The sequence below is a fragment of the Narcine bancroftii genome, chromosome 4 (genome assembly GCF_036971445.1).
Source record: "Narcine bancroftii isolate sNarBan1 chromosome 4, sNarBan1.hap1, whole genome shotgun sequence".
Lineage (NCBI taxonomy): Eukaryota > Metazoa > Chordata > Chondrichthyes > Torpediniformes > Narcinidae > Narcine > Narcine bancroftii.
In genome coordinates, this window is record NC_091472.1 from 256,340,545 (window position 1) to 256,484,723 (window position 144,179).

A 144,179-nucleotide genomic window follows, 5' to 3' on the forward strand; every position below is an offset into this window, starting at 1 on the left:
CTGGGTGCTCCAGTTTTCTCTCATATTCCAAAAATGAAAGACGTTTGTAGGTTAATTGATCACATGGGTGTATTTAGGCGGCGTGGGCTGGAAGGGACTGTTATCATGCTTATATCTAAATTTTAAAAAAGCATATTATGGTACAGCCATGATCCCATCCAGAGTTGATCTCATCCCATCCATACTGCAGGATCATTTGGTGTAACAGTTTTGGAGGGTGGAGCATAGTGCAGGAGATAGTGCAGTCATCTCACAGCTCCAGCAACCCAAGTTTATTTCTGATCTCAGATACTGTCTCTGTAGTGTTTGCACCTTCTCTTTGTGACAATGTGCATTTCCCTTAGGTGCTCTTAGGTATCCTCCATATCACAAAGGCATATGAATTGGTAGGTTAATTATCCCTGACTTTGATGGTGAATGAGAAAACCAGGAGAGTAATTAATGAGAATAGGTTACCATATAACCATTTACGGAGCGGAAACAGGCCATGTTGGTAGAGAAATAAGTGGGGGAATAAATTAATGGAATTACTCCAACAGCCAACAAAGATTTGAAGGACTGAATGGCATCCTTTAAAATAAGAAAAAGAAATGAAATGTATATACCGATATATATATATGCATATATATTTCCCCTGCAGCCAACTGATCCCACACAGTTCCAATGGATTCAGGCACAGCAGGGAGCCTAGAATTGGGCCCAAAAACAGTACCCACTCTAACTATTCTGGGTGGATAGCAGACTGATAGCAGAGTGCAGAGGTCAAGGGGTTTCAATACCACAGGCCCTCAAACCCGGTGCAGCCAATTACGACAGGGTGGATGTGGTGAGGCCACAGCTTAAAAAGATGGGACCACTCAATGCTGAAGTGAGGCCAAAAATATTTTCTCTCAGAATTCCGTGTGTCTTTGGAACACACTTTCCCAAAAGGCAGTGGAAGCAGTCTTTAAGTATTTTTAAGGTGGTGGATAGATTCCTGATAATAAAGTGTTGTGCTCCTACTAATCTCTCACAATAACTAAACTCTGAACTGTGTTTTATTTGCTGGATTTATGTATGGGTTGACTTGTATTGAACAAGAAAACAAACATTTTAACTGTACTTTGGTACACATGAAAACAACCTTAAACTTGGCAAGCAGGACATCAGAGTTGAGATTGAAGTAGGATCTACCATTGACTTCGGAGGAACAACTTTTCACTCAAAGAGTAGTCCACATCAGCAACGAATGGCCAGAAGAAGTAACGGCAGAATTTTGACATTCAAAAGGATTTTGGACAGTTAAAAAGGGCTTGGAAGGATATAGACCAGTGGTTTTCAAACTGTCCCCCTAAACTCACATTCCACCTTAAGGAATCCCTGTACCGTAAGTGTTCTGTGATTATGTGAGTGGAAAGAAAAAGTTTGAAAACCACTGTTTTAACAGTACCTCATTGACTCGTCATGTGTATGGTTTCATAACTTCAAAGGAAATGGGCCAATGACGTTTTTTTCTCTTGCAAAATATTTCAGTAACCATTGGGTCTAGAGCAGTGGTTCTCAACCTTCTCTTTCCATTCACATACCACCTTAAACAATCCCTTACTAATCACAGAGCACTTATGGAAAAGGGATTACTTAAAGTTGAATGTGAGTTTAGGGGAGCAGTTTGAAAACCTTTGATATAGACCAAATGCAGAGAAATAGGACCTGCCCAGAATTCCATCTTGGTTGGCATGGATGATTTGGGCCAAAGGGCCTGTTCTGTGCTATATGAGTCTGTGACGATAGATCATTGAACAGCACAGTAGAATTCAGTCAAATTTATTGTCATCTGAATGTACAACAGCATTCTCTGCTCCTCGGTGCAAAAACATGCAGACACACAACCAGACATAACACACATACAGACAAACAATACATATGCAGGACAAGTATTATATTAATATAAATAAATAAATAAACATTGTTTTGTACAAATGAGAGTCTCGGATGATCAATGTGAGCAGTTCCTGTGGTCGTTCAGCATTCTCACTCTCCGTGAGAAGAAGCTGTTCCTCAGCCTGGTAGTGCTGGTTCTGATACTCCTGTATCTCTTCCCCAATGGATGCAGTTAAAAGATGCTGAGCAGGATGGAAGGGGTCTTTAATGATTTTACATGCCCTCTTCAGACAACGATCCCAGTAGATCATGTCGATTGTGGGGGAGAGGGTAACTCCAGTAATCCTCTCTGCCATTCTTATGGTCCGTGGATTGACCTCCAACACATTTCTCTGCAGCAACCAAACCTCACTGTGATGCAGCCAGAAAAGATGCTCTTGATAGAGCTCCTAAAGAAGGTTGATATAATGGTTGCCGGTAGCCTTGCCCGCTTCAGTCTTTTCAGGAAGTGCAGTCACTGTTGCATCTTCCTGACAAGTGAGGAGATGTTGAGCATCTATGATAGGTCACTAGTTAAGTGAACTCCAAGGAATGTGGTGCTCTCCACTCTCTCCATTACACATCATAGAGTTAATGAAATATAGTGGAGGGTGGTTGTTCCAGGTCCTCCTGAAGTCCATGATCATCTCCTTCATCTTGTCCACTGAGAGACTTAGGTTGCTACTCTCACACCATTTCACGAGATCTTCCACCTCTTCTCTGTAGTGCGACTCATCCTTGTTGCTGATGAGGCCGATGACTGATGTGTCATCTGCAAATTTAATGACACAGTTGGAGCTGGATCTGGTGATGCAGTCATGAGTCAGTAGTGTGAACAGGAGCAGGCTGTGCACACAGCCCTGAGGTTTGCCAGTGCTCCGCATGATGGTGCCTTGTGGTCAGTGCTCAAGGATCAAGCAGATCCTGATTTGTTTGTTCCTCTGTAATTATCCCACCCATTTGAGGGAGATGGTCAATGTCAACCCCAAGGAGACATACCTCTGTGTCCATGATACCTATGGTGATAAGCATTTGAGGATTAACCTCAACAGGGCAAGGAGAGCAGCAAGTTCCTCCCAGCAACTAGCTTCTTTCCCTTCTTTGAAGACGGCCATCACAAACCCAGGTGCTGACGGAAACAGCAAGGTTTTAAACAAAGCACTTTCAGCTTCAGAAGAGCGATTTTGTTTATTGTGCCAAGATGCAGCAAAAAGTTTAATTCTGTGTGCTATCCAGTCATCACAAAAGGCCGTCACCTTCCAGCGCCATTTTGGATTTAAAAAGTCACAAGAAACACGGTGAAAGGAAATATTAATTATGACAACAGTTAAACTGGGTTTTTAACTTTTTAACATGACAGGCATTGGTGAGGCCTCACTTGGAGTACGTGGTACAGTTTTGGTCCCCTTTAAGAAAGGATGTGCTGGCTTTGGAGAGGGTTCAGAGAAGATTTACAAGAACGATTCCTGGGAATGAAAGGATGAGCATATGAGGAACACTTGACAATTCTTGGACTGTACTCCTTGGAGTTCAGAAGAATGAGAGGGTCCTCAGAGGAGCATTTTGAACGTTGAGAGGCCCAGACAGAGTAGATGTGGTAAAGTTATTTCTCATGGTAGTGGATTCCAGAACAAGATAGCATTACTTCAGAAGTGAAGGCCGCCCATTTAAAACAGAAATGTGGAAGTATTTCTTTAGCCAGAGAGAGGTGAACCTCTGGAATTTGCTATCACGGATGGCTGTGGAGGCCTGGTCGTAGGGTGTATTTAAGGCAGAATAGTCAGGGTATCGAAGGTTATGGGGAGAAAGCAGGGGAGTGGGGATGTGAGAGAATTGATCAGCTCATGATGAAACAGTGGAGTGCGCATGATTGGCTTACTTCTGCTCCTCTAACTTATGGCCTAAATTAGATACATTTGCGGTGGCTGCTTGGTCATTGGTGAGCGAATGTTCTCCCGTGCCATCAGTCCTAGTCCAGTAAGAGAGGCCACCATGCCAGGAGTAACTAACCTGGCCATCGTGCTCTCCCTAATTTTACCGACCTCTGCCTCCATAGATGCTCTGCTCATTTACCCAGTGAGCATGCAGCTTATAATAATAATTCATCTGGTCCCTGTTTCATCACAGCCACACAACCTCACTGCCAGATCACAACGGTGTACTGTGATGCTACATGTTCCCATTTCTCATGTCTTCCCCACCCTAACACATGGAGCAGACCATGTGGATGGAGGGACCCCTTTAAACTTGAGCATTATGTACTTGTTATTTCATTTGTTTACAAAGTGCAGCGATCAGTGCCAAGTCCAGTGTCTGCAGTCCAGACAGCCAACCACACGACTAAATTATCACATGGAAGTCAGTCACTGCAAGGATGGCCAACATCCTTTCTTGAAAGACCTGAGTCATTTCCTGCTCTTTATAACACTGTATGAAACCACACGTTGTCCATACTGGACTGATAACCCAAAGGCCTGGACTGTTGAATTGGTGTGATGAGTTAAAATCCCATCACAGTGCCTTAGTAGTTTAATTAATGCTATAAATTTGGAATTAAAATTGTATATAATGGGAATAGTGGTCATAAATGAGTGTACTAATGTAAAATAAACACTGAGTGAAATGTCTGTCCGTGGTCTTGTGCTCTGCCGACATGTTTCTCCATGATGTCATACTCTGCCAGTCTGAGACCACCTACAAATTGGAAGAACAGCCCCTCATGTTCTGTCTGGTCACCCTTCAACTAGATGGTAATAATATTGACTTCTCTGTTTTCTGTTAACACCATTTGTCCCTCATCTATCCCTATGTCTCCACTCCTCTTGCTCTCTCTCTCTCTCTCTCTCTCTTTCCCCCAGCTCTGCACTCACTGAGCCAAAACTATCCCCTCCACCAATCATTTCTCAACTTTCTTTTCTCCTATCTGCCTGTCCATGTCCAATTAGCACCTTTTGTCTGTTGGTCTGTGCTCCTCCCTTGCCATTTCTTTTCTCCTCCCCAGCTTTTTAATTCAGGTGCCTGCCTGCTTTTGACTCAGGCCCAAAACAATGGATATTTACCTGTATCCTTACCTCCTCTGGATGCCGTGAGACCTGCTGTGTTCCTCCAGCATTTCTGTGGGATAGACACATTCTCTGAAGCAGTCTAGCATGCTATTTATTCACAAGGCATAAATGCTGGCTGTTTGAATGAGGGCCACATCAAATGACTGAAAAATAAGCAAGGGGCTTGTCATGGTTCGAAATTAGTGCAAATTTGTTCTTGTGTTTTGATTAGATGGCAGCTTGAGCTACTAGATATTTAATATCAAAGTTCCTTGTCAAACAGTTTGCAGTAATTTTCAGACCAAAATGAAACTAGGAATCTGTCAGTGGGAAGAATGCGCAAAATTCCAATGTTCTGGTTGCAATGCCTTTGCATTTTGGCAATTGGTCTATTTTGTTTCAGCGGCTCTGTTGCAGATTAGTCTTTTTTTGTATCAAAGCCAGTCCCATTTCCTTGGGCAGCTGAATCAATTCAGAGCAGCAACGGTGTAAAGGGCAAGTCAGAGCCAATAGGCTTTCATCAAAGAACATGCCCTTATCTGAATTCAGATGAAGAAATATTGGTTTAAAATTGCACTATTAAAGCTGTAGCAGACATCATTTAGGATTTGAATAGTATTGTGCTTCAAGACAAAGATTTGCAAGATATCTTTTTAAAGATCGCAGATACGCAAGGGAATATACTAATAGGAGGGGATTTTAACCTCAATTTGGACTCAAACATGGATAAAACTGGAAAAAAGACTAACAGAAAGAACAAAGTAACCAAATTTATAATTAAATCGATGCAGGAAATGCAACTTTTGGATTTATGGAGGAAACAACACCCAAAGGAAAAGGAATATTCATTTATTCTGGTAGACATAAAACATACTCAAGGATGGACCTATTCCTGTTATCATCTCACATTCAAGGAAGAGTTAAGAAAACGGAATATAAAGCTAGATTGTTATCGGATCACTCACCCCTGTTATTGGCAATAGAGCTGGAGGACATCTCACCAAGAATGAATAGATGGAGATTAAACTCCATGCTACTTTAAAGACAGGATTTTAGAGAATTCATTGAGCGACAAATTAAAATGTACTTTGAAATAAATACAGAATCAGTGAAAGTTTATACTATGGGATGGAATGAAAACATTCATCAGAGGACAAAAAATAAGTTAAGTAACTAAGATGAAGAAGGACTACAATCGGGAAATAGAACAGTTGGAAAGGGAAATAACAAATACAGAAAAAGAATTAGCAATAAAGGAAGATACAACTAAAAGAAGAGAATTGACATACAAAAAAATAAAATATATAACATTACAAACATATAAGGTGGAGAAGAACATAATGAAGACAAAACAGAAGTATTATGAGCTAGGAGAAAAAACACACAAAATACTAACGTGGCAGCTTAAGACAGAACAAACTAAAAGAACGGTATTGGCATCAAGGAAAAAGGACAAACAAATTACATATAACCCAACGGAGATCAACGAAAACTTCAGGGAATTCTACGAACAACTATATCAAACTGAAAACAAAGGGAAAGAAGACAAAATAGATGAATTTCTAACTAAAATTGAACTACCGAAATTGCAAACAAAGGAGCAAAATAAATTAATAAAACCATTTGAAATAGAAGAAATACAGGAGACATTTAAAAAACTACCAAACAATAAAACACAGGGAGAGGATGGACTTCCAATAAAATTCTATAAAACATTTAAAGACTTATTAATTCCTCCTCTCCTGGAAGTAATGAACCAGATTGAAAAACACAAAACATACCAGATTCATACAAAACAGCAATAATTACAGTAATACCAAAGACGGGGAAAGATCCACTAACACCAGCATCGTATAGACCAATATCTCTACAACACAGATTATAAGATAATAGCTAAACTATTAGCAAACAGATTGGCTGAGTGTGTACCAAAAATAGTAAAACTAGATCAAACTGGATTTATTAAAAAAAGATGAACAATGGACAATAACTGTAAATTCATTAACTTAATCCATGCAGTACAAGGAAACAAAACTAATTTAAATTAAGCAGATCAACAAGGCAGGGATGTCCACTATCTCTTTCACTGTTCGCGTTAGCTATAGAACCACTAGCAGAACTGATAAGAACAGAAAATAAAATAAGAGGGATAAAAATAAAAGAGAAGGAATATAAAATCAGTCTATTTGCAGATGATGTTATAATATACTTAACAGAACCAGAAATATCAATAAAAGAATTACATAAGAAATTGAAGGAATATGGAGAAGTATCGGGGTGCAAGATCAACGCAAATAAAAGTGAAGCAATGCCAATGAATAATGTGGATTTCACAAAGTTTAAGAAAGAATCACCATTTAGATGGCAAACACAAGCAATTCGATACCTAGGTATACAACTAAATAATAATCTCTGCCATCTATACAAACTAAATTATCAGCCATTAATGAAAAAATTACAAGACTACTTAGAGCATTGGAAAAACTTCCCTCTAACACTGATAGGAAGGATAAACTGTATTAAAATGAACATCTTCCCAAGGATACAATACCTATTTCAATCATTACCAATTCACCTAACAGAGAAATTCTTCAAGGAGCTAAAGAAAATAATAAGGAAATTCTTATGGAAAGGGGGGAAACCAAGGATAGCACGAGATAAATTAACAGAATGGTACAAACAAGGAGGCTTACAACTACCAAGCTTTAAGAATTATTATAGAGCAGCACAATTAAGATACCTATCAGATTTTTATCAAACAAGAGAAAAACCAGATTGGACCAGATTAGAGCTAGATAAAATAGGGGAGAAGATATCTGAACATATACTATATAAGTGGGATGAAAAATTGGTGCAACGTAGGAATTCACCAGTATTGCACCATCTGCTCAACATTTGGAAGAAGATTCACATAGAAAGGAATAAAATAAATTATCAACTACCAAAATTAATATTGACACAAAATCAACTAATCCCTTTCACAATAGATAACCTTTCCTTCAGAGAATGAGAGAGAAAAGGGATCAAAAGAATAGAAAATTGTTTATCGGGAAATAAATTATCATCTTTCGAACAAATGAAGGACAAATATAATATAACTCATGATAAAATGTTTGCATACCACCACTGAAAACCTACTTGAAGGACAAATTGGGAAACAGTCTGAGGTTACCAGAAGGAAGCAATTTTGAATATGTGATTACAGACACAATGATAATTAAAAAATTTACAACAAACATGTACATCAAACTGCAAGAAAAGGAGAATGAGGAAACAAACTGTAAACCTAAACAAAAATGGGAACAAGATCTAAACATAAAGGTAAAGAATGAAACATGGGAAAAGCTATGCTCCGGAACTATGAGAAATACAATAAATACAATAAATATAATTGGTTACACAGGCTATACATCACACCCCAAAAGTTAAATAAATGGGACCCAACAGTACTATACAGATGTTTTCACTGTAAAAAGGAAACGGGAACAACAATACATGGAATTTGGGCATGTGAGAAAGTGAAAAAATTTTGGGAAGATCTAAACCAGATATTAAATAAAATCACAAAAAGCAACATACCAAAAAACCCAGAGATCTTCCTTCTAAGTAATATAAGAAATAAAGAATTTGGACTCGATTTGGATGGAACACAAAAAAGATTTATTATGATAGCCCTAGCTGTAGCAAAAAAAAGTATTATGTCAACCTGGAAATTAGAAGACAACTTGAGAATACAACAATGGTACATAGAAATAAATAAATGTATTTCATTAGAAAAAATAACATATAATTTAAGAAATAATATCACAATATTCGAACAAATATGGGAACCATACATGAAACACAATAGAGAAATCCTACCACGGACCTCCACCACCTAAAATGACAGAAGGAGAAGAAAACGAAATGAACTGACTCAGTATATAAAAGTAAAAGATAAAAATTTCTTGTTTATTTGTAATAAGTGACGACATTGTTTAATGGGTTTAATGTATCATATAGATTGAACTTTGAATAAATGGGAAGGGGGGGTGAGGGAGGGAGGGAATGGAGGGGGGAAAAGGGGAGAAAATGACACTATATATTCAAGAGAAAAATGTCTGTATTTTGGTCAGTATGGTTCATAGTGTGAAAAATAAAAAAAATTTTAAAAATGACAAACATTTGTCAGAGGAAATTTGACAGACACCTGAAGAAGGAAATGGGAAAATCAGACATCCAGTTCTGCTCATGCAACCTAATGTGGAAATGCAGACGTGGTTGATAGCAACTCACCCTGATACAGGCTTGAGATGCCCCAGCTGACTTTGCAGCTGGCCAAGATGTCTGAGATGATTCCCCTTACAAAGCTGTCAAAATGGAAGAGCATTAACCGCAGAGGGTGGAGATGGGCATTACAAAGCCATCCATTCACAACCCTGGGTAACACAATATACCAACTGATATCTCTTTTCCTCTAATTTTGTAAATATGATATCTCATTCCAGACCTTCCTACTGTTGGAAATTTTTAATACCCACCCTATCATTTTCCCCTCAGGATCTTATTCATTTCAATAAGATCACTCCTCATTCAAAATGTGGAAAACATAACACATTTCTTTATTCTTTATTTAACCCCTCTTCCCACAAATTAGCTTGGTGAATCACTTTTGGATTGCTTCTAATGCTAATATAGCCATCAGAATCATAGAGTTCTACAGCATGGAAACAGGCCTTTTTGATCAAATTGCCTCTGCTAGTCTCCATTTACCTATTTTTGGCCCATATCCTTCTATCCATGTACCCATCTAAATGTCTTTTGAGTGTCCCTGCTTCTACCATTTGTTCTGGCAACTCATTCCATATACCCACCATCCTCTGTGTGAAGAAGGTGACCCTCAGTTCTCTTTTAAATCTATATTTTTATATTCCCCTACCCTTGGAAAAAATTATGACCATTTTCCTTATCTCTCAATAAGGTTCGCACCACCCCCCCCCCCCACAGCCGCCACCCCGCCCTTAGACTCTTACACTCCAGGGAGAAAAGTCCAAACCTATCTAATGTCTTCTTATAATTCAAACCCCAGAGTCCAAATAGCATTTTGATGAAACTTTTCTGCACCCTTTCCAGCATAATTATATAATTTATTTAAAACATTTTAAATTTAATTTAGACATAAGCATGGTAACAGGCCCTTCCGGCCCAGAAGCCCATACCGCACATATACCCAAATTTACCCACAACCACCATATGTTTTCAAGGGTAGAAGGAAACCGGAGCTCCCATTGGAAACCAATGCAGAAACTGGGAAAATATACAAACTCCTTACAGATGAACCGGGGTCCTTGGCACTGTGATAGCTTTGCACTAACTGTGCCGCCCATCTTTCCTATAGCTGGGTGACCAGAACTGCACACAACACTCCAAGTGCAGTCTCACCACCATCTTGTACAGTTGTAACATGACGTCCCTGCTCCTATACTTAATGCCCTGACTGATGAAGAATGCCAAACACATTCTTCACCTCCCTGTCTGCTTCGCCACTCTCATGCAAGCATATACCTGTATCCCCAAGTCTCTTTGTTCTACAACACACTTAAGGTCCCTACCATTCACCTTTCTTAAATAGTAGACCCTAACCCTAACCCTTAACCCTAACCATTAACCCTAACCCTTAACCCTAACCCTTAACCCTAACCCTTAACCCTAACCCTTAACCCTAACCCTTAACCCTAACCCTTAACCCTAATCCTATCAGTTCCCTGTTCAATTGTAACAATAATCCCCGCGTTTCAGGCTCGAATCCTTTTGCGATAAAGGCTAGTATGACATTTGCCTTCCTAAACACTTGATTACTATTCAGCTTTCTGGACCCTTTAAAAGAACCCATTTAAAACTGACCCTCAGAACTCACCTATGGTTACCTGCTACACATTATTTTCAAGGCAGATCTTAAAACAGAGAAAAAAATGAATGACACAGGCCCTTTGACACAACTCATCCATGCTGACCAATTTGCTGAGCTGTCCGAATGTCTTTTAAACATTTCAATTCTCTCCGCCTGTTCCATTTCCTCTACCAGCCCATTTCATAACTCATCGCCTTTCAAGTCTCCTTTAATTTTTTTTTCTCTCACCTTAAGCCCATGCCCTCTCGTTTTAGACTCCCCTGTCTTGGGATAAAGATTATGACCATGCATCTTATCCATGCCCTTCATGATTTTTTTCAATTTAAATTTTATATATTTTTTTAATGTTACAGCAGTGCGGTAACAGGCTCTTCTGGCTCACTAGCCTGTGCCACCCAATTATACATAATTGACCTACAGTCCCGTACGTTTTGAAGGTTGGGAGGGAACCGGAGCACCCAGGAAAAAGCCATGCACACACGTGGAGAACATATCAATTTCTTATAGACAGCACCGGATTTTATATTCTCCATGAGGTCATCCACTCCAGGGAAAACAGTCCTAACCAACCTAGTTTCTCCTTATAACATAACATAACAATTACAGCACGGAAACAGGCCATTAGGCCCTTCTAGTCCGCATCGAACCAAACACCCCTTTCTAGTCCCACCTCCCTGCACAATGCCCATAACCCTCCATCTTCTTCTCATTCATATACCTGTCCAATCTTTTCTTAAATAATACAATTGACTCCGCTGCCACTATTTCTCCCGGAAGCTCATTCCACACGGCTACCACTCTCTGAGTAAAGAAGTTCCCCCTCATGTTACCTCTAAACCTCTGCCCCTTAATTCTTAACTCATGTTTTAATCTTTCCTCCTCTTAACGGAAATAGTCTATCCACATCCATTCTGTCTATCCCTTTCATAATCTTAAATACTTCTATCAAATCCCCTCTCAACCTTCTACGCTCCAAAGAATAAAGACCCAATCTGTCCAATCTCTCCCCATACTCCAGATGCTTAAACCCAGGCAACATTCTGGTAAACCTTCTCTGCACTCTCTCCACTCTGTTTATATCCTTCCTATAATTAGGCGACCAGAACTGCACACAGAACTCCAAATTAGGCCGCACCAACGTCTTATACAATCTCAACATCACCTCCCAACTCCTATATTCCATGCAATGATTGATAAAGGGCAGCATACTAAAAGCCTTCTTCACCACCCTATTCACATGAGTTTCTACCTTCAGGGAACAATGTACCGTTACTCCTAAATCTTTCTGCTCTTCTGTATTCATCAATGCTCTCCCATTTATGTCCTATTCTGATTCTTCTTACCAAAATGAAGCACCTCACACTTATCAGCATTAAATTCCATCTGCCATTTTTCAGCCCACTTTTCTAAGCAGCCCAAATCCCTCTGCAATCCTTGAAAACCTTCTTCATTATCCACTATTCCACCTATCTTAGTATCGTCTGCATATTTACTAATCCAATTCACCACCCCATCATCTAGATCATTAATGTATATAACGAACAACAATGGGCCCAATACAGATCCTTGAGGCACACCACTGGTCACCGGCCTCCAACCTGACAGACAATTATCCACTACCACTCTCTTGCCTCTCCCTTTCATCCAATGTTCAATCCATTTGACTATCTCAAAATTTATACCTAAAGACTGCACCTTCCTAACTAACCTTCCATGTGGTACCTTATCGAAGGCCTTACTGAAGTCCATATAGACAACATCCACTGCGCTACCCTCATCCACATTCCTAGTCACCTCTTCAAAAAATTCAATCAGATTGGTCAAACATGACCTTCCTCCCACAAATCCATGTTGAGTGCTCCTGATCAGACCCTGTCTATCCAGATGTTTATAAGTATGATGAAACATCCTTTGAATGTTTTCTGCAACCTCTCAATACCATATTTTCTACCATTGGGTGGCCAGGAATGCACCCAATTCTCCAAGTGTGGTCTCACCAATGTCTTGTAGAGCTGAAACATGAAATTCCAACTCCTGTACTCAGTGCCCCAGCTGGTGAAGGCAACTATGCTGAGCACTTCCTACACTACCCTTCCGACCAGTGTTGGATGCAGGAGATTCCTGCCATGACTTCCTCTGCATCAAGTGTGTGAGAAACATGAAGCTGTTGGAAATCCCTCATCCCGAGTTTCCTGCAGATAGATTGCGATCTCTACCACCGATACTTGGGAGTGGCCACAGATGAATTTTATTTATCATCATCTGCTTTACTTTAGGGGGAGAGATAAGGTGCCTTGTTGTGGATATGTTCATCTGACTGTACATATATAGCATTTCTCCGGATCATGGAGAACGCAGATATACAAATAATATAGTGTGTGTTTGCCCTCACTGGTTAAAGATTTGTGGTCATGTAAAAAGCAATTATTGGTGATGTTTCCCCAGAGTGTGGTGACTGTGGATTCCCTGTGCTCCCAGGAACAGTTAAAAAGATAACAATTCATCACATAGCCTACAAAACAACTGGTCTCAGCTTGTCTATTAACCCTTTGAACTCTGTTCCCCTGTTTTCAGGGACGACTAATAAGTACATATACTCTGTGTCACTGTTTTCCAGGACTGGTTTTATGCACCAACTACCAGCTGGTTCAAACTGATGTTCGTACTGTAGTTTAGCCATGGACACAGTCCAGATTATATATTATGAAAGGTTAACAATGGCTGGAGTCCAAAGGTTTGACATGGAATTAAACAAGATAATCTGCAGAAGCCAGGGTTGAGTGCAATGCACAAATGTGCTGGAGAAACTCAGCAGGGTCCTTCATTAGGCATTAGAAAAAAATAGGCAGGTGTCTAAATAATAAGGTGGGGGTGGAGTGGGGAGGAGAAAGGAAATGGGGAAGAGCACAGATTGACAGATAAGATGTAAGAGGTGGATACAGGTGAGAGGGTAGAAAAGAAAGAAGCTGAGAAATGACGAGAATGATGGTTTGTCATGGAAGTGCCGCTAACTCATTTCCACTGATGTTTAACGGTTCATGAAACAACAGGTCATTCAGTTCCTTCCATCTCTTTCTCGGAATCTATTTTTGAAACTGTAAAGGAGTAAACTTCCCCTCATGCAATGTTTTTGAAATGTCAAATGTCTGTTTATTTATAGATGATTTAATCCGGGGTTTAGATCTGACTCCGTCAGTATACCTTCCAGTTTGAAACCACAGTTGAGTGCAGTTTGGAGGAAGTGCTCTGCTGTTACAGGGTCAATTGTTTTGTTGAGGCATTAAACTGAAGTCCATCTGGTTTCGCAAGTAGACCTGAAAGATGTTATGGCACTACTTTGAAGATGAATTATCTCTAGAATCCTGCTTCATATTTATCCTTCACTAACTACATTAATATGGTTGTTATCTGAGTGTCAAATACCTGCAGGAGATTCCTGTCTACAGCATGCACTATTCTTAATTGGTTGCATGGTGTTTTGGATAGGCAACATATGCAGGCTTTGCAAGGAATGCTTTCATCTCAGGAGTAAAGGAAAACATGGACTAATGGTGATATTTATAGCACTGAAGGAGGCCATTTGGTGCGTTTTGCCCATGCTAGATATTTTAATGAGCTCCATCTGGTTAGAATCAAACATGAAAGTCTGCAGATGCTGTGATTGCAGTAAAAACACACCGAAATGCTGGAGGAACTCAGCTGGTCTTTCAACGTCCAAAGGAGACAAAGGTATATTGCTGACATTTTGGGCCTGAGCCCTTCTTCAAGGAATAAGCAGAATGAGCCAAGAGCAGGAAATCTCAGGGTGGGGGAGGAATCCAGACCCACAAAGGGTGTTAATTGGATATAAGGGGAGAGGTGAGAATTTATTAAGTCTGTGCAAAAGGAGACAGGAAAAAGGGAAGGGAATGGGCGGGGGGGTGGGGGGTCTGGTTCTTGGTCTGCAGACTCGGAGCCTACTTGGACTCCAGATGCAAATGTAGTAGGGTCCTCCCTTCCAATGTCTTTAGGGCAGTGAGCTCCAGAACTGCACATATTCTGGGACAAAAAAGTCTTTCATTTATTCCCCTTTCATATGACAACAGACTCGCCAAGGCAAATAGCGCCTTTGGAAGACTACACAAAAGAGTCTGGAAAAACAACCAACTGAAAAACCTCACAAAGATAAGCGTATACAGAGCCGTGGTCATACCCACACTCCTGTTCGGCTCCGAATCATGGGTCCTCTACCGGCACCACCTACGGCTCCTAGAACGCTTCCACCAGCGTTGTCTCCGCTCCATCCTCAACATCCATTGGAGCGCTTTCATCCCCAACGTCGAAGTACTCGAGATGGCAGAGGTCGACAGCATCGAGTCCACGCTGCTGAAGATCCAGCTGCGCTGGATGGGTCACGTCTCCAGAATGGAGGACCATCGCCTTCCCAAGATCGTGTTATATGGCGAGCTCTCCACTGGCCACCGTGACAGAGGTGCACCAAAGAAAAGGTACAAGGACTGCCTAAAGAAATCTCTTGGTGCCTGCCACATTGACCACCGCCAGTGGGCTGATAACGCCTCAAACCGTGCATCTTGGCGCCTCACAGTTTGGCGGGCAGCAACCTCCTTTGAAGAAGACCGCAGAGCCCACCTCACTGACAAAAGGCAAAGGGGGAAAAACCCAACACCCAACCCCAACCAACCAATTTTCCCCTGCAACCGCTGCAACTGTGTCTGCCTGTCCCGCATCGGACTTGTCAGCCACAAACGAGCCTGCAGCTGACGTGGACTTTTTACCCCCTCCATAAATCTTCGTCCGCGAAGCCAAGCCAAAGATATTTCTAACAAACACCCCAAACCTCTCTGGTACAGTAAATAGCCTCCCTGCTAAGGGAAGCAGACTCATGATGTCCCATCTTTCCAAGCCTCTCATCATGTACCCCACCAGTAAAGTTCCCCTTACCCTCCTTCGTTGCAAAGATGGCATAGGACCGTCCTGCTAATATTCTCTCATTGCTTCATGTTATTGTACTGCCAACAACCTCCCCTTCAGTGCAATCACCAATGTTTTGTAATACAACAACCAGACTTAGCACAGTACAAATTTATTCCTTTGTTTTCCCCTTTATTAATATTGTGAAATTCCTAAAGTCTGGACTGCTCGGGTATTGGGCAGTATTTTTAAAATTCAAATTTAAGGAGGAGTAGATGAGCAGGTACATTTTAATAGTTTATTCATTAGCCTGCTTCATCTATAAAAATGAGCAGTTTTAAAGAAAAATAAAATTAACACTTGACAAAAATGTAATGCTTGAAATCATGTTTAAAAATGAACATTGTAAAAGAAAAATAGTCTACATTACAAATGAATTTCCTTGTGATAAGATTACCTGTAATAAGTCTGGTTACTTGTTGCTGCTGTGCATCTGTGGTGTTTACACATACATTGAAAGTTTGAGAGTTTTTGAAAAGTCCAGATTCTCGGGTGGTCTGGATTTCTTGCATCCAGATTTTTGGACTTCTACTATATACATCACCCACCACTCTCACCACTGCCCCATCCACACAACCCCTCCCTCAATCCCCTCCTCTGAAGCATTTCAGATCAGATAAGAATCACTTTTCACATTGGTTTGAACTCAATTTTTGGAAAAGACTCAAGACCAGATGGACAATGGAACAGACTCATTAACATTGCTGGAAAAAAAAGATGGTGGATGGAGGAGTCTCTACATTCTGGTCTGCTTGTTGATTGCACTGAAGGAGATATAATCATACACTGGTGGTGGGGAGATCTCCTTGTCTGTATCCTCGATCGCAAGGGTCAGCTCCTCCGAATCCACAGTGGTGTAGAAGTAAGCCATGATAGAGAATATGATGGAAACAGCAACCAGGAGGCAGGAAAATAGCACAAACTCTGCCCACTGAGGGTGAAAGAGGTCACAGTTACTACAAGTGGCATTGATAGAGTTGTACAACATACATTCAGCATGCCATTCCTCTGCTATCCAAGAAGCTTTCCGAGGCCAGTGCTGCTTGCTTGTCAGTCTCTCCCAGCTGCCACGTTACAGGTCACCGTGGGGCACAAAGCAAGGTGAACATTGAGAACTCTTCAGTTGGTTTTTAACCAGTGTGGCTGTAATGTCAGCCCTGCTGCTGGTGCGGACCTGGGACAGCGGAGATGCAGCACTGTTCTGAATGGTTCAACTGCCTGGTCCTAATGCCAATGGCTCCGTAAGGGCTTTAAACGGCCTGTTAAAGGAACCTATGGTGTTCGTAAGTAAAAATCCTGCAACTGCGAGGTCTGTGCCCAAGATGGTGGCTCCTGTGCTGGGCAGCAGCCATGAGGGGTTGCAGACTAGAGGGAGTAGCAGACTGGCAGGCTGGGAATGGGAAGAACAACTCCCAATTGAGAAGAAAAAGCATGAGAGATGACCCTGCAGGACGATGACCATGGCAGCAACTGAAGGACCCTAAAGGGGATGGGGGGGGGGGCACACCAGCAAGGGACTCAGCAGCCACAGGCTGTCAGTGACGTGGTCAAGAGTCCCGCACGGGTTGCGAGCTGCTGGACACTGGCTTGTGGGAGCCAGGTGTCAGATACAGGTTTTGGAAGGGTGCTGAGAGTGGGGGCTCCCAGAGGGCCTCTGGCACTGAAGGCTTCCTGGTCATGTTGGGAGTCTGGATCTGTAGCTTGGGTTGCCCATGAATTGTGTGGCTGTGGGAACACTGGAGGCGAATCCCAAGGGCACTTGGGATGTACTTTTGGTTCTCTTTCTCTCACACTTTAAGGGGTGCCAGTCAGTACTAATGGCACTCTTTGCCTTCAGCAGGCAAAAGTTAAAGTTTATTATGAATTAAAGTAAAAACATAAGTAGGAGAAACTCAGCAGGTCAAACAGTGTTCTTTATATATCAAAGATAAAGATGCAAAACCAACATTTCAGCCCTTCATGAATATAATATAAAGGGATCAAGCCCGAAATGTCGGTTCTGTATCTTTACCTTTGCTATATAAAGGACATGCTGAGTTTCTCCAGCATTGTGGTTTTACTTCAACCACGATGTCTGCGGACTTTTGGGTTTTACTTAAATTTATCATGTTTGTTACATATATAATGGTTTATTATATGGTAATAAAAGAAACTAAAAGGAACACTGTTTTTAACAGGATCTTTCAGCGACAGTAAACGAGATCCCTTTTGAACACTACAATTGCATCTACCTCCATTATTCCCCTTGATTGCAGATTCCAGGCACTAACCAGTTGTGTAAACAAAATCAAAATCTTGATGTCACTTTTAGCTCTTTAGACAATGACATTCATTCTACATCCTTTGGTTCATGATCCCTCCATCAATTGAATCTGAATACTTTATCCATGCCCTTCAAAATCTGAAATATCGTCATGATACCATCTCCTCTATTTCATGCAGAACAACCCAGTTTCTCTCGTCTTCTCACATAACTCAATTTCTTCACTGATGGAATTATTCTGGTGGCTCCCATCTCCAGTTCTTCAGAAGCATTCACATCTTTCCTGAAATGTGGACACAATGCTCCAGTTGTGGCTTAACTAGTGGCCATCGGGGATTTTGCTCATGTAATCTATGCCTCTAATTGTAAACCCCAATGATTCAACATTCTCAGTTGTCTCCAAAGAACTATGAATACACAGTATACACCTGAATCTTTGCTCTAGTTTCAAAGATAAGAATATAAGAAATTGGAGTAGGAGTCGGCCATCTGGTCCATCGATTCAATAAGATCATGGCTGACCTGGTCGTGGACTGAGCTCCACTTATCTGCCTTTTCCCCATAAACTGTATTTCCCTAATATGCAAAAATCTATCTGTGTCTATATTTAATGAGGCAACCTCTACTGCTTCCTTGGGCAGAAGATTCACTCTTGTCTGGAAGAAGCAGTTCCTATTCATCTCTGTCTTAAACACACTCCTCCGTTTGCCCCCTAGTTCCTACCAGTGGAAACAACCTCCCTGCTTCTGTCTCACAGTATGTATTCCTTTTATTATTTCTGTAAGATTCCCTCGCCTTATTCTAAACTTCAGCGAGCACAGTCCCAGGAAAATCCATCTCTCCTCGTAGGCTAACACTTTCAATGCCAGAATCAACTTAGTGAACCTCCTGCCCTCTCTTCATATCCCTGCAAATTCATTTCTGCTCTAGCGTAAGGCTGCATTTGATTCAGTAGCCATATAGTCTCTTTCCATACTGTTACCATTCTGTGATAACAAATTCCACAGACATGCAAGTATACATTCATACATTTACACAAGTAGAATCCCATCTATCTTCCTATAGACACACACATGCACACACACATAAGCTTTCTGACTCTCACAAACACACAAATGCATGAACAAACACATACTGAGTGTCCTTCACACTCACATGCACACACACACACACACACACACACACACACACACACACACACACACACACACACACACACACACACACACACACACACACACACACACACACACAGAGTTTCTATTTTCTTCCATTGAAGTGGTATTAAAAAAACTAGCTGTATATCATCAGTATCGGCCAGTTTCAACCCATCCATATCTAAGCTACAGCCTGTGAGCTAACCCAGTTATGCTGAGAGGGCTACCCCACAGAAAGCTAAGGCAGAAGGAGTCTGGTACCTGCGCCATCAAAGCCGTCTTGGCCACAATGACCACAATTACGTTCCCAAAGGCCACAGTGAGGAGCCAGCCAGACTGAAGGACTGATTTCATATTGGCAGGAGCCTGAAACAATACAAATGCAGCAATTTGACAAAAACATTCAAAGACACACTCAAATTAAGCTGCCTGTAGAATCATGCAGCTCAGAGAAGAGCCCTCATCCCACCATGTACTGGTGTTTTGAACAAGCTCTCATTTCCCAGCTCGTTCTACACATATTCACATTGCCATTCTGAGTATTGCTACTGAATCTGCTTCCACTGCCCTGTCCAGTAGTGAGTGCCAGATCACAAATGGTTGTTTAAAACAAAATTCCTTCTCTTGCCAACTAAATTCTCCGTTGCAATGAGCTAAGTGTGCTGTGCTTTTTCCTTGAATCTGTGACGCTTATGAAAGGAAGTTGGATTGAATGCTGTTTTGGTCAGAAGCCAGTTAAAGATAAAGGTAAAGGTTCCATTATTGTCAAGAAATACTACATTTAGATTGTAAACATGCATGAAATTCTTTAATTTTTGTCTATTGTAAGGCAGACAGGGAATTGGCACTTTGTCCAGTGCCCCTCACAGTTGGAGACATGGCGTACTGAATGTAACAGGCTATGGGAAATGCAGGTGATTTTGGATCTCTCTGCACATGGATTTGTCCTCAGTTCCTATGCACTAATCGGGGTTTGTCTTGACGTTTGTCTCCATCTGCTGGCAGTTTAGAAATCTGCAACCCCTGGCTGCACAACCACAAGTGGGGATAGAATACAGAACATAGAAATCTATACCACAGTGTTGTGTCAACCCAATAACCTACTGTAACAACTGCCTAGAATTTCACTACTTCATAATCCTCCATTTTATTTTAAGCATTGGAGCAGAAATCAATACAGAGTATCATCAAAGCAGCCGAAAAGATCGATCTCCCTTTCCTTTATGAACAACATTCACCAGGAGTGGTACTTAAATAGGGCTCAAAAGAATTTTAGAAGATACTTTCCATCCAGCAGACAGTATCTTTGACCCACTACCATCAAGGAGGTACAGGAGGTTCAAAATCAGGACTGCCAGGCTGAGAAATAGCTTCTTACCGCAGGATGTGAGATTGACAAACAGCAAGTATCCTGTAACTGAGTATATCATCCCCATATATTTATAAATATTTATTTTAAATTATATCTTTATGCATATATGAGAATATTATGCGCTATGTATTGTGTGTGTATGTGTGTGCACCATGGTTTGGAGAAGCAATGTTTTGTCAGGTGGTATATGTACAGTTAGATGACAATAAACTTTAACTTGATTAATCAGGGAATTGAGTTCAAGAGTCGTGAGGTAACGTTGCAGCTCTATAAAACTCTGGTCAGACCACATTTAGAGCATTGTATTCAGTTCTGGTCACCCCATTACTGGAAGGATTTAGGAGCTTTAGAGAGGGTGCAGAATATTTGTTATTAAAAAAGGTTGACTGAGCTAAGACTTTTCTCTTAGTGGCCAGGACTGTGCACAATACTCCAAGTGTCGCCTGACCAGTGTTTCATACAATTGCAATATAACAAACCAACTCATATTCTATGCACTGAAGGCAAAATACCATCCCAGACTCCAACCTCGAATGAGAAGGGACCTCATTGAGAAGAAGGTCTGGATAGATCAGAGTTACACTCATTGGAATTTAGAAGAATGGGAAGGGATTCCAATGAGATATAACTAGAATGGTTAGATGCAGGATGAATGTTCCCAATTTTGGGGAAGACCAGAACAAGGGGACACAATCCAAGGAGAAGGGGTATGTCATTTAGGACTGAGATGGAGAGAAACTTCAAGTTTCTCAAAGTGAAGGGGGGAACTTTTAGGAGAGAGAAATCAGTTTTTAAATAGAGAGTTGAAGGTGCCTGGAAAGCATTGCCAGGTGGAGGCTGCAACAATAGGGCAATTTAAGAGACTCTTAGACAGGCACGTGGATGAAAGAAAAATAGAGGGAATATGAAGTAGGGAAGGTTTCATTTTTTAAAATTCGGTAAACATACAGTATATAGGTCAGAACAACATTGTGAGCTGTAATGTTCTATGTTCTTCACTCAGAGTGGTGAACTTGTGGAATTCTCTGCCACAGAAAGTCACTGAGGCCAGTTAATTCAAAATGGAGTTCAATGTGGCCTTATGACGAAAGGGATCAAGAGTATGGCGAGAAAGCAAGAATAGGGTACTGAGGCCGTATTGATAAAATAAATGGTGGAGCAGGTTTGAAGGCTGAATGGACTACTCCTGCTCCAATTTTCTATGTTTCTGCATGGAACAATCCTCCCTTCTACAGCTCCAAACTCTCACTTTATAGCTGGGTCTCTTGTCTTTGTTACCTCCCCCATCATGGGTAAAAGATTTTCTTATTATCTATCTATCTATTTATTTATTTATTAAATATGGAACGCTTCACGAATTTGCGTGTCATCCTTGCGCAGGGGCCATGCTAATCTTCTCTGTATCGTTCCAATTTTAGTATATGTGCTGCCGAAGCGAGCACAAATGGGTAAAAGATTCTTGCCGTCAACCCTGCCTATGTTGTACAGCTGTGTCAGGTTCACCTCTCAGACCCCTTCATTCCAGGGAAAACCAACCCAGGTTCTCCTGATGACTGAAATTCTGTGATCCAGGCCACATCCTGGCGAGTCTCCCTTGTATAGTCTCCATCATGAGCAGAGAGGGTGCAGAGGTTTGAGCAGCTGAGGAGCTTCATGCAGAGAGTAGTGGGAGAATGGAACTAGCTTTCGGCTGAAGTGGTGAATGTGGGCTCAATTTTAATATTAAAGAAAAAATTAGAAAGGTACATGGATAGGAGGGGTATGGAGGGATATGGACTGGGTGCAGATCAGTGGCACCAGGCATAATAAGTTTGGCGCAGACGAGAAGAACATGTTTGCTGTCTTGTAATGTTCTATGGGTCTACTTTATGAAATGTTTATTAACAGACCTGAATGATGGAAGCCAACAGGCTTGTTGAACTGAATTCCTGTAAGATGGGGGTGCACGGGATGTGAGAATGGTGAGCAGTGTGTGAGGGAACGACTTTGGATCCATCTTCTTAAAGCTCTTCACCATGATGGTCCCTTCCCAGAGTCATATCTGGGTTGGCACTGGACTAAAAGCTGGGATTGATTGTGCTACTGGGTTTCAGCTTCATTGTATGAGGCTTTCACAACAATGGCAGAGGTCAAACCAGATGCTGATCATCTTTAATAAAACCACCATTGTGAAAATGTGTCTGCTGCTATTTCATTTCAGGTTTCCATTGGTGAGTACACATCAGAAAACCACAGTACCTGAGAATAGGAGAATTCCAGTCCCGTTATGGAGAACAACACTTCTCCAGCAGACATCAGCACATACTGTGGAATTTGCCAGGAAAGGTGAATTGTATTTGCGCTGATATCCTCCGTCTTCCAGACCTTCACGCTGCTCTCATCAGGCTGGTGGGGGGGGGGGGGGGGTAAAAACACAAAAGATTGAAGTTATTGATGCCCAAGTACAGAGAGACTTTGTGACTCAGAATCTTGTCAGTATAAGGTTAGTGGGATCTGGAAGGGAGCACTGGAACAAAGAACTTACTCTCCATTTTGTTTGGGTGACTCCTTAAATTTTGCTCATTCCTTGCGGAAGGACTCAAGCATGAAACACTGGTTATGTATCTTTATCTTTGCTACATAAAGTACACCGCTTGACCTGATGCATTTCTCCAGCTTTGTGTTTTTACTTCAACCATGGTGCCTGTGGACATTCATGTTTTATTTCCCCCTTACTTGAGGTCTGGGAGTGCTGAAGCAGGGGTCTCACTGGTTGACGGAGCACTGGGACAGAGGCCTGATTAGTTGTTCAGGAAGTGCAGGAACAGGGGCTCCATCAGTTGGCCAGGCTCTGCTGGATCCAGGCTCTGCTGGAGCTAATGAGTAGAAGGGAATGCTGGAACAGAGGACCCATTGGTTGGCAGGAAATGCTGGAACAGAAGCACAAATGGATAGTCAGGAGTGTTGGGTTAGGGGCTCCATTGGTTGGTTAGTTAATGCTGAATTCAGGGAGCCATTTGAGTGGAAGGGAACACTGGAACTGGTGCCCTAGTGAATGAAACAGACAGCTATCAACTTGTGAGCCTGATGCTGAAACAGAGGGATTTCAAAATGGCCAACTGGTGAATAACAAGAGTCTATTTCACACGAGGTGTGGTTGAGATCTCACTTACTGCTATGTCCACAATAATGGTGTATGCTGCTCCAAAATCTAACAGCCCCAAGTCCACATCGAATTTCAATGCATCGACTTCACACATTCCCTTGTAACTGTATAGAAGACAGAAAGAATTATGACAACAAGCAGCTTCCTAGGTTTTATTACACGTGGATTCTGGCACCAAAAGAAAGCGTTCTACCTCAGCCTCTGGCTGCTATGGAGAGAGTGCAGAAGAGACTTACCCAGGATGTTGGCAGGAATACATTGCTGCTGTTATATGGAAAGAATGGATGACCTGGCCTTACTCTCACAGGAACAGAGAAAGCCTTATAGAGACATAAAATGATAAGGTACATGGATAAGGATAGAGTCAGAACCTTTTTCCCAGGATATGGGGGACTAGAACTCAAAGGCTCAAGTTTAAGGTGAAACAAAGGAAATTTAAAGGAGATCTGATGACAAGAAAAGGCATTGGAGATAGCATAGAAGAAGTTCCCTAATATACTCCTTTGATTAGAGAGTATGAGTGAAAAGGAGAGGTTAGACAAATCTGGGCTGTTTTCTCTGGAGCATCAGAGGCTGAGGGGAGATCTGGTAGAAGAGCCATGGTCTTTGTCGGGGGGGAGGAGAGTGAGAGTGTCAGGATCACCTGTGTGGCAGTGAGCCAATGAGAAGGCCAGAGGAGTTAGCTGGGTGGTGTTTAGGAGTTGAAGAATGCAATGTTGTGTCTAGTGAATAATAAAATGGATTCATGGCGTGTTGAAAGAAACGAGTGAGTATATTCTTTATTTGTTTATAAGCTGTGTTAAATCACTGCCATTACAAATGGTGACCCTGACGTGATTTGAACATTCAGTCTTCTGATGCTGTAAGACGGCAGTAATTACCCCTTTCAACATGTTTGAGTTTCTGCGAATGCCATTCAGTCGATGGAATGCACTCAACATTCCAGCGGTTTATGGACCACGTACTCGCCGGCCTCAATTTTCTTTTTGTTTACCTCGATGATAATCTGGTCGCAAGTGTTGATGAAGAGGAGCACACACGTTACTTTATCTCATTGTTTCAGAGGCTTGATGAGTTTGGCATTGTAATCTATCCCAGTAAATGTGTTTTTGGCTCTGCTGATCTTATATTGTTGGGACATCAAGTTATGTAACATGATATTTTGCCTGATGAATCAAAAGTGCGAGAGATTTGAGAATTTCCTACACCCATTGCATATGGCCAATTGCGACTTTTTTTAGGCATGATGAATTTTTAATACTGATTCCTACCAAATGCTGTAGTATCTCTATTACTCCTTACTGAACTACTAAAAGAATCTGATAAGTCCATGTCCAAAAGATTAACAACTTTGGGAAATGATGCTGTGTGTACTTTCAACAATGTGAAGGCTGTGCTTACGAATGTCTTGAGCCCAAGGCCTTGCTTTCTCTGACTACAGATGTGCCAGTCAGTGCGGTGGGAGGAACGTTAGAATGAGTCCGTGCGCAATTGGAACCTCTGGCGATTTTTTTTCAGCCAAGCTGTCACCGGCTCAGTACGTTTGGTTGAGAACTCTTGGTCTTCTATCTCGCAGTGAAACACTTCTGCTTTTTATTGGAAGGTCATCCTTTCACCACTTATACAGATCACTAGCCTCTTATGCATACTGCAAATACAAGCTCACACCTCTACTCGCCCAGAGAGATTCGGTACTTGGTCTTCATCCTACAATTTTTATCGGACATCCAAGGAAAAGCAAATGTCGTGGCTGATGCCCTGTCCAGGCACATTATTGACACCTCACATACAACTTCTTCCATTGATTTCACTGCCATGGCTCGTGCACAGCACACTGATCCTGATCTCACCCAGTATCGCTGGATCAACTCTGGTCTCCATCTTCAAGATGTCACCCTGGATGAATTGGGTGAAAAGTTAGTCTGTGATTTTTCCACAGGAAACGAAGTGGGAAATTTTTGCGTCACTTCGCAATCTATCGCTTCCTGGTAGAACAGCAGGGTAGACAGTGTGTATCGACGGTCCATGTTCTGCATCAGAGCCAGAGGGCCAGTCAAATAGTATCTGGCACTACCACACAAGATCAGGCTGAATTGTCAGCCCTCCGGACCGTTACATAGTGGGACAGTTCATCAGTTGCCTCCTTGCATGGCTCTCAGGCTGGGGGGGTGGGGGAAGGGGGGTTGCTGTCATGGTCACGTACTTATCTTCATTGGGAGGAGGAGAGTGAGCGTGTCAGGATCATCCATGTGTGCAGTAAACTGGGATTCAATGGTAGGGTGTTGTGGTGAGTCTGGCTCTGCCTCCTGGCTCCTCCCCCATCTGCTCACATATAACCCAGGTTTCCCGCCTAAATCCAGAACCCTTCCGAAAACCACTGTGAAACACTATCCATAGTTATAAGCTCATAAAAGGGTTTGTTATTTCTCCAGTTGTGAGAGCTTTTATTTACGCTACACAGCCCGACACTGTTGAGCTTTTTGCTTGCCTGTACCCAACTATTCCCCTGTCCTGATCCAGAATTATCCATAGAAACACTGCATATGGAAGTAGGAGAAGGCCATTCAGCCCTTCAAGCCTGATCCACCATTCATAAGAATATAAGAGATAGGAGCAGGAGTCGGCCATCCGGCCCATTGAGCCTGCTCCACCATTTAATAAGTTCATGGCTGATATGATGAAAGGCTCACCTCCACCTACCTGCCTTTCCCCATATCTCTTAATTCCCCTACTTTGCAAAAATCTATCCAACCTTTGCTTAAATATATCCTCATCTCAGTCCTAAATCTACTACCTTGGAGCTTGAAGCCACATCACCTAGTTCTTGTCTCCCCCACCAATGGAAACAACATCCTACTTCTATCTTGTCTTTGCCTTCCATAATTTTATACATTTCTATAAGATCCCCTTTCATTCTTCTAAATTCCAGTGAGTACAGTCCCAGATGACTGAATCTCTCCTCATAGTCTAAAATGCAATACTATTATGGCTGATCACAAGACTTTAGTATCCTATTCGTGCTTTTTCTGCAATAGCCACATCCAACTCCCTTTTGAATATAACAAACCAGGTGTTACAATCTAAACCAGCAGCAATAGAAATTCACCAAAACAATGGTATCTTCAAAACAATAATTTTTATTAATAACTATTAATATAACATTTCTTACTTAACTCTAAACTTAACCCCACTATGCGCAAATATATATTTATGTGTGTGTGGCAGATCCCAAACCATTACAGTTTAGACACAAATCTGAAGAGATGATTAAAATTTAAAGTTCAGTGTCTTAGAAATCTTTTGCATTGAAACTTAGAGTAATTATGAAGTGGATGAGGTGCCAAGTCATCAAACTTCTCAAAACTCACGAATTCTGATGTAGTTGCTTTCAGAGAAATGTTTCTTCAGATGAATGATTTTTCCATAATTCCCCTCTCTTGCATGGAGTTTACAGAACTTGTGATTTCCACAATGATTTCACAACACCAGGCAAGGGTTTTAGATGAAATGACCATTACAAATGGCCCAGCAACACTGCTTTCTCTTAACAAAGAAAAACAGTCGAAGTGATCATTTTTAGTGATCAATAAAGTAGCAGTTCTTTTCTCATAGAATGTCATTGCATTTCTGATGTCAGATAATCTGGTTCACAAAATTAAAGATGTTTTCTTGAAGAGTCTTCATCATTTGACATGACATCACTGATGGCTCTGTTTGAAGTTTCATTTCTTCAGAAAGATGAGTCAACACCAAATGGTCTTCTGTTTGGCCAGATGGTTTTCTGAGTAAATGCCATTATTCTAGGTTTCAATGGAGAATAATAACCAAACTTCTTCCTGCTAAGAAGTAGCAGTCAAGCTGTCTCTTTGAGCAAACTGGCTTCCAATTGAATAATGATAAGGCTTTGATGGCTCCCACTTGACAGAGCCTGGGTATCTTGCCCTGTCCAAAGCCACCCAGTAATTTTACTAAGAGCTATATATATATATATATATAATCATAAAAATTAATAATAACACAAGTCTGTCACACCTTGGTCTGTGACCCCCTTATTCTGAACTTACTCACCATCAGGAAAATTGTTCCTGCATCTAATCTGCCCACTCCTGTCAGTGTGACGACCCCTCTCATTCTTTAAATCACAATCAGTGTCACCCTCACCTATCCAGACTTTCTTTGCACATTAGTTCTGCCATCCCTGGGAGCAGTCTGGTAACATCCACCCGAGATGTTCATGTTTCTCTCTCCCACTGATATTGCCTGACATGTTCTGTTCTTATTGCAGAAGCCTGAAGAACTGAGTGGTCTTGGGGTCCATGTCCACAGGAAAGAGGTGTACAAGATGATGAGAGGCATTGATCGAGTGGATGGCCAGAGGTGGTTTTCCCAAGGCTGAAATTACTAAGAAGAGGGGGCATAATTTTAAGGTACTTGGGAGTAAGTACAGGGGGGATGAAAGAGGTAGATTTTTTCCACACAGAGGTGCCAGTAATAGGGGTGAATGCAGGTACAATAAGATCTTTTAACCTTTGGACTCTGTGTCCTGGTTTTATACCCATCACCAGCTGGTTCATAAAGTGTATCTTTGCAAAGGGTCAAGGGAAAACAGCTGCTTTGCCAAGTTCCACAACAAGAAAAAGTACTGGAAGTAAAGGTAAGAACATTCAAATTGTTGTTGGAGTATCTAGGACTATGTAGGGTATGAACAGGACAGTGAATGGCCGGATATAATACGGTGTTAATAACTGAACAGATCGACCAACTCTGGTTTACCCATGGATCCAGTCTGGAGTAGATATTATGAAAGGTTAAAAATGGCCAGAGTCCAAAGGGTTAAGATAGGTACATGGAACTGAAAAAAAAATGAAGGGTTATGTAGTAGAGAAATTCTTGGCAGTTTTTAGAGTAGGTATTAGGTCAGCACAACACCGTGGGCCGAAGGGCCTGTACTGTGCTTTAGATTTCTATGTTCCATGAAATTCGACATGTCACCAGCATCTCTCAACAACTTCTACAGGTGCCCCATTGAGAGCCAATATATTAAAAGATTCATCCCACCCCGACCACACTCTCTTTACCCATCTCATTGGGAAGAAGATTCACAAATATGAGATCACTTCACAAGATTGAAGGACAATTTTCCACCACATTTGGACTCCTGAATGATCCTCGCATGAGTAAACTTCTGTTGCCTCTGTTCCATATCAACTGATCTCACTCTGTAACTCCATACTCGTCTTACCTGAAAGATGTACTGGTCTGCTGACAAAACAACATCTATCACTGTATCTTGGTGCATAGAACATTTCAGCACAGAAAACAGGCCCTTCACCCCTTCTAGTCTGTGCTGAACTATTATTCTGCCTGGTTCCACTGTCCATAGCCATTCATACCCCTCCCATCCATGTATCTGTCCAAATGCTTCTTAAATGTTAAAATTGAGCTCGCATTCACTACTTCAGCTGGCAGCTCATTCCACACTCCTACCAATCTCTGTGTGAAGAAGTTCCCCCTAAACCTTTCTCCTTATGCCCTCAACTCATGCCCTCCAGTCTGTATTTCACCTACTCTCAGTGGCAAAAGCCTACCTACATTTATTCTGTCTATACCTCTAATAATTTTAAATACCCCATTCTTCTCTGCTCCACAGAATAAAGAGCTAACCTGTTTGACCTTTTCCTTTAACTCAGTGGCTGAAGTATGGGCCACATCCTAGTAAATCTCTGCACTCTTTCTATCCTATTGATATTTTTCCTGAAGTTAGGTGACCAAAACTGCACACAACACTCCAAATTTGGCCTCACCAATGTCTTATACAACTTTACCATAACATCCCAATTCCTGTATTCAACACATTGATTTATGAAGGCCAATATGCCAAAAGCTCTCTTTACAATCCTATTTATCTGTGATGCCAGTTTCAGAGAATTACAGTGCCCTCCATAATGTTTGGACAATGATTCTTTTTTCCTTTATTTGCCCCTGTGCTCCACAGTTTTAAATTTGTAATCAAACAATTCAGATGTAATTAAAATGCACATTCTAGTTTTTATTCAAGGTTATTTGAATACATTTTGGTTTGACCATGTAGAAATTACAGCATTTTTTTTTATATAGAGTTCCCTATTTCAGGCACCATAATGTTTGGGACATTTGGCTTCACAGGTGTTTGTGGGTACTCAGGTATGTTTAATTGCTTCATTGGTGCCAGTATACAAGAGCTAGGTTTGCTTAAGCTTTGGATCAACTTTTGAGTGTGTATCTGCCATTTTTCAACATTAGGACCAGAAGCCATGATGAGGCTGAAGAACAAGAATAAAACAGTAAGAGACATCGCCCAAACCTTAGGATTATCGAAAACAACTGTTTGGAACATCATTATTAAGAAATAGCATACTGGTAAGCTCAGTAATCGCAAAGAGACTGATAGGTCAAGGAAGACCTCCTCTTCTGAAGACAGAAGAATCCTCATCATAATGAAGAAAATCCCCAAAAGCATGTCCGTCAGATCAGAAACACTCTTCGGGGGAAGGTGTGGATATGTCAATGTCTGCTGAAAACTTCACGAACAGAAATAAAGAGGCTACACTGCATAATGCAAACCACTAGTTCATCACAGAAGCAGATTAGTTTGCCAAGGAGCATTTAAAAGATCCTGCAGAATTCTGGAAAAGGTCTTGTGTGCAGATGAGACCAAGATTAACTTATAGCAAAGTGATGGCAAGAGGAAAGTGTGGCGGAGTAAAGGAACTTCCCAAGATCCAAAGCATACCATCATTGCCTTGGTTTGCATCTTTCAGTGCAGCCTCTGTATTTCTGGTCATGAAGCCTAATGAGGACAGTAGTGATTGACATATTCACATCCGGAAGAGTGTTTCTGATCTGTTTGGGGATTTCCTTCATTATGATGAGAATTCTTCGGTCATCAGCAGTGGAGGTCTTCCTTGGAATTCCAGTCCCTTTGCGATTACTGAGCTCTATCTTCTTAATGATGTTCCAAACAGTTGTTTTTGGTAATCCTAACATTTTGGTGACGTCTCTTATTGTTTTATTCTTGTTCTTCAGCCTCATCATGGCTTCTTTAACATTCATTGTCATGTGGAAAAATGGCAACTACAGACTCCAAAGATGACCCAAAGCTTATAAGTAAGGCTAATTTTGGTATATCTGCACCAATGAAGCAATTAAACAGACCTGAGTACTCACAAACACCTGTGAAGCCAAATGTCCCAAACATTATGTCTGAAAAGTGTTGTAATTTCTTCACGGTCAACCAAAAGGTATACAATAACCTGGAATAAAATCTGGAATATGCACTTTAATTACATCTGAATTGTTTAATTACAAATTTAAAACTGTGGACCAGAAGGCCAAATAAAGGAAAAAAGTGTCTTTGTCCCAAATATTATGGAGGGCGCCAAACATATCTGCATTCATAGATACCTCTGTTTTACTGCACTCCTCAGTGCCTAACCATTTACCTTCCCCGTTCTTTCTTGGTTTGTTCTTCCAAAATGCAACATATCACACTTGTCTGCATTAAATTTCATCTGCCATTTCTCATCCCATTTATCCAGCTTGTAAGCTCTACAAGTTTGATTTCCATGATCTGCAAGATTTTGATTTTGTATGCATGTACTGATCTGAGGCTTAAGCACTGGCTCTACTATCTGTACACAGGTGAAATATAACACTCTGCCCCCAAAAAAGGTGGCTACTCCATCTTGTTCTGTGGCAAATGAGCCTTGTACTGTAGCAAACCTCCACTTACTGTCCTCGAGTCACTACTGTGTATGCGGAGCTGCTGTAGTTCGCATCCACAGTCCCGAGCTGCTCGTGACCAAGTGTGAAGTTCATGTCTTTGCCGTAGGCATTCACGATTCTGTGGACACAAACCAGGCCTTGAGTGGGAAGGTGAACAGTTTTTTTTTTCAAACTTTATTTAAAGATAGAAAAAACATAACATACAGTCTAGTAATAATCAAAAATTAATTTTACAAAGATATATATATAAAAAACAAAAAAAAACTTTAAACAAAAAACAGAAAAGAAAACCCAATCCCACCCTCCCACCCCTTCAGCCAGCTCCCTTAAGGGGAACCAAGAATATAAATTATATATATTAAAAAATTATAAATGTTAATAACAATTCAAAGTGTATCTAGATGCATATATTCCAAATATAGAGACCATTTACTAACAAAAAAGAAATAATTATCATTTAATTATAGGTAATTTTTTTCCATAATAATACAAGTTTTCAATTCATTTTGCCAACATAGTATATTCATCTCTGTATTGCCTTTCCAAGTACTCACAACACATTTACACGCTACTGATAACACCAAATGTACAAAAGCAATTTGAATTTTATCCAAACCCAATCCTCTCAACAAAATCAAATTACCCAACAAGAAAATCATTGGGTCTAATGGTAATGTAAAGTTATACAGTTTTTCCAAAACTACTTTAATTCCTTTCCAAAATGGTTGAACTTTAACACAAGTCCAAACAGCATGTAAAAAAGCTCCAATACATGAATCACATCTAAAACATGAATCTGAATTACTAAACCCATATTTTTTCATTTTCTCTGGAGTCAAATATAATTGATGTAAAAAATTATAATTAACCATTCCATATCTTACATTAGTCAATTTAATTACTTTATCCTGACACATATCTGCCCAATTATCTTCAGGAAAAATAAACACTAAATCACTCTCCCATTTAAGTTTAGATTTTTCCCAATCCGACTTATCCATATTATCTTGCAACAGATTATACATAACCAAACTATAACCCTTCTTTGGTACAGAGGAAATCAAAGACTCAAATCTCGACAAAGTATGTAAATTCATCTCTCTACCATAATTATCCTTTACCAAGGCTCTAAGTTGGTAATACACAAACAAAGAATTTTACAGATATATCAAATCTCTCTCTCAATTGATTAAAAGAAAGAAATTGTCCCTCTTCAAAGCAATCCTGTATTGTCTTTATACCCTTAGAATCCCAACTCTTTAAATAATTATTAAACATTGAAAAAGAAATAAGCTGGTTATTATACAATTGAGTTAAAATTAATAATTTATCTTTTGATCCCGAAACCCTATTTTTTAAAAATCCAGATCTTTAGCAAATGTTTCAATACTGGCATATTATGTTCCTGTAACAAATTCAAGTTCCAACAAAATATAAATTCATGTACCTCAACCTCAGAAATACATGCCATTTCCACCTTAGCCCAGCTTGGAGGTTGATCTAGATCCATCAACCTACAAATAAACTTCAACTGGGCCGCTTCATAATAATTTTTAAAATGTGATAACTGAAGTCCACCTAATGCATATTTCCATGTAAGTTTATACAATGTCATTTGAGCTAATTTACCTTTCCATAAAAACTCTCGCACTGTCTTATTTAAATCCTGAAAAAAAACCCTTTGAAAGTAAACAAGGTATAGACTGAAATAAGTATTGAATTCAGGGGAAAAATATTCATTTTAATACAATTGACCCTACCAATCAAAGTTAATGGAAAATATTTCCACTTAATCAAATCAGCTTTTTTTTTTAATTTATTTCTCACATTTTTGGTAATTGGTCATTTGTTTTTTTTTCCTTTCTAAGTGAATCTTCTTCCATATATTGAGTAAATGATGCAGTTCTGGTGCGCTTTTATATTGCACCAGCTTTTCATCCCACATAAAATATATGTTCCAGTACCTTCTCCCCTATTTTATCTAGCTTTGTCTTTGTCCAATCTGGTTTATCCCTTGTCTGATAAAAATCTGATAAATACCTTAATTGTGCTGCTCTATAATAATTTTTAAAGTTTGGTAACTGCAAACCACCTTGTTTATACCACTCTGTTAATTTATCTAATGGTATCCTCAGTTTTCCCCCTTTTCCATAAAAATGTCCTTATTATTCTCTTTAGTTCATTGAAGAATTTCTCTGTTAAGGGAATTGGTAACGATTGAAATAAATATTGTAACCTTGGGAAGACATTCATTTTAATGCAATTTACCTTCCCTATCAATGTTAGTGGTAATTCTTTCCACTGTTCTAAATCTTCCTGTAATTTCTTCATTAATGGCTGATAATTTAATTTGTACAGGTGGCTTAAATTATTATCTAATACCTAGGTATCGGATTGCTTGTGTTTGCCATTTAAATGGTGAACCTTTTTTAAATTCTGTATAATCTGCATTACTCATTGGCATCACTTCACTTTTATTTGCGTTTATCTTGTACCCCGATATTTCTCCATAATCTTTCAATTTCTTATGTAGTTCTTTTATTGATATTTCTGGTTCTGTTAAATATATTATGATGTCACCTGCAAATAAACTGATTTTATACCTGATTTTATACTGATTTTTATCCCTTATAATTTATTTTATACTGATTTTTATCCCTTATAATTTATTTTCTGTTCTTATCAGTTCTGCCAATGGTTCTATTGCTAAAGCGAACAGTGAGGGAGATAGTGGACATCCCTGCCTAGTTGACCTACTTAATTTAAATTGGTTCGATACATATCCATTTACTGTCACCTTCGCCAATGGTCCATTATATAATGCTTTAATCCAATTAATATATTTTTCTAGTAGGTTGAACCTCTGTAATACTTTGAATAAATAATTCCATTCTACCCTGTCAAAGCCTTTTTCTGCATCTAAAGCAACAGCCACTGTTGGCATCTTATTTCCTTGAACTGCATAAATTAAATTAATAAATTTACAGACATTATCTGCTGTTCGTCTTTTCTTAATAAATCCAGTTTGATCTTGTTTTACCATTTTTGGTACACAGTCAGCCAATCTGATTGCTAAGAGTTTTGCTATTATCTTATAATCTGAATTAAGTAGAGATATTGGTCTATATGATGTTGATGTTAGTGGATCCTTCCCCTCTTTGGTATTACTGTAATTATTGCTGTCTTACATGAATCTGGCAAGCTTTGTGTTTCTTCTATCTGGTTCATTACTTCCAGGAGAGGAGGATTTAATAACTCTTTAAATGTTTTATAGAATTCTATTGGGAATCCATCCTCTGCAGGTGTTTTATTGTTTGGCAGCTTTTTTAATATATCCTGTATTTCCTCTATTTCAAATGGTTTTATCAGCTTGTTTTGCTCCTCATTGCAATTTTGGCAGTTCAATTTTACTTAAAAACTCTTCTATTTTGTCTTCTTTCCCCTCGTTCTCAGTTTGGTATAATTGTTCATAAAATTCCTTAAAGTTCTCATTAATCTCCATTGGATTATATGTAATTTGTTTGTCCTTTTTCCTTGATGCCTTGATTCCTTTAGCTTGTTCTGTTTTAAGTTGCCAGACTAATATTTTGTGTGTTTTTTTTCTCCTAGCTCATAATACTTTTGCTTTATTTTCATTACATAATACATAATACCTTATACATTTGTAGTGTTTCGTATTTTATTTTTTTGTCCACCAATTCTCTTCTTTTTGTTATATCTTCCCTTGTTGTTTGTTTTTTTTTGTACTTTCTATCTCCCTTTCCAACTGTTCTATTTCCCGATTGTAGTCCTCTTTCATCTTAGTTACATAACTTATTATCTGCCCTCTAATGTAGGCTTTCATTGCATCCCATAATATAAATTTGTCTTTCACTGATTCTGTATTTATTTCAAAGTACATTTTAATTTGGCATTCAATAAATTCTCTAAATTCCTGTCTTTTAGTAGCATGGAGTTTAATCTCCATCTATATGTTCTTGGTGGGATGCCCTTCAGTTTTATTGCTAATAACAGGGGTGAGTAATCAGATAGCAATCTAGCTTTATATTCAGTTTTTCTAACTCTCCCTTGAATATGGGCCGACAACAAAAACATATCAATCCTTGAGTATGTTTTATGTCTACTCGAATAATATGAGTATTCCTTCTCTCTTGGGTGCTGCCTCCTCCATATATCCATAAGTTTCATTTCCTGCATTGATTTAACCATTAATCAAATCAGCTTTAATCCATTTTAAAATAGGCACATAATTTAACTGATACAATGACTGATAATTAATGTCTAAAAACACACCAAAATATTTAATTTTATTTGTCCACCTTAATTTTGTAATAGTTTTAAATTCTGAATAATCTCCTATTCCATTTGGTAAAATTTCACTTTTATTCCAATTAACTTTATATCCTGTCAATTCTCCAAATTTTGACAAACACTCTTGTAACTGCTTCAACGACTGTTCCGGTTCCATCAAATATATCAATACATCATCTGCAAATAAATTAATCTTATATTCTTCATTCATAACCTTCATCCCTCTAATTTCATAATTTTGTCTAATAATCTGAGCTAATGGTTCAATAGCCAACACAAATAAGGCTGGTGACAATGGACAGCCCTGCCAAGTTGAACGAGTCAACCTAAATGGTAAAGAAATCTGACCATTTGTCACCACCCTAGCAATCAGGTTTGTATATAAAGCTTTAACCAAACCAATAAAAAAGGGCCGAATTTAAATTTTTCTAACACCTTAAATAAAAAATCCCACTCAACCCTATCAAAAGGCTTTTCTGCATCTAATGCAACCACCATAGGCTGATGGTGCTTTCAGTTAGGCTGCTTTCGGTATGAATTGATCAAAGTAATTAATCGAAGAATATTATCTGATGCATTTCTGTTCTTAATAAAACCTGTTTGATCACTATGTATCAACTTAGGTAAGTATGTAGCTAATACTTTTGCTATAATTTTATAATCTACATTTAATAAAGAAATAGGTCTATATGAAGACACTTTTAATGGATCTCTATCTTTTTTTGGAATAACAGTTATTAAAGCACTTGAACAAGATTCTGGCAACTTCTGTTCTTCAGTAACTTGTTTTAACACATCTCCAACTACATTAGATAAATCATCGTAAAAAAATTTATAAAATTCCACAGGAAATCCATCGTCCCCTGGGGACTTTCCATTTGGCATTTCCTGTACAGCTTCCTTGATTTCAAAATCTGTAAATGGAGATTCCAATTCCTGAATATCTTTCTCATCTAATACCGGTAACCTTAATTTAGATAAATAAGATTCAATAGAATCATTATCCTGCTTCCCCTCAGAAGCATATAATTTTTAATAGAATTAATAAAACTGATCATTAATTTCCTGAGGCTTATAAGTAATTATTTAATTCTTTTTAACGGCATTAATAGTCCGAGATGCCTGTTCAGGGTTCAATTGCCAAGCAAGTACCTTGTGAGCTCTTTCTCCCAACTCATAATAATGTTGTTTAGATCGATTAATTAAACACTCAAACTGATAAGTTTGTAAAGTATTTCAATTTCGCTAAGGGAACTTTTTTGTCTTCAGTCACATCCTTCTGAAAATCTTTAACTCAGAAATCTGATTTTCCAACATTAAACCTTCTGCCATATATTGTTTCTTAACTTTCATAGAATAACTAATAACCTGTCCCTTCAAATAAGCTTTTAACGTGTCCCATACTACAAAATGATTACCCACAGAATTAATATTCTCAGTCAAAAATAAAGATATGCTCTTTAACAAAAGTAACAAACTCTGTTTTTTCCATAACATTGCATTAAACCTCCATCTATACGACGAACGTACCACTTCTGAACTTTCACAGGAAAAAAAGTCTGATATAACTCTACTTTTATATTCGGCTTGCAGTGCTCTACCCTGTAAATGTGCTGATACCAAAAAGAAATTAATTCTAGAAAACGAATCATGTCATGATGAATAAAAAGAAAAATCTTTCTCTGTAGGATTAACCTTTCTCCAAATATCTACCAGATTTAAATATTTCATCAACACATAGATTTGTATTGCCATCTTTGATTTCCTTATACTCTTCAGGTTTCTGTCCAATAAAGGATCAAAAACACAATTAAAATCTACCGCAACTAAAATATTTTCATTAGTTTGAGTTAACAGTAAAAAAGCTTTTGAAATAAACCGCTCATCATCTATGTTAGGTGCATAAAGATTAAACAAAGTCCAAGATTCAGAAAAGATTTTACAGTTTACCCGTAAAACTCTACCAACATTTCCCTCTGAAGATTCCAATTCAAATGGTAATTTTTTATGAATCAAAGAATTAAAAGAAAAAGAAAACACATGACCAACCCAATCTCTTTTCAATTTAAAATGTTCCTTTTCAGTCAAATGTGTTTCTTGTAAAAAGGCAATATCAATTTTTATTTTTTTAATATAAGCCAATACCCTCTTTCACTTAATTGGATTATTTAATTCCTGAACATTAAAAGTTGCAAAATTCAAAGTAGACATTTTTACTAGCTACTAATATATTGACAATCTATAAAATAATGCTCCCCTTTATAATTCTTCAAAAGCAAAAAAATCCCACCTCTCAATAAACAAAAAAAATTTAAAAAACCATCCAAAGGTAGTAACACCCTAAAAATATGGGTGTGGTAAGCCCACTAGTGGTAGATGACAGTCAAAGCTTTCTGTGTCATCCACCCCCCCCCCAGTCAGATACATATTCATTATGTAATTAAGAACAATCAAATATAATAAATATATTCAACCCAATGATTCCAAGCCCATTGATTGTTCCGTATCTTCAATGTCAAGAAGACTTTGCGTCAACTCTTCTTTCTTTCCATTCTTTCCATACCCATTTCCATTTCCGTTTACCCTCCTCTTAGGAGACGATGATGAAGATGGCCCATTTCTTCACAACTCAGGCAATGAATTAGCAAAAACCAAGGCATCATGATCATTCTCAAAAAATTGAGATTGAAAGTTTCAGTAAAAAACCTACAAAATTGCAGGATAACGAAAAGCAAACTTATAGCCCTTTTGCCATAAGACATGTTTAGCCAAATTAAATTTCCGTTGTCTTCTAATAACCTCTTGACTCAAATCGGCATTAAAAAAAACACTATTACTTTGAACCATCAACGGGGATTGACTCTGCCGCACTTTCTGTACCGTCATTCGTAAAATAATTTCTCTATCTTGATATTTCAAACAACGAATCAAGACTGCCCTCTGTGTTTGTCCTGGAAGTGGTTTTTTCCTCAACGCTCTATGGGCTCGATCCAGTTCCAAACCTTCAGGAAAAAGCACTTTACCCAGTACCTCTGGGATCCAAAGTTTTAAAAAAATTATTGGATCGGAACCTTCAATGTCCTCTGGAAGACCAACTATTTTCACATTATTTCTTCGGCTTTGATTTTCCAATGAATCAATCTTCTTCAATAAATCCTTTTTTTGAATCCCTCAATTTACAATTCCACTTTTTCAATTTTTTTCTCTATTGCGTTCCACCTGATTTTGACATTCAGAAAAGGCTGTTTCAATTTTTTTTAAATTATCTTGTACAATATCTACAGATTTTAAACATCTATTAATATCACTCTTAACTAGTCATTTCTTGTTTCATAGTTGACATTTTATCACACAAGTATTCATTTTTGTTTTCATCTCCATTAATCCTTGGGTCATTTGAGTTTACATTTGTTTTGACATATTGTCCATTTGGCAAGCAATCCCTTCCAAACAGTGAACACTGAGTCCAATCCAGATTCCATAGCCACTTTTTGAGGTCTACCTTCTTTAACTGCAGGCTGCTCCTCCTGGGCAAATTCCAATAAGTTAAGTTCCTCTTCTTCTTCAGTCACCATAGGTCTTTTGACTGTGTGGCTGTGGGTTTGGACATCCATGCCCACATTTTCTCCAAAGGTTCTCAGACCCAGGATTCCCCACGCATGCCCGGCAGAACTGCCGGATGCGCAGGAGTGTCATCCGATGCTACACTGCGCATCCCCGGGCCACCCAGCAATGTCGCAGGCTCATGGGCCCCTTTGTCGGTCAGCCACGACCGAACTCACCAGAATGTCGGCTCCATCTTGCGACTGCAGGATCAGCGCCGAGGTCCAGCTTGAACGGCAGGAGTCCTTTTGAGGCTTGGAGGCTCCCAACAATAACTCCGTGGATTCAGCTGTACAGGTAGGCCTCAGTTCTTCTACATTTTTATATGGTAGTTTCTTCTGAAGTTCTTCACATTAGTAGCCATAATGAATCACTGTTGTTCAAAAAGCTGTATATATTATTAATAACCACTTTTGTAATTTTTAAAATTGGTATTTAATAATCCAGCTGGGGAAAGGTGGACCACACGTCTTCTACGCCATCTTGCTACGCTCCCCGGTGAACAAAGAGTTTGAGGCAAGAATGAGGTTGAAGGAAAGGACCTACCTCACGGTGGCTTTTCCCTTCTCTGGTTTGGACTTTTCATCTTGCAGCTGGGTGGAAAGGCAAGAGAATGACTAGTTCAGGAAGGTGCGAGGAACAGGTTTTATATTTCCTACTTCGCAAGAGGGCAAAATTCCCCTGAACTCTCTCCACCGCACACACACAATGACTGTCCAGCTCGCTCTCTCACACACATGACTGTCCAGCTCTCGCTCTCTCTCACACACGACTGTCCAGCTCTCCCTCTCATATACACACAACTGACCAGCGCTCTCTCTCTCTCTCTCACACACACACACACACACACACACACACACACGACTGTCCAGTTCACTCTCTCACACACACACAATGACTGTCCAGCTCTCCCTTTCACATGCGCACACAGACACAATGACTATCTCACATTCACACACACACACAATAACTCACACTTACATACATAATGACTGACACACTCACACCTGCTCCCTCACTCACATATATACACTCTTGCACTGAATCTGAGTTGTCATGTTCAAATTTACCAACAGGCCTTTTGATGCCTCCGTCATTGTACATTAATGATAAAATAAGATCCCAGCACTAATCCCAATGTCACACCAATCAGAACAGTTAACAACAGAGCAGTGGGGAATTTCACCCACTCAGTGATAAGTAGTATCACTCTGCCCTCCAGTGGTGGTGTATTTAATTGCATCTCCCCCTTGCTGGTGTGGCATGAAACCAGAAAATCTGCAGTGTAAAACATGAAAATCTGTAGATGCTGTGATTGTAGTAAAAACACAGAAATGCTGGAGGAACTCAGCAGGTCTCACAGCGTCCATAGGAGGTAAAGATATATTACTGACTTTTCGAGCCTGAGCCCTTCTTCAAGGTAAGAAGGAAAAATGGGGAGGGTGAGGAGTACAGACCAACAGACAAAAGGTGATCTTTAGCTATGGGTAGAAGGACAGGAGAGAGGAAAGGTGAGAATTGATTGCCTGCACCCCTCCCCTTTTCTCCAGCCTTTTAATTCAGGCGCCTGCCTACCTTTTACTCATACCTCGAAGAAGGGCTCAGGTTGGAAATGTCGGTAATATATCTTTACTGGCTATGGACACTGCAAGACCAGCTGAGTTCCTCTAACATTTAACAAAACCTGCAGATAGCGGGGTCAAAATCAGTACACAGATGTGCTGGAGAAACTCAGCAGGTTGCACGGATAATTTCTGTAACCAACGTCTCGGCCTGAACCCTTATTCCTGACGAAGGGCCCAGGCCCGAAACGTTGTTACCCTCTAGCTCCTTTGGATGCTGCCTGACCTGCTGAGTTTCTCCAGCACATTTGTGCATTCAACTGTGCTTCAGAGACTCTTAAGTAGTGATTGCCCTTTAAAAGAAAGCATGATCCGATCAGGGGTGAAGTAATTCTTACAACATTCACCGGAATGTTTGTCCGACTCATTTAGCCAAGCTTAAAGGTTCTGGGCAATGGTTAATACCTACCATTTTGCAATGCAGGATTGTACTCTCTTTATAGAGGAGAATGCTGTAGGCATTGGTCTCGCTGACAGTTTGTTGACACAGTGTACTCTTGCCTTCATAGGTCAAATCAAAACTGAAGGATTGGTTTTTGGAATCGAGCTGCAACTTTATGTAATGATCTGGATCCTGTAACATCAAAGATACATTTCAGATTTTTTAAAGGCATAATGATATAATACAACTTAGATTTCCGTAGAAACGTTACCACTGTAAAATACACAAGAAAATTTGCAATCTGTCTCATGACCATCACATTTGCTCCATGGTTTTCTTTCTCAGGTCTTCTTTGGCTTGGCTTCGCGGACGAAAATTTATGGAGGGGGTAAAAAGTCCACGTCAGCTGCAGGCTCGTTTGTGGCTGACCAGTCCGATGCGGGACAGGCAGACACGATTGCAGCGGTTGCAAGGGAAAATTGGTTGGTTGGGGTTGGGTGTTGGGTTTTTCCTCCTTTGCCTTTTGTCAGTGAGGTGGGCTCTGCGGTCTTCTTCAAAGGAGGCTGCTGCCCGCCAAACTGTGAGGCGCCAAGATGCACGGTTTGAGGCGTTATCAGCCCACTGGCGGTGGTCAATGTGGCAGGCACCAAGAGATTTCTTTAGGCAGTCCTTGTACCTTTTCTTTGGTGCACCTCTGTCACGGTGGCCAGTGGAGAGCTCGCCATATAATACGATCTTGGGAAGGCGATGGTCCTCCATTCTGGAGACGTGACCCATCCAGCGCAGCTGGATCTTCAGCAGCGTGGACTCGATGCTGTCGACCTCTGCCATCTCGAGTACCTCGACGTTAGGGGTGTGAGCGCTCCAATGGATGTTGAGGATGGAGCGGAGACAACGCTGGTGGAAGCGTTCTAGGAGCCGTAGGTGGTGCCGGTAGAGGACCCATGATTCGGAGCCGAACAGGAGTGTGGGTATGACAACGGCTCTGTATACGCTTATCTTTGTGAGGTTTTTCAGTTGGTTGTTTTTCCAGACTCTTTTGTGCGCAAACAGAGGAACCACTGACATGGTCTTTGCCCTCAGACAGCTCCAAGAAAAGTGCAGAGAACAAAACAAAGGACTCTACATCACCTTTGTTGACCTCACCAAAGCCTTCGACACCGTGAGCAGGAAAGGGCTTTGGCAAATACTAGAGCGCATCGGATGTCCCCCAAAGTTCCTCAACATGATTATCCAACTGCACGAAAACCAACAAGGTCGGGTCAGATACAGCAATGAGCTCTCTGAACCCTTCTCCATTAACAATGGCGTGAAGCAAGGCTGTGTTCTCGCACCAACCCTCTTTTCAATCTTCTTCAGCATGATGCTGAACCAAGCCATGAAAGACCCCAACAATGAAGACGCTGTTTACATCCGGTACCGCACGGATGGCAGTCTCTTCAATCTGAGGCGCCTGCAAGCTCACACCAAGACACAAGAGAAACTTGTCCGTGAACTACTCTTTGCAGATGATGCCGCTTTAGTTGCCCATTCAGAGCCAGCTCTTCAGCACTTGACGTCCTGCTTTGCGGAAACTGCCAAAATGTTTGGCCTGGAAGTCAGCCTGAAGAAAACTGAGGTCCTCCATCAGCCAGCTCCCCACCATGACTACCAGCCCCCCCACATCTCCATCGGGCACACAAAACTCAAAACGGTCAACCAGTTTACCTATCTCGGCTGCACCATTTCATCAGATGCAAGGATCGACAATGAGATAGACAACAGACTCTTTCTCAGGTAACAACAACAAAACAACACAACACATATGGTCTCATCAAGGCACCATAATTTGGCAATGAGAGTTCCTCACAGAAACAGACAAACATAAGGATGTTAGGATAGGGGAATAAAAGCTTGACAGTGGCATAGGTTCAGAGATGAATGGAGGACAGATAGAAAGGTTCATGGGAGAAATTCAGAGTTAAGAAGCCAAATGCATGAAGGAAAGGTTGTAAACTGAGGGACATTTAATTTTTAGAGTTAGTTAATTTAGAGATGCAGCACAGTAACAGGCCTATCTGGCCTGTACTGCCCACTTACACCTATATGACCAATTAACCTACCAATCCTGTACATTTTTGGAGAGTGGGTAGAAACTGGAGCACCCAGAGGAAATCCACGTAGGTCATGGAGAGAACGTACAAACTCCTCACAGACCACACCAAACAGTGCTGTGTTAGCCATGCCACCCACCCTGTGGGATTAGAATTGGCTGAGATATGAGAGGATTGTAGAACTTAAAAAGACATTTTAGGGATCAGGGTGAGTATGTAGTGATAGTTTGTTTTGCAGGCAGGCCAGCGAGACAAGTAAGGCAAGTAAGACACGGTCCAGAGGTGCAGACAAAGAGCAGCAAAGCCAGCGTGACATTTCAATAGTGGGGTTCATTCGGGAGTCTGATAACAGTGGGAAAGAACAGTTCCTAAGTCAACCCGGCAATGAGAGGGATGCTTGGTGAGCTGTGACTAGAACTCACAATGCTGACCAGGGCATGACCAGACAATGGTTGAAAACTCCACACAGGCATGAAATTAGAATCCAAGGAGAAAAATATCACCCTCCAACAGCCTTCTCCAGCTTCATGACTTACCTTCAACCGTCTGACACATTTTCCTTTTGCCTATCTTTCCTTTTGTCTGGCACCTGTCAATCAACTGCCTCCCAAACTCCACCCCTTACCCTCCCCATCTGTCCATCATCCTTTGCCCCTCCCTGTCCCACTCTTGTCCTCGTTGTAATGACCATCGCCCCTCCGCACCCTCACCTCAAAACTGACTCCAAATAGAAATGTCAACAGAACTCATGGTCTCCTGTTAGGCTCGATGTGAAAACTTCTGCTGGCAGATTTATTTTACACCTGAACTGATCTGATCTGATTCCAAGACCTAGTCAAGCCCAATCACGCCGATGGGGGACATACAGTGGTTTCTTTCAGCCAGTCCAATTTAGCCCTTATCTCACTGAACCTTTCCTATCCTTCTACCTGTCCAGACATCTTTTAAACATTGCAATGACAACCAACTCTACCTCTGTGGAAGCAGGTTCCACACACCCACCACCCTCTCTGTGAAGACACTCCCCTCAGGATGCTTTTAAATCTTTCCCCCCTCACTGTAATTCCATCTCCTCACACCAATCCATTTAAATTTCCCCCCCCCCCCCGGGAAACAAAAAAGAGGATGTCATTATCTATGACCCTCTATGATTTTATGAACCTGTACAAGGTCTCTCCTCAGCCTCCAGGAAGAATAGTTCCAGCCTAACCCACCTCTCCCAACAAATTTGAGCCCACCAGACCATATCTTTGCTAACTCCCTGCCCCACGAGCTCAGAGTTTGATAGGATGCTGGCACCACAAGAAGGTATCAAGCTTACCTGAAATGGTGTGATAGTGGCTTGAAAGCCATTTTGTCCTTGGAGGGTGACACTAACATTTTTATCAGCCAGGTTTAGGAACTGAATGTAGCTTTCTTTAACACTAGGCTCAGGCTCCACAGTGCCCTGAGAAGCAAAAGGATGTTAACATTGTTAAAGGTGCTCCAAAATGGCAAAATAAATAAAATATAAAAGGAGTACGGTTAGCACAATACTATTAACAAGTGCGACCTGGATTTGAATCTGGTGCTGTCTGTAAGGGGTTTGTACATTCTACCCATGTTTGCGAGGGTTTCTTCCGGGTACTCTGGTTTCCTCCCACTGTTCAAAGATATATGGGGTTAGTAGGTTAATTACATGGGTGTATTTAGGTGGTGTGGGCACATAGGCCAGAAGGAGCTGAGACCGTGTTGCATCTCTAAATTAAGCATCTCTAAAATAAACAGGGGTGGCACAATTGACATAGCAGTTATGGTAACACCTTTATAGCACCAGCAATTGTGACTGGGATTCGAATCCCATGCTGTCTGTAAGGAGTTTGTACATTCTCCCCATGTCTGTATGGGGTTTTTTTTTCCCCTGAGGGCACTGGATTCCTCCCACAATTCAAAATGTACCAGGGATGTAGGTTAATTTGTTGTAAATTGGGCAGTACAAACTTGTGGGGTGAAATGCCCTGTTACCATGTCAATTTTAGAAAAAAATAAATTCTCAAACTACCGAGCAGGTAAGGTAGCATTTGCAAGAAAAGACAGAGATGGAAAGGTTTGTAGCAAACTTCAAGAGGGATTTTATCTGAAGGCTGCACCTGGCAATTGGAGCCAGGTGACTCAGGCAATTGGATTTGAGTAAGCTCAGGTCAGCAGGAAGCTGATTGGGCAATGAAGATCAAGTGATCCAGGGAACTTGTGACACAGCGTGGTATTAATTCACTTCATCTCAGCAGCTTTGAGAATTGGTGCTTTTTTTTTTAGTGGAGTTTCATGCAGTACATGTAGCAGTGAGTAGGAAATTTACAACTAACTAGTTTTTTTTCTGTAGGTTCTTGATTAGCTATGGCATCAAAGGTTATGGGGTGAAAACAGGGGAGTGGGAAAATGGATCAGCCCATGACAAAATGGTGGAGTAGACTTGATGGGCTGAATAGCCTTATTTCTGCCCCTTGTGTCTTATGAACATGAAAAGGAGAGAAAAAAAAAACACATTTAACTGTAGGGAGGGTGTAATGGAAGATTTAAACTGTGTTTTTTACTTCTGCAGCTGCAAGGCTGAGAACCTGCTTGTTATTTAAGAATCAGCAGACATGAGGCCCAGGATACATATTTAGTAGACACACCTAAACCTAAATTCCACCATGGGGCCCAGGATGCAGAATCAGAAGACATTATCTAATTTACATTATGGGGCCCAGGGATGCATATGAATCAGTAGACATTATCCAACTTCCACCATGAGGCCAAGAGATGCAGTTGTCTTTTGTTGGTTGCAGACTGTCAGGAGACCTTGAAGATAATTAAATCATTTGTTCAAAGAGACAAGATCTGAAGTAAACAACTTTTGGGTAATATAAGCCATGGTCCCACTTCTGAAGTTTGAGACTCTCCAAGAGGTGGGAACATCTCTCAGCAGGATTCCAAACCAATGTCCCGGTCCAGGGAGGTGGAGAAGCTGCTACCGGCATCCAGACAACCTACTACAAGTGTGCAGTCATCGCCTCGCTTTGGCAGTTGGGACCAGTCCAGGCACTGATAAGTATAATTGGGAAGGGCTTGCATGTTGTAGTGTGAATTCAGCTTTAGATTTAGTAATAAAGACTTGTATAAACTGAACTGCTCTCGGTGTGTGTGTCTCTTTTCTTTCGGTAACTCAAACACTGTGACCAATCTAAAACGAACAAAATGAGAGGTATAAGTTTACCCAAGACAATTGGTGCAGTGGGAGAAGTCTTTGATAGAGTAAAAGCCTGGTGACTGTGAGATTAGCTATAAGCAAGGTTAAATGGTCAATGAGTGAAAATATGAGGTGAAAAGATGGGGGAGTTGCAAAACACAGAGTAGGAAAGCAGATTAGTCTGGACACTCAGAGGGAAAAGAAAAGTGAAAAAAAAAATTAAAATATCTCTGATAGAGGGAGGTTGTTACTTGAAGATGCAAAAATGAACTGAATTGTTTATTGTCATGTGTACTTGGGCTGCAGTGAAAAGCATTATTTTGTGTGTAATCCAGACAAGTTGATCTATCCTCAGGCATAGCAGATAATGCAATAAAGGGTGTAGTGTTACAGTAAGGTCAAATGTGCAGGTATATTACCATGATGAGGTGTAAAGTGCCTTTGAACAGTGCAGGAGTATCATCTTTTACCAATAAGAGGCCCATTCAAGAGTCACAAGATGTAGGAGCACAAGTAAGGCAATTGGCCCATTGAGTCTGCCCTGCAATTCTATCTTGAGCTAATTTATCCACCCATTCAGCCTCATTCTCCAGCTTTCTCTTGTAACCCTTGATACCTGGATTAATCAAATACCTGTCAATCTTTGCTTTAAATATTCCCAACAACCTTGCTTTTGCAGCTGTGGCAACAAGTCCACAGACTCACGATCCTCTGACAAAAGAAATTTCTCTGCATCTGTTTTAAATTGACACCTTTTTATCCTGAAGTTGTTCCCTCTTGTCCTAGACTCCTGACCATGGGAAACAACCTTGCCACATTTACTGTCCAGCCCTTTCAACATTTGAAATGCCTTCCTGAGGTTCCCCTTCATCCTTCTGTACTCCAATGAGTACAGTCCAGGTGCTGACAACGTTCATTGTAATGCTAGCTGTTTGATTCCTGGTATCATTCTAGTAAATCTTCTCTGAACCCTCTCCACCAGCACATCCTTTCACAAATATGGTGCTCAAAACTGGTGGTCTCAGCATTATCTTATAGAATCTCAACATTATATCCTTGTGTGGTGTGCTGTTAGCCAGGATCAGACACACACAAGGCAAAGATTGTACAACAGGCTTTAATCCATAAAGACTTCCACAGAACCAGGCTGGCAGTAGCTGCAGTAACTCTGAGTGAGACTTCGGGAGGCCAGTGCAGGCTTATATCCTGGTGGGTGATTGACACCTGACTGGATGGAGCTTGATCTATTCAGGCCGATTGATTGACAGCCAGCCAGGAGTTGTCCTGTCCCCTTACACTCCTGCAGGTACAGAGGTTTCCCCCTGCAGTAGCTTTACCACCACATTCACCCACTTCTTTAAGTGGGTGTGGGGGGGGTGGCAGTAACAAGGAATTGTACCCACTATACAAAATACAGTATTTACAGATTGAGACGATCTGGTGGCCACCGGGGTCTCTGTGACCGTCATAGGACTGGCTCCTGGTCACTGGTTAGAGGGGACGTGGGGGGGCTGGCGGCAGGGATCTGTGTGACTGGTGTGGTGCTGCGTGGAGGGGTGGCCGAGGGGGCCAGGGTCGACACGTGAGAGTCGTATTGGATGGGTGGGTGGGCAGGTTTGACCCCCAGGGCTGAAGTGGGCCCCTGGTGGTCAAGGCGATCCTGCGCACCCCATAGCTGCCTGGGGATGGGGATGTATGCTTGGTCAGTGTCATCCTGGGCTGAAGGATGCCGTTGAGTGGTAGGTGCTCCTGCTGGTGCCGGGTCCCTCGTTGAGACAGTGTCCCCCCTGTCACTGCCAAATCTAACGTAGGCGTAGTTGTGGTTCACGTGTAGGGGGAAGACCTGCTCGACCAGGGGTTCGGCCTTGTGTATCTGTACATGCTTACACAGGAGCACCAGTCCGGGGAATGTGGGCCATGCTGGGAGGGACATTCTAGTCGCTGACATCCTGGGGAATGAGAAAAGATGTTCATGAGAGGTCTTGTTGGTAGTCGTACACTGCAGCAACCGAATGGCATGGAGTGCCTTAGGCAGGGCATCCTGCCAGTACTCAACGACCCACCCTTTCGACTTGAGAGCCAGGAGGACTGCCTTCCAGACCACCCTGTTTTCGCGTTCCACTTGCCCATTGCCTCTCAGGTTATAACTCGTCGTGCAGCTAGTTGTGATGCCCCTCGCCATCAGGTACTGGCACAGCTTGTCACTCATGAAACCAGGGGTCTAGTGGATGAAAGCGGGGTAGCCAAACATGGTGAAAATCTGCTCCAGGGCCCTGAAGACGGTGGTCGTGGAGGTGTCCAGGCAAAGGATAGCGAAAAGGAAGCTTGAGTACTTGTCCACTACCATGAGGAAGTAGACATTTCGGTTCGTGGAAGGCAGGGGCCCTTTGAAATCCATGCCGAGACTCTTGAAGGGCCGTGGCCTTTGCAACATGGGCCTGGGGCGGGCAGAAGAAATGGGGTTTATACTCTGCGCAGACCCGGCAGGCCTCGGTCATGTCTCTGACATCCCTGATTGTATACGGCAGGTTCTGTGACTTAATAGTGGTACAACCTGGTGACACCTGGATGGCAAAGGGACTCATGCAATGCCTGCAGCCTGTCATCGTGCATAGACGCGCAGGTCTGAGAGAGGGCATCAGGGGAGTTGTTAAACTTTCCGGGGTGGTACTGGATGTCGCAGCTGTAGGTTGCAAGCTCGACTCTCCAGTGCAAGATCTTGTCGTTCTTGATCTTGCTCTTGTGGGTGGAGTTAAACCTGAATGCCACGGCCCACTGGTCCCTGAGGAGGGTGAATCCCCTGCTGGCCAGGTAGTGGCGCCAGTGGTGGACTGCTTCCACAATGGCCTGGGCCTCCTTTTCAATGGCGGAATGCCCTAGCTCATAACTGTGGAGGATCCAAGAGAAGAAAGCGACAGGACGCACCCCCCCCCCTTTGGTTGAGGGTAGTGGCGAGGGCATCCTCGGAGTCTTTGCTCTCCACCTGGAAGGGGGAGACCTCATCCACGGCCTGCATTGTGGTGTCCGCGATGTCCTGTCTGCGGATGAAGGCTGCCTGCGCCTCAGATGGGAGAGGGAAAGTTGTAGCTTGGCCCAGTGGGCGGACCTTGTCTGAGAAGCGAGGGACCCACTGCGAGTCATTGAAGAATAGGACAAGGCACCTGCGGAGGGCCTTTAGCGTGGGGGGAAGAGGTAGCTCCATTAATGAGTGCATCCTTTCTGGATCTGGGCCGCCGACCCCATGGGCCACGATGTACCCCAGGATGATGAGGTGGGTGGTGCTAAACACACATTCCTCCTTGTTGTAAGTCTTGTTGTAAGTGAGGTTCAGCTCCCCGGCCGTCTGGAGGTATTTTTCCAGGTTAGCATTGTGGTCCTGCTGGTCACGGCCGCAGATAGTGACGTTATCCAGATACGGGAACGTCGCCTTTAGCTTGTGCAGGTCTACCATGCGATCCATGTCCCGCTGGGAACTCAGAGGAACTAGTAAAGGCGCTCGTCCGCCTCGAAGGCGGTGTAGGGCTTGTCCTTCGGGTGGATGGGGATTTGGTAATACGCCAAATTCAGGTCAATTGTGGAGAAAACCCGGTAGTAGGCTACCTTGTTAACCATATCAGCTATCCTCGGCAGGGGGTTGGCATCCAGCTGGGTGTACTGGTTAATTCTTCTTTGGCTTGGCTTCGCGGACGAAGATTTATGGAGGGGTAATGTCCACGTCAGCTGCAGGCTCGTTTGTGGCTGACAAGTCCGATGCGGGACAGGCAGACACGGTTGCAGCGGCTGCAGGGGAAAATTGGTTGGTTGGGGTTGGGTGTTGGGTTTTTCCTCCTTTGCCTTTTGTCAGTGAGGTGGGCTCTGCGGTCTTCTTCAAAGGAGGTTGCTGCCCGCCAAACTGTGAGGCGCCAAGATGCACGGTTTGAGGCGATATCAGCCTACTGGCAGTGGTCAATGTGGCAGGCACCAAGAGATTTCTTTAGGCAGTCCTTGCATCTCTTCTTTGGTGCATCTCTGTCTCGGTGCCAGTGGAGAGCTCGCCATATAACACGATCTTGGGAAGGCGATGGTCCTCCATTCTGGAGACGTGACCTACCCAGCGCAGTTTGATCTTCAGCAGCGTGGATTTGATGCTGTCGGCCTCTGCCATCTTGAGTACTTCGATGTTGGTGATCCACGACCATCCTCGGCTTCCTTCCCCTTTGAGCACCAGGACTTGGGCTCTCCAAGGGCTGTTACTGGGCTCTATGACACCTTCCGACAGGAGTTGCCGCACCTCCGCCTTGATGAAGTCTCTGTGGCGCAATAGCGCCTACTTCTGGCGGCGATTGCTTGCAGCCTAGCATAAGGTGTGGGAAGAGCACCAGTAGGGTGTTGCATAGTGTGGAGAGGCCACAGGTTGGCCGGGGCTGGTAGGTTGGCGTGCTGTGTGATGTGAGTGGAGATTGGGGGTCCCCCGAAGGCAAGGGTGACACTCTGCAGGTGGCACTGGAACTCCAGGCCCATGAGGTCTGGAGCACAGAGTTTTGGCATGACCAGGAGTCAGAGCCCTGTGTATGTCTCCCCTCCCACAGTTATATCAGCCGAGGGCGATTAAGCAGGTGGTGGGGTGGACTTTTAGTCTCAGGGAGTGGGCCACGTTTGGGTGAATGAAGCTCTCATTGCTGCCACTGTCAATCAGGCTCTTTGTTACCTGCCCGTTGACTTGCACGTCCATCATAGAGTGCCCAAGGTTGTGAGGGATGTCCCTGGTCAGGTTGATGGCAGCCAAGACCATCTTGGGGTCGGAATCGTCGCTCTCCGGTTGCGTGTGGTGATTTATGGTATCCGGAGGTGTGGGGAGCATCGGTAGGACGGCCTGGTCATTGCTCATGTTGACCACGTCGATGTCAGTTGTGGGGTGCGGTGTGTGGCAACCGATGACGTCCAGAGGCATGGGGTGCGTCGGTGGGGTGGCCTGATCATCGCCCATGTTGACCATGTCATCCCTGTCATCGTCGGGGGCCCTCCGTGTTGGCTGCTGCCTGGCCCAAGATGGCGGAAGCAAGTGGGGACCCGCCATGTGGCTGACCTCCTTCCCCAGCCGTGTTCGTTGTGCCGGGGAAGTGACGTTGTCACAGCCGGCGGAAGTGATGTCATTACATCAGCAGGAAATGACATCACTAGTTCTCGGTGAGCAGCACTGGCGAGGGCGTGAGCTGGTCCAGGTGCTCGGAGCACATGCTGCGATTGTCGCTGGTGGGGCCGGCTGCTGCACCGTCAGGGTCGGGGAAGGTGGAAGTCATAGTGGGGAGAATGGCACTGTCTGGCACGTGCATGTGGAGGTGTCCGCGGGGGAGCTCATAGAGGGCTGCTGAGCTGCTGGCTGATTTTGAGAGGCACACTTTAGCAAAGTGGCCTTTCTTGCCACATTGGGAACAGTACTGGTTCCTAGCTGGGCAGTTTTGGCGCCATCGTCGGTCTGACCCACACCAGGACCCACAGTACTACAGGGGTGCCAGGCACCCGCCGCAGAGATGTTCTCCCCAGCTCGGTCTGGGGCTGCAGCTTCAGTGTGAGAGGGCCATGAGGGAGCCTGGGTGAATCTGGAATCGAAGTCTTCAATGTGCAGGGCTGAAGCTTCCAGGATTCGGACCACTTCCACTGTCTTGGTCAGGGCATCGATACTATCTTCCAGCAGCTTCTGCCAGATGGCCCTTGAGCATAGCCCTCGGACGAAGACGTTCCGGATCAGCCTCTCGACCTCCTCTGCACCTACCCCGGGTTCAGCCAGACAAGGCCCCAGGTAAGATTCAGCCATCTCCCCGGGTTGCTGGGCTTGGGTATTGAAGAGGTACCTTCCACAGACCGCATTCATGGTGGGCTTGTACAAGTTCTTTAGAGTGTCCATTGCACTCTTGTACACGCCTTTGGTTGCCTGGAAGGCGTGGGGACCCAGCTTTGACCTGAATAGAACCAGCTTCTTTTGATCTGAGTCCTGGATGCCACCTGCATGCGCCTCGATGATTGCCTCGACTGTGTGCTACCAGATCTCTAAGTGTGTCTGGGCTTCCGGGTAGCGTGGGTCGACTTCAAGGCTCCCTGTGCTCAGGAGTTTTTCCATGGCAGCCGTGGGAAAAATTTGTGGATTAAATTGTGGTGCACTGTTAGCCAGAATCAGACACACACAAGACAAAGACTGTACAACAGGCTTTAATCCACAAAGGCATCCACAGAGCCAGGCTGGCTGTAGCTGCAGTAACTCTAAGTGAGACTTCGGGAGGCTGGTGCAGGCTTGTATCCCGGAGGGTGATTGACACTGACTGGGTGAGGCTTGATCCATTCAGGCCAACTGATTGACAGCTGGCCAGGTGTTGTCCTGTCCCCTTACAATCCTGCAGGTACAGATGTTGCCCCCTGCAGTAGGCTGGTGGTGTACCACCACACCTTGCTCTTGTATGCTGTGCCTTTAGAAATGAATACCAACATTTGCCTTCACCACTGACTCAACCTGGAGGAAGGAGTATCATGAGGACTCCTGAGTCCCTTTGCAACTTTGAATTTTCACCCCATCTAAATAAGTCTGCCTGTCTATTTCTTCTACCAAAATGTATCACTGTACGCTTTCCAACATAGTATTTTATCTGCCATATCTTTGCTCCTAATCTATCTAAGTTTCTCTGCAGCCACTCCCTATGCTCAGCACCACATATTTTGGTATCATCTGAGAAGCAGGAAAGTATTTGGAGGCTTGAGTTGTCAAGTTCCCATATCTTCTGCCCAATAGGTGGGAGGGAGTTTGTCTGGGGTAAGGTGAGCCCTTTGCCGAAGAAATGGGGAGGAGGGAAGGAATTCCAACAGCTGCGATGTGCCCAGATACCTCTATAAAAGAGGCACTCTTCCTTCAGCTTGCGTTCGGCCTCACAGTAAAAGGATAACAGACCACAACCAGAGAGCTCAGAGTAGAATGGGAAATAAAAGTGACAGGGGATGAACATTGGCCATTTGCCCTGCCCAGAGAGTGGGGTGTTGGGAGTGGAGGGGCAGGAGACTACCCTGGATATACAGCACGACAGGAGAGTTTATCACCATATGTGCAAGTACTACTAACAGATGCACGGAAATTCTTCCATCAGCAGCACAAGGTATAAATTGACAATAGTAGAAATTAAATGACATTAATGCAGCAGGAGACTGAAAATAGAAGATAAATATAAAAGGATAGATAAAGATTCACAGTACCAATTTGTGCAAGAAAGGCAATAAATATAAAATGTAATATCAAGGAGATAATAAAGATAAAATAAAATCAATCAACAAATCTCGCACTGATTACGAATAGTCAACATGGTTTTGTGCATGGTAGGTCATGTTTAACCAATCTTAGTTTTCCGATGAAGTCACCAGGAAAGTTAAAGGAAAGGCTGTGGATGTTGCCTACATGGATTTTAGTAAGTCCTTTGAGAAGGACTCACGTGGGAGGATAATCAGGAAGGTTCGGATGCTTGGTATTCATGGTGAAGTAGTGATCTGGATTCACCAATGGCTAGACAGGGGAAGCCAGAGAGTACTTCTCAGACTGGAGAGTAGTGGTGTGCCTCAAGAATCGGTGCTGGGACCATTCTTGCTTGTAATCTATATCAGTGGTCTGGATAATAATGTGGTCAAATGGATCAGCAAGTTTGCAGATGATACTAAGATTAGAGGTGTTGTGGACAGCGAGGAAAGTTTTCGAAGTTTGCAGAGGGATCTGGACCAGCTGAAAAAAAAATGGGCTGAAAAATGGCAGATGGAATTTAATGCAGACAAGTGTGAGGTGTTGCATTTTGGAAGGGCAAACCAAGAAAGGACATGCATTGGGCACTGAAGTGTGCAGTAGAACAGAGGGACCTAGGAATAGAGATAAATTAATCTCTGAAAGTTGTGTAACAGGTAGATAGGGTTTTAAAGAGAGCGTTTGGCATGTTCGCCTTCGTGGTCAAAGTATTGATTACAAGAGTTATGATGTTAAGGTAAAATTGTATAAGACATTGGTGAGGACAAATTTGAAGTATTGTGTGCGGATTTGGTCACCAAAATACAGGAAAGATATCAATGAGATTGAAAGAGTGTAGAGAAAGAAGCGTAAGAGAGGATGTTGCCCAGACTTCAGGAACTGAGTTACAGGGGAAGATTAAACAGATTAGGCCTCTATTCCCTAGAGCATAGAAGAATGAGAGATTTTATAGAGGTATTTAAAATTGCAAGAGGTATAGACTGAGTAAATGAAGGTGGGGACGTGAGATACAAGCCAGAGGACATGGGTTAAGGGTGAAAGGGAAAATTTTAGGGTGAACATGAGGGGGAACTTCTTCACACAGAGAGTGGTGGGAGTGTGGAATGAGCTTCCAGTGGAAGTGGTGAATGCAGGCTCTATTTTAACATTAAGAAGAATATATTACCTAAATTTATATACCATTTCAGGCTTTGCCAGTTTTTTTTTGATTCCCTTGATTTCAATCTTGTATATGAAAGAACAAATACCCTCACCTAAATAAAGTCATTTTACAAAAACTTAAAATGAATGGAGGTTCTATAATTGGACAGTCAATATGCAAAATCTTATGTTTTGGCCATATTATATTAACCGTGAAGACTTGTCCAATATGGGTCTCTTTGGAATCTAATTCTGTTACAAAATTTTCTATTGTTTCTCAAATCTCACTTCCCATATCTTTAAATAACATAACTGACAGCCCAGTGGTTAAACATACTTTGAGGATCTGGATATAGTTTAAAAAATATTTTGGTTTAATGAGATTTTCTCTTTCTATTCCTATTTATTATAATTATTTTTCAACCTTCCAGGATTGATGTAACTTTTAAAGAATGGTATCGAATAGGCATTAAATGTTTTAAAGATTTATTTATTGAGGGAAGTCTCTTCTTTCTAACAATTGTCAGTTAAATATAGCTTACCAAATACTCACTTTTTTGTTAGTTACAGATTTTTGCAATCTCAATTACATAATTATATACATTTCCTAAGAGCTTTGATAAGAATTTAATTGATGTAATTTTTAAATTTACAACCTTTTCTTAATGGTTCAATATCTAACATTTATTACATCTTGTTGGGAATAAGAGGCTCCCTCAGATAAGATTTAAAAAGCCTGGGCACAGCAATGACAGCTTTTAATCTCTTTTTTTGAATATTTTATTTATAATTTTTAAATCATATAACATAAATTATAACATATTCATATAGAAATTATATAATTGAATAACCCCCCCCCCCCCGCAACCTCCCTCACCAACGCCACTAACACCCATTCTTCTAGCCACTAAGAAAGAAGAAAGGAGACCATCACTTAAAAACAAAATTCAACTGTTGAGCTGTGAAAATGGAGACACCACACTGGAACGGAATGAGAGATTAAATCTCCAAACCAAGAATTTTTAGGTATGGGCTCTATACTTTTACAAAAAAAAAATAAATTTATCCTTCAAATTGTGTTATATTTTCTAAAGAAATACAGGATTTCATTTCAATATGCCATCTTTGCATTTCTAAAACTAAATCAGATTTCCAGATACTGGCCAAACATTTTTTAGAAACAGGCAAAGCTAAATGCAGAAATTCAATTTGATACATAGTCATTCTTAATCCTAAGACAATTGACTTAATGACCCCCTAATAAAAACAATGGATCAACTGGAAAACTCATTTTTAATACTTTCTCCAAAAATAATTTCACTTGCATCCAAAAAGATCTTAGAGCAGGTCCAAATCGAATGGGGGGAAAAAAGTGCCTATCTCTTCTCCACATCTAAAGCACAGATCTGAGGAAATTAAATTAAATTTCTTTAATTTTTGATGAGTTAAATATAGTTGATGTTGTGGCGGCCCGCAATTGCGGAGATCTGGCCGGCATATCGCACAGCAGCAGACGCGAACAGAGATCGCTAAAGTGACTCCCAGGACAACGAACCGGCAAGGGTAGAAGCTGGGGCAGCATCAGACCAACAACCCTAAAATGGGGTTGGCCAAGCTGCCCATCTAACTCAGCAGAGACAGGCTGGGGATGAAGGACATTCATGTACATGGATGTTCCCGAGTCATATTGGATGACTCCGTCAATCAGCAAAAACAACAGGAACTTGAACAGTATAAAAGCAGCCTATCTAACCCTAATAAAGGAGTGAGCTTAACCTGCCACACTGTGTGTGTGTGTGTTTCTTTGTAGCAGTCGGCTACAATGTAGAAAATTATATTGTACTAATCTATATCTTACATTTATAACCTTAGTCATACTATCCTTACACAAATTTCTCCACACATTTTCATCCATCTTCCTATTTAAATCAGATTCCCATTTTAATCTTGATTTATGAACATTTGACTTAGACATTTTATTTTGTAATAACTTGTACATTTCAGAAATAAACTTATTTGTTTCTTCTTTAGTAAGTCATAATTCCAAAGCTGATTGTCTAGGTAATTTTAAATTATGGGCTAATTTTTCCAATAAAAAGGTTTTTACCTGATAATAGTTAAAAAAAAGTATTATGAGGAACTTGAAATTTTTCCTTCATCCGATTAAAAGATACAAACTTCCCTGCTTCAAAAGAATCAACTTTTTCAATCCCCAATTGATTCCATATCTTTAAAAACTGATTATTGACAGTAAAAGGAAAGTTTATTTTAATATAAAGCTATTTTTGCTGAAATCTTTCCTTTTCCACCTATCTCATAATCAATTTTATTCCATATTTCAATTAAATGTTTCATTATTGGTGGGTCTCTACTGATTAACAATTTTGAATTTCATTTATAAATAAATTCTGACATAAATTTCTCATCAATTTTATCTAACTCTATATCTGCCCAACATTCCATTAATATACTTCAATTGTGCAGCTTTATAATAATTCTGAAAATGAGGAAGTTGTAAACCAATTAATTCAAATTTCCAAGTTAATTTCTCCAAAGGTACCCTATTCATTTTCCCTTTCCATAAAAATTTCCTTACAATTGAATTAAGATCTTTAAAAAATTGAGGTATTGAAAAAGATATTGAATCCTTGGAAAAATATTCATTTTAATACAGTTTACTCTATCTTTTAAAGTAATAGATAAGTCATTCCATCTATCTAAATAATCTTTAATTTTATTAAATAGTGGTACATAATTTGTACAAATTATCTAAATTTCTATCAATTCTAATATCTAAATATTTTATCTGATATTGTGCCCACTTAAATTGAGCTACTCGTTTCCATCGATCATAATCTCCTTCTACTTTTGTCCCAATTAATTTTGTGACCAGATATTCCCCCATAATCTTGTATTTTTTTTTATAAAGAATTTTGAGGATCTGTTATATAAATCAATACATCTGCAAACATACTAATCTTGTATTCCTCCTTATTAACTTTAATACCTTTAATACTAAAATCTTGTCTTGTTGATTGTGCTAAAGATTCAATTGTTAAAACAAATAATGCAGGAGATAATGGACATCCTTATGTAACCAATGTAATTACAGAAAAAGAAGAAACTTGTCTGTTGTTAACTACTCTCGCCAAATGCTTTCTATATAAAGCTTTAATCCAATTTATAAATATTGGCCCAAAAAGCTTTTAATCTCTAAAGAAACTTGAAATGTAATTTTTAAATTGGTCAATACCTCAGCTTTATGTGCCTGCCACTCCCTCCTACAGTTTAAAGTAGTCCATAGGTCTACTTTAAATTGTAGATGCTTCATTAAATCATATATTTTAGACATTCCAAAATCTTGGGAAATATTGGAATGAAATTTTTTCAGTACTTTTTAAAGTTAATTTTAAGACTAATAATTTAACTTCCTTGTTTGATACTGTTGGAGAGAGTGACGTAACTTTAATGACATCTAATTGGCATGTAGTAGCTTTAGCTTCTCTTATAGTTAGGTAGGTAGTGTTTCTCAATTGGAAGAGCATTGCTCCACCTATTCATGCTCAATGGCTACGTGATGTCATGTCATGTTTAAATTTAGTTGCTCAATTTTCAAACACTGTGGGGACCTTTTTTAAATTACTTTTGAAATCTTTGATTTTGTATTAATGCAGAGGAGTTGGATAATAAGGTAATTTATTACTCTGATAAGGCATTTTTGTTTGCTCAGATTTTCTTTTTTATAAAGTAATCTATAACTATAATATAATTAGTTTGAGGATACAGGTATCTTGGTATGATCTAAGTGTAATATATTTTTTTAAACTTTTAATATATATTATGTACTCTATTTTTTGAAAAATATTAAAAAGGAAAGATGTTTTTTGACTGGTATGGAAGGCTATGGACTGGATACAGATCAGTGGGATTAGGCAGAAAAACAGTTTGGCACAGACTAGAAAGGTTGAAGGCCTGTTTCTGCACAAATATTCTATATAATCAGAGTTCTAGTTTGTATAAAAAGAGTGATGTTTCCGAGGTCCAGACACATCATGGAGAGGTTTAAGGTTAGAGTAATGCAGGAAGGTTCAAGAGCCTGATAGCTGTAATAAAAAATAATCCAGAGGTGCTGGACCTTCGACTTCTGCACCTTTTGCCTGAAGGGAGCAGTGAGAATAGGATGTGGAGGGGTGCTTTCTGATGCTGACTGAGGAGATGTCTCAGGAGTTTGGTGCCCATAACAGACTTGGCTGGGCTCACTGCTCTCCTGCATGATTGAGTTTGCATACCTGGACCTGGAGTTCCACGATGGCTGCAGCTATAAATGCCACCGCCGCTAGAACCATGCCGGTTGTCATCCGCCGGAGGGGCCTGTGGAAATAAGAGGGAGATGGAATTTGTCTGCAGTCAAACCAGGTCTCCCACAGGGAAGGGCATTCAAACAGGAGCAAGGTGAAGTTGTTCCCCTTAAACCTTTCCCTTTTACCTCTTGTATTTATCTCTCCTAATCTAAGTGGAAAGAGCCTTCTCACATTTACTTTGGGGAAACTCTCCTCCCCTTACAAATGACCCTCATGATCCTGTACACACTTCCAAGGTCTGCTCTCAACCTCCCACACTCAAGTGGGAAGAGTCCCAGCCTGCCCAGTCCCCCTTGTAACTCAGGCCCTCAAATCTCAGGAACATCCTCTTTTACCCCCTCCTGAGCTTAGTCACATTCTCCATGCTTTCGGGGGTGGTAACCGGTCTTTCACCACTGAAACATCACCAATGGAAGAAGGCATAGAACTATTGAACTTTGGTATTTGCTATTGTCATTCCAGGAAATAGACCCTATCGAAGCTCTTCATAATCTTGTACACCTCTGCAAAGTCTCACCCCATCCTTCGCACTCCAAAGAGAAATGCTCTATCTCTGTCAACCTTGCTTATAAGACGTTCTCAAATCCAGGCAACATCCTGGCACAAGGTAATGTGTTGGAGATTTGGAAGGGATCTGAGGAAAGATTTTTTCATCCAGAGGGTGCTTATACTCTGGAAATGTGATGGAAGCAGGGACTCTCCTCACATTTAATTATTTGAATTGTGAAGATAGAGTAGACCAATTGCTGGTGCATGGGATTAGTCCAGATAGCTACTTAATGCAGCAATGCAATCGGTAAGAATATACAAGATAAGAAATAGAAGCAGGAATAGGCCATCCAACCCATCGAGCCTGCTCCACCATTCATTGAAACTGATCTGATGATAGGCTCATCCCTACCTACCTGCCTTTTCCCCAAACCCTTACTTCCCCTACTTTGTAATTATCTATCCTGCATGAGTTTCTTCAGCATGTTTGTGTATTGCACTCAACCCCAGCATCTGCAGATATGCTTGTTAAATTCCAAACCAACACCTTTACCATGTTCCCAACTGTCCCATTTCAAACTGCAGCACCCAGGGACCTGGGTCTTGGGTGTAGGATGCACTTTTCAACTCAATGGCAGACCTACCTGCTAAATCAGCAACATGACAATTTAAGAGGGAATCCTGTCCCTGATCAGGTGAATGATGTGTCATGTATTAACCGGAAGTTCATGTTCGGACGGCGATGTCTGCAGTGCTGACGTCACCGGAGTAAGTGGGTTGGCAATTTTCATTTTCAAATTGGCTGTGGAGGAGAGCTGGGTAAGTTTAACTGGGTTCCCTGATGACCTCTGAGGGAGGACAGTGACCCAGTTGGGTTCTGACTGGGTTGACCCAGTTGGACCCTTTCACATTGCCATGTAACTGGGGCGCTAACCATGCAAGTTGCCTCGTTAACCTTATTTTACATGGCAGTTTGAGAGGGCCTTATGTTTGTTTAAATCTTTCCAGAGCACCTCTGTACATAAGAACATAGGAAATAGGAGCAGGAGTAGGCCATTCAGCATGTCAAGCCACTATCTGCTTACATCACTAACCCTGGCACGCACAATTCTCTGGGCAAAAACCTGTTTCCCTCACATCTCACTTAAATTTTCACTCCCTCACTATGAACGCAGGTCCACTAGAATGTGACATTTTCACACAAGATGAGTGCGAGATAATTTTGGATTGTCTAATATTGGTTGCATGTAAACAGATAATTTTATAAATATTTCTCAGGGTTTAGAAGTTGCATTATTTTTGCAGTAACTTTCACCCATGTGTGTCAAAGCAGTCATCTTTTCCACATCCAATCAAAGCACTTTATTAAGATTAGAGTTTAAAGGGCTGAATACTTACGTGAAATTAATTTTACATTTTGCAATGAGTGGATAAATGCCCATATCAAAGATTGGAATAAAAATAACTATCAGCAGGGCATTAATTGTCTGTGCAAAGAAAAAGACACAAACAAAATTAATTACATTCATGTGCCACTGAACAATTCCATTAGAAATGCTGTGGTAGTACTTTGGTGAATCCAGTTATTTTAGTACCATAGAGTAAGACAGTATAGAAATAGGTCTGTCAACCCAACTCACCCATGATGACCAAAATGTCCCATCCACGAGTCCCACCTGGTTGTGTTTGGCCCATACCCTTTTAAACCCTTCCTATCCACGTGTATGTCTTAAATATCACAGTGGTACCTACCTCAACCACCTCCTCTGGCAGCCTGTTCCATACACCCACCACTCTGTGTTTATATAAAAAAAGGGTTCTTACTAAATCTCTCCCTCCCTCACCATAAACCTATGTCCTCTGGTTCTTGATTGCCCTACTCTGGGCAAGAGACTCTGTGCATTCAGATGTTTGGTTAATTGCAGGCAGTTCATGGTATGGGAGAAGGTCAGTAGATTGTTTTTATTGAGGGATTTAAGGGGAAGGGTGGGGAGAAGAAGGGAAAGACTGAGGAGGACTGAGTAGATTGGTCATTCTAAGAAACAGCACGAGTATGTTGGGCCAAATGTTCTGCTTTAATGCCATCCAGGTGTCAGAATCAGGAATTGTCAATCCTCAGCTTTTAAAACCATAAGGCATAGGAGCAGAAAAGAGCTATTCAGTCCATTGAGTCTGCCTTGCCATTTAATCACAAACTGATCCCTTTTCCCACTCAACTCGTCTGGCTGGCCATCTCCCCATAATCTTCAATGTCCTGACTCATCAAGAACCTGTTAATTTCTCCGATAAATGTACCCAAAGACCTGGCCTCCACAACTGCCTGTGGCAACAAATTCCACAGATTCACCACGTCCTGGCTAAATAAATTCCTCTGCATCCCTGTTCCAAGTGGGCACCCTGGATTGCTGGACATTAGTGGATGGAGCTGTGTAGATTCATGATGCATAATGCAGTCTGCAATGTCTATTTGTGGCCTTTAACCTGAACCCACTGCCTTACCACAACATAGAAGGTGTCATTGACTTAACCCCCATCACACCTCTCAACATGACCCTGGCCTGATAAAAGAATGTCCTAAATATTTTTATTGATTTTAATAAAGAACTTGTACGAATAATACAATTTGATAAAATTATAAGGATAGCTACACAAAGCTAATAAAGCATTTAGTGTATCAAAAACATAAGTTATAAATCATATCCATAATTCATATTCCAAGTGTTATATATTTATATTTAAAAAGCTAATAAAGTATAAAGAAAAGAAAACAAAGAAAAAAAACAAGAAAAAAATAAAAAGGAGAAAAAAACTCAGAACCCTGCCTAACAGTGTTGTCAGATGCTACTATATGTAATAGTAATAAAAGAAAAATGAAGGTAGGAAAAGTGAAAATTTAATTAGACTGAAGTGCAATTATAAAACAAGAAAGTGAGTCATAAATGACCCCCTTAATGTCTGTAATCTTGTATCTGAATTATTAACCAAACAACAAATCTTTTCCATGTTCAAACAGGACAAGATGTCACTCAACCACTGATCATGAGTTGGTGGGACAGCATCCTTGCATTTAAGTAAAATCTCTCACCTCGCCAAGAGATAGCACAACTCTGAACCAAAGACAAAGAAGAATCATTCCACCCGCCTCCCCTCCCCCCACCATTGTACCCAAGAGGGCCACCAAAGGGTTCAGTGTTAAATCTATATTAAAAATTTTTGACAGTGTAGAAAACCTCTCTCCAGTATTTTTATAGACTAGGATAAGTTCAGAACATGAATTAATGACACTTCTCCAATCTTACACCTGTCACAGCAGCGACTCATCGGAGTAAAAGCAAAATTTAGCCTTAGACAGATGTGCTCTGTTCCAATTTAAATTGTAATAAACCATGATGAGCAGATAACAAAGAGCTATTAACCAACTTAAGAATTGTGTTCCAATCCACCTCCAATATAGTCACATTTGAATCCTGTCCCCAAACATTTTTAATTTTTGCTAATGAACTCTAATTTATAATTTCTCATAAATAACAGATATTAATCCTTTGAGAAAATATTAAACTAAAAACAAAAATCATCTACAAAATTTGATTCAGTCTCTTAGGAAATCAGAAAACTGTGATTCGAGAAAATGCCGGATTTGCAAACATCTAAAAAATTGAGGTTTGGGCAGGTAAAAATTTAGCAGAAAGCAGCTCAAATGATGCAAAATGTCCATCAATGAACAGATCCTTAAAACTATTAATCCTCTCTCTGTAAAAAAATAGCATCATGTAAAGAAGGTTGGAAAAAATGGATATGATGGGGCTTGAAAAAGAGAAATTCTGAAATGCAAAATGTTTTCTAAACTGTGTCCAAACTCTCATAGAATATTTAACAATTGGATTATTTATCAACTTAGTTGAATATGGAAGTGAAGAGCTAAGAAGTGCTAAATTTAAAGAAAAAATTGGGAGAATTCAGATCTACTGATACCCATAATGGGTGGTCAGAATGATTGAGGGAGAAGGATCAAAATATAAACCGTCGTATATTGATGGCCCAATAGTTAAATCTAAAGTTAGGCAGATCTCTGAACTTTATTAAGGTGAGGATGTTTACCCTTCCATATGTAAAACGATATGGGCCAGGTCGAAAAAAATCAAAAAACGATTTAGGAACAAAAATTGGAACAGATTGAAAAATATATAAACATTTAGGAAAGATATTAATTTAATAGAATTTATACAGCCAACTAAAGTTGTAGACAAAGATGACCATTGGGTCAAAGAATGCTTCACTTTTTTAAGCAGAGCAAGATAATGATCCTTAAAAAGAGGTTTATGATTCTTTGTAATTGTAATACCAAGACAGGTAAATGACTTATAACAATCTTAAAAGAACCATCATACAATGCTGCAGAAGAATTCGTTAGAAGTTCACTTTTATATATATTCATTTTATAGCCTGATAATTTACTGAATTGTGAAAGTAATGACATCATATGGGTGAGGAAGGCAACTGGATCCAATTCCAAGACTTATCAAGAACCTGGCAATTTCTCCCTTAAATACACACAATTGACTTAATCCCCATCACACCTCTGGGCTGATTGGACTTTCTGAAACTTTTCTCCCTAAGAACAATTAATGTCACAATTTATAAAATTATTTATTTTATTCATATTTAATATATTCTAAAATAATATTTTATAAAATATTTATAAAATTATGGTTTGATGGGAAAATGGTTTTCACTGGCAAGAGAATGAAAGGAAACTGATGTGAAATAGCTAAAAAGAGCAGCAGAAGAGATTATGAAAGTGGTTAGTGCAGTGCTGTTACAGCGCCAGCAACCAGAGTTCGAATCCCATACTGACTGTAAAGAGCTTGTACGTTCTCCCCGTGTCTGCGTTGGTTTTCTCCAGGTGCTCTGGTTTCCTCCCACCCTTCAAAAAAAAGGTACTTGGGGTTGTGGGTCATTTGAGTGTAATTGGACAGATTGAGTGCATGGTCCAGAAGGGCCTGTTACGGAGATGTATGTCTAAATTTTTTTTTAAAATTAATGTCATATTAAGTATGCCAGGAGTTCTCTCTTTGGAATGTGAAGGATAGGATGAGAATTTATAGATGTCTAAGATTATGAGGAGCATAGATAGGATGGACAGAGAGCATCTTTCTCCCAGGGTGATAATAGCAAATTGCAGAGGTCATCTGTCCAAGGTGAATGGAACAAAGTTTTGGGGAGATGTCAGAGGGTAAGTTTTTTTAAACACAGCGTCTGGAATGTGTTGCCAGGTGTGGAGATTTAAAAGACTTAGATAAGCATATGGATGTTAGAAAAATACTGGTTCAGAGTATGAGGTTGGGGAAAAAATATGGAGTCTCTTAACTAGCACTGTTGCATATGCTTCCACCACTTCCCTCGGCAGCCCATTCCAGGCACCTACCACACTCTATGTAACTTACCACACATTTCCTTTAAACTTTCTCCCTCTTACCTTAAATCTACGCCCTCTCATATTTGAATTTTCAACCTGTTTTTTAAAAAAAATATTCTTACAATTCTATCTTATATCTCTGATAACTTTACATAATTCTGCCAGGTCACCCCTCAGCCTCTGATGCACCAGAGAAAACAGTCCTTGCTTGCCCAAGTGCTCCTTATAGCCATTGCTCTCTAATCCAGGCAACATTTAGGTGAGCCTCTTCTGCACCCTCTCCAAAGCCTCCACGTCCTTCCTTTAATGTGGCGACCAGAACTACACACAATAATGCAAGTGTAGTCTAGCCAAAGTTTTATGCATACATCTGTCGAAATATGATTGCCCACTTCTGCAGCTTCCTCTAGCAGCTCATTCCAAATATGGACCACTCTCTGAGAGGAAAAAAGTTTCCCCTCAGGTCCCTCTTAACTGTCTTCCCTCTCACCTTAAACTGAGTTCTATAATCATCTACACTGGGATAAAGACTTCACCTTATCAGAGTTTGGATTATCGTCACATGTACCAAGATACAGTGAAAATCTTAGTTTTTTGTGCTTTCCAGGATTTTCAGAAAACAATCACCACACTCCCATGCCTTATTGGATTCAAAAACTTCACATAAAACACAGTAAAAATGCCTAGTAGCAAGATGAATCATTTCAGGATCAAAGTGGTGTTTTAGCATTTTAACATCAGATTCATTCACAGTAGATTCCTTCTATTTCAGAGATGCTCGTTCATCAGCAGGCAGATGGGGATTTCAAATTCAAGAGCAAAACAGTCATGATGAACTTTTACAAACACTCTTTGAACAGAGCTGCATTATTTGGTTTGATTTAGGGGACCATGCCTTAGGGAAGATATGAAAGACTTTAGAGAGGATGTAGAAGAAATTTAGTTAAGTCTAGAAATAATAAATGAGGCCATCTTAATAGAAACTTGTACATTTATGAAAGGGATTGATTAGAGGCTGGTAAATGTTTTCCACTGTTTGAGAGTAGAAGTAGGGAACATGGCCTCAAGATTCAGGGAGGAGATTTGAAGAGATGAAGAGAACTGTTATTCCCAGAGAGAAGTGAATCTGTGGAATTCTCTGCCCAAGGAACCAAAAAGAGCTGCCTCATTAAATGTATTTAAGAGACACATAGATTTTTCAATAATAAGGGAATTGAGGGTCATGAGGAAAAGACCATGTGCCCAGCTGATCAGCCATGATCAGGGTCAGATCAGCCATGATCATCTTAAATGGTGGAGTGACTCCTGCTCCTATTTTAATTCTTTAAAAATATTTAAATATAGACATACAGCATGGTAACAGGTCCATGTCACCCAATAACACCTACAACTCTGTACATTTTGAACAGTGGGATGAAACCAGAGCACCCGGTGGAAACCAATGCAGACACGGGAAGAATGTAGAGTCCTTACAGACAGCACCGGATTCGAACTTGGGCCTCTGGTGCTGTAATAGCGTTGTCCTGCCACAATTCCAATCCAGGAGGAAAACTAATTTAAAGTCCTTATTGAATATTTATTTCACAGTGAATAACATAAATCTCACTTCCCATCATTGCAAATTTAAAATACATTCCAAACTTCCAAACATTACCTGCATCTGATCAGGTTGTATGATAAATCCGCCCTGAAATCAGAGTTTTCAACTTGTCAGTTCAGTGTGAAGCAAGAATGCACAGAAAGGACATCTTCCGGTTAGTACAATGGGATGGGATTGAGTTGTCGGAGGGCGCTTACTTACAAAGCTGCCATCCATTCCAGTGGCCTGCAAAGTCCATCGGGATCCCTGAGAACAAGTGAACAAAAATGTCAGTGTTTGAAATACAGAAAGAACTTTCTTCTTGGGAAAGCTTTGCTGACTTTGCGATGTCATGTGTGCAGCCAGTGAAATTGTTTGTTTCATTGACAAAAACAGTCAGAAACAAAAGTAGATTTACAACCAAAAGCAATGGGAGTTGCATTCGTACAGCACCTCCCCTTGGTCTCCTTTGAGGCCTTTTGGTTGCAATGGTAAAATAGGAAATCTGGTGCACACAAGGTTCTACATGTAGCAGTGATAATGATCAACAGCTCATATTCTGTCTGGACATCCACCAACCTGATGGCATTAACATTGACCTCCCCCCCCCCCACCACCATCTTCCCTTCCCTATTGGTATTTCTCATTTCATCTTGCTCTCTCTCTCCCCCCTTCACTTTGTCCCCTTTCCTCCAGCTCTGCATTCACAGACTCACTTCCCTTCCCATCATTTCTCACCTTTCCTCTCCAGTCCTCCTATCCATGTCCAATCATCTCCTTTAGTCTGTTGGTTTGGGCTTCTCTCCCTGTCCTTTCTTCCCTTTTCCAGTCTTTTTATTCAGGTGCCTGTCTGCTTTTTGCTCATACCTTGAAGAAGGGCTCAGGCCTGAAACATCAGCAATATAATCTTTACCTGCTATGGATGCTGGGAGACCAGCTGAGTTCCTCCAGCATTTCTGTTTTTACCACAATCACAGCATCTGCAGACTTTCATGTTCTACTCCTCTCAGTCATAGTAATAGGTTGTAACACAGTCATAGAGAATAGCAACACAAAAGCAGGCCTTCAGCCTGTCGAATCTGCAGCAATCAACCTCCCATTTCCATGAAAAGTCCATTCATCCTGTTTATTTTTTATTCCCCTCGCTCGCATTCCCATCAACTTCTCTCAGGTTCTACCACTTGCGCCACATTTCCCTGAGAGTAAATCCAGAACTCTGCCTCCTGTAGTTCAGCCTGACACAGGGAAAAGGGAAATGAATAGACTCATCCAATTAGATATTTGTTGGCCTTCCAGTTTGAGTTCATTATTTGCATATTTAATAAACATGCTCTGAGAAATAAATAGCCAACATAACTCGGTGCTTCTTGTGACTTTGTCTCCTGCTTCACGTCTGGAAAAAGTAACATTCAATTCCAGAAGACTACAAGTCAGGAAGATATGAAGGACTTAGAGGATCCAGAGGTCAGTGCTGGAGAGCAGGAATTCCTAATCACTTCTGGTTTATTATGAGTCCCTATCCTGCTTGTAGACTTGAATTGATTAGCTTTTCAGCTACCTTGTATTGAGGAGGAAAATGTGTTCACTGAATTGACCTTTGCTGTTCAGGTTTGTTGATCTCAAATTATCATTATTTATCTCATTCGAAGGACACAGACAACCTTCTATTTGGTTACTTGATGCTTACTGAATAATTTCCTCACCATCTGATCAAAAAGTGCCCAAAACATTGGAAGAGGGATATACAGGAAGAGGACACGAGTAACCATCTTAATTTCGTTGATGAGCTGTTTCTGTAAGCAAAAGTAGATTCAAGAATTTCATCAAAATATATTTATAAAATATATACAGTAAACATCTTCTCTTCTCCCTCCCCACCACCCCCCCCCCCCACCACCCCCTCCCCCACCCAGGTATCCAGCACTTGTGGGAATTGGTAGATGCCAGATAAGTGAATTTTCTGGTTGCTTGAGATTGAATGGCGCCTCATTTGGCAAACTGGCTGCTAGGGGACACTAATTCTAAACTTCCATATTTTTTTCTGATAATTTTTTTAAATCAGTTGCTTGAGGCTGCTGGTTACTTGAATTCCAGATAACAGGGAGTTTACTGTAATTATTTGTGAGAGATGCATTTTAAATTATTCAAAAAATTCAGCAGAAATGTTTCACGTACTGGATATTTGTCTGAGGCCCAGTCAAGCCAATGTTTTCTCTTTGGGTAATTTCTGGAGCGACATTTCCAACGATTGTTGATTGAAAACTGCAAGGGAGAACATTTCTTTAAAACCATTTCACTGTGACCCTGATATTTTTTTTAAAAACTACTCAAGACTTGGAGACCTGAAATTAACCTGTTTCCAGGAAAATGTCCATTTCCCAGAACAGGGGTAAAACATAATGCTGGAGAAACTCAGCAGGTTAAACTGTGTTCTTTATAGAACAAAGATAAAGATGCATAATCAACACTTTGGCCTTTAAAAAGATGGAAGAGATTTAAATGGGCATAGTGTTCAATGGAGATAGAGGGCCAAAGGGTCTGCTTGCTGATGTTAATCCCAAACAGTATTTCACACGTTATTTTTACCATGCCTGCATTGTTTTTCTGTTGAGGTGCAAAGTATTTATTTGCATCATAACTACATCTTCAATCTCCACAAACTAACCTCTACCTCCAAAGGATCCACTACAAATATTTTCAGTTTTGGATTTTCTTCGTTTGAGTTCATACATGTCATCCACCTTTCTAATTCTCTTGTTTTCTACATAGTAATGGCATGCTTTTTCTGTTCTGAAGTGTCTCCCTACCTTCAAGGGTGGCTGTTCACACAGGAATGACCAAAACTCCAAATATCTGTATCACACTGCTAGTTTAGACAGAATACCTAAAGTGCGGTATTTAAGGAGGCTGGATGTCCTATTTATTAGCCCGCTATTCACAGATCGCCTGCAGTTCAGTTTAGACTGCAGACGATCTGTGAAAATAGCTAGGGGTTGAGGAGGTAAAATGTCGGAACGGGAATGAGTCCTTATACCTGTTCCAATCTTTTTACACAGACTGTGTTCCGGGAAATTGAGAATAATTTCCTTGAATACAGCAGCTCTGTTTTTTTTTTAATTGTTTCACTGCAGCATTTTCCTATAGTACTGAACATTCAGCAGTAATGAATGGTTCACCTAATGCAGTGGTTCTCAACTTTTTCCTTTCCACTCACATACCACTTTAACTATTCCCTATGCCATTAGTGTTCTGTGATTAGTAAAGGATTGCTTAAGGTGGTATGTGAGTGGGAAAGGAAGGTTGAGAATCACTGCTCTAGACCAATTGTTACTGAAATATTTTGCTTGATAAAAATAGTTATTGGCCCATTTCCTTTGGAGTTATGAAACCGTGCACATAATGAGTCAATTAGGGATGATTAAAACAGTGGTTTTCAAACTTCTTTCTTTCCACTCACGGCACCTTAAGCAGTCCCTTACTAATCACAGAGCACCTATGACATGGGGATTACTTAAGGTGGAATGAGAGTTTAGGGAGGCAGTTTGAAAACCACTGGTTTAGAAGGATATAGCCCAAATGGGACCAGTCCAGACTGTCAACTTGGTTTACATGGATGAGTTGGGTTGAAGGGCCTGTTTGTGCTTTATTAACTATATCCATGTGTATAAAAAAAATTGAAGTAGGTATCACATCACATCATATGTAGGAATACAAATTAACTGTAATGTTGAAACAATGATTAATTCCCTAAACACTTACCCCAATACACTTACAGACATTAACCAATATGTTTCCCTCTGGAGGAAACTTCTTGTACATACCACTGCCGGAAAGGAATACGACTAAATGAAATGGAAAAAGAACCAAATTAATATCCTCTTTTTCAAGGCAATGTTTTGTTTTGTTCTGTTCTTGGTCTGTGTTACAAAACGCTCCACACTCTTCCTCTCCCATGTGAAAATGGGAAGCATCTTGAGTGTTAAACTTGGTGACACCATCTCCACCGACCAGTGAAATGAGGTGAATAGGGATGTCAATACCATTGTAAATTCAAGGCATTTTTAATTTAAAAATAATTTAGACATGCAGCACAGTAACAGGCCCTTACAGCTCACTCTGCTGTTCAATTACACCCCCGGTACATTTTGCTGGTAAGAGGAAACTAGAGCGCCTGGAGGAAACCCACGCAGACATAGGGAGAGTGTACAAACTCCTTACAGAGCGGGATTTGAACCTGGGTCCCAATGGCTGGCGCTGGAACAGTGTAGTGCTTAACTGCCATGCTAATTGCAAAATAAAGATAGATCGCTAGGATTTTGAGCTTGAGCCCTAGATCAAGGTATGGACACAATGTGGCCTCGCTGCCTGCATAGTAGGCTAGTAGAAACTGGAGAAGTTGATGTAAATGGCATCTGGCTAGATAGTACCAAGACAGAAAATTTTCTGTGATCTTATTCCCCGTTCTTCCTCTCTTCCCCATCCCTCGGTCTTCTTTCCTTTAGCTCTCCACCCCTTTCCCTCTCCATTTGTAGAGCCATCTCTCTCTGCACCAATGTTTTCTGGTGTGCTCCCTCCCTTATCCATCTATTACCTCATGCCGTCAGACCGTGCTCCTCCTCCTGCCCAACCCCCACCACATTTTGTTGGTGTGCCAGCCTACATTTTTTCATGCTTTAATGAAGGGCTCAAACCTGAAACATTAGTAATGCATCTTTATCTTTGCTCTATAAAGGACACTGTTTGACCAGCTTAGTTTCTTCAGAATTGTGCTTTTACTTCAACCATGGTGTCTGCAGACTTAAATGTTTTACTTCTGTTCATTAATTTATTGTCTAGTTGGTTTGAAGACTTGATCCTTCATGTACCCAGTCCTCCATTTAACACTAAGGAGTTCAATGCTTCAGACAAAAGGAGTTGTTTTTTTTTGGTGGGGGGGGGGGGTTTGGGGTAGGTGAAATAGTGGATTCTCCCAGCATCAATGGGTGCAGAGTGATAGCAGGTTAAGACTTGTTAAGGGTGATCTTTGACTTACCCAATGCAATTACCATCAGAGCAGCAGGAACGCCAAAAGCTAAAGCATAACACTCTCCGCCAAAGCACTTCACGTCAGCTGAAAGCACAAGACAGCATCAAAGAAGGCAGAAACATCACATTTGCTCTTTGAGTTTAATCAATCACTGGATTAGACAGAGATATAGGGTCTACTCCTCAAGAAAGGAGAGCTTCAAATCCACCTTGACAACTGTGGAACCTTCATTCTACTAACTAAATAAAACTGGAATAAAAAGCTTGCATTTCCTCTCGCTGCTTGACTGGTGAAGGTTAGAATCTGAAGGAAATTGTAGGGAATGAGAGAGCCAAATGAAATACTGTCAGTGCAAGATTGGCGCTCAGAGGTATCCATGCCTCAGGAAAGCTGCCAACATAGTAAAGGTCCCATCCCTTTCTTCTCTTCTCACTCCTATCACATGAGCTTTTTTTCTTCTATCATTGGGCAGAAGATACATGGGCTTGAATTTGTCTTGCTGTTATTAGGCTCTTGAATGGACTCCTCATTAAAGGCTACCATGGGCAACTAGAGGTGAGATAGCTAATTAAGAGGAAGCATACAGAAGGCTTAGAAAGCAAACTTCAATTTGGTTAATTCAATTCTATAACATCAGCAATGGTGAATGAGAGGAAAGACATTGTCATAAATTTAAATGTAGATATTCACTATGGTAACAGGTCATTTTGGACCAGTAGTTTGTGCCGACAAATTTACACCCAATTAATCTACACCCCCAGTATGCTTTGAATGGTGGGAGGAAACCGGAGTCCTCAGGGAAAACCCATGCAGACATGAGGAGAATGTACAAACTCCTTACAGACAGCATGGGATTTGCACCCCAATCCCGTTTGCTGGCGCTGTAAAGGCCTTATGCTATCTGCTATGCCAACTGTGCCACCTCTAAAATTCAATGAGGAAGTTAAATTCAGTTAATAATCTTGCATTGTGGACCATGTTGAGCAGCCATTCTCTCCAGGGGCTTTACACCAGCCATGGGGATCCAGCACATTTAAGTAAAAGTGTAATTTTGTTTTCACCTCGCATAACATCACTTTTTTATGTTTTTATGTAATCTGTAGGAGAGAAGCATTAAGAAACCAAAACCTGAGTCCTTCTCAGGGAAGGAGACCATTAAGCAGAGTCCTGGGGAGAGGGAGGTGTGGTGGGGTGGGGGGCCTAGCCAAAATAAGGTTGAGAATGGCTAGTGTAGAGGACTATTAAAGAATACCAAAGAATGTAGATAGAGATGGGCCAACCTAAACTGGAAGGGACCAAGATCCTGGTAGAGGTGTTGGAGAGGTTTAAACTAATTTGGTGGGTGGGGGGGGGGGGGGGGAGGGCGGGGGGTGGGAACCAGGAACCAGAATGATAAGGCAGGCAGAAATAGAGCAGATGGTGGAAAGGCTGATGCAATGTGTAGTGAGTTTTTTTAAGGGAATGGAAGAAGCATAAATGTATTCAGTTGGAGGGCTTGAAATGTGTTTATTCTAAAGCAAAAGCATTAGGAATAGTGGAGATAAACTCAGAGCATGAATTACAATGTTGTGGCCATTACAGAGACTTGGGTGACACAAGATCAGGATTGGCTGATGTAAAATCGGGGTTTAGATGTTTTATAAGGGATAAGAAAGGGGGTAAAAGAATGTGGGACTGTGGGCAGAAAAGTAAAATTACTTATCAGGAGTAGTATCGGAGCTGCTGAAAGGGAGGACATTGAGGAGGGATTGTCTACTAATTTAGTGTGATTAGAAGTCAGAATCAGGAAGAGAGTGATCATCTTTTGGGAGTTTTCTATAGGCCCCCAAATAGCCCTTGGGACACGGAGGAGCAGATAAGTAGGCAGATTTTGGAATGGTGCAGAAGTAACAGGGTTCTTGTTATGGAAGACTTCAATTTCCCAAATTTTGACTAGCACCTCCTTACTGCAAGAGGGTCTAGATGGGGATGAATTTGACATGTGTGTCCAAGAAGGATTCTTAACACAGTATGTGGACCAGCCAACTGGCGGAGATGCCAGACTGGACCTAATTCTGGGTATTGAATCTTGTCAGCTGACAGACCTCTCAGCGGTGGTGCATTTCAGTAAAAGTGACCCCAACTCCCTGAGCTTTTGCGTAGCTATGGACAAGGATAAAAGACAAAATGGTGAATTGTTTAATTGGGGAAGGGCTTATTATTATGGGAACTAGGGAGAGTAAATTGGGAACAGATGTTCTCAAGGAAAGCACAGAAGTGATGTAGTGGATGTTCATGGACCACTTGTGTGTGGTTCTGGGTAGGTTTGTCCCACTGAGACAGGGAAAAGATAACAGGTTAAGGGAACCACGGTTGACAAACCAGGTGAGGCAGCTAGTTAAGAGAAAGAACAAAGCATACAGAAGGTTTAGGAAGCAAAAAAAAAAACAGGAAGGGTTCATGAGAATTATATGGTGGCCAGGAAGGAACTTAAAGGAATCAGGAGAGCGAGAGAGGAGCACAAGATGGCCTTGGCTAGTAAGATTAAGGAAAACATTAAGCCGTTCTATGCATGCATGAATGGAAGGATGATGAGAGTGAAGGATAAAGGAAGCAACAAGTGCTCAGAGGAATTAGGGGAGGTCCTAAATGAATACTTTGCTTCACCAGAGAGAGAGAGAGAAAGAAAGGAAAGTGGGGGGGGGAGAAGAGAGATCTTGGTTAAGGTCAGTTTAGAATTAGGTTATGAACGAGAGCATGTTTCTTGTTGTAATTCTTTATTTATCGCACTATGAACCATATCAACCAATATATTTACAGATGCATCTCTTTAAATATTCACAGCGACATTTTCTCTTTCCCCTCCTTTCCCCCTTCCCACCCCCCTCCAAAAACAGTAAATATTGGACATATAAAATACAATAAAACAATATCTTTATAAAAAGGAATACAAACAAAAAAAAAGTATCATCTACTTATTCACATTAAATCTGACCGTGTTTATCTTCTTATCACTTTAGGTGGTGGTGGTCCGAGGCCTGCTCTTTCTGCCATGTTCCATAGATGGTTCCCAGGTTTCCCCAATCATTGTAACTTTGTCTTTTAAATTATATGTGATTTTTTTTTCCCCAATGGGATGCACTTAAACTTGGTTATATATTCCATTAATGTTTATAGTCATTTAGTCCAACGTGCCCATCTTATATCTTTATTTTTACTTCTTTTCCGCATTTTTCCATTAGTTTTTTTGTTTTCCTTTTTAATTTCAATATTTGACAACACATTTAAGACATGAAATACCCCAATAATCCCCACAAGCAATAACCCTTCAACTCCAAATGAACTACGAGAGCATGTTGAGGTTAAGAATGAGGGAGTGCTGGATCTTTTCATAAACAATAGGATTGATAATTCCCTGATACCAGATGGGACATATCCTGGGTTTGTGCAGGAAGCAATGGAAAAGACTGCTGGGGTGTTGGCAATCATCTTAGTGTGCTCCCTGGCTACAGGGTAGGTACTGAGGATTGGAGAAAAGCAAATATAGTCCTCTTGTTTAAGAAGGTAATAGGAAGAATCCTGGGAATTACAGAGCTGTGAGTCTTACGTTCGTGCTGGGAAAACTAATGAAGAAAATATTTAGGGACAGGATTTACTAGCATTTATAGAAGTATTGTCTTCTTGGGGATAGGCAGCATTTCTTTGTGAGAGATGGGTTGTCCCTTACAAGCCTAATTGAGTTTTGTTAAGGAGGGAACAAAGAAACTGATGAAGGTAGGGCAGTAGAAGTGGTGTATATGGATCTTAGAAAGGCATCTGACAAGGCCCCCCATGGTAGACTCATTTAGAAAGTCATGAGACATGAATTCCATGGAACCTTGGCTGTGTAGATTTAGAAATGGCTTGACTGCAGAAAGTAGTAGTGGATGGAACCTATTCTGCCTGGAGTTCAGGGACTAGTGGAGTTATGCAGGCCTGGGACCACTGCTTTTGTGATCTTTAAAAATGACCTTGAAGAGGCGGAAGTATGGGTTAGAAAGTTAGCGGATGTTTCGAAGGTTGGAGGTGCTGTGAATAGCGTGGAGGATTGTCATAGGTTACAACAGAATATAGGCAGGAATATAGCAGATCAAGCTCAATCAGGATAATTGTGAAGTGATGCATTTTGGGAGGTATATAGCGAGAGTATATAGATAATGGCAGGATTCTGAACAGCATGGAAGAACAGCGGGACCTTGGGTCCAAATCTACAGATCTCTCAAGTTGCCATGCAGATCAATAGGTTAGTTATGAAGGCTTATGGTATGCCGACCTTCATTAGTCACTGGATTGAGTTCGAGTTGTGAGGTAATGTTGTAGCTCTATAAAACTCTGATTTGACCTCAGAGTATAGTGTTCATTTCTAGTTGTCTCATTATAGGAAGAATGTGGAAGATATAGTGATGGTGCAGAAATGATTTACCAGGTTAGCAGAGCTTGGAATTTTTTTGTTAAAGTGGAAAAGGATGAGAGGTGACTTTATAGAGGAAGATAAGATTATGAGAAGCATAAATATAATGGATAGCCAGCACCTTCTACTGGAAAAAACAGCAGAGGATGGTTACCAAATACCAGAGGTCATCTGCACAAGGTGAGTGGAGGAAAGTCTAGGGGAGATGCCAGGGTTAAGTTTTTTTTTTTTACACAGAGTAGCGGGTGCCTGAAATGGATTGCCAGGAGTGGTGGTGGAGGCTGTTATAATAGGGACATGTAAAAGACTCACACAGTCACTTGAATGCAAGAAAAATAGTGTTATGGGTGTGAGGTTGAAATTGTTGAGTAGATTTATAGAGACCAGCACAACATTGAGGGCTGAAGGGCCTGTACTGTGCTGTAATGTTCTACGTTCTATGTTATATGTTTCACTCTTATAGAGTCCAGAATGTCTGCAATGGTTCTGACCAGGGCACGGCATGAATTTCATATCTGGCCACTCAGCTTTTGGTGTATCTCTTCTAGTCCCACCCTTCAGAATGGGGGTCACTGACCTCCATTGAAACACAGACTTTTAAAGTGTTTTCCCACCTTTGTTCATGGTGCACTTATATTCGGAATTAAATTAGCGGAAGCCTTGTGAGTGCATGTTTAGGCTTATTCTTTTTTAAATTAAAAAAATATATATATATTAAATAAATTTAAACTGATCATAATTGTTTATAATTATCAGGCATATTGCAAAACACCAACAGATCTGTGACAGTTTGAGATGTCAAGGGAGTTGGGGAATTATCCAATGTGTGGTCTTCATATGACCATGCAGGAATGCTCAGGTCCACGGGAGCTGGGGTTGTACAGACCCACAGAGGTCAGAGCAAGAACCCACAAGATTCAAGGCAGTGTCCATCATCCCAGAACTCAAAAGTGTGATGGTAACTGGACTAAATGACCTCCATGATCTCCATGACTGGTAATGGAATGCATCTAATCTCACTTTCCAGCACCATTGCACCCATTCCAATTTGCCTACCATCCATCTCAGCCCACAGGTGATGCTATAGCCTCAGCCCTCCACTCTGCCCTGTCCCACTGAGACAACGATGCCTCATATGCCAGGCTGTTATGTTTTGACTTCAGCTTGTGTTCAGCATGATCATACCTCAAAGCCTGGTGGATATACTGTCCTCGCTGGGACTCGACACTCCTCTCTGCATCAGGATTGTGGACTTCTTGACCAAAATACCACCATCAGTTCAGGTTGGCAGTTCAGTTCAGTCCCATCATGGTGACCACTGGAGCACTTCAGGGCAGTGTGCTCAGGATGTTACTCTTCTTGCTGGTCATTCATGATTGAACTGCCAGATTCAGTTCAAACAGAATCATCAAGTCTGCAGATGATATAATACTCATTGGCCTTGTCGGCAACAATGACGAGTTGGCTTACAGAGAGAAGGTTGGCAAGCTCGTAAAATCGTGCGAGAACAACAATCTGGGTCTCCAAGGGGACCAGACCATGGAGATGATTGTGGATTTCAGGGGAACAAAGATCAGCCACTCTCCATTACACATCAATGGTTCCATCGTGGAGAGTACAAAGTTCCTTGGTGTCCAGGATGACTACCCTGGACCCACAACTCCTCCTCGTTAGTCAGGAAGGCACAGCAGCATTTATACCTCCTAAGGAGGCTGAGGAGGGCAAGACTGGCAGCCCCCCCCCCCCCCCCCCCCATCTAAATGACATTTCACAGGAGCACAATTGAGAGGATCCTATCTGGCTGCATCATTGTGTGATATGGGAGCTGCAAATCATTGGGCTGGAAGTCAATACAGAGGATCATCAAAATGGCCTAGAAGATCACTGGGGTCTCCCTTTCTTCTATTGACCAGGAGTGTTGCTGAAATAGGGCTCAAATGGAGGACCCTTTCCCCATCCAGCACACAGTATTTTTGACTTAATACCATCAGGAAGGAGGTACAGAAGCATCAAAATCAGGAATGCCAAGATGGGAAATAGCTTCTTCCTGTCAGTTGTGAGATTTAACAGTATCCTGCAACTGAGAAAATAATCCCAAAATATTCATATCTATATATTTTAAATGATAACTTTATGTATATATGTAATTATGTGTTGTGTACTTTATATATATGTATGTACACTGTGGACAGGAGAAACACTGTCTGCTTGTAAATATTCAGTCAGATGATAATAAATGAACTTAATCTGGCCCAATAAGATGTGTCTGACAACTCCAGAGAATGTGTTTTGATGATCAAATGCAATGCTTGCAGAGAATTGTAAAGCCACACTGACCTCGAAGAATGGGAGTGATGATGGTGGACATTAAGCTTCCTATATTAATGGACAGGTAGAAGAAAGAAAAGAACCTCCTTCGCTCTAAAGTCTGAAACACAGAACAAAAAGTTAGAAACAATGAGATACTTCATCATGTCATTGTAAATGCATATACAGTCAAGATAATGTTGACCAAATCCACTCAATGCATTATGTGAGAGTCCCAGACATTCTGTATACACCAAATGCAATCATAGCAGAATATGCCCATTACACAGTCTAATATACACCAGACTAAATCACAGGTTGGTGCAAATACACCAGAGCAGGCTTGTTCTGTGTCTATCATACACAATCAAAGCAGTGTCTATGTGAACCAGCCAATGAAATGTTGACAAAATCCAGTCAATATAGTGTAACACAGCCAATCAAAGGGTATTCAAACCAACTCAATAGTGTATTTGCCAGACAGGTCAAAACAGTGGGTACCACACTCAGTCTATGATGTGTGTCCTACACCCACACCATGCAGTGTGTATCACACCCACACAATGCATTGGGTACCACATGCATGCAATACAAAGGCTACCAAGGCCACATGACAGTTTGTGTACCAAAACCCGTCAATGTTTTCCCCAAACTTGTCCATGTTGAGTAGAGTCCATCAATGCCGTGAGAATCAAACCGATTCAATGGGAGAGAGGATTCAGAAAAGTGCACAGGGCACTCTAGAAATGGTACAGGCCATTCGGCCCTCAATATTGTGACAACCTAGCTATTCCTACCATAAAAAATATACAAAAACCTTCCTACCTCGTAACCCTTTATTTTTCTTTCATTCATGTACCTGTCTAAAAGTCTCTTAAAAGCCCCTCCTCCACCTCCACCACCATCCCCTCCCCTAGCAAGGCATTCCAGACACCCACAATACTGTTTAAAAAAAACTTACCCTTGATGTCGCCTAAACTTCTCTTTCTTAACAGATGTCCCTGGTGTTTGCTATTCCCACCCTGGGATGTCAACCTTATTTATGCCTCTCAGAATCTTATAGACCTTTAATAAGTCACCTCTCATCCTTATTTGCTCCAAGAAGAAAAGTCCCAGATATGCCAACCTTGCCTCATGACATTTTCCAATCCAGGCACTATCCTAGTAAATCTCCTCTGTACCCTCTCCATACCTTACACATTCTTCCTATAATGAGGTGACCAGAACTGCACACAATACTCCTTGTGGTCTCACCTGAGATTTGTAGAGTTGCAACATGACCTCTTGATTCCCAAAATCAATCTAATGAAGCCCAGCATCTCATAGGCCTTATTAACTACCTATCAACCAGCATAATAACCTTGAGAGATGTATGGATTTGGATCCCAAGGTCCCTCTGTTTCTCCACACTATTAAGTATCCAACCATTAACCCTGTACTCAACCTTCACCTCACACTTATCCAGATTGAATTCCATCTACCACTTTTCCATCCAACTCTGCATCCTGTCAATATCCTTTTGTAACCTATGGTAACCTTCAACACTAACCACAACTCCTCCATCCTTCATGTCATCTGCAAACTTATGACCTATCCTTTTGCTTTTTCATCAAGGTCATTTATAAAGATCACAAAGAGCAGGGGTCCCAAAACAGATCCTTGCGGAACTCCATGAGTTACTGACCTCCAGAAGAATACTTTCCATCCACTACTACTCTCTGCTTTCTAAAGACAAACCAATTTTTTATCCACACAGCCACACCTCCATGGATCCCGTGCCTCATGACTTTCTGAATGAGTTTTTCATGGGGAACCTTATTAAATGCTGCACTAAAATCCATATAGACCACATCTACCACCCTCGCCTTAACAATTTCCTTTGTTACCTCCTCAAGAAACTCAATTAGGCTTGTGAGGCATGACCTTCCCTTCACAAAGCCATGTTGACTATCCCTGAGTAGACTGCACTTCTCCAAATACTCATAAATCCTGTCATTAAGAATCCTCTCTAATATTTTGCTCACCACTGATGCAAGACTCACTCCCCTATAATTCCCAAGATTCTCCTTATTCCCTTTTTTTAAACAAGTGGACCACATTTGCTATTTTCTAGCACCATCCACCGGCACCTCCCCTGTGGCCAAGGAGGATGCAAAGATCATAGGCAATAACCCAACTGTCTCTTCCTTCCCTTCCCATTGCAACCTGGGGTATATTGTTTCTGGCCTGGGGACTTACAAACTTAATGTTTTTAAGAGGATCCAGCCCTTCTTCTTCCTTATTTCATCATGGTTCAGCACACTAACTGGTTTCACAAGCTTGAAAGTCCATAGAGAAGTTGGTGAGTGAGTAGATGGCAATCCTGCAGTGCTCAAGCCTTCTGTCGATATTCCAGGTGAGGCAAAGTGCAATGTTAATGGCCTGAATTAAAGTGGGTTCAACTTGCAGTCAGACAGAAGCATGAATCCCTCAGGGTGGAACTGAGGGATCTCATCATGATGCATCTCCTCCACTTGACCCTACGTGGGGTGTAGTGGAGAGGAAGACTGATCTGAAAGTACCTGCCTTTTTGCTTCTCCCAGACTATGGAGTGGACCTGAGACATATAGAACCAGAGAGAGCTGAACACCAGCAGAACCCTCTGAAATTTTTGGCTACAGCTCCTGTGATTCAACCTAATGTCATTCCTATAGTGTGACTCTCTCACCATCACTCCAAGCACCATTCTGGTAAATCTCCACCTCCCCCTATCCAAGGCATTGAAAACTTTCTTCCAGTATCACATAAAAATGATTGAGCAGTCTAGCTGGGGTTTTAACCATCCAGCGTAAATTCAAGCTCATTATCATCTGACTATACATGTATAACTAGTCGAAACAGCATTTCTCTTGATCATGCTGTACACACATAATATACAGCACATAATTATTCTATATGTACACACACACATATACATATACACACATATATATATAGATATACACACACACACACATATATACACACACAAACACACACACAAACACACACACACATACACGTATATATAAATACACCAAAAATATATATTTATTTATAAATACAAACCTATATACACACACACACACACACACACACATATATAAATACACCAAAAATATATATATTTATTTATAAATACATACTTGTATACACACACACAAACATACACACACACACACACAAAACACATATTTTCATACATGTATATATGGAGTTGTTGTTTAGGACAATTCTCAAAACTTTAAAATGTTACCTTAAAATCAGGGTAGTCTTGTACAAAGAATCTAAAATTCTTCTTCCCTTGACGATGAAGTCACCACACCATTGCTATCTTCCCACCAGCTCTGATGCAATCTCACGCATGCCCCGTTAAACATTTGTAAAGTCTCATCACTTCTCTGCAGGGTCCTTCCGCCAAGTCTGATTGCTGTCAGCTCTGTACAGGCTTTAAATGGCCTGTTACAGTAGCCAACATATACAAATAAATACCCAAATAAAATTTAAACCTTTATATGATCATTTGTTATCAAAATAATGAGATTTGGCATATAAGAGCATCCATCAGCTAGTGGTAAGTGCCATATTTTGGGTGGGGGGGGGGGTAGAGAGGGGGAACAGCTGATGCAAAGGGTATTGCTCAAAACCAACATTTTAGGTGGAAAGTCCAGGTCGTTCTATAGAGATTCATCCTATACAACAGTATATACGGTAAGAGACCCAAGATTACAGGATCCCATTCATCAATCTCACAGCCTGTTGGAAGAATCTATTTCCCAGCCTGGCAGTCCTGATATTGATGCTCCTGCATCTCCTTCCTGATGTTAGTGGGTTAAAGGTCCTGTGTGATGGATGATAACTAACATCATGTAATTGTCCATGTTCCCATGCAACTATCAGTAACTACCGAATGTCTTACATACCTGCTCTTTCTCAAACTGATCACCTCCAAACGCAGCCACGCAAGGCTTGATCCCACCTGTGCCCACGGCTATTAGGAAAAGACCAAACATGGATAATATCCTATGAATAAAAGAACGTTTGTTACATTTTAAGGAGACTGACATGATTTCCTTGTCACCCAGCTGTTGGAAGGATGTCACTACGTTGGAAAGGGGTGGAGAGGAGATGCATCAGGATGTTAGTGGGATTGCAGGGCTGGTTATGGGGAGAGGCAGACTAGGCAGGTCTTTATTTCCTTGGCTGTGGCTGAGGGGTTGCCTTCAAGAGGTTTATAAAATTATGAAGGGCAGTGATAAAATGAATGCTCAGTCTTTTTCCCAGGGTATATGATTGAAAATCTAGAGGACATCAGGTGAGAGGGGAGAGATTTAAGGGGACCTAGAAGCAAATTTTTCACTCAGAGGGTGGTCCATATCTGGAATAAGCTGCCAAAGGATGGTACAGAAGTTGGTGAAACTACAGTGTTCAAAAGACTTTAGTCAGACATTATGAACAGGTGGGGGTAGAGGGATGGACTAAATGCAGGAAAATGGGGAATGCCCCAGAATGCCAACTTGGTCAGCATGGATGAATTGGGCTGAAGGGCCTGTTTTGTCCTGAATGACTCCTTGGAATACTGAACATTTTTGGTGGCACAATTGCCAAGTAATGAACCATTGTGCCTTGGAAACCATCATCATCATAATGTCTCCCTCTCCAATAGTATCTTCCGCTGAAGCATTGCAACATCTCAAGAAGGTATGTCATTCTCACTTGCTCTGTCTGTGACAGAATAGGTGGGTAACAAATATTGGTTTGCCAGTTATGTCTGAGAACTTGTTTCCAGAGGTGGCTGTGGAAGCAAGGTCATTGTTGTATTTAAGGCAGAGATTGACAGGTATTTGATTAGTCAGGGGATCAAGGGTTATGGGAGAAGGCAGGGGAGGAGGACTAAGTGGGAGGTTGGATCAGCTCATGGTGAAATGGAGGGGCAGACTCAATGGACTGAATGACCTACTTCTGCTCCTATATCTTGTGATGTCCAGGAACTGAAAAATGTTAAGTAATATGAATCAGTGCTCAAGTATTACTAAAGTAATGAAACAATGAATTGTTAAAGAAGCATGGGAACTATTGTTCTATAAAATAACAACAATCGGACCATAGAACATTACAGCACAGTACAGTGCCTTCATCCCATGATGTTGCATTGACCTCTGCAAACCTACTCAATCATCCAATCCTCCCCTACCTCACACCCATCTTTCTTACATCTGTGTACCTGTCTAAGAATTGTTCAAATGTCCCTACTGAAAAAGCCTCCCCCACCATTCAAGAAATGCATTCCAGGTACCCAAGACTTGAGTAAAAAAGGATCTCTGATGTCTCCCCTAAAACTTTCCACCACATATCTTCTGGTATTGGTCATTGTAATCTTGGGAGAGAGGTGCTGGGTGTCCACCCTATCTATGCTTCTCATAATCTTATATAAATCTGTTAAATCATCTCTCATCCTTTGTCACTCCAAAGAGAAAAGCCCTAATTCTGTCAGCCTTGCTTCATAACACATGACCTCCAATCCATGCCACTTCATGGTAAATTTTCTCTGCACCCTCTCTAAAACTTCTCCATCCTTTCTGTCATGAGGTGACCAGAATTGAACACAATTCAGAGAACACAATTATAATAATATGCAAACCATTGAAAGCTAACCTCATGTGCAAGACATATATTTGTTTAAAAAATGTTGGATCCACCTCTCACCAGAAGAGAACCCAGTATTAACACAGGAAAGGCACTAAGATTTGTAAACTATGACAACCATCAGGTGATCAATGATCACATGCCTGTGTATTACATGACCATACCTTCTAGGTTGCAAACAGTGGGAATGCACAGCTTCAAGCTTGCTGGAGGGGGCATTTGAAAGGCAATAAATTGATAAGGAGGGTAAATACCTGCAACTATTTAAAACAACTCCATTGCTAAGCAGGTTAACAATAGGGTTATTCACCCCCACTCACTTATTATGCAATGTTCTACTATTTTTAGGAAATCCACTCTCTTTATTCAGTTGTACTGAACTTTGAAAATCTGATTAAAAATTTCAATTACAAAGCTAAACTTGTCAGGCATTTTCAGCAAGGTGTTTGGGCTCAAGCCCAAAATGTTGGTTGTGTATCTTTATCCTTGCTACATAAAGTACATTGTTTGACCAGCTGACTTTCTCCAGCAATGTGTTTTTATTTTCAGCAAGGTTTAAGGTGGGTGAAGTTAACAGAGTGACTATGGTCTATTGAACTGCAGAGTTCAGTTCTCAAAGATGTTGGACCCCACTCACAATTATGACCAGGAGAACACAAAACAAGAAAGGAGGAAAATGAGAAGGCATTGGAGCTTTAAGCCTGCTCCACCTTTGATCATAGTTGATCTGTCCCACACCCAATCTCCTCTTCAATTCCCTGAACTTTTGACAATGTAACGACCCCATCGAATTATAGATCTGTTCCATGGAAATAGGCCCTTCAGCCCAACTTGTCCATGCCAGCCAAGCTAGTCCCATTGCCTGCATTTGGTGCAATAAACCTTTCCTATTTGTGTACCTGTCTATATGAATGAGGCAGTTGTTCCCACTTCTACCACTTCCTCCAGCTGCTTGTTTCATATACCCATCACCTTCTGTGTAACAAAGGGATTTGAGGTGTACCTTCTTGATGTATACACAGTGATCCACCCTACACAACCCTCTGGTGCAGGGGATCCAAAAGAATGCAGCAAGGACTCAATGAAGGAACAAGAACAAGGGCACCATGGTTTGCACAATGCTATTGCAATGCCAGCAACCCAGGTTTGAATCTACTAGTGTCCATAACAAGTTTGTAAGTTCTACCCTGTGACTGCATGGGTTTCCTCCGGGTGGTCTGGTTTCCTCCCACATTCCAAAGAGTGGAGGGTTAGGGTTAGGAGGTTAATTGGTCACTTGGGTGCTTTTGGGCGACATGGGCTCATGGGCTAGAAAGGGCTATAACTGTGCTGCATCCTTAAATCTCTATAAAACTGACTGAAACTTGTTATCACTGTAGAATAAGAAGGAAGAGTGTCTGCTCTTTTACTTACACGTGAACCGTTTGGTCACCCACTGTTGGTATGGCACCGACTGACTTCACCACATGGCCAATGATGTACACGATAGAGAGGAAGCTGATGGTCCTGTTTGAGATTAGAAAAGTGAATATCAAATCAGTATTTATCAAGGTATTAACAAGCAGTTAAAGATACTATTTTATCTTCACTAAATGTTTAGGATAAAGCTTCACAAAGAATGCTGGAGGTGTGAGGGCTTTTCTCTTTAGAGTGAAGAAGGATGAGAGGAGACTTAATAGAGATCTAGAGATTCTTAGAGCCATAGATAAGGTAGACAGCAGCACCTTTTCCCCAGGGCAGGAGTAGCAAATACCAGAGGACATCTGTACAAAGTGAAGGGAGGAAAGTTGAGGGGAGACATCAGGGTAAGTTTTTTTACACAGAGATGTGAGTTCGCCGAATGCATTGCCAAGGGTGGTGGTGGAGGCTGACTTATGGATGAAAGAAAAATAGAGAGTTATGAGGTAGGGAGAGTTTAGTTTGTTTCTCAGGTATATTTGGTTGGCACAACTTTGTGCTGGCATTGGAGATGTTTCAGAGAAGATTCACAACAGTGAATGCTGGAATGAAGGGATTAGCATATGAGCAATGTTTACTCTTTGGCATTCAGAAGAATGAGGGGGACCTCATAGAAGTATTTTGAATGTTGAAAGGTCTGGACAAAGTAGATGAGGCAAAGTTGATTCCCATGGTAGGGGAGTCTAGGACAAGAGGGCACAACTTCAGGATTGAAGGGTCCCCATTTAAAATGGGGATTCTGAGAAATTTCTTTAGCCAGAGAGTGGTGAACCTCTGGAATTTGCTACCATGAGTGGCTGTGGAGGCCAAGTCATTGGGTCTATTTAAGGCAGAGATTGATAAGTATCTGAATAGTTAGGGTAATAAGGGTTATGGGGAATAAACAGGGGAGTGGGTTTGAGTGGGAGAATGTATCAGCTCATGATGAAATGGCAGAGCAGACTTGATACTTCTGTTCCTATATATTATGGTCTGATGGTCTTATATACACTAAATTACTCCTTTAAACAAAAGCATCCTGAACTCAATGCTAATGTGATGCCTATGTGCTCTTTTATAAGCAGATAACATGCGAATGATCCCTGAAATAAAAGGGTTATCATATAAAGAATGTTTGTTGCCTCTGGGACTGTACTCGCTGAAGGCTACAGGAGTGAGAGGAGGATGTAATTAAAAGCTATTGAACACTGAAAGCCTGGATAAAGTGGGACCAGAGGTCACAAACTTGGATAACAAAAAATTGTTCCTTCAGAACAGAGATGCGGAGGAATTTCTTTACCCAGAGAGAGGTGGATTTTGTTGCCATTGATGGCTTTGGAGGCCGTCATGGAGTATATCTAAGATGGAGGTAGATAGGTTGTTGATTAGGGAATCAATGGTTATGGGGAGAAGACAGGAAAATGTGGTTGAAAATGATAGTAAATCAGCCATGATGGAATGGTGGGAAGACTTGATGGAGCGAATGGCCTAATTCTGCTCCTGTGTTTAAAAAAAAATCCTTAAGTGAAAGCAGTAGCATATGATTAAGCTTAACAAAGGTTATAATCTGACAGCACTTCAGAGTGGGATCAGTTAAATGCAAACCAGAATGATCATCTGTAAGTGCCTATATAATGGCAACGCAAGTTGAATGGAGTATGTTGAGAGGTAAAGTTATATGGTACGCTTTGATTCATCAGAATTTGAGTATAAAGGTCAGGAAGTCATGTTGCAGCTGTTTAGTTTTTGCATCTGCAGTTTCTTGTGTCTTTAATTTTGGAGTATTGTGTACAGTTCTGGTACCGCTCTGTAGAAAGGATGTAGAGGCTTTGAAGAGGGGGCAGAACAGCTTCGCCAGGATGCTGCCTGGATTGGAGTATATGAGCTATCAGTTGGACAAACTTGGACTGTTTTCTTAGGACCACTGGAGGTCTGATAGCCTCCAGTTACAAAAGATATAGATGTGATAAATATTGGCATAGATAGTCAGTATTTTTCCCCGAGCGGAAATGCCAAAAACTAGAGTATTTAGAGATGGGGGTGGGGTGGGAGTTTAAAGGAGAGTTACAACAATTTTTTGTACAGGGAGTGATTGATGCCTGGAACATGCTGCCAGGGAGGTGGTGGAAGCAGATATGAAGGCAAAATTTAAGAGACATTTAGACAGGTACATGAAGAGGTGGGAATGCAGGAACTTGAACCATGTGCAGGCAGATGGGATTAGTTTGACTGGCATCATGGTTATTGCAGACATGGTGGAGCAAAGGGCCTGTTCCCATACTGTACTCTTCGATCCATAATGCCCTGAAAGTGATGTTGCAGGTAGATAGGGTCATAAAGAAAGCTTTGGGACTTTGGCTTTCATGAACCAATCTGTTGAGTATATAAGTTGGGATGTTATAGTGAAGTTGTATTACACATTGACGTAGCCAAATTTGGAGTATCATGTGTAGTTCTGATCACCTAAGCGCAGAAAGGATATCAATAAAAGTGAATAGAGTGGAAGTAGTAAGGATATTTCCTCTGGTGGGGGAGTCTGGGATCAGAGAGCACAGCCTCAGAATTTCTGTACCCAGAGGGTGGTGAATCTGTGGAATTCATTGGCCAGGTCAATGGGAAGAAGTAGAAGTGTGTTGATTCGGAATCAAGGGTTACATGGAGAAGGCAGGAGAATGGGGTTGAAAAAGATAGTAAATCAGCCATGATGGAATGGTGGAGTGAACTTGATGGGCCAAATGGCCTGATTCTGCTCCTGGCTAGAAGAAAAACATCCTTAAATGAAGGCAGTAGCCTTTCATTAAATCTGAGATGTGCTTAACAAAGGTTTTAATCTGACTGCACTTCAGATTGGGATCAGTTAAATGCAAACAAAATTAACGAGTATTTGTAAGTACCTGTGTAATGGCAACATTTGTTGGATGGGGCTTGGGGTGGTAAACGTATATGGCAGGGGTGGTGTGGCCAAACCACAGCTCACAAGCCACATGTGGCTCTTTGACATATAATGTGCGGCTAGCGGAAATATATTGGCTGAGACAGGAATCAAACAAGCTGGTGCTCACAATGGTAGCTTTAGTGGCTATGGCTTGTCATTGAAAATATTTGAAATGTATACCATATATACACGTATAATAGTGGCCTCACGCCCCCCCCCCCCCCTATTTTTGTCTCCAGTCACCTGCCATCCAAGCTCCTGACCCCCTGACTGCCATCTCCCTCCCAGGCCCCATCCACTCCCCTCAGGAGCTCCCGACACCCCTAACGCGGACTTATATCCCCTGACTGCCTGCCCAGTGACACATCCAAGCCCCAAACTGTGGACTCTCACCTAGGACCCAGCCACCTGCCCATCTGAGCAACTGTCACCTCGAATGCAGACTTACTACCTGATTCTAGCCACCCACCTGCCCATCCAAGCTCCCAAAACCCTGAACAATGCAGGTACTTACCGGACACAAAATTAGTATGCGTGCTATATTTGTTATGAACTAGCAAGCCCTTAACTAGCTCTAAAGTAGGAACAGCAATGGAAAAGTCACCAGACAATGGCACATTGAACGAAATCGTCTTTTAATTAAATTATTCCTCCCATAACATTTCTCAATAAGTCTAAGCTTAATGCTAAATTAACCCCTACTATGTGTAAAATATGTGTGTGTGTGTGTGGTTTCAAAGTCCAGACCATTGCGTCAATTTTAAAGTCCCACCTCAAATCTCTTATCGAACCCCACGGTCTTTTCTTTAAATTCTGTTCCAGATTTTATAGAGCAAGTATGGAGCATCAGCTTTCTTACAAACTCACACAACTTTCGATGTCAGCTTTTGGAGAAAAATCTTGTCACTAATGTATTTTCATGTTTTTCCCTAGCTTTTTAGGGTTATAGAACTGATTTTCTTGATGATAGAACAGTAGTCCTGTCTTCTCAGAGACTGCTACTTCCACTCTGCCCTGCGCAAAGTTCAGATTTTATTCAGGTCAATTCCAATATCACTGTTTTATACCCTACCTTTTCACAAGGGACAAGTTTTCTTCACAAAGGACAGGCTTTATTCAGCTCCATGTGCTCTGCCTCAGAAACAATGTCCTCATGCCTTCTTTATCCTGCCTCTCTTTCCATGTTACCTGTGGTAAGCCACTGTTATACTGTGATTGGCTACTGCCAGCTGGACATGCCTCCAAAAGCCGATCCTATCCATTACCCCTTTGCATGCTTTCCATTCTCCCTGCCATGATCAGTTGATGAGGTTGGTTGTTGCTCCAGTCTATAGCCATTAAAAACCTATCAGTTTCATAACCTCAGTCTTTTGTGGTAATTGAAGATGCATCATTTTATTGGCTATATTTTCTCAAAGAAAATGGAGCAACACCAGAAACCAGAGGGACTCAACATAGACACTCAATCCTATGACACCCCGAACATGTTCAAACTCTGTCTCATTGTTTTGAGGACTTCCTGACAGCGACTGTGAACATTGTTAACACGGACAAGAACAGACTGAAACTCCTCTTCTCACAAGTCGGACCTCTGGTCTTCCCAATGATCAAATGATCAAATTGGGATCAAATGCACACCAAATTGTATGCAGAGGCCACGGTTTATGACATGCTTGAATTCATCAATCCAGGCACGGAGTTACAGAGAAAGTTAAACAGTTTAGGATTTTGTTACCTGGAATGTCAGAGAATGAAAAGATATTCGATAGAGGAATAAAAAAATTATGAAGAGCACAGATAGAGTAAATGCAAGCAAACATTTTCCACTGAAGTTGGGTATGACAAGAACTAGAGGACATAGGTTAAGGGTGAAAGGTGAAATGTTTAAAAGGAACATTTGGGGGAACTTATTAGTGCAGAGTGTGGAATAAGCTGCTAACTGAGGTGGTGAATATGGGAATGTGAATCAACATTTAATAAAACTTTGAATAGGTACATGGATGGGAGGGTAAAGAGGGATATGAACTGGGTGCAGAATAATAGCTTGGCATGGACTAGATGGACTGAAAGGCATTTTTCTGTGCTGTAGTGTTCTATGGTTCTCTGCTTTATGCAGGGAGAGGCAATGCACTCTCTGGGTCAAAGTCGAGGAGAAAAAGCTGCCAGTGATGGTGCCAAATTGGAGGAGTCTACTGATACTCATTGATGTGAATGCAAATGATCCAGCTTTCCTCAAAGAACAGAGACAAGCTGGACCGAGGGAAGCCTGCTCCCTAATCTATCGAGCCATTCCAGCTCTTTTTGTTTATATTTACTATTGCCAGTCAGCTGATCTTTGATTTTTTTTTAATGTGGATTCAGTTTTATCCTGTTTTAAATTTCTGTTTAAATTTTAAACAGAATTTAAAAATTTTGTTTTATCTCTCCCACCTTCCTGGTTAAAGGCATCACAATTTTTCTGTTGATCAGTAGAAGAGGTTAGCGCTGTGACAGCTATCCACTGCAAGATCAGAATAGTGCCCTTTCCTCTCTGTTTTCCAGTTCTGATGTATTCAATAGACCTGCTGGCTGTATTTGTCATCACTCCACTGAAGAAACACCATTCTTAATGTGCCTACATTGAGAACAAAACCATCCCAAACACAATGCTAATGTAGTGCCTGTGTGTTCTTTTGTAAATAAGTAACACGAGAATGATGCCTGGAATGAAAGGATTGGCTACCATCACTGATGATTAATATTGTTGTCATTGCCCAATTGACCTGCGGAAGCTTCTGTTATGTTCAAATATCTCTTTGTTGGCTCATACAGCATACTGTTGGGTACAAGGCTCACACTTCCTTTGTTCTGGGAGCCAAAGCTCTATGTTGGCATTCATTAAGCCACAGGTGGGATGACCTGCGTAAATTTGAACTGAATGGGGATGATGAAGGTGGAACAGAGTGGATAAACAGCTACTTACTTCCTCCTTCCCCTTCCCCACCCAGCACCCTGTGCATTCTCATTGACGTTCCTCTCTGCTTCCATCCTCTTCCACCCATGTCTCCCCCTTTTTTCTACCTCTCCTCACCGCCCCCTTCCCCAAAAGGGAACGATATGTGTGGTGCAAGCAGGTTGCCTGTAGTTGCATTCCCTCATCGAATAGTCCTGATAGAGACATTTGTATTGGTGCAGTTATGGGCCCAGTGTGCTAGCAACCACATCGAGTGAGATGCCACCCACTGACATTTCAAAAAATTACAGATGTTTTCCACCATTATAACAAATAACTCATTTTAAAATGGAGACTGTATTTCATACTGATCTCAATTTGGAGTTGAATGATTCTTCTTTTGGGAATGAATGGGTGACACGAGAACATTATTTGTTTCAATCAGCCACCAAAGAGTTCCCCAAAGGTCACTGAGTCAAACGATCTCTCAACTTCTCTGAGGCACCCCCTGTTAGCCAACTCAGCATTGGCAGGCAGTTGGGAAGATGGTTGGGCAACCCTTGGTGAGTGGTTGATGACCAGGAGGAAAAGACTGTGAGTCGGTCACCAAGAAAACAAACACAAAAGGTTCACATCATCACACAATAAAGGACAAGCTATTCAATTCAAGAATTAAACTCACTTAAACTTTCCCAGCCAGGAATCAGCAATGAGGGCTCCCATAACCGGTGTGAAGTAGGCAAGTCCAGTGAAAGCATGGTAGATGGCGGTAGACTGATCGTTGTCCCAGTGAAGAAAGTTTGTGAAGTAAAGGGTGAGTACAGCTGAAATACAATTAATACAAGCAATGACATGGGGGAACTTGGTCAATGAAAAGTACAGCCACCTAATCTGGCTTCATGATTACAGGGAGATGGTGCCAAAGTGATAGTACCTCAAGAATCCCAGAACATGAACAACAATTCATGCAATCTGGACATGTGAGAAAGTAGAAAAATTTTGGGAAGATCTCAATCAGATATTAAATAAAATAACAGAAAACAATATACCAAAGAATCCAGAGATCTTTCTCCTAAGTAACATAAAAAAACAAAGAATTTGGAATTGATTTGGAGGATGCACAAAAAAGATTTGTTAAGATAGCTCTAGCCGTAGCAAAAAAATGTATTATGTCAACCTGGAAATTGGGAGATAATTTGAAAATACAACAATGGCATATAGAAATGAATAAATGTATTCCATTAGAAAAAATAACATATAGTTTAAGAAATAATATTGAAATATTCGAACAAATATGGGAGCCTTACATTAAATACAATAGCGAAAACCTACCGGGGACAATCAATACCTAAGTTGATGGAAGGAGAAGGAAAGAAAAGAATGGACTCAGTAGAATTTCTGGTGTATTTTTGTTGAGTGACATTGTCTGACTGGTTTAATGTATCCTAGATTGTATACCTTAAATGGATGGGAGGGGGAGTGTGGGGGGGGGGGGGGGGTGGGTTGGGAGGAGGGAGGGGGGGGGAGAAAATGTCACTGTATATGTGTGAAAAGGAAAAAGTGTGTATCATGGCTAATGTGATTTATGGTGTGAAAAATAAAAAAATTAAAAAAAAAAGAATCCCAGAACATGGAGCACAGGCAGATATGGTGGTGAAGAATGCACACAGGGACTTTCCTTCTTAAGTTGGGGCATAGAATATTTACAGCAGGGAGTTTTTGATACAACTTTACAAGTCATTGGTGAAGCTACAACTGGAATATTGCATGCAGTTCGGGTAGCCACACTATTGGAAGGATATGGTTGCACCAGAGATGGTGCAGAGGAAATTTTCCAGTCTATTCCCTGGGTTGGAATGCTTCAGTCATTGGCTGGGGATGTTATCTTTGGGAATGAATGATGTTGAAGGAGACCAGATAGAAGTAGAGTAAAACCACTGTTATCCAGAATTCAAGCAACCAGCGGAAAACAAATGGAGAAAATAAACAGATTAAAAATTTGAAAGTTTAAAATTGGGGTGCTTCGCCATTAGTTTGCCAATCACCAAACTCGTAATCTCAACGGAAAATTCACTTATCCAGCAGCTGCCAATCCCGATAGGTGCTGGATACCAGGGTTTTTTACCCGTACATAACAATTTCAGAGGCAGAGCGAGAGAAGATAGAAACATGAACTTATGATGGGGCCCCTAAAATTTGAAGGCGGGGGCTTAATTTCAGATTTCAGATTTATTGTCAGAGTACATACATCACATACCATCCTGAGATTCTTTTTCCTGCGGGTGAGGCAGAATTGGTAGTGCAAAAAAAAACTGTATACAGTATATACATGTAAACAAATAAAGAACAATAAACAGATAACGAATGTAAACGAGTCCCTGATTGAGTTGTTTTTGAGGAGTCTGACGGTGGAGAGATAGCAGCTGTTCCTGAACCTGGTGGTGCAAGTCTTATGGCACCTATACCTCTTTCCTGATGGCAGCAGTGAGAACAGAGAGTGTACTGGGTGACGTGGATCCTTGATGATTGCTGCTGCTCTCTGTCGGCAGCATTCCCTTTGGATGTTCTTGATTATAGGGAGGGTTTTGGCTGTGACGTCTTGGGCTGGGTCCACTACCTTATGCAGGGCTTTACAGTCAGGGGTATTGGTGTCCCCATTCCAGGCCATGATGCATTAAAGGTTTAGAGGGGACCTGAGGAAGGTTTTTTTTTTTCGCACAGAGGGTGATGGAGAAACTGATGAGTTCGGTAGACTCTTAATATTTAAGAATCTGGACGGGCACTCATTGCCAAGACATAGAAGGCCATGGACTAAGGGCTGGTAAATGGAATTAATATTGATATGTACTTAATTGTCAGCATGGGCATTGTGGCTGAGGAATCTGTTTCAGTGGTGCATGACAGATGCTACCAGTAGCAGCGTTGGTAGTGGACCTGCTTAAGCCAGAAAACTGGGTTCAAACTTCTCTCCACAGTTTGGAAGCTAGAATCTAGATCGAGGGTGTGCCATTATTAGCAGGTATGCTGCTTTCAGATGGGATGTTATTTCTTTGTGGCATCCCAAAGTATCTGGTGATGTTACTGAAGAGTGAGTGTTGTGTTCATCCTGATGAGCTAGCATTTATTTCTCATAAAACCCATTAATTACTGGAAGACACGTGAGAGATGCAGATGCCAGAATCTGATGCCACACACGATCTGCTGGAGGAATTCAGTGGGTCATCAGCGGGAGAAAAGGGAATGGTCGCAGTTTTGAGCGCGGAAGGTGTGCAGGAACAGTGCAAAGAGGACAGGGTGGGGGGTTGACGCAGGAGGCCTGACCAGGCAGAGGTGAAATATAACAGGCAGAAGCAAAAGCTCTTGGTGGTGTGCCATTTTAACTCGCCTTTCTATTCATGCCAAGCTACCTATTTGAGGCCTTCTCCACTTCCAGAGTGAGGCCCAACACAAGCTTGAGGAACAACACCTCATATTCCCACCTGGACAGTCTACAGTCCAATTATATAGACATAGAATGTTCTAATTACAGGTAATAAGCCCCGTCTTTCTTCTTCTGAACCCCTTCACCTCTTTCTTATTTGACAAAATATGTGCTGGCATCAGAAAGGGTTCAGAGCTATTACTAGAATGATACCAGAAATGAAAACGTTAACACACAAGGAAAGTTTGTCAGCTCTTGGACTGTACTCATTGGAGTGCAGAAGGATGGGGGGAGTGGGGCAGACTCCCACTGAAAGGCCTGGACAGAGTAAATAATGCAAGGGATCAAGTGTTAAGGGGAGAAAGCCAGGAAATGGGGCAGAGTGGGAGGATGAATCAGCTCATGATTAGAATGGTGGAGCAGACTTGATGGACCAATGGGCCTCTTTCTCCTCCTATATCTTATGATCTTCCCTCCTCCCTCCCTCCCCCCATGTTGATTTCTCTCCCCAACCAACCCCAACCTTATCTCTTTGCTAGATTTTTCCGGTCTCCTTTTCCTACACCCCTTTCCTTTGGTTCCATCTGCTCTCTCTTTCTACTTCTCAGATTTCAGTACTCTGTATTCTAATCATTCACCCCACCCCATCAGACTCAGCTTCCTCCACTGGACATGTTCTCATCCTCTCTCTCCCTTTCTCTGCCCCTGTCCATCAATTCCTACCTCGGTCTGGTTGACCAATCCCGTGTGGGGCCCCTGACTCAAAATAGTTTATTGAACTATTGTAATTTTCTTTCATTCATAGGATGTTCAAGTTGACTGCCAAGGAAAACATTTTTGACCATTCCTAATTGCTCCCTGGAACATTTTAAAGCTCCTACTGTATCTCAGAAAAAAAACAAACAGGCAAGTCAAAGATGATTATATTGATGACGAGACATTTTAAGCAAAGGAGCTGTTGTCAGAGCGTGGCTCAATGAATCCCATCCCCAGCTCTTTGAGTGGGTAGAGTCAGACAAAGTTCCCCACCTTTGCCCACAGCAAGGAATTACAAAAATAAATAAAAACATGATTCTGGAGAAGCTCAGCAGGTCAAACAGTGAATTTTATGTAGCAAAGATAAAGATACATAATCAACGTTTCGGGCTTGAGCCTTTCATGAACAAAATATAGGCCAGAAAATGGTGTAGGGGGAGGGGCAGGTGAATAGCATGGTTCCAAAGGCAAGAGGTAATAGGTGGACAAGGAAGGGAAGGCACACCAGCAAGCAAGGGGAGGAGGGATGGCTCCATGAATAGAGAGAGAAGAGGGTGGAGAACTGGAGGAAAGAAGACAAAAGGAAAAGGAAGGGAGGGAGAACAGTGAGCAGGCTCGCAGAAACTGGAGAAGTCAATGTTAATGCCATGTGGTTAGAGAGTGGCCAGATGGAAAATTAAGTGTTGTTCCTCCAATTTATGGGTGGTCTCAGTGGGATAGCACAAAGTCATGGACAGATGTGAGCATGGGAGTGTAGCGCGTAATTGAAGTGCTTGGCCAGCGGGAGATACCAAACGAAACTGCACACAGCAGGAACACACCTTTCATTCCATAAAAGGAGAAACGTTCGCAGAATTCATTCACAACCACGAACAAAATGCTGAGTGGATAGTTGGTTCCACACAGCCTCTGTGGGAGGAAGAAGAAAAACAAGTTATTCAGATCATTATATCAAGTTCAAGTCCAATTTCAAGTTTATTTACATCTGATTGTACAAGTACAATGTGACAAAACAGCATTCACCGGTCTTTAATGCAAAACCTGCAGACACACAACGAGGCATGACACACATACAGATAAGCAATACAGTTTCAAGAGAAATATACACATATAAAAATAAATAAATATTGTTTCATAATTGAGAGTCTCGGATGGTTAGTGTGAGCAGTTCCTTTGGTCATTCAGCAAGCTCACTGTTCCTCAGCCTGGTGGTGCTGGCTCTAATTCTCCTGAATCCCTTCTCCACCGGGAGCAGCTGAAAGAGGTGTGTGCAGGGTTGTAGGGGTCTTCAACAGTTTTGTGCGCCCTCTTCAGACAATGATCCCAAATGTTGATGGAGAGACACTAGTAATCCTCTCTGCTGTTCTTATGGTCCTGTGGATTGATCTTCGATCCAATTCCCTACAGCAACCATACCACCCTGTGATGGAGCCAGCCATGATAGAGCTCCTATAGAAAGATGACAAAATTGTTGCCGGTAGCCTTGCCCATTTCAGTCTTCTCAGGAAGTGAATTCACTGTTGTGCCTTCCTGACAAGTGAGGAGATATTGTGTGTCCAGGAGTGGTCACTAGTTAAGGGACCTCCAAGGAACTTGGTGCTCTCCATTCTCTCTACTGCAGAATTGTTGATATGTGGTTGTTCCTGGTCCTCCTGAAGTCATCTCCTTCATCTTGTCCACAATGAGACTCAGGTTGTTACCCTTGCGCCATATCATAAGATTTTACACCTCTTCCCTGTAGTGTGACTCATCGTCATTGCTGATGAGGCCATCTATTGTTGTGTCATCTATAAATGTGATGACACTGTTGGAGTTGTATCTAGCGTTGCAGCCGTGAATCAGCAGTGTGAACAGGACCGTGGTGAGCACAAAGTCTTGAGGTGCACCAGTGCTCAGTGTGATGGTGCTCGCCATTCTGCTACCAACCTGCAGATTATGGTCTTTCTGTTAGAATCCAGTTACAGAGAGGGATGTTCAGTTCTACTGAGGACAGTTTCTCCACCAGCCTCTGGGAAATTATCATATCAAACGCTGAGCTGGTCTATAAAGAGCAGCCAGGGCTATGAGACATCATTCTCCAGGTGAGTCAGGATAGAATGGAGGAACAGGGCTATAGCTTCATCAGTGGAATGGTTTCTTCTAAAGGCAAACTGAAATGAGTCCAGCATCTCTGGGAGGTGTGTTCTGATGCATTTCATCACCAGATGCTCGAAGCATTTCGTAATGGTAGAGGTCAGTGCCACAGGGCATAGTCATTGAGGACTGTTATTGTCGCCCTCTTTGGTATCGGGATGATGTGGTTGTCTCAAAAGCGGCGGAAACAAGAACTGCTACAGTGATGTGTTGAAGATGTCTGTGAAGACCTCCATCAGTTGGAAGAGCAGACCTTCAGTACCTGATTGTGATAGTACAGGATACTATCACCAATGTTTACTTGTATATATTTGCTTATAGTGTTGTGATTGGCTGAGAGCCGTAGCCACGCCTACTGGTAGGTCATAAAGGGCTGCTCCTAACCAGACCCAGGTCAGTCTAGACTGGTTGACCTCGATGTAATACGCTCCAGTCTTTTGCTGATTAAAGCCTTGGTTTGAGCTAACAAGTCTTTGGTTCATTCAACGCGCTACCCTGATGAGGTATGTTGTCTGGCCCCGCTGCCTTGTGTGGGTTCACCTTGGATAGGGTTCTCCTCATCTCAGCCATGGCTATGTAGGTGACCCATTCATCAGGGGGGATGCGGAGCTTTCTTTTGAACACACAGAGGAAACTCCAGATAGCTGCACCATGGCCAGATTTCACCTGTCTCAGCATGTCGTACCAAGCCTGAAGATTCATGATCTACTCCTTGTGACAAAAATCCATCCCCTTCACTCCCAGTGCATTGGGTGAGTAAGTGAAGCAGTATCATAATTGCCAGTAACAGTTTAAATCCAGCCATCAGGCAGATACAGTCAGGGATTTCTTTCCTAGCACTCCATCCATTATGTTCCCTATTTTAGCAGTTAAGTAAATTGATGTTCCCATTCTTTTTGTAACTCTGTACTTCTGCATTGTGTCACACTTGCTGTACTATGTATGTCCATGATGTCTCACTGGACTACTCGCAAAACAAACTTTATCAGTGCACCTTTTTACATGTGACAATAAACTTGAACTTAATTGCATCTGACCACTATTCTATTCTGTTTACAGATTTTCACCATAGAACCATTGAACATTACAGTACAGAAACAGGCCCTTCTAGTCTGTGCCAAACTATTTTTCTGCCTCATCCCACTGAACTTCACCCAGTCCATAGCCCTCCAAACCCCTCCCATATTACCCAGACTTCACCAACTGAGTTACAGGTTCAGATTAAACAGATTAGGACTTTATTCCCTGGTGTGTAGAAGAATGAGGGGAGATTTGATAGAGGTATTTAAAATTATGAGGGGTATGGACAGAGTAAATGTAAGTAGGTTTTTTCCACTGAGGGTAGTGAGATACAAACCAGAGGACATTGGTTAAGGATGAAAGGGGAAAGGTTTTGGGGGAAACTTCTTCACACAGTGAGGAGTGGGAGTAAGAAACGAGCTGCTAACTGAAGTCGTGAATGTGGGGTCAATTTCCATATTTAAGAAAAATTTGGACATACACAGATGGAAGAGGTATGGATGGCTATGGACTGTTTGCAGGTCAGTGGGACGGCAGAAAAATAGTTCAGCACAGACTAGAAAGGCCAAAGGGTCTTTTTTCTGTGCTGTAATGTTCTATGGGCAACTAAAGCGGCATCGTCTGCAAAGAGTAGTTCACGGACAAGTTTCTCTTATGTCTTGGTGTGAGCTTGCAGGCGCCTCAGATTGAAGAGACTGCCATCCGTGCGGTACCGGATGTAAACAGCGTCTTCATTGTTGGGGTCTTTCATGGCTTGGTTCAGCATCATGCTGAAGAAGATTGAAAAGAGGGTTGGTGCGAGAACACAGCCTTGCTTCACGCCATTGTTAATGGAGAAGTACCCCTAACGTCGAAGTACTCGAGATGGCAGAGGTCGACAGCATCGAGTCCACGCTGCTGAAGATCCAGCTGCGCTGGGTGGGTCACGTCTCCAGAATGGAGGACCATCGCCTTCCCAAGATCGTGTTATATGGCGAGCTCTCCACTGGCCACCGTGACAGAGGTGCACCAAAGAAAAGGTACAAGGACTGCCTAAAGAAATCTCTTGGTGCCTGCCACATTGACCACCGCCAGTGGGCTGATAACGCCTCAAACCGTGCATCTTGGCGCCTCACAGTTTGGCGGGCAGCAACCTCCTTTGAAGAAGACCGCAGAGCCCACCTCACTGACAAAAGGCAAAGGAGGAAAAACCCAACACCCAACCCCAACCAACCAATTTTCCCTTGCAACCGCTGCAATCGTGTCTGCCTGTCCCGCATCGGACTTGTCAGCCACAAACGAGCCTGCAGCTGACGTGGACTTTTTACCCCCTCCATAAATCTTCGTCCGCGAAGCCAAGCCAAAGAAATAAAAGAAAGAAAAGAAGAAGAATGTTCTATGGGTATATAGTTCTAAGGCTGGCTACACTGGATGGCTCTAGTGTTCACACTATTTTGAGCTTTCCTGTGGTACAAGGTTAACAGAGGAAAGGATTCATGAATGTGCTCAAAGCCTCCTTGACAAACTGCAATATTCCCACTACCTCTGTAAAAACTAGCCCACAACCCCTCAACATGGAGAAGGCACATTCAAGATGTTGTTGAGCTCTTCAAGATCAGGCACTGGGAGCACAGAGAAAATGGTGGAATGTGCACAGCACTTAAAAAACTATGCACTCACCACCCTCTCCACTGACTGAGTGGAGACTGCAATGCCCACGTTGATCTCCATCTGAATGAGCTCAGACCCACAAATTGCCATCCTTGTCCCTGCTGGTTTCATAAAAGCAATGGCTTGTGACGTCACCTGAACTGTGCTGCCATTGCTGTCTGGAGAAGATCCTGTGTAGGGGCCTGGGGAATCTGCACTGTCAAACTTCAGTATAGATGCCAACCTGCCTCCTCCACCTTCAGTGGCCCCAAACATCAGCAGCAGTTGGGAACTTCATGCGCGCTTATTGTCACATATACAGAGGTGCAGTGGGACAGTTCATTTTGTGAGCAGTCTGGTTGGTCAACCCATACATTGTGCAGTTGGAAAAACACAGTACAGAATTCAGAGTTACAGGGTTAATACAGAACAACAGCATTGTTATTTTACCAGTGTGAAGGTCAGTTAGGAGTCTAGTAATGGCAGGAAAGAAACAGTCCTTGGTTCTGTGGTGTGTAATCTCACACAGGATCTGTGGGATGAGCGGGGGACTATAGAGACAAAAAACAAAACCTGGGTCTCAGCTCTTTGTTCCCTCTACCTCTTTCCGTGTAAGACTGAAGGGCACTGAATTTTGTCAGGGTGCACTGTCTTGGAGCAGGTCCTGGACAAGAAGCAATAACTTTCAGGTCAGAGGATGTTGTTTTGAACAATCATCTTGAGAACCATGAATGACCCTCCAGCCAGTGAGGTCAATCAAGGCACGGATGGATTATTTGATAGCGGTGACTCTCCATATTGTAAGCAAGTGTAAAAAGTTATGAACTAAATGAAATGATAAGCCAGATATGTAAAGTGTGCAATGGCAGCACTGTGGGTTAGTTCTGCTACCTCGTTACTCCAAGATCATGGGGTAAATCCTGACCTCTGATGTTGTCTGTGCGGAGTTTGTGTGTTTCCCCTGTAGCCCATCCCCCACACCGCAAAGAAGTGCTGGCTGGTTAATTGGTATGAGAGAGCAAAGAGCAGACAGGAAGTTGGTGTTCAGCATGGAAATGATGTGTGTGTATCAATGCAGTATGACTATGATCCAATAACAGGTCAAGGGGAGTAATTTAAATGAGTGAAGGGAGTAAATGGCTTGGGTCTGATTCTGGCTCTCAGAGCATCCAATGGACTGAAAGACTTCCTATGTTATGTACACAGTTTAATATGTAAAGGATATAATGGTTTTTCTTGGGTTTGCATTTAGATACTTTCAAATGTCTGTAAGGCATTTGTACATTTCCTCCGGGAGTTGTAGGTCAATTGGGTGTAATAATTGGGTGGCATGGGCTTGTCGGCTGAAAGGGCCAGTTACCATGCTGATGTCTAAACTTTAAAAATTTAAAAAGCACTTTCATTAACCTTTTGAATGTTCTTGAGGTATTCCAATTTTATTTCCATATGATGTGTAAATAACCATAACAACTCTCTGAGTTGAATCATTTCTACTCATTTGTTCATTATACCAATTTCCAATCATTATAATTGAAATATAAATTTATTCACAACATGTTAGAAGCCAATTCTGGCCATTAAAACCTGTGCTGCCCAATTATAACCAATTAACACTCCAACTTCGTACGTGTTCAGAGAGTGGGAGGAAACTGGAGCACCCAGGAAAAACTTACACAGGTAACAGGGAGAACATACAAACTCCTTACAGAGAGTGGTGGATTCGAACCCTGGCTGCTGGCTCTACAACAGTGTGGTACTAACCTCGATGCTAACCATGCAATAAATTGTAGATAATTTATTATCAATAACTCCTTGCTAGTGATTCATGTGCCGGGGGAACTAGTTTCCTTCCAAGTGCTTGATTAAAAGTATCTCCTCAATCCGAATACCTTGATTTAGTTTCTTGTCTAAGGAGAACCATCTCAGATTCTTCATCTCTCTGACTACATTCTCCTCCTCACCACAACACGAGAGAGGCTAGCAAATCAAACCAAAGATCACAGGGCAACAACATGTTTTGGTAATAAAACAATACAACTTTACAACATGGCATATTTTTTATTGTACTGTTAAATCTGAGATTAATTTTAAAATCCAGAGATGATCATGCCATAAAGTTATAGTTACAGTGGGTGACTAATAAGAATGATCTTACTATCTTGAGAACCAGGAAATCCCTTTAGAAATGTAGAGGGAAAAATAATGAAGGAAGCAAGGGAAAGGATAAAAGATTTTGAGGAGTGAGGGCATAGAAAGAATGAGATAGCCACACAGTTACTTGGAGTTAGAATGTTGAGGTGAACCATTTTAAAGATACTGCACAGAAAAATGCCCTTTAAGCCAATGATCATCACTTTACATTAATCCCATTTTTAATCTCCCTGCATTCTCAAATGTTCTGCACCCCCCCCCCCCCCTCAACGAATGGTACTACATACACACAACCAGGGGCAATTTTCAATCTTCTGACCTGAGTGTCTTTGGAACGTGGGAGGAAAGTTGAGCACCCTGAAGAAACCCACAGGGCCACAGATGAGGTCGGAATTGAACAAGATCTCGGCTGTAGTGAGGCAAAGGCTTGCCGAGCTGCACCATGCTGCCAGCCGTGTGTGCTGGAGCTTTAATGAACACAGAATTGGTGCGTTTTTGTTACATGTGGAAGTTCATGTGTTCACTTCGTAAGTGCAACCAGACTGACCCCCTTCCTAACACACACGTGCACCAGGTCCTCCAAGCACACACTCCTATGCACATTCAGTCACTCACATGCATCTACACACATATAACAGAAGCGTATATTCTTAAACTAACACATGCAAAGTCTACACACACACACAAGTACATATACATAAACACATGGAAATTATGTGTGTTTAGATTACAATTATTATGCCTGAGCACATCAGATGGCTCGTTCATTCCATCATAGATCCTATGACCTTCACTGTGATGGGCAGGAAATTGCACGAACACCTCTAATTTCTTAAAGACTAAGGAAGTTCCCTTTGTCCCTCAACAACTTGTCCAATACTATTACAGCACTAGTGACCTAGGTTCAAATCTGGCACTGTCTGTAAGGAGTTTGTCTATTTTCCCCATGTCTGCGTGGGTTTCCTCCAGGTGCTCTGGTTTCCTTCCACCCTTCAAAATGTATGGGGGTTGTAGGTTAATTGAAATATTCGGGTGACATGGGTTCGTGGGCCAGAAGGGCTGCTATTATGCTGCATGTTTACATTTAAAAATAAACAAAATAACATTTAATTATTAATATTTAAATTACAAATGTAAAGTTTGACAGGTGCTCTATCAAAAGCATGCTTTGCAGGTGCACCACAATGTGGCTCAGAGCATCACACACACACACCCACACACCTCCCTCCTCTTCATGAACTCCATCTGCATCTCCCACTGCCTGGGAAAGGCAGCCAAAATACTCAGAGATCCATCCCAGCCTGGGCACACTCTCTTCCCTCTCCTCCTGTCAGGCTCTTGAATGAACCCCACAGTTCTATTATGCTGCCTTTGGTTGGTCCATTTAATTGTAACTCTATAGTCTGTCAATGGTGCTCTTTACACAAGAAGCATATAACCCAAGGGGTTATAGGTTAATTGGCTGCATTTGACGGTAAGGTGGAAGGGTCTGTATGTCTAAATTTTAAAAACCCTGCTTGCAGAAGAAAACTCATTCTACTTAATACAAATCAACTTATTATCAGTGACAACTATGAAAAGCGCACAACTTGCAGAGTCTAGAGTTACAATAAAAAAGCAAGGGAAACAAGAAGTTTGCAGATGCCGGTCACTGGCGCAACACACAAAGCGTTGGAGGAACTCAGTGGGTCGGGCGGCATCCTTGGAAGGCAATGGAGTCCAAGTTTGGGCCAGACTGCCTGCCAAGAACCTGCTGAGTTCCTCAGACACTTGGGATGTTGTTCGAAGTCGTCCCCAAACCAAGAGCACCTTGATGGGGTACATTCATGAGCCCGAAGGCTGCGCCGAAACTTGCTGGTGCGCACTTTCCCAGCGGGTTCAAGCTGCCCGGGAGAGGGACAAGAGGGTCACGGGGCACTTGAATACCTTGGCTGCCTGTCCGCGGCAGGGGGAGATGTTGATGTTTACTCCATGCCGCACTTCAACGTTTCAACCAGGGCTCCGCGCAAATGATCCCGGAGCGACGGTGAACTGGGGACCACGGGTTCAATTGCTTCTCCCCGGGTTGTGTCCAAGTAACACAATGTTCATACTAACCGGAACTTTCTTCCTGGAAGAGGACAGATCATCTTGAGTCCCACTATCTGTGAACAAGAGAAGAGATCAATATTACAGCGACCACCATCTGATGAATCGGGGCGGATATTTCAAATGTCAAAAAGCATGTTAAAAAATACAAGGAGGGAAGAAACGAGGTTTGCATTGACAATGCGAAAGAGATCGGCAGGAGCAGGGCACAGCACAGACCTGTGTTTTGCTTTGCCATTTTGGTCGGAACAAGTTGGGCAAAGTTTGCAAAGAGAAGTCGCAGCCTCCGTCTCCCGACAGCTCGTCCGACCCGGAACGCTGCGGTTTCTGTCGATGTCCTTTTTATTGTTAAAGTTTCACCTCGATTTCCCGCACCGTGGAACCTTTGAACAAACACACCTTCCAATAATTGCGTGTGTGTGAGAGAGAGGGAGACAGAGAGCGAGAGGGAGGAGGGGGAGGGGGCGAGAGGTTTAGAAAGCGCCCGCGTTCGCTTTTAATACGGCCCTTAGCCTGGTCACTGAAGATTGGCTTCTGTTTATGAAGGTGTCCTCTCTCTGCGTTAAATGGACACAACAAGATGGAAATTTCAGCCAAACGGGTCAGTTCAGATATGGTGGATATTTATCTAATTCCATCATTCACGCACATCAGCACATTCCAATGTCAGAAGCTACTGTGCCCTGGTTTTAACATAGAACAGAACAAGAGGACAGGCCCTTTGGCCCACCATGTTGTGCCGACCTTTATAAACCTACTTAACAAACTAAACCTGATCCTCTACTTGTATCCATGTGCTTGTATAAGAGTTTTTTCAATGCCCCTATTGTACTGGCCTTCACCACCACCCTTGGCAATACATTCCAGTCATCCAGTCCTCTCTGGGAAAAAAACCTACCTCTGATGACACCCCTAAACTCTCCTTCCTCACTTTATTCCGACATCCTCTCGTGCTTGGTACACCCATCCTGGGGAAAAGGTGTTGGCTGTCCACTCCATCACTTTCAGGTGGCCAATTGCCCGCTTGTAAAACTGCATATTTTGGCAATATGCAGCTATTGGGAGGCCACCTGAATGTGCAGGAGGTGCTTGCGAGGCGAACTTTGTAACCTTCCTCTGAAACGGATAATCGCCGCAGCATAGTGGCCTCCCCAGCCATCTGGATGCAGCCAGCTAAAAGCGGCTGCATTCGGGATGACAGTCAGCTGGCGAGCTGGCTGGCCAGCCGCTCCAGCCCCCTTTTCCCGCGCCGGCCGCCCCTGCGCCCATCTCTCCCGCCGGCCGCCCCAGCCCGTTTCTCCCCTGCCGACCACCCCAGCCCCCCTCTCCCCTGTCAGCCACTCCAGCCCCCATCTCCCCCACCCGGGGGGCAGAGCGATCAGTGTGGGGACATTCCACTGGGGATGTCCCCACGCTGATAGCCCATTGTGGCTGTCCCAGCTGACAGCCAGCCATCCTAACTTGACAGCTCAAGGGACAGGAGCCAGAGTGCGGTCAGATGCGCATCCCGGTGCAGCTGTCCCTTCAGGTGGCCAGCACTGCGCTTTTAGTGCTGCCACCTGAACAGCAAATCAGAGGGCCGCTCTCTCTTCTTCAGGCACATTCTTAGCAGAAAATCGACCTGAAGTAGCCTTATGTCTCTGTTAAAGGCTTTCTCTGCGTCTAAAGCAACTGCCACTGTTGGAGTTTTGTTTCCTTGTACTGCATGGATTAAGTTAATGAATTTACAGATATTGTCCATTGTTCGTCTTTTTTTAATAAATCCAGTTTGATCTAGTTTTACTATTTTTGGTACACAGTCGGCCAATCTGTTTGCTAATAGTTTAGCTATTATCTTATAATCTGTGTTAAGTAGAGATATTGGTCTATACGATGTTGGTGTTAGTGGATCTTTCCCCGAATTTGGTATTACTGTAATTATTAGTGTTTTGCATGAATCTGGTATGTTTTGTGTTTTTTCAATCTGGTTCATTACTTCCAGGAGAGGAGGAATTAATAAGTCTTTAAATGTTTTATAGAATTCTATTGGGAGTCCATCCTCTCCTGGTGTTTTATTATTCGGTAGTTTTTTTAAGATCTCCTGTATTTCTTCTATTTCAAATGGTTTTATTAATTTATTTTGCTCCTCTGTTTGTAATTTTGGTAGTTCAATTTTAGTTAGAAATTCATCTATTTTGTCTTCTTTCCCTTCGTTTTCAGTTTCATATAGTTGTTTGTAGAATTCCCTGAAGTTTTCGTTGATCTCCGTTGGGTTATATATAATTTGTTAATTCCATAAATATGAAAATATTTATTCAAAATACTACAAAAATTCAACCTACCAGTGAAATATATTAATTGGATTAAAGCATTATATAAGGGACCATTGGTGAAAGTGACAGTAAATGGATATATATCAAACTAATTTAAATTAAGCAGATCAACAAGGCAGGGATGTCCAATATCTCTTTCACTGTTCACGTTAGCTATAGAACCACTAGCAGAACTGATAAGAACAGGAAATAAAATAAGAGGGATAAAAATAAAAGAGAAGGAATATAAAATCAATCTATTTGCAGATGATGTTATAATATACTTAACAGAACCAGAAATATCAATAAAAGAATTACATAAGAAATTGAAGGAATATGGAGAAGTATCAGGGTACAAGATCAATGCAAATAAAAGTGAAGCAATGTCAATGAATAATGTGGATTTCACAAAGTTTAAGAAAGAATCACCATTTAGATGGCAAACACAAGCAATTCGATACCAAGGTATACAACTAAATAATAATCTCGGCCATCTATATAAACTAAATTATCAGCCATTAATGAAAAAATTACAAGACGACTTAGAGCACTGGAAAGACTTACCACTAACACTGATAGGAAAGATAAACTGTATTAAAATGAACATCTTCCCAAGGATACAATACCTATTTCAATCATTACCAATTTACCTAACAGAGAAATTCTTCAAGGAGCTAAAGAAAATAATAAGGAAATTCTTATGGAAAGGGAGGAAACTGAGGATAGCACTAGATAAATTAACAGAATGGTACAAACAAGGAGGCTTACAACTACCAAACTTTAAGAATTATTATAGAGCAGCACAATTAAGATACCTATCAGATTTCTATCAAACAAGGGAAAAACCAAATTGGACCAGATTAGAGCTAGATAAAATAGGGGAGAAGATACCTGAACATATACTATATAAGTGGGATGAAAAATTGGTGCAACATAGGAATTCACCAGTATTGCACCATCTGCTCAACATTTGGAAGAAGATTCTCATAGAAAGGAATAAAATAAATTATCAACTACCAAAATTAATATTGACACAAAATCAACTAATTCCTTTCACAATAAATAACCTTTCCTTCAGAGAATGGGAGAGAAAAGGGATCAAAAGAATAGAAAATTGTTTTTCGGGAAATAAATTATTATCTTTTGAACAAATGAAGGACAAATATAATATAACACACGATACAATGTTTGCATACCACCAACTGAAAACCTACTTGAAGGACAAATTGGTAAACAGTCTGAGGTTACCAGAAGGAAGCAATTTTGAATACGTGATTACAGACACAATGATAATTTAAAAATTTATAACAAACATGTACATCAAACTGCAAGAAAAGGAGAACAAGGGAACAAACTGTTAACCTAAATAAAAATGGCAACAAGATCTAAACATAAAGATAAAGAATGAAACATGGGAAAAGCTATGCTCCGTAACTATGAGAAATACAATAAACACGAGGTTACGCATGATACAATATAATTGGTTACACAGGCTATACATCACACCCCAAAAGTTAAATAAATGGGACTCAACAGTATCAGACAGATGTTTTCGCTGTAAAAAGGAAATGGGAACAACAATACATGCAATTTGGGCATGTGAGAAAATGAAAAATTTTTGGGAAGATCTAAACCAGATATTAAATAAAATCACAAAAAGCAATATACCAAAAAACCCAGAGATCTTCCTTCTAAGTAATATTAGAAATAAAGAATTTGGACTCGATTTGGATGGAGCACAAAAAAGATTTATTATGATCACCCTCGCTGTAGCAAAAAAAAGTATTATGTCAACCTGGAAATTAGAAGACAACTTGAGAATACAGCAATGGTACATAGAAATAAATAAATGTATTCCATTAAAAAAACCATATAATTTAAGAAATAACATCACAATATTCGAACAAATATGGGAACCATACATGAAACACAATAGAGAAATCCTACCACGGACCTCCACCACCTAAAATGACAGAAGGAGAAGACAACGAAATGAACTGACTCAGTATGTAAAAGTAAGAGACAGAAATTTCTTATTTATTTGTACTAAGTGACGACATTGTTTAACGGGTTTAATGTATCATATAGACTGAACTTTGAATAAATGGGAAGGGGGGTGAGGGAGGGAGGGAAGGGAGGGGGGGAAAGGGGAGAAAATGACACTATATATTCAAGAGAAAAATGTTTGTATGTATTTTGGTCAGTATGGTTCATAGTGTGAAAAATAAAAAAAATAATATAAAAGAAGCCTTCTGTCTCTCATAATATTGTGGATCTTTATTAAGTTACCACTCATCCTTCTTTGAACTAAAAGCCCCAGGTCTGTTAACCTTGTCTTATAAAACTCATTCATTCTCCAATTCAGACATCATCCTGGTAAATCACCTGTGCACCCTCTCCAAAGCTTCCACATTCTTCCTGCATTGACACAACCAGAACTGAATACAATATACCAAGTGTGGTCTAACCACTTTTATACAGCTGCTACATTATCTCATGGCTCTTGAACACAATCCACCGACTGATGAAGGCCAGCATACCAACAGCTTTCTTAACTACCCTATCAACCTGCACTAAAACCTTGAGAGATCTATGGATTTGGACCCCAAGGTCCTTCTCTTCTTCCACACTGTTAAGTATTTGGCCATTAAACATGTCCTGAATCTTCAAGTTTGACTATCCAACTGCATCACTTCACATTTATCTGGTTTGAACTTCTCCAAGTTTGCATCCCCTCTATATCCTGTTGCAACCTACAACAACCCTTTGCACTATCTGTAGCACCTCCAACCTTCATGTCATCTGTAAAATTACTGGTCCATCCTTCCAGTTCTTCATCCAGGTAATTTATTTTTAAAAAATCACTAAGTGCATGGGTTCTCGAATAGATCCCTGTGGAACTCCACTAGTCACTGATCTCCAGACAGAATATGTTCCATCTACCGCTAGCCTCTGCTTTCTGCAGGCAAGTCACTTCTAAATCCACACAGCCAAGTTTCATTGAATCCCATTCCTCGTGACTTTCTGAATGAGTCTACCATGGAGGAACCTGGTCAGATACCTTACTAAAATCCATATACACCACTTCTACCACCCCAGCTTTATCAGTTTTGTCTGTTACTTCCTTAAAAAACACAATTAGGCTCGCTAGGCATGACCTACCCCTGAAAAGATTATGCTTCTCCCAATTCACAAATCCTGTTGTGAATAACCCTCTCCAATAGTTTGCACACCACTGTTGTAAGTCTCACTGGTTTATAATTCCCAGGATTCTCCCTATTACCTTTTTTTTAAACAAGGGGACTTTATGTTTTCCTGATTGCCCCTTCCTGAAGTCCACAATCAGTTCCTTAATTTTACTACCGTTGAGTTCAATGTTGTTGTTGTGACACCACTCCACAAGCTGATCTATCTCACTCTCGTACACTTCCTCTTTGCCATCTGCAGTTTCGTTGACGACCATGGTGTCATCAGCAAATTTGTAGATGTCATTTGAATTGAAATGTATGCATAAAATGCCTTAGACTTTTCCTTAATCCTTCATGCCAAGGCCTCCTTGTGCCCATTTTCCAGCTCTCCATAGTCCTTTCTTAAGTTCCTTCCTGGCTTCCATGTAACTCTCAAGAGCTCTTATTGTCTTTTGCTTTCCTAAACCTTGTGGATGGTTCCTTCTCTTAATTAGCTGTCTCACCTAGTTTGTGTACCACAGTTCCCTGATCCTACCATCCTTTCCCTGTTTTAGTGAGACAAACCTATCCAGAACCACACGCAAGTGGTCCCTAAACATCCTTTACATTACTTCAGTGCTTTTCCCTGAAAACATTGTTCCCAATTTATTTTCCCAATTTCCAGCCTAATTCCATTGTAATTTGCCCTACCCCAGTTAAACACTTTACCATTTTGTCAGCTCTTATCCTTGTCCATAGCTATGCTAAAGCTCAAGGAGTTGTGGGCACTGTTTCCGAAGTGCTTTCCTACTGAGAGCTCTGTCACATGACCAGGTTCAATACCAAGTACTAGATCTAGTACAGCCTCTCCTATCATTGGTTGTTCACGCCCCATCTATCTCTCTTGCAATAAGGAGGTGCCAGTCAATATTCGGGAAATTGAAGTCTCCCATAACAACGTCCTTCTTATTTTTGCACAATTCCAAAATCTGCCTACTTATCTGCTCCTCAGTGTCCGCAGGGCTATTCAGATGCCTAGAGACAACCACCAATTACTTCCTGTTTCTGACTTCCACACTGACTCAGTACACTATCCCTCCACAGCATCCTTTCTTTCTGCAGCTGTGATGTGTCCCTGATTAGTAATGCTTCAAACCATCCTCTTTTATCTCCCATTCTCTTTTGAAACATTTAAAACTGGTACCTGCAAGAGTCAATCTCGTCCTTACGTCAGCCAAGTCTCTGTATTGGCTGCAGCATCGTACTTCTATGTACTGATCTATGCTCCAGGGTCATCTTCCTTATTCATTACACTACTTGCATTGAAATCAACACATTTCAGTCCTTCCTACTGACTACATTTATGCTCCCTGGCCTATACCCTGCATCAAGGTATGGATAACTTGGATAATTCCCAGGATTCAGGCTCGAAATGTGGGTTAGCCTTTTCTTTCTACGGATGCTGTGTGATCTGCTGAGCTTCTCCAGAACATTAGTGCATTGCTTTCTATAAGATCTCCTCTCTTCTTTCGGAATTCCAATGAATATAGTCCTGGGTTCAAGATTCAAAATTCAATTTATTGAATATTTATTGAATATTCATGTAATAAAGACAGTGCAATATTACACAGAATTTGTTTTCATCTGACGTAAGAATTTGCCTGAAGTGCCTTTTACAGTCAGACAAAGAGAAGCAAAAGAGGGCCCCCTTAGAGTCACTATGTGTCCGTGGATTCACCTCCAGTGCTACTGCAGCCCTTGCAGCTACACAGAGCCCAGTCCAAACCATCAGCAGCCCGAACTCCAGGTCCAAACCTCCGGCACAATCAGGAAACCTTCAGTATCTATGGCACCCTCTCGCATCCAGTTCTGATACCTGGTTCCCCTTCCTGTTTTCTGGTGCCCTGCATCAGTCCTCCACTTCCCTGGAGTCTGCAGCTCATCATGGCTGCTGCCAATCATAGGTCACTATCTTGGGCACAAACCTCTGTCGGCTCCATTTATCACAGTTGGCTCATCATCTTTCCTGATAGACTAAACCCCCTCATCTCTGAAATCAACCTGATGAACCTCGTCTGCACCACCTCCAAATCCAATATATCCTCCCACAATTAAGGTGAACAGATCTGTACACAATACTCTAGTGTGGCCTCACCAGTATCCTGTACAGCCAATTAGAACCTCCCTGCTTTTAAATTCAATCCCTCGAGCAATGTAGGCCAGCATGCATTTGCCTTGTTGATTACCTGCTGCACTTCAAAACTAACCTTTTGTTATTTATTATAAACATTCCTGGGTCTCTCATGGTAAGACAAGTGCATTTAAAATGGAAATCAAAAGAGCAATGGTTAGTGTATGGGGAGGAGGGCACGGCATGGTTAGTGTATGGGGAGGGCGGCGTGGCACGGTTACCGTAGCAGTTAGCAAAATGCTACTTCAGCACCAGTTCGAATCTGGCACTGTCTGTAAAGAGTTTGTACGTTCTCCCTGTAACTGCATGGATTTCCTCCGGGGGCTCCAGTTTCCTCCCATCCTTCAAAACGTACTGGGGTGTAATTAGGTGGCACAGGCTCATGGGTTTAATGGGACTGTACTGGGTTGTATATCTAAATTTAAATTTATAAAATGGTTAGAATAGGCCGCACTGTAATCATAGTGGTTAGGGCAGGGCTATTACAACGCCAGCGACTCGGGTTAGAGTCTGATGCCGTCTGTAAGGAGATTGTACGTTCTTTCCATGACTGCATAGGTTTTCTCCGGTGCTCTGATTTCATTCCGCCCTCCAAAATCATAAGGGGTTAGTAGTTTAATTGGATGTAATTGGGTGGCGCGGTATTCATGACCTGGAAGGGCCTTCCGCCATGCTGTTTCATTAAAAAGAGGATGTGAGATGGATCTGGAAAGTGGGATAAAGGAAAATCTCACAGGATTCTACAGGTTTATTTGAATAAATGGGTGGTGAGGGAGTGAATAGGACCCATTGAAGATTATCATGGCTATCTTTGGTCTTTATTGTGGTGACGATCATGGAAGCTGAAGAACTGAAGCAAATAAGTTGCATTGCTCCAGACCATGTAGGAAATATTGGAGAGGAGGTGTTGGTGGAGCGCAGTATGTGGGAAATATCTCCAGGGCCTCATCAAATCCCATGGACCTCGTGGGAGCTGGAGATGGAATATTTACCTCAGATGAAGTGCCATAAGATTGAAGATTTTGTACTGTTATTTAAACAAGAGCAGCCAGGACAAGCCAGGGAACGACATGATTGTGAACCTGACTTAAGTTGTGAGAACATTGCTGGAAGGGATTCTGAAGGATAGAATCTGCTAGCATTTGGATAGGCAGGGATTGGATGGAGTAATTAGCATGGCTTCCTGTGTGGGAGATAATATCTTACAAATCTGATGAGATTTTAGAAGAGGTGACAAGAGGATTGATGAGGGACATATTTATGGACTTCAACAAGGCATTTGACAAGATCCTGCATGGTAAGTTAGTATGGAAGGCTAGATCACATGGCATCCAAGGGCAACTGGCCAATGAACCTCTGGAAGTTCCCAACTCATGCCTCAAAAATGCCCTTGCTCCTAATGGGATCTTAACTTGTGGACCAGTCCTATTTTGCTCCATGACAATGGAGAGTGGTCCCAAAGTGTACCCCAATGACACATCAGTCACTTTCACTACCTCTTTCCCTAAGAGGAGGTCTAGTAAGAACCTAGGATTTAGGACTCTTGGTGAATGTTTGAGTTGATTGAATTGAATTTAATCCTTGAGGAAGGGGTCAGGCCCAAAACATTGGTAAATACATCCTTGCCTCCTATGGACACTGCGAGACTGATTGAGTTCCTCCAGCATTTCTTTCTTTTGATTGATTTGAATTGTTTATTCCCCTTACCTAGAAACACTTGTTTTGTGTGCAGGCATATTAACTTGCACTTAAGTGCAACAAGTAGTGTAAAATGAAGTAAAATGCAGAGTGTAGTGTTACAAAGAAAAAGTTCAGTTAAAGCAGTGCAAAGGCAGCATCATATTGCAAATGAGAAGTTTTGTTCAATAGTCTGAAAACGACAGGAAAGTAAGTGTTTCCAAACTCATGCTTCTTCTGCCCTACAGGAGTGGGAAGAAGAGAGTTGACTGGGGTGGGGTGGGCCCTTTAATATTTTGGCTGCTTTCCTGAGGCATGTGGGAGGTGCGGACGGAGGTGAGGTTGGTTTGTGTGGTGGCCTGAACTGTGTTCACAACTCTGCAGTTTCTTGTGGTCCTGGGCAGAGCAGTTCCTGTACCAGGCTGTGGTACATCCAGACAGGATATTTTTGATGCTGTATCTCTAAACAATGAGAAAACACATTGGGGACATACTTTAATTATTTAGCTTCTAAACAAGTTGAAGGCACCCTTTCTTGGCTATTGCTCCAACGTGGTTGGACCATTCCAATACACAAAAGTTCTGGAGAAATTCAGGGCAGATAGTTGGTGATTTACACCCCAAAACTTAAAAGTAGTTCTTTCTTGAGAACATGGAAAATCATTGAGGAAACCTTCCACCCTGCACACAGTATATTTCAGCTGCTCCCGTCGGAATAGAAATACAAGGATATCAGAGCCAGTACCACCAGGCTGAGGAACAGCTTCTTCCCACAGGCAGTGAGAATGCTGAACGACCAAAGGAACTGCTCGCACTAACTATTCGAGACTCTCATATCCATGAAACAATATTTATTTAATTTTATATGTGTGTATTTCTCCTGCAATGTATTGCTTGTCTGTAAATGTCTAATATCTGGTTGTATGTTCCCTTGCAGCCACTTTGGCAGGGCATGTCTGTCCCTCATTGGCTTCGTCAGCCACCAGTGAGCCTGCAGCAGATGTGTACAGCCCTCTTCCTAAATCTTCATTCGCCAAGCCATGATGATATCTGCGTGTTTTGCATGGAAGATTGGAGAATGCTGCTTTGTTGGGCTGTACTTGTGCCTCCAGCCTCTCATTGTTTGCTGCAGTTCATTGATGTTTCTTTGGGTGGGTTATGCATTGCTGATAGCACGGCCAGGGAATGACAGTAGATCAGGATATACTCAGAGGGAGAGAAAATCTGAGCCAAAATCACAAATGGATAATAAGCAAAAGACTGACAGCAAGAAGTACCAGAAGAACCCAGCATTGAGTCTGGAAGGCTGAATTTTCTGTTGTACAAATGACAATGTGCCGCAAGATGAAGGCCATTGCCTGCGTAAAAGAAATGACCTTCTTATTGCCAGAAAGACAACATTAAAGTTATATTTAAGTTTATTTGTCGCATTGCACCCAGTACAGTGAGAAAGGTTCTTCTGTGTGTAAACTAACAGTTCATCTCTAACATAAGGCACGGTTGGCATAGCTGTTAGAACAATGCCTTTACAGCGCCATCAATCAGGGCCAGGGTTCAAATCCCACGCTGACTGTAAGGAGTTTGTACGTTCCAACTTTGTCTGCGTGGGTTTTCCCCACGGGTTCTGGTTTTCTCCCACCGTTGGAAACCTACTGGAGAAATAGTTTACTTTGATGTAAATTGAGCAGCATGGACTGTTACCATGCTGTATGTCTAAATTTAAATATAACTTTTAAAAAATGTAATAAGACATAGGAGCAGAAAGATTTCACAGAAGGTTTCAAAGCTTGCAGAGGTATCTGGACCAGCTGAAAAATGGGCTGAAAAATGGTAGATGGAATTTAATGCAGACCAGTGTGAGGTGCTGAATTTTGAAAGGACAAACCAAGAAAGGAGATAGATGGTAAATGGTAGGGCACTGAGGAGTGCAGTAGAACAGAGGGATCTGGGAATACAGATACATCATTCCCTGAAAGTGGCATCACAGCTGGATACAGTTGTAAAGAAAGATTTTGGCATATTGGCCTTCATAAATCAAAGTATTGAGTTTGGATGTTATGGTAAAGTTGTATAAGACATAGGTGAGGTCGAATTTGGAGTATTGTGTACAGTTTTGGTTGCATAAATACAGGAAATATCTCAATAAAGTTCTTCAACATGGTTATCAAATTGCACGAAAACCAACAAGGTCGGGTCAGATACAACAATGAGCTCTCTGAACCCTTCTCCATTAACAATGGCGTGAAGCAAGGCTGCGTTCTCGCACCAACCCTCTTTTCAATCTTCTTCAGCATGATGCTGAACCAAGCCATGAAAGACCTCAACAATGAAGACGCTGTTTACATCCGGTACCACACAGATGGCAGTCTCTTCAATCTGAGGAGCCTGCAAGGTCACACCAAGACACAAGAGCAACTTGTCCGTGAACTACTCTTTGCAGACGATGCCGCTTTAGTTGCCCATTCAGAGCCAGCTCTTCAGCGCTTGACGTCCTGTTTTGCGGAAACTGCCAAAATGTTTGGCCTGGAAGTCAGCCTGAAGAAAACTGAGGTCCTCCATCAGCCAGCTCCCCACCATGACTACCAGCCCCCCCCCACATCTCCATCGGGCACACAAAACTCAAAACGGTCAACCAGTTTATCTATCTCGGCTGCACCATTTCATCAGATGCAAGGATCAACAACAAGATAGACAACAGACTCGCCAAGGCAAATAACACCTTTGGAAGACTACACAAAAGTGTCTGGAAAAACAACCAACTGAAAAACCTCACAAAGATAAGTGTAAACAGAGCTGTTGTCATACCCACACTCCTGTTCGGCTCCGAATCATGGGTCCTCTACCGGCATCACCTACGGCTCCTAGAACGCTTCCACCAGCGCTGTCTCCGCTCCATCCTCAACATTCATTGGAGCGACTTCATATCTAACATCGAAGTACTCGAGATGGCAGAGGCCGACGGCATCGAATCCACGCTGCTGAAGATCCAACTGCACTGAGTAGGTCACGTCTCCAGAATGGAGGACCATCGCCTTCCCAAGATCGTGTTATATGGCGAGCTCTCCACTGGCCACCGTGACAGAGGTGCACCAAAGAAGAGGTACAAGGACTGCCTAAAGAAATCTCTTGGTGCCTGCCACATTGACCACCGCCAGTGGGCTGATATCGCCTCAAACTGTGCATCTTGGCGCCTCACAGTTCGGCGGGCAGCAACCTCCTTTGAAGAAGACCGCAGAGCCCACCTCACTGACAAAAGACAAAGGAGGAAAAACCCAACACCCAACCCCAACCAACCAATTTTCCCCTGCAACCGCTGCAACCGTGTCTGCCTGTCCCGCATCGGACTTGTCAGCCACAAACGAGCCTGCCGCTGACGTGGACATTTACCCCCTCCATAAATCTTTGTCCGCGAAGCCAAGCCAAAGAAACAGGTTAGGACTTTATTCCCTGGATCAGAGAAGGAGAGGAGATTTTATAGAGGTATTTAAAATTATGAGGGGGATAGATAGAATAACTGTGGCTGTTTTTTTTCCATTGAGTGTAAGTGAGATACAAAGCAGAGGACATGGGCTAAGAGTGAAAGAGGAAAAGTTTAGGGGGTACATTAGGGGGAACTTCTTCACACAAAGAGTGCTGGGAGTGTGGAATGAGCTGCCTTCTGAAGTGGTGAATGCGGGCTCAATTTAAGAAGAATTTGAACAGATTCATGGATGGGATAAGTATAGAGGGTTATGGACTGGGTATAGGTCAGTGGGACTAGGAAAAAAGTGGTTCATCACAAACTAGAAGGGCTTAAGGGGCCTGTTTATGTGCTGTAGTGTTCTATGGTTCTAAATAGGTATTTGATCTATCAAGCTGCCCCACCATTTAATCATGAGCTGATCCATTTCACCACTCTCCCCCACTGCCCTGCCTTCTCCCCATAACCTTTGATGCCGTGGCTAATCAAATATTCATACATCCGTGATTTAATTTGTAAAATACACAAAGGCAATGGTAGGGAGCAATGCCACCTTGGGCCATACAGTGAGTGTGAAAATGGAGCAGAAATCCGATTGGCCTTTGAAATGTGAAGGTGGGGGGGGGGGGGGGCGTAGCAAGATGGCATAGAGGGCAGATATGCGATCTCACCCCTCCTCAGCCAGTTTTTTAAGCACCCATCTTTAAAGTTTATCTAAGTGATTAAAAGTTTTATCTTTATTTTTGGGAACATTAGTGGGTCATAATGGCCACTAATGTTAAAAAAATGAAAGCTCAATTACAGAAGAAATAACCTTTTAAAAGTGGTGAAGAATTGAGGCCTACCTGTCCAGCTGAAGCCATGGAATTGTCGTTTGGAACCTCCAAGGAACAGAGAACTCCTGCCAGGCTGAGTATTACACCGGCGCTGACTTTGACTCTACAAGATGGTGCCGGCATGTTGACGAGCTTGGCCGGAGTTGATTTGCGCATTCGCGATGTCGAACGCGCGTGCGACCTGGCTGAGAGACGAGCCCTTGAGCCCGGGCTGCCATCGGGTGAGCTGGGGACGCACAGAATGACGTCGGAAGCTGCCTCTACGCAGTCCTTGGCCTTGCCGGGCATGCACGGTGCTTCAAGAGTCCATGAGTTAATGGACCGTGTGTGGGCTGTGGGTCGGGTGTGCAGACCCGCAGCCGCACCGGGAAGGGCCCAACAGCGTTGGAAGAAGAGGAAGACTTACCTTTAACGTGTAGTTCACGGGAACAATTGGAGGTGGAGTCTAGAGAAGGTAGGCCTCAAAATGTGGAACTGGAACCTGGAATGGAGTCTGTTTGCACAGTCTTGGAAGGGATTGCCTATCATATGGACAACATGTCTAAACAAATGACTCAAGGATTTTTGGATGTGACAATTAAAATATCTAATATGTCTGAAGATATATCTAATATGTCTGAAGATATATCTACAGTTAAGAGGGATGTCAGTAAATGTATTAAATCCGTGGATTCAGTGCAAGAATTTTTTTTTTAAATTGAAACAGCTTTTTCTGAATGTAAAATTCAAGTTGAACGTAACAAGGGAAAAATAGAGAAAGTGGAAGATTCGTTTGTGGATTGGGGAATCCAGAAGAAAGACTTACTGAAAAAAATTGATTCATTGGAAAATCAATGTCGGAGAAACAATGTGAAAATTGTGGGTCTTCCAGAAGACATTGAAGGGTCTGATCCAATAAAATTTTTCAAGAGTTGGATTCCCGAGGTGTTGGGCAAAGAGTTTTTTTTGGAAGGCTTAGTATTGGAGAGGGCACATGGAGCATTAAGAAAGAAACCGTTACCGGGACAACCACCATGAGTGGTCTTAATTCGGTGCCTGAACTATCAAGACAGAGAAATGATTTTACGGTTGACGGGACAGAAGGGACGACAAAGTCAATCTCGAATGATGATTCAAAATAACAGAGTATTTTTTATGCAGATCTGAGTCAAGAAATTATTAGGCGATGACGGGAATTTAATTCGGCTAAAGAAGTACTGTGACAGAAGGGTTAAAAATTTGCTTTTTGATATCCTACTGTGTTAAAAGTCTTTTATGGTAACTTTCAATCTCAATTTTTTTGAAAATGATCTTGATGCATTAATTTTTGCTAATTCATTACCGGATTTACAAGGTCATGGAAGAGTTTCGCCACCGTCGCCTAAAAAGAGGGCAAATGGAAATGGAAATGGGCAGAATGGGAAGAATGGAAAAAATGGAAAAAAGAGGTTTTAACACAAAGTCTTATTGACATTGAAGATCCGGAACAATCCTTGGGCATGGAGTCATTGGGTTGAAAATATTTACAGTACTGGATTGTATTGATGTGAATGATGTAATTCTGGCTGGGGGCAGTGGATAGCACTGAAATCTTTGACATCATCTGCCACTAGTGGGGTTTACCACACCCAGTTTTTTAGGGCGTTACTACCTTTGGGTAGTTTTTTTCGGGGGATAATTAATTTTTTTTTAATGTACTTTCTTTTAAAAAATATTTAGAGGAGGGAGAGTGGTTTTAACTTACTCGAAGGGGAGCGATATTTTGTAGCAAGTGATTATATTGTTAGTTTATAAGGATGTCTAATTTGAAATTTGGAACTTTTAATGTTCAGGGGTTAAATAATCCGATTAAGCAAAAGCGAGTTTTGGGTTATATCAAGAAAATGAAAATTGATATTGCCTTTTTACAAGAAACACATTTGACTGAAAAAGAACATTTGAAATTGTTGGGCATATGTTTTTTTCTTCATTTAATTCTAAGGCAAGGGGTGTAGCAATTTTAATTCATAAAAATTTGTCTTTTGATTTGCAAACTATGAAGGGAATGCTGGAAGGGTTTTAAAGGTGAATTGTAAAATTTTTACTGAATCTTGGACTTTGCTTAATGTTTATGCACCTAACGTGGACGATGAGTGTTTTATTTCGGATGCTTTTTTGTTATTAAATCAAGCTAATGAAAATATTTTAGTTGGGGGAGATTTTAATTGTGTCTTGGATCCTTTGTTGGATAGATCCCCAAAAAGTATAAAGAAATCAAAGATGGTGATACAAATTGGGGCCTTGATGAAGGATTTAAATTTGGTGGATATTTGGAGAAGGGTTAATCCTACAGAGAAGGATTTTTCTTTTTACTCATCTCGACATGATTAATTTTCTAGAATAGATTTTTTTTTTAGTATCGGCACATTTACAAGGAAGGGTATTACAGGCAGAATATAAAAACAGGGTTCTATCAGATCATTCTTTATTTTTTTTTCTTATGTAAGTTCAGAAGTATAGATGGAGATTTAACACAATGTTGTTGAAAAAAGAGTTTATTATCTTTGTTAAAGAACAGATTATTTTTTTTGTCTGAAAATACTAATTCAGTAAAAAGTCATTTTGTGTTATGGAATGCATTAAAAGCTTATTTAAGAGGACAGATTATTAGTTATAACACTAAAGTTAAGAAGCAGCTTATGGCAGAAAGTTTAGAATTAGAAAAGCAAATTGATGAATTGAAGAAGAAATTTCAGAAGGAAGTGACAGAAGATTTTTTAAAATGTGGCTTTGACTAAATTGAAATTGCATTATAATACGTTGCAGACTTATCAATTTGAATTTTTAATTAATCGATCTAAGCAGCGTTATTATGAGTTGAGTGAGAGGGCAACTAAAGTACTTGCATGGCAGTTAAAGAAGGAACAGGTTTCATGGATTATTAATGCTGTAAAAAAGAATTCAACAGTTACCTATAAACCTCAGGAAATTAATTGACAGAATTCGAGTCTTTGATTTCTTCTATACCAAAAAGGGGTTATATTTCTGTTATGTACCAAGTATTACAAGACAATATGGATAAGTTGGAGTGGGAGAAGTCTAAGCTTAAATGGGAAAATGATTTAGCTTTTGTTTTTCCTGAAGACTGGGCAGATACGTGTCATGATAGTGTTACTAAATTGACGAATGTGCGGTTTGGAATGGTTAATTATAATTTTCTACATCAGTTGTATTTAACCCCAGAGAAATTGAAAAAATATGGTTTTAGTAATTCAGATTCTTGTTTTAAATGTGGTGTATGTACTGGAACTTTTTGACATGCTGTTTGGTCTTGTGTGCATGTACAACCATTCTGGGATGAAATTAAGTTAATTTTGGAAAAATTATATAATTTTAAGTTACCATTAGATCCATCTATTTTTTTAATGGGTTATATGATTCCTTGAAGGGAATTAGGGTTGGATAAATTTCAAATTGCATTTATATATTTAGCATTGTCTAGCTCAAAAATGTGTAGCAAGTACATGGAAAGATAATATAGTGATTAATATAATGCGATGGCATAATGAATTGAAAGCTTGTATTGTTATGGAACAAAATTACATATAATCTGCATGACAATTATTCTTTTTTTGTTAATAAGTGGTTACCATATTTGGAATATATGCATTTAGATATATATTGATTTATTATATACTTTTAGTTTCTGTTTATATAATTTTAGCTCTCCTTAAGAGAGCTGGCTGATGGGGTGGGGGGGGGGGGGGGGGTTGGGGATTTGATTTAATTTTTTTTCTTTTTGTTTTTTTAAATATATATATTCATATAAAATTCTCTTTAAGGAATGTATTTTGTATTACTATTAATGATTCTTCAAATAAATAAAGTTTAATGAAATGTGAAGGTGGTGGATTTAGTCATGAGTTGAGTCAATTTACGGACTCACCAGCCGCCTGTCACTTTAAGAGATATAGAGTGTGCAAGGGTTAAGCCCCTGACAGAGATGATGATGATGTTTCAATTTGTAGCGTATATTTTGTTTGAATAGTTTGAATTGTAGACTAATGTAGTACTTGTAACTTTTGGATTAAAAGTAATAAATGGGCGATATTGATTTACCTTCAAAAAGGCAAAAAAAGGCACTATTTACTGTGTATTCGTTTGTAGTGGAAAAAAATTCAATTAGCACTATGAAAGGGTCTGTTGTGGGGTTCATTCACAAGCCTGATGGCTGTGGGGTAAAAACTATCTTTAAGCCTGATGGTGCAAGTTCACACTCAAGCTTTTGTCCGATGGGTGGAAAGAGAAGAGAGAGTGTCTGGAGTGTGATGGGTCCTTCATGATATTTCCTAGACAGCAGGAGATGTAGATGGTTCATTATGTCTTTGCTGACTCCTGGCCCAAACTCTTGCTCAATAGCCATCCAATTTATTCTTTCCCAGGTGTCTGTACAATTCCTGATTGAAGACGTATCAGAGTATTGATGGCTGTGATGAGGCTAGGCAGCATTTTTATTGTCACTTGCATCAAGATACAGTTAAAAAAGCTTTGTTTTGTCTGCTATCCAGGTAAATCAATTCAATTCACCAGATTTTAAAGGAATATTTACTCTGGAAGCAAATCACAAATTCCAATGAGTCATTCCAGGCAACATCTGGAATGTAACAATGCAAGATTATTCTTCCATAATAGGGCTGGAAGATAGAGTTTAAAAAAAAAACTTTTTAAACAGGATTCAACCATTGCTACCATGGGGCAATTCTGACTTTGAGAGTGCACATCTCATCTTGCAAGTAATAAATGTTGACTTTCTGGTCACATTTGCACAAATTACTGAGGGAACCCAGAAAGATAACATATTAATCATAAAGTTTCACTTTATGCTAATGTTTAGTTGTTATATATCTCATATCCGAGTGCTCCATACCTGCTATGTTAAATTTATGATCAAACTTTTTTTTTTCAGAATTTATTGGGATCTTTTCAGATTACAAACTTAATTTGCACAGAAGTGAACTTTTTTCCCTTGAATGGTTCTGATAATATTCCATTTAAAATAGTGAGGGGATCTTTCAACTATTTAGGGGTGAAAGTTTCTAAAATATTTAAAAATCTTTTCAAAGAAAACTTCAGCCTCTGTTTAGACAGTTGAAAGAGACCTTATCCAAACGGTTCCCCCTCTATGTCGCTTGTTGGTAGAATTAACGTAATCAAAATGAATGTTCTGCCTAAATTTTTATATTTATTCCAGCCAATTCCGATTTTTATACCAAAGAAATTTTTTGACTCAATTGAATCTATTATCTCATTGTATTTTTGGAACATCAAGAGTCCAAGGTTGAATAAATCTCATTTACAAAAATCAAAAAAAGATGGAGCTTTGCTTTGCCTAACATGAAACATTATTATTGGGCTACTAATATAAAATATATTATTTTCTGGATTCTTTACATGTCCAGAATGGACATCCATGGAGCTGAAAGGTTTTAACACATTTGCTCTGGTTACACTACTTAGTGCTTCCCTTCCGTTTTCTTTGTAAAGATGAAAAAAATTAATCGACCGTTCAGTAATTTAAAATTCATTACAGATTTTATTTTAATTCAGGTGCTGTTCTGTATCCACTCTGATTGTAATAATTTCTTTTCTCCCTCCATCTGCATTGATCGTGTCTTTCATAAATGGAGAGAAAAAGGTATCACTTCATCTTTTGACTTACTTGTGGATGATGGTTTTATGACTTTCTTTTAGATATTTACAAGTTAGAGATTTTCTGAGAAACAAAGTTACTACTTTTCCATTGTCTCATGATAGTAATTGTATTGACTTAATTTTTTGGTTAAATCCTTGTCAAAAGGGTTTAATAGGATTCATTTATGGATTAATTTCTAAAATGTGTTGCATTTCTATGAATAAAATTAAGAGTGCTTGGGAGAGTGACTTACAAATTATTCTTTCTAAAGGTATGTGGACCAAATGTTTAAAATTGGTCCATACCTCTTCCATTTGTGCACATCATTCACTTATTCATTTCAAGATAGTACATAGAGCACATTTATCCAAGGATAAATTAGCTAAGAGTTTTCCTACTATCAACCCTGCATGTGACTGATTTCATAATGGGGTTGCTTCCTTTATTTCATATGTTTTGGTCCTGTTCAGCATGAGATCGCTATTGGAAGGAAAATGTTAATGCATTTTCCCGTATTTACTCGGTTACGATTTAACCTCATCCCATTACAGCTTTATTTGGTGTGGTGATAGAGAACAGTTGATTATCAGTGATGGATCACCATATGATAGCTTTTGCTACTTTAATGGCTAGAACTATTTTGCTAAGATAGAAGGACTCTACCCGTCCCAGTTATGAACAGTGGACGACCCAAACTTTATCATGGTTGAGCCTTAATAAGATTAGATGTAATGTTTTGAAAATTGAAGTTAAGATTGTTAAATATTTTATGGAATATTTTAATGTTTAATGAATAATACAGTGGCTTACTATTTTGTGTATAACATATGAAACATTTATAATCCCTTCCTGAATGTACTTAATTGCATTATAAGGCAATTCACCAACGTAGGTGGTTTAAGGCATCCCAGTAGCTTTTTTTTAGTTTAGGGGTTATAGATTTAGGATTAGTTAGTTACAGTCTTTGCTCTTTTGGTTTTTTTTTCTGCAGGAACAAGAGATATAATATTGAATTCTGTCTGTTTATCATTAGTTGCGGTGTTCATTTTAATTCTAGAATACATTGTAATTACTTAGTACCTGTACAGTATATTTTTCTTATTCGTACACTTTTTTCTGTGCATATATATAAAATTCAATAATAAAGAACATTACCCCTGAGAGTAATTGGGCCAGACCTTTGGGAGGTCGTCCCTGGCTGCTTGGGTTGTGCTGGCATGACCGGCTGGCTGAAGTTAAGATGTGCGGGCTTCAGCTGGTCGGCTGTAAACAGTTCGTCCCTGTCCCCAATGTCCAGTGTGAAAGTTTTGCCCGTGCTGCGGAGGACTTTGTACGGGTCCTCGTAGGGTCAGAGGGGGGAGGAATGCGGTACATGGCAGACAAAAGTAAAGTCTACGGTTAATAAGTCCTGAGGAATGGATGCAGGCCAGTGACCGTGGTGTGAGGGTGGGGGTGGGGTTGCAAAGGAGGCTGAAGCTAACCTTTCCCATAGTTTCTGCAATGCTGTTCTCCCTTCGGCACCTGGCAGGGTTAATGGGACGCCATACACTATTTCCACGAAGGAAGCCTGTAAGTCCTCTTTGGATGCAGTTCAGATGCCCAGGAAAACCCAGGGGAGCTCATCCACCCAGCTGGGCCCAGTTAAATGGGCCATGAGAGCTGAGCTCAGGTGGTGGTGGAAGCGTTTGACAAGGCCATTGGTTTGCGGGTGCTAGGTGGTGGTGTGCTGCAGCTGAATGCCCAGGAGAGTTGCTAGTTGTGTCCTCAGTTCTGATGTAAACTGTACCCCTCTATCAGTGGTAATGTGAGCTGGTATCCCAAACCTCTCAATCCAATGCGCGACCAGTGCCCTAGCGCAGGAATCAGGCTTCTGGCCATCTTGTGGTGCGGTCTACCACCGTGAGCAGATACCATGTGTCCCAGGAGACAGGTAGAGGGCCAACATTGTCGACAAGTTTATGCACAAACTGCCTCTTCAGAGGGTCGAACTGTTGGACGAGGGTCTTGACATGTCAGTACACCTTGGAGGTCTGACACTGGGTGCAATTGTGGGCCAGTTGGGCAACCTGCTTCCTCAAGCCGTGCCATACGAACCGCTCTGCCACCATATGGCTGTGGTCTTTAAGGACAGGTGGGCGAGGTCGTAGACGGCCTGGAAAATCTGGTGCCTCCATTGCTGTGGCACGACCAGGCGCAGTGAGCCAGTGGAAATGTTGCACAGCAGTGTGTCGGAGCTGCCTGGCAGGTTGATGTCCTCAAAGCATAGGCCAGTGATGGCTGTGCAGAAAGCCTGAGTTTCTGCATCCCCTTTTTGGGCCTGTGCCAGTTGGGAGTAGTCCAGCCTGGGGGACAAGGTTTAGATGGTGGTTTGAGACAGGGTCTCAGCCACAACATTGTCCTTACCGGAGAGGTGCTGGATTGTGGTGGTGAACTCCAATATGTATGATAGGTGGAATTGCACTGACCAGGGATCCTTGACCATAGAGAAGGCAGCCCATAAGTCCTGCCCATGTGCGGGCGGTGATGTCATGACACGGCCGAGTGCACATACTCAGTCTGTTTAAGCACGGGAGAAGATGCGTTCGGTGGTGCCATCTTGACGCGGCTGCTCTGTTGCTGCAACCATAATAGTGTGGAGCCAGTTTGCCTGTGTTTCGATGTGCACTCCCATACAGGCCAACATTCCTTCATTATTTGACAAGTGAGATGATTGAACACAAACCTTATGAAAGAGTGATGGGTGGAGACACCACAGAATATTCATACCTTGACGAAGTGGCCTGGCCCTAAACGTTGGTTACCCTTTACTTCCCATAGACGCTGCGTAGCCTGCTGCGTTTCTCCAACACTTTTGTGTATTAATTGCATTCGACGTAATGTCTGCAGACTTGCTTGTTTAACTATATTTAAAGGTCAATTACCTTTGCCATTAAGGGGGATTCATTTAAGGCCTCTTGTGCACTTTAATTATTTTTTTAAATTTGCCATGTATTACACAGTCAGTTCATTTACATTCATTATCTGTTTACGTGTATACACTGTTGGCCTATCTACATACTGTGTCAGGAAATCTTCCTGACCACACTCAACAAATTCCCCTCCATCCAATCACTTCACTTTAAGATGGTGCCTATCAATACTAGGTAAGTTAAAGCCTCCCATCACTATAACCTTATTATTTTTACACCTTTTCAGAATCTGCTTCCCTATCTGCTCATCAGTGTCTCTGTTAATATTGGGGGGGTCCCTATAATATTCACATTAGGGTTATTGCCCCCTTTCTGTTCCTGACTTCCAACTGCCCTGGCTCAATAGACAATCCCTCCACTACTTCTCCCTTTTCTGCAGCAATGATGGTATCCCTGATCAGCAATGCCATCCCCCACCTCTTTTACCTCCCTCCCTGTCCTTTTTGAAACATCTAAGCCCGGCACGTTCAGGAGCCATTCTTGCCACCACTTCAGCCAAGTGCCTTTGATGGCCACAAACGTCATCGTTCCAAGTATTGACCCATGCTCTGAGTTCATCTGCTCTATTCTTAATACTTGCATTTAAACACTCACATTTCAACCCATCCAATTTACTGAATTTATCTTCCATCCACTGTCTACCCTTCATCACAGTCTCACTACACTTAACATCAACCCTTACACCAACTGCTCCATCATCTGTCCTATCTCTCAGGACTCTATCCCACTGCCAAGCTAATTTTAACCTTCCCCAATAGCTCGATCAAGACTGCCTTTCCAGTTCAGTTGTAAACTATCCATTTTGTACATGTCTTACAATCCTCACAGAGATCCCAATGATCTGCAAAACTGAACCCCTGCCCCCTCAGCTATGCATTCATCTGTCATCAGTTCCTACAGAGGGGAGCTGGCAAGTAGAAAGGGGGAAAGGTGCAGCACAAATTGGCAATTGATGTAGGTCAAGGTGAGGAAGGTTTCCAAAACTCAGTAGAGTTCCAAGGGAAGCAAAATCCTGATGCTGAGTTCTGAGATTCCATGATTCTACAATTATTTTATTTTCTTATCAGATGGTTTCAATCAAAGGACCTTTGGATTGTGCTATGAGGAAGATCATGACATGACATTCCAGAACTTTTTACAATGGCAATTAGCAGGTAGTGATCCTTCATTATGATTATAATTTACATTTGACCTTGCAAAGATACTCCAGTTAATCAGATCAGAATTTACTGTGAATTACTTAATATAAAGGTAATCTTTTAAAGAATAGAGAAGGGAACTCTCCTCGATGTCCTGACCAGAATGATAATCTAAATTATCTAATGATTCACTGTTTATGGGAGCTTAGTATTTAGTTTTCTAAATGACAACAGAAATTGTGTCTCTGATTGTTCATGATAGGTTTTACTTGTGAACCATTGTGGGAGAGAGCTACACATTTCTCTTTCTGGAGGTGAGCAATAGAGGTCTTCAACAAGGGGCTCCATTGCAGTGTGAAGAGCAAAATGCATCAGTGGTTGCACTCTAAGAGAGGAGAGATTCTTCCAGGTGGTCAAGCCAAGTCAACTTTATTGTCACCTGATTTTACAAGGGCATCCTGATGAAAGAGTGTTCTCTGATTCTCTGTGCAAAACAAACAGACACATTCCAGACATAACACACATTCAAACAATACATATTCAAGACAAGTACAGGTATTTTATCTACACAAATACACAATTAAATAAATAATTAAATAGACAGACAAATAAATAAATAGATTTTGTTTTGTACAAATAAGAGTCTCAGATGGTTAGTGTGAGCAGTTCCCTTGGTCGTTCAGCATTCTCACTGCCCGAGCGAAGAAGCTTTTCCTCAGCCTGGTGGTGCTGGCACTGATACTCCCATATCTCTTCCCGGATCGGAGCAGCTGAAAGATGCTGTATCCAGGGTAGAAGAGATCCTCAATGATTTGCATGCCCTCTTCAAACAATGATTCCATGGGAGGGAGGGAGACACCAGTGATCCACTCTGCCACTCTTATAGTCCTGTGGATTGACCCCTGATCCATTTCTCTGCAGAAACTGTAACACATTGTGATGCAGCCGGCCAGGATACTCTCAATATAGCTTCTATAGAAGGTTGACATTGGTGGCCAGAGCCTTGCCCACTTCTCAGGAAGTATTGTTGTGCCTTTCAGACAAATGAAGAGATGTTGAGTGTCCACGATAAGTCACTAGTTAAGTGACCTCCAAGGAACTTGGTGCTCTCCACTCTCTCTTCTACAGTTTTTGATGTGTAGTGGAGGGTAGTCATTCTTGGTCCTCCTGAAGTTCATGATCATCTCCTTCCTCTTGTTCACATTGAGACTCAGGTGGTTACTCTCACACCATTTCACGAGATTTTCCACCTCTTCTTTGTAGTGCGACTCATTATTGTTGCTGATGAGGCCGACTACTGTTGTGTCATCTGCAAAACTGATGACACTGTTGAAGCTGGACCTGGTGATGCAGTTGTGGGTCAGTAGCGTGAACAAGAGTGGGATGAACACACAGACCTGAGGTGCACTAATGCTCAGTGTGACGGTGCTTTATTTTCTGCTACCGACCCGGACAGACTGTGGTCATTCCATTTGGAAGTCCAGGATCCAATTACAGATATGGGTGTTGAGTTCCAGGGAGAACATCATCTCTACCAGCCTCTGGGAATGATCATATTAAACACCAAGCTGAAGTCAATGAACAGCAGCCTGGCATAGGAGGCATCGTTCTCTAGGTGAGCCGGGACAGAGTGGGTGTCAAGGCTAGCACATCGTCTGTGGAACGGTTTCTTCTATAGGCGAATTGAAATGGGTCCAGTGTTTTTGGGAGGTGTGCACTGATGCATCCCATCACCAGACACTCAAGCATTTCATCATGGTGGAGATCTATGCCACAGTACGATAGTCATTGAGGCCTGTTATTGTCGCCCTCTTTGGAACTGGGATGATGGTGGCTGCCTTGAACCTTGCAGGAACGATGTTCTGCTGCAGGGAGGTATTGAAGCTGTCTGTGAAGACTTCCTTTAATTGGTCTGTGCAGTCCTTCTGTACCTGACCAAATATGTTGTCTGGTCCTGCTACCTTGTGTGGGTTCACCTTGGATAGGGTTCTCCTTACCTTGGCCGTGGCAATGCAGGGGGCTCATTCATTGGGGGACAATAGGCATACCTGGAAGACACTTTAAGGTGAACAACTAAATGACTACTCACACTATCCAAGACTACTATTTTGTTTTAATTTGTAAATTTAGATAAACGCATATTTGTCCTGCATATATATTGTTTGTATGTGTGTTGTGTATAGTTGTGCGTCTGCATGTTTTGCACCGTGGACTGGAGATTGCAGTTTCGTCAGGTTGTACTGGTGCATAAACTTGAACTTAAACTTGAGGTGGGGCAGATGAAATGAGTTAAACAAGAAAATCTGCAGAAGCTCGGAATGAGTTCAAGAAACAATTGTGGTGGAGAAACTCAGCACGTCACGGAACTTCCAAAGGAAGTAAAGGGCTCAGGCCCAAAATGTTAGTAGCCGTCTGCTTCCAATGGATCCTGCAGGACCTGCTGAGTTTTTTTCCTCATGCTTTTGTGTTCAAACTCAGCAAGTTTATCCAAAGTCCATGATGTTGGGGTATGTGACCTGCGTTAAACAAGAAAATCTGCAGATGTTGGGTCTAGATTTGCATTTTTACGACAGGGATTTAGGATCTGCCAACCAGAAGGTGCACCTGGACACATACGTGAAATGTCAGATGCTGGTACAAAACAATGCAGCTTTTACATTGGAGTGACCAACTCAACATATTATATATGTTGTAATTATATTATATATGTGTCAAAGATAAAAATACAAAACCAACGTTTTGGGCTTGAGGCCTTCATCAAGTTATGACACATGTAGGCAGGTGCCCAAACCAGTTCATACCTTGATGAAGATATAGGTGGCATGGTTATAACAAACTGGACTAGGGTTCAAATCCCACACTGTCTGTAAGGAGTTCTCCCTGTGTCTGTCTGTTTTTTTTTTCCATGGGGGTTCCGGTTTCCTCCCACCTTAAACAATGTACTGGGTGTTGTAGGTCAATTGGCTGGAATTGGGTGACACAGACTCCTGGGCTGAAAGGGCTTGTTATTGTACTGTTCATCTAAATTTAAAATGCAAAAATTTATAAATTTAAATTTAAAATTTAAAATATCATTGAAATGGCCAATTTTTTACATTACTTTAACTGTGAATATTTATCTACTTCTACTTTTATATTTAATTTTCTCCTCAGTACATTGTTTTGATTTAATTTATAATTAATTAGTGTGTTTTATGTAACTGTAACACACAAGAAATGTCATTGTATCTGAACATTATGCCTATGTATATGACAATAAACTCTCATGATCAAGTTCAAATTAAAAAGAAAATGGTGGTGTTGCTGGAGTTGCTATAATGGCAACGCTACTGCTGGTGGGAACCTGGGAAAGCAGAGAGTGGAGACAAGATTCTGCTCCAACGGGTATACCTGCTTGGTCCTAATGCTGATAGCTCCATACAAGTGTTAAACTGGCTGTTAAAGTAGATGACAGTGTTTTATTTAAATCTTGCAACCGAGGGGTCTGTGCCCAAAATGGCAGCACCTGTGTCCTGTAGTGGTCACAAGTGGCTGCAAATTCCAGGGGAGCAGAGATCCAGCGCAGGGCACCAGAAATGAGGAAAACATTCTCCCCCCCCCCACCCTCCCCTCCTCACGGAGTTGAGAAGGAGAAGCAGAGGAGACAACCCTGCAAGAAAGATGACAATGCAGAGGACCAGTGAGGGACTCAGCAGCTGAGGGACCCTCATAGGCTGCAGGTGGATGTTGACGTGATCGAAGGACCCACACAGGCTGTGGGCTGCTGGAGGCCAGTTGATGGGAACCAAGCATTGGAACTGGGATTCAAGAGGCTACTGATGGCAAGAAAATTTCCCAATGGCTTTGGGTGCTGAAAGCTTCTTGATCAGAGGTTTGGATCTGGAGCTTGGGTTGCCGATGGATCGAGCAGGATGTCTGTGCATCTGTGGAGGCTGTGGGAGTCCTGGAGGTGAATCCATGGACCCTCATTTCTGAAGAAACTCGCTGTTGCTTCTCTTTCTTTCTTTCTGTAAGAGGATCTGGGTAACACTAATGGCGACGCTGTCTGCCTTACGGCAGGTAGCAGGCAATTTTGTGTAATATTACTTCCTTTGTATTCCTCGTTGACAATAAAGGAATCTTAAATGTTTTGAATATTTTATTTAAATAACACATATCTGATAATTATAACAATTAGTATCAAATCACAATGTTACGGTGTTCACAAATATATGTTGATAATACATAAACTAAAGAAAAGAGAAAAAAAAGTATACTAAAAGGCAACTACTAAAACTAAAAAAATCCTAAAAACCAACTAACCCCGCCCCCAACCTTAACTAATCCCAATAACTAATGTCTAAATATAAAATACACAATAACATAATTATATATATATTAATTTGGATTGCTTCAGATGATGCTCAAGTATCCCAAAAAAAAGATTTTTTTTTTCAAAAACTATTACTCATTTGGGGAAAACTTCACTACTTTGGAGAATTCTAAACAAAGAAAAAAAGTATAATTTTAATCTCATTATTCTAGCATATAGGGTCCAAACTTGTAAAATATAGAATATAAAAATTATATGTAATTTTTTTCTAATGGAATACAACTTTGAATCTCTGTTTACTATATTCCTAGTGTTAATGAAACATCTGATTTCCACTTAACATTTCCTTGCTATCACCTAAACTAACTTAACAAATTTAAATTGAAAACCTGGCAAAGATAATTTAGGAGTTATATTCTCAAAATTTCCCAACAGTAATAATTCAGAATTTAATGGAAAAACAACACCAGTAATTAATTGTATAAATTTACAAACAGAAATAGAGTGATCAAAAGTTCCAATTTCTTTTCCACATCTAAAACATCAGTCTGATGTATCCGATCTCCATTTATTCAATTTCTGAGGTGTTATATATAATTGATGTAAAAAATTATAATGGAGTGATCTATACCTTACTTTAATAGTATTAGAACTAACTTCTTTACATAAATCTTGCCAAACCTACTGATCTATTATTATATTTAAATCTTGTTCCCATCTTTCCTTTGAATTAAACAAACATACTTTAGGTGTTTGTTCTTGAAACATTTATGCGATTGAAATGAATTTTTTAGTCATTCCATCAACACTAATTTATTCTAAATCTGTAAGATTTAAAACAAATTATATCAGATCCCAATTTCTCTCTTAAATAGGCTCTTAATTGAAAATTATAAAATAACAAGTTACAAGGAATATCATATTTAATTTTTAATTGATCAAATGACATCAATCTACCATTATCGTAACAATCTCCCAATTTAGAAATTCCTTTATTATTCCAAATATTCAAAAAATATGATGGAGGATTAATTAATGGCTTTTTTAATGATAAAATATTCCCATCAATTTCTAATTTAACTTTATTCTAAATATTAAGCAAAAACTTCAATATTGGAGTATCTTTATCTATTGTTATTAATTTTGTTTCGCATTTATAAATAAGCTCTTCTGATATAGTTTCTCCAATTTTATTTAATTCAATTTCCACCCAAGATGGTTTAGCTTTTACAAACAAAGAAACAAGGAATCTTAATTGTGCTGCCTTATAACAATTCTTGAAATTAGAAAGTTGTAATCCTCCAAATTCATATTTCCATGTTAAATTTTCTAATGATTTTCTTGACATTTTTCTGTTCCAAAGAAATTTCCTAACTTGTTTATTTAGATCCTGAAAAAAATTTTGAGGTATAGAAATAGGTAAAATCTGAAATAAATATTGAATTCTCAGAAAAAATATTCATTTTAATACAATTAACTTTTCCAATTAAAGTGATAGGCAAATTCACCCATTAAAAAAATCTTAATCTATCTTCTTAAATATTGGAATATAACTTAATGTATTTAAAATTTTCAAATGATTATCTATATGTATATCTAAATATTTTATAGATATGTAAGATAGATATAGATAAGTTTTTATAGATATGTAAAGAGAAAGAGACTAGTAAAGACAAATGTGGGTCCCTTGCAGTCAGAAACAGGTGAATTGGTCATGGGGAACAAGGACATGGCAGACCAATGAAATAACTACTTTAGTTCGGTCTTCACTAGGGAAAATTTGAATAATCTTCAAGAAATAATAGGGGACCATGGGGTGAATGCGATGGAAGGACTGGGAAAAATAAATGTAAGTTATGAGGTTATGTTGGATAAATTGGAGGGATTAAATGCAGACAAGTCCCCAGGGCCAAATGGTCTGCATCCCAGAGTGCTAAAGGAAGTAGCCCATGAAATAATGGATGCATTGCTGATAATTTTTCAAAACTCTTTAGATTCTGGAGTAGTTCCTGAGGACTGGAGGGTGGCTAATGTAACTCCACTTTTTAAAAAGGGAGGAAAAGAGAAATCAGGGAATTATAGACTGGTTAGCTTGACATCAGTAGTGGGGAAAATATTAGAGTCAGTTATTAAAGATGTGATTGTGGAACATCTGGAAAGTGGTGAATTCATTGGTCAGAGCCAGGATGGTTTTATGAAGGGAAAATCATGTCTGACTAATCTTATTGAATTTTTTGAGGCTGTAACTAGTAGAGTGGATAGGGGAGAACCAGTAGATGTGGTTTATCTGGATTTTCAGAAGGCTTTTGATAAGGTCCTACACAGGAGATTACTATACAAACTTAAGGCACATGGTATTGAGGTGGATAGAGAATTGGTTGACAGATAGGAAGTAAAGAGTAGGAATAAACGGGTACTTTTCGGAATGGCAGTCAGTTACTAGTGGGGTCCCACAAGGCTCAGTGCTGGGACCCCAGTTATTTACGATATATATTAATGATTTAGATGAGGAAATAGAAAACATCATTTCCAAGTTTGCAGACGACACAAAGCTGGGTGGGATTGTAAGCTGTGTAGAGGCTGTTAAGAGTGTGCAGGGTGACTTGGACAAGTTGGGTGAGTGAGCAAATGCATGGCAGATGCAATATAATGTGGATATGTGTGTGGTTATCCACTTTGGAGGAAAGAATGGGAGGGCTGAGTACTATCTTAATGGTATCCAATTAGGAAAAGGGGAGATGCAAAGAGACCTGGGTGTCGCTGTGCATCGTTATTAAAAGTGGGCATGCAGGTGCAGCAAGCAGTAAAAAAGGCGAATGATATGTTGGCGTTCATATCAAGAAGATTTGAGTACAGGAGCAGAGAGGTATTGATGCAGTTGTATAGGGCCTTGGTGAGACCTCACCTGGAATATTGTGTTCAGTTTTTGTCTCCTTATCTGAGGAATGACATCATTGCCATGGAGAGAGTGCAGAAAAGGTTTACCAGATTGATAACAGGGATGGCGGGACTTGCATATGAAGAAAGGTTAGAATGACTGGGCTTGTACTCGCTGGAGTTTAGACGATTAAGAGGAGATTTAATAGAAACATTCAAAATTCTTAAGGGATTTGACAGGCTAGATGCAGGAAGATTGTTCCCAATGTTGAGCAAGTCTAGAACCAGGGGTCACAGTTTAAGGATAAAGGGGAAGTCCTTTAGGACTGAGATGAGGAAGAATTTTTTCACTCAGAGGGTGGTGAATTTATGGAATTCTCTGCCACAGGAAGTGATTGAGGCCGGTTCCATAGCTATATTTTAGAGAGAGTTAGATTTAGTACTTGTGACTAGGGGGATCGGGGGTATGGAGATAGAGCTGGAATAGGGTACTGAGTGGATGATCAGCCATGATCAAAATGAATGGCGGTGTAGGCTTGAAGGACCAAATGGCCGACTCCTACACCTATTTTCTATGTCTCTATGTTTAATCTTATCTGAATTTTTTTTTAACATTCCTTGTACCAATTCCCTTGCTTCACTCTTATCCCAGTTTATTTTAAATCTTGAAACTTCTCCATACTCTAACAAATGACTATAAAGTCTAGGTAATGATAATTATGGTTGGGTTAAATACACCAAAACATTGTCAGCAAATAAACTAATTTTATGTTCAGTCTGATTTATTACAACCCCTTTCAATTGTTGATCATTATGAATCTTTTGTGCAAGTGGCTCTATAGTGAAAGCAAACAAAGCTGGAGATAGAGGACATCCTTGTCTACTTGATCTGGTGAAGTTAAAAGATTAAGACATCTGTTTGTTTGTTATTACTTTGGCTTTAGGATTTTTATATAATGCAGTCTTAACTTTTCCACCAGCACCATCATTACAGGGCACTGCAAAGAGAGCTCTAGAGGAAGGTCCATCCATTGCGTCCTCACCGGCAAGTCCAGAACCAACTTCAGTGGCCTGCTTTATCGACAGGGTAGGCCCCAGTTCTCTTTTTTCTTCTCTTCTGATTTTTTTGTTGGTGTAACTTTTGTAGCTTTATTTTTGGCGACATGTTTTTTTCTTCTATTAATCACTTTAAAATAGTTTTAATATGCTCAATATGTACTGTTTTCAGTTAATCCCATGGGAGTCGGTAGGTTGCATGGTGCTCCTCACGGCATAACGTATCATCCCCCCGCAATCTTGAATCTTGAATCATATACAACCTGATGAAACAGCACAGTCCTAGAGCATAGGGCACAGACACAGTGCACCAACACACAAACAACATATAGACATAGGAATTCAAAGTAAGTATATATTTTTAATTTAATTTAATTTAGACATACAGTAAGGTAACAGGCCCTTTCAGGCCATGAGCCCATGCGCCTAATTCCATCCAACTGACCTACAACCCAGTATGTTTTGAACAGTGGGAGGAAACCGGAGCATCTGGAGGAAACCCATGCAAACACAGAGAGAGCATACAAACTCCTCGCAGACAGTGCGGGAGCATACAAACTCCTCGGAGACAGTGCGGGATTTGAACCCTGGTCTCTGGCGATGTAACAGCGTTGCGCTAACTCTGCTGCCCAATATACCTAAAAATAATTTACATGTTTTTCCTGATTCGATCCTCTGGTAGTGTTGCATGTTCTTACATTTGGAAGCATTTTCTGATCATATATTAAACAAAAAGGAAGAGAGATTGTACTGTTATTTGGAGCCAGAATGACTGCCTCAACCAGGTGTGCCACAATTTGGTTGGCATTATCATCAGCTCTCAAGACTATCCTTTAAATTTTCTATTACAGTTTAGCTAGTGCTTATAATAGTTCCCTTTTACCCTAATGTATGAACACAGTGATAAAAAATATAGCTGGTGTTTTTCTTTCTTTTTATTCACTCATTCACTCTGGGAGGTGTTTGTGGGCTGAGCCAGCATTTAATTTCCCATCCCTTATTCCCCCTGGGAAAGGTGCCTTCTTGAACTGCTGCAGTTCCTGGAGGTGTGACACCATGGAAGGAGTTAAGGAAATTATTTTCTTAAAATTAATTTTAGACATACAGCATGGTAACAAGCCCCTTCAGCCCACAAGCCTGTGACACCCAATTGGTCTACAACCCTGATATGTTTTTGAAGGGTGGGAGGAAACCCACCCAGACATGGGGAGGGTTTCCCTGTACAAACTCCTTACAATCAATGCTGGGTCACTGGGTCTGTAACTGTGTTGCGTTAACTACTATGTTAACCTTGCCACCCAAGAATTGATTTTCTATCAAGACTCTCTAAAAATAGTTCACCTATCTTTTTTTGTAACTCTAGCTTCCATTTCTCTTACCTCATTTTTTTGGGTGCAGTTGCTGAATTCTTGCTTTTCAGTCTGTCATGATCAATATAATGTTCTGGTAATCATGATGGAGGTTAGCCCAGCAGATCACTCAGGTTATAATCATTGACTTTGTGCCCAATTTATCTCAGGCACAAAGACAAGCTCTTCCTGAGAATCGATTTGCAAACAATGCAAAACTTCAGCAACATTGGTAAACCAAGCTAATTGGACCATATTGCATTTATTGAGTTCTGTAATTTACAAAATCACTGCCATTCTAACATTTATGATCAGGAAATTAAAGCACTTCAGCATATTCAGCCTACATTGGTTGTAAATGATAGCTTTAAAACTTAACCAACCCTTCCCATAAAATTCTTCCAGCAGGAGATATAGCAATTCATGGACATATAATTAACGGATATTTTCTGATCTTGTTTTATTGGTTCTCATTGTACTTTACACTGCATTTAGTATGACTACTTCCATGGGCTGGACTGATTTGTAAAAAGGTAAATTCTGAGATGTGCACGAACATCTTGATGATGTTGCATTTTCTAAAATATGCCCAGAACAAAAAAAAACAGACATCAAACAAGAGAAGTTCAACTCAACTCAGCAATAAAATAGCCTTGGACAGCAAAAAAAACACAAGGGCATTTGTCTCCAGCAGTGCGCAGTCTGGTGTGAGTCCTTTGACCTCAAATCACCAGCGTGGGTTCTTCGCCTTGAGTCACCACTGAGACTACTGGTCTCATTCTTCCCGACTCTGTTTAGCTACCGCTGCATTGGTGACCCTGATGGGTCCAGACACCTCTGGACTCAACATTATGGCCGCTGCAGCAGTCAATGCAGTCACCTTCAAACTCCCAACTTTCTTGACTCACTTGATTTGGACGGGCAGAGGCATAGTTCCAGATAAAGCAGATTACCTCAGACTCCATCAAGTACGACCATGTCATCAGCTCCATGGACCAAGAGCCAGAGTGGACGACCTCATACAGAACCCACCAGAGGAAGGTAAATATTCTGTGTTAAAAGGTGCTCCCATTCAGCATCTGTGGGCCCTCCAGATGCCAGAGAGCAGCCAGGATCATGCACCTGGATGGCCTAGGGAACAAAGTGCCATCTGCCTTCATGGACAAAATGCTCACGTTGGCAGAGGGCCACAAGCCCTACCTTATGTTTGAATAGGCATTCTTAGAACAGATGCCCGATGATTTCCAGCTGCTGCTAGTGGATGCAGATTTCAGCGACCCCCGCAGGGTTGCAATGAAGGCGGATATCCTCTGGCGTACCAAGAGGGATTACAAAGCCACCATGAATCAGCTGGCACCTCCCCAGACAGAGCAGCAGGTTAAAACTCAAACAAACAGGGATAAGCCAGCAGAGGCACAGAGATGTTTCTACCACCAGCGCTGGGGAGCAGAAGCCCGCAAATGTAAGCAGTCCTGCGTGTTTCTGGGAAATTCCCAGGCTAGCCACTGCTAATGGCTTCAGTGGGTGGTCACACAAATAGCCTGATATATGTAACAGACAAGACCATGGGCCATTGGTTTCTCATCGATTCGGGGGCCAAAATCAGCGTCATTCCACTGACGCCACCAGAGACCCAAACACATCCACGAGGGCCTACCCTGTGGGCAGACAACAGCACCACCATAAAGTCTTTCGGCACACGGCGAGTGGTGGTACACCTCAGCAGCAAGACCTTCTGCTGGGATTTCACACTAGCCATGGTGGAGAAACCACTCCTTGGTGCAGACTTCCTACGAGCACACAGTCTGCTCGTGGACCTCAAAGCCAAGTGCCTGGTGCACGCCCAGACATTCCAGACAATTCAACTTACTGCCACCAGCACGCTGAACCAGCCAATGGCCACTGTCACCACTCCCACCGACAAGTAAAGTTGCATTTTAGCCAAATTTCCCTCCTCCTCAGACCCCAGATCACATCCATGATACTGAGACATGGTGTGCAGCACCACGTCGTGACATAGGGCTCCCCCTCCACACAAGGGCCAGGAACCTTCCCCCAGACAAGTTGTAGCTGGCCAAGGAGGAGTTCAAACGTATGGAGGAGCTGGGGATTTTCTGTAGGTCCGACAGCATGTGGGCCTCCCCTCTGCACATGGTACCCAAGACCACAGAGGCTGGCAACCTTGCGGGGTCTACCGGCACCTCCACGATTCAACTACCCCAGACCCCTACCCAGTCCTCCACATACAGGATTTCACAGCCAACCTACATGGTGCGACTGTTTTCTCCAAAATTGATGGTACAAGGCTACCACCTAATCCCCATCCACCCAGACGATATCAGGATGACTGCCATCATCATGACTTTCGGACTATTCGAATTCCTGCGCATACTTTTCGGACTTAAAAACACAGCTCAGACCTTCCAGTGCCTAAAAGATGGAGTGGGCAGAGATCTGGATTTTGTTTTCATCTACTTGGATGGCATCCTCATTGCCAGCAGGAACCACCAGGAACATGCCTTATTGACTTTGACCTCACGATCAACCCAGCGAAGTGTCAGTTCGAACAGGAGGTGATTGATTTCTGAGACCACAGGGTCACCATAGATGGAGCGACACCATTGCCCGAGAAGGTGGAGGCCATTTGACAGTTTGCAAGGCCCACCACGGTCAAGGAATTCATCAGCATGCTAAATTTTTACAACCTCTTTATACCCATCTCAGTACAAACCATGTGCCCCTCTTCACCTTGATGACCTCCAAACAGAAGGACTTGGCCTGGAGCGAGGAGGCAGTCACGGCTTTGGAAAGGACCAAGGAGGGCCTAGCCCACATCACGTTGCTGGTCCACCCCATAACAGATGTTTCCACCTCCCTGACAGTTGACGCATTGGCCACAGTGATAGAGGGCGTACTCAAACAGCTGGTTGATGGATATTGGAGGCCATTGGCTTTCTTCGGCCACCATATGTGGCCCCCCCAAGATAAAATACAGTGCTTACAACCTGAAAATCCTAGCCCTCTACCTCACGGTCAGACACTTCCATTATTTCCTCGAGGGCAGGCCTTTCACCATGTTTACCAATCACAAACCCCTCATCTGTGCCTTTTCAAAGGTTTCAGATCCCTGATCGGCACGCCAGCAACGCCACTTGACATACATCTCGGAATTCACCACCAACATTCAACACCTCTCCAGCAGGAGAATGTCGTCACTGACACCCTCTCAAGGCCAGCCATCCAGTCGTTGGCACCAGGCCTAGACTATTCCAAGCTTGCACAGGCGCAAGACGATGATGCAGAGACCTGGGGTTTTCGTATAGTCATCACTGGCCTCCACTTCGAAGACATCCCCCTGTCAGACAGCAGCCGCACCCTGTTCTGTGACATGTTTAACGGCCAGCCCTGACCAGACAACAGATTTTCATCTCCATCCACAACCTTTCGCACGTATCCATCAGGACCACAGCACATATGGTTGCTGCACGGTCTGTATGGCATGGCCTACACAAACAGGTCACCGCACTTGCACACATAGCCATGTTTCCAGAGTCCACAGACACACAAATGTTCCCATCCAGCAGTTTGAACCACCCAGCCTACAATTTGACCACATCTATGTTGATATCGTCGATTCCCTGTCCATTTCATGAGAAGCTCGGTCTCTCCTCACAGTGGTCGACCACACCACCAGATGGCATGAGGCCATCCCCCTCAAAGACACGTCCACAGACTCCTGAGCCAGGGTAGTGATCATGCACTGGATATCCTGGTTCAGGACCCTGGGCCACATCACTACAGACACAGGGGCACAAATCTCCTCGGCCTTGTGGTCACAGCTCACCTCCCTCCTTGGCACGAAACTCCACCACACCACCGCCTACCACACACAGACCAACAGCTTGGTGGAACATTTCCACCGCCACCTTAAGTCGGAGCTCATGGCCCACCTGACCAGACTCAACTGGGTGGACAAGCTCCCATGGGTACTCCTTGGCATCCAGACAGCACCCAAAGAGGACTTCTAGGAATCCTTGGCTGAGTTGGTATTATGGAGCTCCCTCAACTCTCCCTTGAGAATTCCATCCTGCCACCAAGGGCACAGATACAGATGGAGGGGCAGCACTGCAGAAACTGAGGGACAGGTTGGGCTCCCTCACACCACATTCTCCCTCGCACCACTCCACCTCAGTGCTGGTAGACTTTTTTTTTATTTTTTAATTTTTTTATTTTTCACACCATAAACCACATTAACCATGATACATACTTTTTCCTTTTCAAATATATACAGTGCCATTTTCTCCCCCCCCACTCTCCTCCCATCCCACCCTCCCTACCTCCCCCCTCCTGTCCATTTAAAGTACAAAATCTAGGATACATTAAACCAGCCAAACAATGTTGTCATTCAATAAAAATAAACAAGAAATTCCACTGAGTCAATTCTTTTCATTTCCTTCTCCTTTCGTTAATTTAGGTAGTGAATGTCCCCGGTAGGTTTTCGCTATTGTATTTCATGTAAGGCTCCCATATTTGTTCGAATATTTCAATATTATTTCTTAAACTATATGTTATTTTTTCTAATGGAATACATTTATTCATTTCTACATACCATTGTTGTATTTTCAAATTATCTTCCGATTTCCAGGTTGACATAATACATTTTTTTGCTACGGCTAGAGCTATCTTAACAAATCTTTTTTGTGCATCATCCAAATCAATTCCAAATTCTTTGTTTTTTATGTTAGTTAGGAGGAAGATCTCTGGATTCTTTGGTATATTGTTTTCTGTAATTTTATTTAATATTTGGTTTAGATCTTCCCAAAATCTTTCTACTTTCTCACATGTCCAGATTGCATGAATTGTTGTTCCCATCTCTTTTTTACATCGAAAACATCTATCAGATACTGTTGGGTCCCATTTATTTAACTTTTGAGGTGTAATGTATAGCCTGTGTATCCAGTTATATTGTATCATATGTAACCTCATATTTATTGTATTTCTCATCGTTCCAGAACATAACTTCTCCCATGTTTCCTTTTTTATCTTTATATTTAAATCTTGTTCCCATTTTTGTTTAGTTTTACCATTTGTTTCCTCATTCTCCTTTTCTTGCAGTTTAATATACATATTTGTTATAAATCTTTTGATTATCATTGTATCTGTAATCACATATTCAAAGTTACTTCCCTCTGGTAAACTCAGACTGCTTCCTAATTTGTCCTTCAAGTAGGATCTCAATTGGTAATATGCCAGCACTGTATCTTGCGTTATATTGTATTTATCTTTCATTTGTTCAAAGGATAATAATCTATTTCCTGAAAAACAATTTTCTATTCTTTTGATCCCTTTTTTCTCCCATTCTCTAAAGGAAAGGTTATCTATTGTAAAAGGGAGTAACTTATTTTGCGTCAATATTAGTTTTGGTAATTGATAATTTTTTTTATTTCTTTCTACATGAACCTTCTTCCAAATATTGAGTAGATGATGTAATACTGGAGAACTTCTATGTTGTACCAATTTTTCATCCCATTTATATAATATGTGTTCAGGTATCTTTTCCCCTATTTTATCTCATTCTAATCTAGTCCAATCTGGCTTTTCCCTTGTTTGATAAAAATCTGATAGGTATCTTAATTGTGCGGCTCTATAATAATTTTTAAAGTTTGGCAGTTGTAAGCCTCCTTGTTTATACCATTCTGTTAATTTATCTAGTGCTATCCTCGGTTTCCCCACTTTCCATAAAAATTTCCTTATTATTTTCTTTAACTCCTTAAAGAATTTCACTGTCAAGTGTATTGGCAATGCCTGAAATAGGTATAATATCCTTGGAAAAATGTTCATTTTAATACAGTTTATCCTTCCTATTAGTGTTAGTGGTAAATCTTTCCAATGCTCTAAATCGTCCTGTAATTTTTTCATTAGTGGATAATAATTGAGTTTATATAGTTGGCCGAGATTTTTATTTATTTGTATACCTAGGTATCTTATTGCTTGCATTTGCCATCTGAATGGTGATTCCTTCTTAAATTTTGAGAAATCCGCATTATTCATAGGCATTGCTTCACTTTTATTTACGTTAATCTTGTAACCCGACACTTCTCCATATTCCTTCAATTTCTTATATAATTCTTTTATTGATAGTTCTGGTTCTGTTAAGTATACTATAACATCATCCGCAAATAAATTGATTTTATATTCCTTGTCTTTTATTTTTATCCCTTTTATATTATTTTCTGTTCTTATCAATTCTGCTAGTGGTTCTATAGCTAACGCGAACAATAAAGGTGATAGTGGGCATCCCTGCCGTATTGACCTG

At 41.3% G+C, this 144,179-nt stretch overlaps 1 protein-coding gene, 1 long non-coding RNA gene and 1 other non-coding gene across 3 annotated transcripts; 1 reads left to right on the forward strand and 2 right to left on the reverse strand.

Annotated features, from left to right (window-relative positions):
* Window positions 1–16,105: 16,105 nt before the first annotated feature.
* On the reverse strand, window positions 16,106–105,258 carry slc15a2 (solute carrier family 15 member 2). The gene is made up of 23 exons (XM_069934808.1): window positions 105,109–105,258; window positions 104,899–104,945; window positions 96,690–96,777; window positions 92,374–92,515; window positions 85,801–85,893; window positions 82,665–82,764; window positions 78,754–78,844; window positions 71,994–72,071; window positions 70,721–70,803; window positions 69,137–69,223; window positions 68,665–68,754; window positions 67,184–67,228; window positions 67,037–67,069; window positions 61,365–61,453; window positions 59,406–59,487; window positions 44,838–44,963; window positions 41,451–41,615; window positions 39,966–40,012; window positions 31,513–31,623; window positions 23,749–23,845; window positions 22,835–22,981; window positions 19,486–19,590; window positions 16,106–16,735 (listed from the first exon to the last, which is right to left on the reverse strand). Exons 1-23 carry the CDS (start codon window positions 105,125–105,127, stop codon window positions 16,541–16,543), a joined length of 2,160 nt encoding a protein of 719 aa, XP_069790909.1. The 5' UTR covers window positions 105,128–105,258; the 3' UTR covers window positions 16,106–16,540.
* Window positions 21,932–22,038, reverse strand: LOC138762525 (U6 spliceosomal RNA). Its single transcript, XR_011356933.1, has one exon. It is a non-coding gene; the product is annotated as a U6 spliceosomal RNA (small nuclear RNA).
* Window positions 98,280–115,636, forward strand: LOC138761896 (uncharacterized). The gene is made up of 2 exons (XR_011356575.1): window positions 98,280–98,753; window positions 115,153–115,636. It is a non-coding gene; the product is annotated as an uncharacterized lncRNA (long non-coding RNA).
* Window positions 115,637–144,179: the final 28,543 nt, after the last annotated feature.

What these genes read in the sequence shown, in the direction of transcription:
- slc15a2 (XM_069934808.1), bottom strand. An exon ending in CTGGAATGGATGGCAGCTTT is followed by an intron (nt 67,070 to 67,183) that starts GTAAGTAAGCGC and finishes CTCTGATTTCAG; the next exon opens with GGCGGATTTATCATACAACC. An exon ending in TACAACCTGATCAGATGCAG is followed by an intron (nt 61,454 to 67,036) that starts GTAATGTTTGGA and finishes TTCTTTGCACAG; the next exon opens with ACAATTAATGCCCTGCTGAT.